Here is a 144179-nt window from a genome sequence, read left to right on the forward strand (position 1 = left end):
TAATAATAATGTGGATTGTTTGGCTGTTAATGGAAGCGTGAATAGAATTTTCAGTAAATACCGTCATTTTCATTTTATTTGTGTGTGGGCTGTGATACTTCCCTGGTGCCCAGATCGAAGCAGGTGGTTTTCTTGGGGGGCCACTCCCCGAGCCTTCGACCTGAAGGTCTGATCCACAAGGCAGTGGGGGATCGTAAGGAGATGCAGTCCCATGGAAGCCGGTGCCCAACGATTGGTTCATACACCATTTGTTCCTTCAGCTTACTGGAGCCCATTAGTTTGGGATCCGGTTAGAACGCCAGACATTCGCTTTTCGTCCTCTCACTTTCGTAAACAACACCCCCGCCACGAGAAGGCAGTGAGTAGGACTTCCCTGACAGAGGCTGTATACGCGTGGCCATGTGAGAGCATTTCTAGAGGGAGGGCGGGCCCACCCCACTCTCGGCCATACCGAGGCATTTGGGGGCGTTGGTCGTAATCAGAAAATCATTTCATTTGTAACTAATTTCTTATTGTACAGTACTAGTAGTCTATAAGTTAAAACAATCAGTTTCCAATCAACAGGTGATCATTGAATCAAATCTTAATACTAACTACTTTGATTCAAGGAATCCGGTACAATGTGTTATTAATCATCATACACAAGCAGTGTGCTTCATATTTGTTATGATTTTAGATGCTAATCGATATCACATGCTAAAGTCACCAATTAGAATTCCGATTTCAATTTTTTTTCTATTGTCGCGTCTATTATTTCTTCCATAGCCTAGTATCCTAGACCAATTACACATCTGAACTGTACTACTAATCTTGAGACGACGCAAAACAAGCTCCTATAGGTCAGCTATTCGAGTCTTTCTATATCGCCTCCCTTGAGTTCAAAGAGAAATGAAAAAGCAGTTTCTATTATATATTTCAAGCGGATGTGAATTTATATACAAATATACTGGACAACACCACACCCTAAATCGAAAAAATAGTAATTATACGTAGAGAATAAGGTAAGTTGTAAGTAATTGATTGGGTGTGAATTACGAATAGTAAGTAGTATGATAAAAGTTAGCGAGTCTAACGAAAGCTTACGATAAATGGAAAACGAAAAAAAAGTAACTCAGTTACTAAGTAACTAAGCGATAAGAATATAAATAGTAATATATTTGTATCTTTATATCAATGTGGAATTCATTCTTCAAATATAAGAGTTTGAGGAGAGCTTTAAATACATATATTGAACAAATGAAGTTATTAGTATAATAATTTTTCGGAAATCACCCAATTTTCTGTTTATATCACGACACTGAGCAGTCTAGAGAGTTGACTAAAAGCAACTATCGGAATTCAACTTAGTAACACTGAAGGGTAGCATGATTGTTGTGAGTGTTGAAGGTTTTCGTCTCTAAATTTAGCCAGGTCACCGGTTGTGCACTGTTGATAAGTTCCGTACTAAGGTGAAACATATACCCACTGTTTCATGGTTTTTAATGGTTGTCTAGACTAGAATTAAATCATAATAGGAACTGGAAAATTAAGTACTTTTTTTGTTTACAAGTAGTACTAACCATTAATTATACAAACCTTGTAAAACCCAATGTCAAATAAGTTCAGTGCTATTTACTCTAAATCTGATTTTCCAGATGGATTTAATTTTAATGTTAGTCATAAGCAAGGTAAAACCTGGTACATACACGTATTGATTTAGCCTAACACACTAAATAAGCATAGCGAGATGAAATTACCAAGATAAGCATTAGAGAAAAAGGAGTAGTAAAAGTACCAATAACAGTAGGAAATATCAAGAAAAGACAATTTAATTCGAGAAGAATGAATCTATAGAATAAATGTATGGGACAATTTTAAAACTGAATATCAAGGGAAAAGCAAATAGTGAATGAATCTGCGTCATTGCAACCGATTGAGATATGTCATTCAACGTAAACAGCCATTGATTATGTTAATTCCATGGATCACAAACAAGTAGTCTGCACCGACCAACACGGCTCAGACGAACGCTAATTGACTTCATGGACTGACACTATGTCTTTGTATCAGCGTACTTCCACGTGAGCAAGCATCAAGAGTTGAAGTGGATGGTATTTGGACATATGTAGCTATTTCTGTCGATAAAGATTCATAACCTCACTAACTGGTAAGCCATCTTAACCTAATACCCTGCATTTAATCGCACTTCAGTTCATTTTAATAGATAAGAGATTATTAACTTTTCTATGTATATTAATCAAGTCTTACTTTCAATGAATAAAAGTTTTTTAGCCAAGAGAAAAGAATAAAACAAGTTGTTTTTACTATTAAAAACATTTATTTAAACTATCAACTATGTACATTTTTTACAATGATTGACATATCAGATGATGATTGTAAATCAGAAGGTAGAATAGTCGGTGTTAATTCATTCCAAGGTTTTATCAAGGTATTACCATCATTATTATTACCACTTAGTAAAGATGATGTAGACGAAGAGTTAGACCGAAACTCACCAAAATAACGTACACCTAATTGTTGAGAATGTCGCCCTTCATTTACTACAGATATCGGGAGTGTCGATGATAGTGATTGAATATATTTTAAGAAATAACCATTATATAAATCAATAGCTGTTAAATGTCGACTCTTCGTTGATGAATTAGGCCAATTCACTAAAAAGCTTTTAACAGCTAACCATGATACAGAATTAATCTGGGTTATAATAGGTGAAGAATTGTTTGGCTTACAAGCAATGAAAGTGTATGGTATTAAATGATGTTTCACATCTTTTTGTGAACGTAAATATACAATACTTCCAGGTGGTAATGATGATGTGTGTGGTTGATGCAGAAGAATTGAAGCCTCGTTGAGATAGTCCATAACCTATGAAAAATAACATAAGTAATAATAAAAAAGCCTATTTAAATTAGATATCCTTTATATTACCAACTGTGACCAGTAGAGTTCAACCATGTCAGAAGTAACACTATTTACTAGCCATCAATGTGATAGGACTTTGTTATTCGCGCAATGTTGAGAGTTAACTGAAGCTAGAAGTGGACCGGATATTAAATCAGTGGTCTGAAGGTCTTAGATTCGATAATTGGGGTGATCATGGATAGACACTATTGATAAGTTCTAGTCCTAGGACAAAATAACTGTCCACTGATTTCTGGTTCCCAGAGGTTATCTATCCATAGTCAGACCGTGATGTAAATTATAAAATAACACAAATTGTTGTTGTCATGAAACTTAAAAGTTTGATTCTTTTACGAGTCGTGCGTCGGCACTGTTGGAGTGTTGCAAATAAAGACGAAACCATTATCCACAACTTCTTGATTTTCAATAATATTATATAGTTGATGCCAACTCATAGTAAATCATCTAATTAAGTAATAATTGTTTAATTATTAGTACATTACATATGCAATTTCATAATACTATAAAGAAAACAATATTCTCCGTAGATCAAGAAATTCTATTTAACTAAGCTTATTCAACCAAATTTTCTGTAAATTTCCATTAGTTAGTAATGCTCAAATACCTTGAAATTACTTGTGTTAAATAAGAACTTTCGTCTAAATGTGACCGAATAGTTTCACAGTATTTGGGTCTCGGGTTGATGTGAGACATTAAAGAGAAACAATGTATTTGTAACATTTCAACGAATGAATTTGAAGTCAATCCAACGTTTCACCTAGCAATCTGGTCCAAACTTTTTCAAGAAAATATAACCAAACATCAAAATTATCGAATATAAATAGGTACATGGTTCTTCGGTTCACTATATACTGAATAGGTCATCCAATCAACGTTAACAATGTTTAAAGTAGGTATTTCATTATTGTGTAAGAGACATTGATTGAATGACCTATTCAGTATACAGTGAACCGGAGAACCATGTACCTATTTATATTCGATAATTTTGATGTTTGGTTATATTTTCTTGAAAAAGTTTGGACCAGATTGCTAGGTGAAACGTTGGATTGACTTCAAATTCATTCACTGAGATTTTACAAATACATTCTTTCTCTTTAACGTCTTAAATTATATGGTACATATTAATTATTGAGTATCAAAATCATCCATGAACAATGAAATAACAAAAATTATATATTCACGTAAAATGATTTAAAAGAGGATAGATTGACAATTGTTTGAGTAATATTTCCAGTTATAACCTTAAGGGAAACTTTATTAGTAGTTCAGAGTTCAAGTAAAAGTTTGTGTACATTGGCCTATAGACTTGACTTTGACTAACTGGTTGGAAATTAAATGACTTATCGACTAAACTACTGGTATACAAATCAAATAACAGTTAGTGTATTGTGTTTTTTTAATTAACAATTTACATCAGTCTCATAGAAATTTTTAAGTAGTATGTCAAATCTACGTATTTTCATGTCAATTAATGTGTGACTATTGGAAGTAAGATTTAATTGGCTACCGAGCACGAACAGACAGACAAAACTTACTAACTATTTAATATCGAATTTTCTATTTATTATTGATTTATACTCTAGATTCACTGAGTGTAAACTGCTGGTAATTGTGCTGAATAAAGTATTGTCTAGCCTATCCTCTGATTCTAAAGATTTGGTCGTGAATATTTTGTCTGGTATAATGTGTTCCAGTTTGTGTATATCATATCAATCGATCGCGTATCCAGTCTAGCGGTAATATAATACCAATTCTCAGTCATATTATCGTATAATAGTAGTACAACTTGGTAAACAGAAACTAATTTTATTCCTCCGTTACACCATCAAGACTATCCATCACCTAAGAATAATCATAATAACTTGGAAATTGATTGAATTTGGAAATATGGTTTATTGGATATACTGTATCGTGATGTTTATAGATTTACGTGTAAATATCGTGACCTAATTTTAATTTGTTGAATTTATATACCTTAATTATTTACTAAATTAACTCGGCGCCCAAATATTGTGAAACTATTCGTTCAAATTTAGACGAAAGTTCTTATTTACAGGTTTGTTCTAACTGAATAACCGAAACGAAGTAGGTTTTAGGGGCTTCGAATCTGAGACTTAATGGTTGAAAGTCAAGCATATTAGCCATTCACTCTGTTGCAAGATTTGGGGGTGCTAGGTTCAATTTGACTGGTGAGGTAGTGAGGGCGCACTGTTGAGTAGTTTCAAGCTAGAAGGAAACAACTGTCTAATGTTTAATAGTTTTCAACAGTCTTCTCCAACTAACGTCAGTCCGCAGTTGAAATGAATTTAAAAATAAATATTATAATACCACAAACTTTGGACTCATAATTTGGACAGTATATATCGGCAGCTTCAGCATTATTCTGTCCATTGTTATTGTTAGAAACATGATCAACATGTGGTACCAACAATGGACATTCGGATAGACGAAAATTTGCAATTAAAGAATTATTCTCTTTCTCTTCTTGTACAGTGTTTAATAAACAAAGCTCCGTAAATAAATTTACACAAGTGCCTTGAAATGCATGCCAATATCGAATTATATCTTCAGCTGATTGTTCCTGCCAATTTATCAAACCCATGTGGGGTTGAGGTTTACGAGTATACGTTATTGGAAGTTGAAATTTCGCTGAAATCACCGATTGATCAACACCAACTAAATATGGTAAGTTAGGATATAAAATGACCTATAAAACCAATAATATAAATATCGTAATGATGATACTAGGATAGATGACATATGATGTGACAAGTGTTTTACATTGACTTCATCCATTGCTTATTTTTTGTATGTTGTTACGGTACACTACTTAAAAATAACCAATAGTTTGAGTATTTTATATAATTTTCACGACTTGTGTGTAATAAATCTGTAGTTGGATTGTCGCAGTGAGCCACTTTTCTCATTCATTTATGACTTTATTTCAATGTCTTAATTTAAATTTCTATTGATAGTAGCATTTTATAACCCCCTTCCTTCTTTTAACCTCTCTCATATGTGTCACTGAAATCTTGTTTATTTTGAAAGGCTTGTTTAATCTCTAGAATGCTTAATTTATTTTCGTTAATTGTTGATATTACTGCTGGAAACAGCTGTGTGCTTTTTTGCTAATTAATAGCAAACCTCTTGATTTAATTCTTACTTATTTATTTGGAGTACATATCTCTTCTTCGACTAAGCTTTCGAATATAAGCTTAACTTTTGGCGATCCTATATTCTTTGATAAGGAAGTTCTAATGTGGTGGTTGGATGTAGTCAACAAGAAACCCTGGACATAGGTCTCATGCTACCTGGCACTCGTTAGCAATGTGTACCTATAGTCTTGAAGGAACTGATGCCCCCTGGCGGATTCGATCCCATGTCAACCAGTTTCACAGCTAGAGATGTTACTACTGAGCTGACCGCACCGCGACTGATCTCCTGTAGGACTGATATATTTACAATTGATTGATCACTGGATGGTGATCAATGTCATGTGTGTCAGGTCCGTAATAGAGCATCAGTTCACCACCCAGTGATCAATCAATTGTAAAGATATAATGTTTATGCTCGGAAAGAGAGGAAGGTAGACAACCAAACTATCTAGCATATAGAACATGATGGTTCTAAAACTCGTCTTCTGAGCTACAACCTCTACCATTTCAGTAAGTCACACTATTTCCGGTTGCTCCGAAAGTTGTTACTAATTGACCATCAATAAGAAGGTACACTTATGTAAGTGCTTTCTGTTCTACTGATGAACTTTTGAAAAAAAACTTTACTGAGTGACGTATTGTCCACAATCTTTAGGACTATCTTGTCGTTAAGCCTGAGTATTCTTTGACTTTAAATGCACTACAGTACAGACTTAGCTGAAAACTTGACTGTAATCATGTCGGTTAAGTGCTCGCTATGGGACCAGTAGGTCTTCGGTTCAATCATCCGTGGGACAGTGGATACACGCTGCTGAGTCCCATAACAGAATGAAACAGATATCCAATGCTCTATAGTTTTCAATGCTTGAACAGCTAAAGTCAGACGACATAAAAGTACAAAATTAAACCATTCAGTTTGTTGTTTGAAAACATTGAATAAGTCATAAAGGTTAGTACGACTCAAAATATGTTATACGATTTCATGACACTGGTTAGACGAAAATCTATCCTGTTGGAAATGTGGAACATAGGTAATCAGAGTGACGTCTAACAATTCATAATCTCGACTGGAATATAACAGCATAAATATAAAGACAATTAGTTAAAGTGTTCGATTGTAAAGTATGAAACCGAATCCAACTAGATCTTACCTCAAACATAGCATTAATGCTGTGTGGCATTAAATATGTAGCTAATTGATTCGGTGTTAACATTGTATTCTTATTACGAGGTAGGCGAATGGACTTTTGATACAAAACAGATCCAGAGTCGAAAGTTGTATGCATCGGATTCAATCGGAATAAGGTAATCCCAGTAACTTTATCATCAGCTAATAAAGTATATAATAATGGGTTAGAACCTTTCCATCTTGGTAATAATGATGGATGTATATTAAAGCATCCATAATTGAATAAAGACAATAGTGATGAGGGTAGAAACCGGCCAAATGAAACAATTACGCCTAACAATTTCTCTGGCTTATCCAAGGAATTAATACTTTTCAATTTATCTATTCGTTGACTAACAGCGTTGATGATTATTGAATTATTCGTAAGCGTGCGTGGCCAAATCACGTGATCTTTTCATGGAAATCAGAAGATGGGTTCGAAAAAAGAAAGGATTACATGGATTTATTGTAATTTTGATTTATTACTTTCAACTTAAAATTAACGTCGCGCACCTTCTAAGAACTTTCTTTTAAAAGAAGTAATCACATCAATTAAAGCCAGTTTTCAGCACGGGTATACATCAGGGATAACTGAGAATCTTTTTTATCCTCGTTTGAGACTCTTTAGTGTGGTGAGAAATCGCAGCCTCACCTAGGATTAAATACAGGACTTTCGGATTCTTCAGTGTGTGTCAACCCGTAGGGTAATGGTTAGGGTATTGAACTTTGGATCACTACATTGGAGCTTCGAATCCCACTTCATTTACTTTGGTTTGGACAACCGGGTAGAACAAATCATTTTTTATTCTTATTAACTCATTCGCCAAGTGCTGAAGTACGAACCACATTTTAAATACGAGGGGTAATGATACTAATCGGTCACCTAAAACTAGGTAGGTAGAATGGGGTTCAAACCAAGGGCTTAGTGGCTAAAGGTTGAAAGCCTGAGCGATTAGCTCTCGCACTTTAAGTGTAGCTTAAGGTTGAGCACATGGATCTGTATGTGGTAAACGGGTTAGATCATGATTACCAATCCATCCTGACAACTAAATTTAAACTAAACAATCATAATATACACTTCTACCTCAGTAATATTATTTAAGCTATGTGAAGGAATTAAAACGGTTAGTAATTCTAGCAGTGTATATGAATATGCATTGCTTATAATTCTTACTGATTGTATGTCATTATTTCAACAAAATTTCATTTCACTACTCTTCGTGAGTTAACGAAAAGTTATAGTGAATAGAAATGTCATAGATCTATGGTATTACTGTTTATTATGTTCAAATGACAGTGAGTAACGTTTTAATTATACAAGACTTGAATAGAACTATGATGGTATATTATAACAAACCTTATGGTTAAGATAAAATAAATAGTCTAAAATTTCTAAAGGTACATGGTTTAAGATTGTGTTGAAAATGGATGGCTTGAATGTAACATCTCCATCATTGACACTAGGTCACAGAGAAACACTCCACGGAGAGTATTCGTCCGGAGATACACCAGTAGGAACAAGTTTCAACTGATGAAAACACTAGGCTCAGGGATAGATATCAAGTGCCTTCAGTTACCAACCTAATATGAAACTTGAGTTTTATGGGAAACCAATCATTAATGAACGTAAGCTTCATGAATAATGACTAATTGTAGGTTCGAATTGCACTACTACTTCAATTTAGGTAGATATGCAATATAATCACTAGCCTTCATACAAATAGTCAAGTTTAATACTTAGTAGATAAACCTGTACCTGGCAAATGGGTTAAATAAAAAGTAAAAATTTTTATCACAAAACCTTATTTCAAAATAATATCAATAAAACTGTTTGGTACTGGTTTCATTTTAAACCATGGAAAAAGCTTTGTGTGGTATACACACCTATTTTATTTTGAATACAATGATATCTAACAGGAGTTTTATCCGAGGTAGTAACCACAAACAATAATCGAATATCTTTATGCTGAGATTGACGCTCTTCCAAGGCGTGTAAATGAGGTAATGAATAATGATCGCTCCCAAAAAACACCACGCTGATAATTGAACGTGTGAAGATAGGGAACTGTGATGGACATGTAAACGGTAATTTAAATAAATAACTCGAATTCATGTTATCCTTTAGCAAATATGTGAGTCATCTGTAATAAAAAAGATATAAAATGTAAGTGTAAAAACTTTTATAAAGCTATTCGTGCAGAAAAACCCCACGAGGAAAGATTTGTATGCATACTTTAATACGTACTTGATGGACTTTGTCGTGGTTACATAATTATGTTTTATGTCGTTAAGAAAATTTTATTCGCTGAATTCCCTTTATTTTTATTCAATGACACAATGGGTTATTTTCATAACGAGCCAGTGGTCTGGCAGCTCGATTCTTAATCTTTGGATCAGGTCTAAACTCACCTTAACCATACTAATTTAACTAACAGGGTAGTATGGTTAATGCATGTTTACTTGGTACACAAACCTTCGTAGAGTTAACGAGTAGCAATTAGTTACCTTATTACTAGATAAGTACGTTAGATTTTGCGGCGAGAAACAAGAGTAATAGTAAAAAAAACACCACAACTCTAAACAGCAGTTTCCTTAACTGGAAGATTAGTGTGCTTTTGATTCGACAAACGGCTACTAGTTTTAAAGTTTCATGTTTGTTATGAAAAATGTATGATTGTTGGAGTTAAATTCATTCAAATACTGCGAAATATACTTGTAATTTGAGTAGGAAATACACGAGCAAATAATGACAGGAAATCTAACGCAAATAAGTATCTACTTATTTCGAAATACATTTTGTCAACACGAGGGAAAACTTACAATTTAATGACAGTAAAAGTGACAAAAAAGATACAAAGAAAACTGAATGATGTTTATAGAATAGTATGTCCCAGATATAAGAGTTGGTAAATAATGAATGCACTTGTACTATAGAGACTGATTTTAATGCATGTCAACTAAAGCTCTTGAACTTATATCATGATTATTCTTGTGAATACTCTAACAACGAAGCTAGAATCTCTCTATGCAATTTGGAATAACATTCTATGACTTTATGGACTGATGCCAAGTATTCATTTGGGTGTTCTTAGCTTTTATTAATCTACTCATATGATAACCGTTATACCAGATGATCATATGGGCCCACTTATCTCACGTTATGATCACCTCACATTAATAAAATCATCATTTTCACTTAGCACTCTACACCTAACACTAACATTGTATACTCAACTATGATCCAATAATAGAAGCTGATGTTTATATTCGATCCTAGAACTTGATGATTCAAAGATCAACATACTTGTCGTTTTTAGGCAGACGGGTATTTAACTTTTGCAATAGGTGGGATAAGCTGAGTATTTATGTAGTCATATTAACTCTTCCATAGGGCAATTTACCATCATATATAGTACATAATTGCCCCCAAATGCCTTGATACGGCCGAGAGTGCGGGCAGTCAACTCCCTCTCGAAATGCTCTCACATGGCTACGTGTATACAACCACTACCAAGGAAGTCCTACTCACCGACTTCTCGCAGTGGGTGTTGTTTACGAAAATGAGAGGATGACAAGCGAATATCCTGGGCTTTAACCGGGTCGGTGGACACGGAGGGTATTTTGTCTAGATCCTCACACAGATAACAAACGAATCGTAGCTTCCTGGAAAAGTTACAATTACATGAGTGGATATTGGGAAAACATAGTTGAAAGGTTAGAAAACCTCTGTTAGCTGGCCACTGCAGGAACAAAGAGGAAGCATTCACGGAAATTACTTAGTACGCGAAGTCTAATTATAAAGTCTTTACAAAACTGTGCTGTCGTAAGACCTTGGGAATTTTACCCGTTCAACCAATTAGAAGACAGAAAGATAATAGTATGATAAGAAGTGGGTCAATAAAATGGAGTTTATAGTCCTTGGATTATATCTAAAGTCGATTGGTGATGAAAACCCAGAACATAGAAATAATATTAATTTTTCACATTAGCTAATATCCCTATTATGGAATATAGACCGTGATCTTGAGATGATTTGCATATCCGAAATGAACTTAGTGATAAAGCACAGCTCAACCAAAGTCTTTCCTCGATTGGTTTGGCTTACGCTCCAAAAAATATCAGTTTTCACAACTTTTCGAAGCAGAGAAATAAAATTATACTGGGTTGAACATGGTACCTGATAAGTCTCAGCAATTTACATATTCATTTGATGAGACTATATATGCGGACGAAATAATCAGATTTAGGATAGCAAATTGTAATCTTGTCATACAATCTTATGAACTGAAGCATCAACTGAATAAATAGAGGGATTGCATAGAAAACAGGAAGTATATGAAGACGTTTGATATGTATATATATACCATAACAGAATGGAGGTTATCTATTTATTATTTTATTTTCTAATGCAATCGTCTAACATGACAACCAGTCAAAGCCCACGACCTTGAGTGAGTCAGAGTTTACGCTGCAAAGGTCATTGTGATGTTCAAATGGTTCAAATGGTCCAAATGGTTGTGGACGGAATAGAAGAAGCTTTCGCTTAACAGGCTTCCGTGTCTAGTAGCAGGGGATCACCAAATCCTCCAGGCAGGAACCTAGGTATGTTAACAGTAAAAGATGAAAAAAATTGGTAAATCATAGTGTGATGCTGTCCTTGGTCCTTAAGAATAGGTCAAGTTGCCTATTGAAGGACTCCTGAGAAGTCGCTTGGACTAGCTCGGCCGTCAGCGAATTCCAGCTTTTGACAACTCTTAAGGAGTAGAAGTTATGTCTACATTCCGTTTTGCTATGTTGTGTCTCCAGTTTCTGGGTGTTACCCCTTAGGTTATTATTCGAACCAAGCTTAAGTAGGTGTTTAAGAGGATGTCCAGAAGTGTTAAGGATGCTATAAGCCATCAGAAGATCAACTCTAAGACGCCTATACTCTAACGGGTAGAGGTCTAGTGAATGGAGGCGCTCTTCGTAAGGTTTAGATTTGAGTCCTCGAACTGATTTCGTGGCTCGCAGTAGGATACGCTCCAAAGTGACCTTGTCCTTTTGGAATGAGGAGGGAGTACTATGTTTCTGTACTCTAAATGGGGACGGATGAAACTATTGAAGATTGTATGGAAAGTTTGTCCGTCAAACTGTCCAAAAATTCGCTTCAACGTTACCAGTGCAAGGTTTGCTCGGAAGGCATTTTTGTCACAGTTAGCGTAAGACTTTAAATCATGGGGTATCAGGACTCCTAAATCTTTTTCGACTTGGAATCAAGAAACAAAACCATTAAGCTTGTGCTTTTTAATATTTATCCACATTTATCGCCCACTGCACCAAAGTAATACGGTGAACGTATTGTGAAAACAGTCCGAAAATATCGTCCTCATGCATAAACTAGCGAATCCAGAGAGTTCGTAGGATACTGTTAATTTCGGTAGAAGAAAATCCGGCGAGACTATAATTTATGGACAAACCAATCAGACATAAGATAACAGGTCTTGGATTTCGGTGCGATATTCATTCATTCATTTGGTCAAATAGCGTTTTGTCATTTTAGCTGATGTCATTTCTAACCCCAACCATCAAATGAAAATCAATTCTCATTCCTCATGCTGGCTTGTAACCCTTATTTATTTTTAGTAGGTGTGCATACTCAAGGTCACTTTAGAGTCGCCCAAAGGTCATCCATAAGATATGGTCTCACCGAAGATTCATTCAGTCATCATTGGAATCAAGTTGGTGTCCCGAGCAGTCATAAAAGTCAAGTAATTATCGTACATAATATAGATGGTGTTATAGAACGGCAGAATTCATACTTAACGTACACCTCTTAAGGGATGTCAATGAAAACTATAGTTTCTGCTTTTACTCTTGAGACTTTCCAGAGAAAAGGTTCACCGCTTACAATGTGGAAGAAACCGGGATATTAGAAATTAAGATGTTGCAAAGAAGTTATATCGTTGTACATGCTAGCTCACCCTGTTGTGACAGTCATTAGGTGCTTCCAAGAACACGTTTAGATTGGGCACGGAATGACATTTTAGATATAAAAAGCACGAGAGTACACAGAGAGACCACGCCTGAGTGACTAATCCATGCCGCCTGAATCAAATGTTTTCACCTCAATTACAGTCGAACTTACGTGTGTCCAGTGGATAATTCAATCTTCCCTGCTAGTGTACGTTTAGCTTCAATGTTTGCGTGGCTAGGAACCAGTGCTACTGCACTTCAACTTATGTACTTCACGATTTCGGTAAGTCACAAATGCAGAAGACATTTCCATTCACAGAGGTAATGAAATGATAATTAATCCCTTGAGGAAGCTTATTACAGAACTACTTATATGTTGAGAATACTGTTTCAGACAACTCAAATACTCAGCAGCTAAGTTTAATATTGCTTTTGCACAGATAAGGATGATAATATTACTGAAATACAGGTGAGATGAAGCGTTGTGAAATATTCCATTATCGTAATTCTGGGACTTATGACATTCCGTTGAACGAACTCGTTGTTCTAACAACCTTTTAAATTATATTGGGCTATTGCGATTGAAAAAAAAACTGTCAAGTAGCTCAAATTGTTTGACAGTCTTGATTTATGACAGTAGGCACGCGATAACCGACACTCTCAACCGTGAAAGATTTTTTATCTACAACAACCGAAAGTTCAGTATGGTAATACAGTTGTGTTAAGATACCAACAATAAAGCCATGAACAGAACAAGTAAGCGGTCTACACAAAAGAGCAACTACGACACTTCTTATAGCATAGATCTATAATTCAGCAGCCTAAAATAGTTTTACTAGCCACGTTGAACACACCATCAAACGAATGCAATTTGAAACGCTTATTAGCGTCAATATGATGTCAACTGAGTTTCCATAAAAGTTTGAAGAAGCCGGGCTCGTCATACTACGGCAATCATCAAAGTTCCGCAAGTTATCTGGACGCCGGAATTCTGCAGAACAGTGGGAGAAGCAATCTCACATAGCTTTTACTCTTCAGATGCACCACAATCGAAATGTCTTGTAGCGTGGCGTCGGGTCGAAATTGACTATGAACACCGCTACCAAAAAAACACGAGCCAAGTAAATCAGAAGGCGAAGGTCGAACGTAACCAAATAGATCCATAAGATCCCCGAGAAGCCAAATATCAGAAGGCAGTTAATGGACCAAGTCGAGATATATTTGCTGGCGATCTCGTGGTATCGAAAGGATACCGAGATCGTGCCAGGATACAAGCTTGGGTACAGAACGTAACCGAATTCGCGCGAAGTTACAATCAAAGTGTGTGTATAAGGATGGAAGCACAATATAGCTGTCATTAGCACAGTCAAACAAAAGCACATTAAAACAAACACTGGTACAGTTGGTTATAATAATTGTTTTTATTAAACCAGTCGTGTTCTCGTGATAAATGTGAGTCACTACAGTTTTATCCTTGGGGGAGGATGTGGACCTAGGAATTGACGACTTTATGCAGGGCCGTTTCTAATTTTTGATGGAAAGAACCACATATGCCAATGGAAGGAAGGCAAACTTAAGTAACTTAAAGAAAAACATACCAGTTTGTTGTCTATTTTATTACGGAAAGGCTAGTTTGCCATAAGCGAAAGCAAGTTTCAATTATTTGATTATCATTCGAACGACGGTGTTTCACTTAATTTTCTCATGATTGGCATGTCGTAAATTGTTTGATATCATTTATTATTATCCTTTCACCTCATAGCAAATTCTACCATTCTTCGGATACTTAATGCGGATTTGCATCGGATATATATGTGTATATATGTGTAGGTTAGTTTTCTATCTTGTGAACTTATGAATACATATGCGCAAAAAAACCAACATGTTGAGTTAGATCCCATGATCTCAGGGGATAATAACAGTAAAAATTTGAATGAGCAGGAACTGTTTTCGAATTTCAGGTCGGTTGAGTTCCGTTTTGAAATAATTTAGATATTTATGATGCACAGATATTCAGGCATCCTGACAACCACAGAGAATCAGCATAAACTATTGTGGCGGATTAGTTTTGCGATAACTCCTTGGGCTTTGTATATCAATTACCCTAATAAATTTTATTAAATAAATCTCAAAGGTAGGTAAGTCAGGGACAAATCAAGCGAACTGGAGCAAAAAAAGCTAATGTACGGTAGTGAGCGAGCGAATAAAGCGGTTAATTAGAACTCGAATGGGGAGTTTAATCAATTGATAAAATTCAGTTAAGTATGTAGGGCCAGTGAAATGTCACTGAGCCCTAGCTAAATCATCCGGCAGTTGGATCACTGAATGTCGAACAGATCATCGCTCCCTGCCAAGGTCATGTACAAGCAACGCGCATTAGTTAATCATACGCCATGGACTGGCCCATGCGGCAGTGGTCTTACTTTCGCTTGTATCTACTTTAACTAATATATTTCTGTAATAACGTCCTTTGTGTTGTACAGTCTTCAAAGCATCTATAGTACCTTGTTACGTCAATGGGGGTAGTCCACGTAAGGTGCTGACCACGAGGTGTGACTTCGACGTTAGTTGGTTCGTCACACCATTCACGTCTAACTCGAGTAGGCCTCCAATCATTTCGACATAGATCATCTACGTTGGTGATTTACACTGGTGAGCAAGACTTCGAATAACGCAGTCTATCACTATGATCTTTATTTTTGCATTCTATACTTATTCTTTTTCATTTTTATCATCGTCTATGTTAATCTATCACTGTGAACTTTCGTTGCTTCATGTCAATGTTGATTAGTATTTAAACTTAAATACTTAGTTCAATCGACAGAACTAACCAATCAACTACGATTATAATCGGCTATCGTGGTTCTTTAACAAGCATTAGCAGCATGTAAATGCTCCTGTGTAATATGTCTGTTAAAATATCAACCACTCGTGAGTATAGCCACAAGGCAACACGAACGCATATCTCTTTGTAACTTATCCACTGGTATAAATAAGACAAGATTAACTATCGACTATAAATTCATGTTTCTGCTTAACCACTATCCACTAGAATGTTCTGCTTTTTTTTTTACCACTGCCTGCCTAATTTCCAATTGCTGAGTTCCATGGCCAAACAGAGGATACGAATGCTAGAAATTCACGACTGTTCGTCAGGTAATGCTATGTATTCGGCTTACATTAATTCTGGACTTATACAAATTCAGTCTACAATGCTGTGTTAATCGAAAAATTTAATCAACAGTACCTCGTACATAATCCAGATTCAAACTACTGCCTACTTCATTACTTAAAGGCAAGGGTAACCCAGGCGAGTTTCATAATTTCATTAGATTATTTCGTACTATATTTATGATGCGTGATAACATTTCGTAGTTGCTTTCACGTAAACTAGTCATATATTCTGTCACTGCCGTCAAGTTTTAGTCGAAATCATATACATTTATGACTCGTTAGTCGACATACTGTGGTAAAACATATTGCATGTACACGAGCACGCTTAGTCCATGTCCCAAGTGTACACGTTGTCGTACTTAATATGTCACTTAACGCTAGGTAATAAGCTCTTTGTATCAGCCTTTTACGAAATGGCCACGTTACCTGGACCCTCTAAACCTTAGTTACATTGGTGGTTACCATTTTAATTAATGTTTATTATACCCCTTGTATTTGCTAATAATTCACACGGTAAATCATGGCTCGATTTCCTTATTACACGACAGTCATTTTAATTCTATTTTCGGTTTATTTACATGCGATACGGGTTTGGAAAATATCTAAACGTCCTCGAAAATTCTCCACGAACCCAACCATAGTTTTCGTATATGTTTTTATTCACACATCCAACTGTTACGCTAATCATACCTAAGCGAACGTTCAGTGCAACTGTCAGTATACGTAAGAACGATGTTATTTAGACTTGACATTGTAACACATCTGAACTATTGTAGTTGTTCTACTTCGATGTCGTACTTCATTTTATGAAGTATTGTTTCCTCGTGGCTGTTAATTAACAGATGATTCCGGTACATCAATCGGCTGTTCAACTACTCGACGATTTACAACCTGTCCAGTTCAATTGGTGGTCTGACGACAATATCATTCGCGCGAATCATCAGTTTATGCAGTCGAGCGAATCTCCTGCAAACTGAAAACGATATTGTCGCCTCTATCCCAACACTGACAGCGTTTTTCACGGGTATCATTGACATGAGTCCAGAGTGACACTCTTGGTTTCTTATGTTCTTTTCGATATTTTTCTGTTCACTAACCGAACAAACACGCAGCATTCACCGTTTATCATCTTTTAGAGACTTCATCGTGCCACCTTTTGCTGTCGATTTGTAGCCTTCAACCCTTACTGACTGTAACAGCAGTCATCGACTTTTCAAACTGTGACTACAAGTTGGTCAATAGCTTCGCACAACGAAATCACGACCACTCTTCACTGTTATACTTCTGTACTTACGGTTAGTCTGTTAGATATAGATATAACTAGAATTTGACACTAATTAATAGCTGTCAACGACACTGTCCGACTTACAACTTTAAACTAATGACAGTACAAACAAGGACATCGATTGATAATACACTTATCCTACTATCGCTATAGCATCATTACTCTTGCGGCAGACTTAACGTTTGTCATCGGAGGAACTGAATTACTTGTCAACGCTATATATTTCAGCGCGACTTGATAGAACAATAAAACGTTTTGTTCTTTTCATTATTTCTATGGTTAATCAATTTACGTTTAACCAACGTCCTACTAACATATTATGACTCGCTGTTTCCCGAACAGTTTCTGCCGCCTCCTTTCCATTTCTTTTACAGATAAGCAATACCTGGAGGATTTATAATATTCGTTTGGCACTCCCTGGCGCGCGACTGCTCCCAACATGTTTGGTACCGATTCAAACGGCCGTTGAATCTGGTGGGGAGTATTGTAGGGCCAGTGAAATGTCACTGAGCCCTAGCCAAATCATCCGGCAGTTGGATCACTGAATGTCGAACAGATCATCGCTCCCTGCCAAGGTCATGTACAAGCAACGCGCATTAGTTAATCATACGCCATGGACTGGCCCATGCGGCAGTGGTCTTACTTTCGCTTGTATCTACTTTAACTAATATATTTCTGTAATAACGTCCTTTGTGTTGTACAGTCTTCAAAGCATCTATAGTACCTTGTTACGTCAATGGGGGTAGTCCACGTAAGGTGCTGACCACGAGGTGTGACTTCGACGTTAGTTGGTTCGTCACACCATTCATGTCTAACTCGAGTAGGCCTCCAATCATTTCGACATAGATCATCTACGTTGGTGATCTACAAGTATATAGATAGGAAAGCGGACGATTCATCAAACGGTTTAAGCAACTAACATTTAATCTAGACTGAGGGATATGTGCCTTGGCAGTCATATGTGACCAAGCATACAAGTTCATACAGACATGTTGGTAATAATAATAATACAAGTGCAGACAAAATGTTACGGCTCGAATAACACTGTCTGTTAAATATTCAATTGAAGGTTTTTGTAAAATTAACCGTCAACGAACTCAAATGTAGGAGAGGTGCTACGCGATTTCTTTATCTTGGCTTGACCTCGATCTCTTATCAGTAACCAGAAGTTTCCGCTTTTACTACTATACTGGAATACCTAACCACCAACATGATAGCCATAATCCCATTTATCCAACTCAGGGTCTACCAAATACGTGACTATGGGAGCCACTACCCGAAATTAAACACTAATAAAATTAACGACTGTTTCAAATAGTCCCAATATCTGCTAACAGTAAGGGACAGTATGCGAATAACAGTAGATTCGTGCAGATGTCTTGGCGCGTACATGATTGGGTTTATGACGTAGTAGTACACGGAGTACAGTCTTCAAAATAATTTCCAAAGTGGCATCGCATCCACGTTACACACCAGATTCAATCTCGGCATAATTGTGTCAGAATTATGGTCGTGCTATGTATTTACGCAGTACAACTTTTTAAATTTATAGTTGTTATAAAGTAGTCTTGTAGAGCAACTGGTGTCAGCTATGACCTCGCGAAATCGCGTACGTCAAATTTGTTTCGGACGTCACGTGGAAGTCACACCATTGTCTATTTTGACCAGTTGTGTCGTAACAATCAGCAGTATGATGTTTTATACTTTTTAAAAAAATCGTTTCGGTTGGGGATGAAATGATATATTTAAAGTGGGGGTGTGGGTTACACGAAATGACTACGCCTGCAAGGCTGGACCATGCCATAGCGATCGATTGCTGCTGAGTTCACCATTGTTGGCCTTCTCTCCATGTTATACGTTGAATATGAATTTTTTCAGTGATCCAATGTTTAGCTTCGAAGATCATGTGGTTAGAACCAATAACATTACGATCTAAGCGACATTTCAGTGGCCATCGTTTAAGCGTCCCTCTCTAATCCGGGTGGGAAAAAAACAAACTGTGGTCTGTAAGAGATGTCGCTAGAAGATCGGCAAACACCAAAAGACTAATCATTGTGGTGTTTCATAGAGTACCGAAGCTCGTGAGTGTTAATCAAGATGAAGCTCGCGATTTGCAGCGAAGGTGTTGACCATCATATGGCGTAAGCCTTCACACTGTCCAGGACACCTCGTCTGTTACACCTCACGACCATCGGGTCAGCGCACACGGTGACAGTGAATTTCAGAAACCGAGAGGACTAAATTAGGGCCATTCAGGACTGAAAAACTAAAAAACAGCCTAACTATTCACAACAGATGTGAGAGATGACTTAGATCTGAAGGACGAAGGCCAAACACTGAAGAAAACATACGTTGGTGTTGATGAATTTTGATCAATAATTCAATGTACAGAACACAGAGACCACGTTCTCGCGGGTGGGAAACGCTTTATAGGCCAGTTCTCACGGGTTCACTCCCACTACCAAGAGAATGGAGATAAGGTAGCGTGTTTTAATCTCTAAAGGGAGGGATAGGAAAGATACAGTGTGCTACAGACCAGTCGCATTGATGCCAGTATTATCGAAGGTAACGAAAGGGCTATTTAATGGAGAAATTAGAGAACACATAAATGAAGGCGACGTCTTACATGAAGTCCAACATGAGTTTGAAAAAGGTACGTCTTGAGCGTTCAATCTACCCATAGCATTTGACAGCCGGATGATCTGCTTACATAGTTACACCTGTTAATCCTGGTAGAGAAACACGGGTTGCCAACTAGGATTCTAATCAAACTCTGTCCCAAATGACAAGTCTCTTAAATCAAGTACAAAGACGGGCATTTAAGTGCCCTTAAGTGCCTTAAGAGTATAGACTCCGATCTATCGGAGAGCGGTAGGCGATGTGATAGTGGGTTGCAATATACTAGGCACGCCAAGCCACCCCAACGCAAGCATATTGCCAGAACAACATCGTAATGCCTCTCAAGGCAACCCTCGGTGAATCGCACAACAAAGAGTGAACATCCATGTACGGCACAGCGTTTACTCGTCACGAGTTTCCCACTTCGGAATGCTCTCCCAGCCGAAGTGATAATAGCCCTCTCAGTGCATAGCTTGTATTCACCCATAGATTACCATTCCCTTATTGAACCGGCTGTGCCTGATTCATGTCTTATAACTCCTTGCTCACCATTATCATATATCAGTAATTAATTCCTGTCTCAGCAAGTGTGATAACTACAATGGCATCATTCTTCTCTCAATACCAGGAAAAGTCTTCAACAGGGTATCGTTAAACAGAATGAAGGACTCTGTAGACGCCTAACTTAGGGACCAACAGGCTGGATTTCATAAGGATCGACCGTGTACAGACCAAATCGCAACACCACAGATCATTGTGAAACAATCAATTGAATGGAATTCATCACTCTACATCACCTTCATGGACTACGAGAAGGTATTTGATAGCGTAGACGGGACAACACTATGGAAGCTTCTTCGACACTACTGCATGCTTGTGAAGATAGTCAATACCATACGGAATTCCTATGATGGATTAAACTGCAAAACTGTGCATGGAGGTTTAAGATCCAAACTACGGTTTGGACTGATGGACAACTGTCTGGATGAGTTAGATACGCGCCCTCGCCCGTTTGAAACCAAAACAAAGTAACTGGGTAAAATGACGGTTCTATAATTTATCACAAATTTAAGTGCACATTATTACCTAAACAAATATAACCACTCAGCTATCCAACCAATAATTGTTCAATTGATCAAATCTAAATTACAATAAATAAGAAAGTTGATAAAGGATGCAAGAAAATTACCAATCACCACAAATAAATGTTATTCTATCCTGTCTGGATAGATCACGTACAGATTCGTTCAAAAGGTAATAATTGGTCGCTCTATAACACAGAGTGTTTTCAATTCTGGGAGAGTGCTTCAATTCACAACCAAAATGCACAATTCCAGTCAGCACAGGTCAAGCAATCAAAAGCAGGAGCAAACCAAAATGGCTGCCGCCCAGACTTAACATAAAGTAAAACAACTTAAGTGCAGTTCGGGAAGAAACACTGGGAATTAGTGAAGGTGTAGTAAAAACGAAAACTATAATAAAATACAAATATTAACAATTCAAATGTAGTCAAAAAGCTAACAGTGTACAACTAAGAGGATCAATAGGAACAAAGTGCAAGTATATACATGGAGGGATTTTCACAAACACACAAAGCATTCAAAATGGATCTTACAGAGGGTAGTTAACAAACTCATTCGAAGTAGGGGCTGGTGTTGCTTACTCTCACCTTTTCTCTTTCTCCTGGTAATCGAATGGATTATGAAAACGTCAACAAGCATGGAATACAGTGGACAGCAGCAGCCTCAGCAGCAGTAGGTCTCAACATACACAAAGGGAAAAGCAAGATTCTTCGGTACAACACAACATGCAACAATCGAATCACACTTGACGGAGAATCTTTGGAGGATGTCAAAACCTTCTCATATCTGGGCTGCATCATTGATGAACACAGGGGATCTGATGCAAATGTGAGGGCTCAGATCGGCAAAGCAAGAGCAGTATGTCTACAATTGAAGAAGATTTAGAACTCAAAACAATTGTCAACCAACACTAAAGTCAGAATTTTCGATACAAATGTCAAGACAGTCCTGTAGAATTATGGTCTACTATGATACTGGTACTGCGCTAATAATGGACCTAACCCAAAATTCTAGACTTGTCATGATATAACTGCCTAATCTATAAGATCTTACGTAGAAGTCATACCATCGTCTACACCAACTCATCGTATTGTAACAACCCCCAATACATGGTGTAGAACAAGGTTAGGCTACAGATAGAACAAAATATTTAATACGAATAAAAGATATAAGGTAGGATTCAGCTGGGACCACGCCTGCATGGCCCAGCCTTACCATTCGATCAACTTCAATTAATTCAACTCATTCTTCCAGCCTTCTCCATCGTTATGTATTTCTCCTCGGTAAATATATGAATATCTATTTTTCGAGTTGTCTCGTGTTCAGCTTTGAGGATTGTGTGGTTATGGTCCAATGCCACTACAGTCCTACTATATGGGGCGGAAACCTGGAGAACCACGAAAGTCATCATCCAGAAGATGAAAGTGTTTATTAATAACAATCTACGCAAAATATTTCAGATCCGTTGGGCAGAGACAATCAGCAAAAGCCTACTGTGGGAGAAAACGAACCAGATCCCAGAGGAGGAAGAAATCAGGAAGATGCGCTGGAAGTGGATTGGAAATACTTTGAGAAAATCACCCAACTGCGTCACAAGACAAGCCTTCACATGGAATCCTCAAGGCCAAAGGAAAAGAGGAAGACCAAAGAACACATTACGCCGGGAAATGGAAATAGACATGAGAAAAATGAACAAGAATTGGGTGGAATTAGAAAAGAAGGCTCAGGACAGAGTGGGTTGGAGAAGGCTGGTCGTTGGCTTATACTCCATTAGGAGTAACAGGTGTAAGTAAGTAAGTAATAATCGCTTCTGTTTCCCATCTTATTCTTGCACTATCACTTTCTCATACACCCTGGATTACCACAGAACTAAATTGTTATTCATTTTCTGAGACGATCTTCCTCTCCTAGGACTCGAATTTTCGCTTAATTATTTTCAAATTGCGACCAACCAACCTCCTTCTTGGTATCCAGGATTCTTACTGTTCGGAGATGAGGGCACTTGCTCGAACTATGATATGTATGAATCCCCAAGTAACTATCAAATCAACTACAACCGGTTCAGTCAAAAATGTCTGGACTACCACTCACTAGACAGCAATAAGTACTTGGAATCATACCAAACGACAAGAGGCAAGCGCAAATAAACTGATCGGTACACACAAGCTCATAAAAATGATGGTGGTTACTGTATGCCATGCTGAACGGCATGTTTTTTGTGCGTGGTCACAGCAGCGTACGGGGACTCAATGTACCTGAATATCTTAGTTTTTGTAATGTCCTAAATGCTCGCGAAAACTTTTGCTGCCATTCACTTCGCTCATAAGTATCTGTTGATAGTGATAGTAGCATCACTGACACTAAATCTTTATTTTGTGAGGAAAATCTCCTAGTCTATGGTATACCAACCATCCATCTATTTTTTAGTAAGTGAATTAGTGATGCTAATAACAGTACTTGAGGCACATGGACCGAATTACCAAGCCCCAAGTACGTGAGGAATTATACTCACTCTTGTCCCTTCAACTTGGTGTATCGCAGACCGGGGTAATGGTCATGTTTACGTTTATGTAGTCAATAAATTCGTTATATTATAATACAATTTCCATTAAAAAACTAGACTGCGTTATGAGATTTGCTTTAGCCGTAATTTTTATTCACTACATCAGACTGCGTTACGCCGGACATGCACCACATGCTGGAAATATAACAAGTCATAAGAAGCTTCATAAAAGTCGTTTTTTAAGTAAACCGCCAATAAACAGCGTTACTGGAGAAAAGTTTTTTTGCTGTAAATTATGTTTTGATGCATAAATTACTGTTGTCTTCAAACTGGAAAGAATATCGTTTGTCCTCTGTTAGGTTTTACTGGTATATAGTTCGTTTTTTGGGTTTGTAGGCTTATTTTTCTATATTCAACTGATTTAAATAACATGTCTGTGAAGGTAAAACAATAATTATGATACCGGTTTCGTTTAGCATACGTTGGTATCTTATAATTCAGTTCAGTAAATATAATTATAGTGCTTGAAGGAAGTAGTGACGCGAACCAAATTAGTAAGTAGATCTGCCCAATCTTCCGCTTTCCACAGTGTGTTTAACCGTCAAGACTAGGAAACGGTCATTTTAAGATTATGCATACATTACAGAGCAACTAGGTGAAGTTGAGAGCTTAGAACTTGTACAGTACAGAGGGGTTTGATCTTGATTTGCCATATTTGTTATATTCCCACTAGCCCAAACATCACTCGTTTATAAATTCCACGTATGATAGTAGTGATGTGGATGCATTGTTTTAATGTAGCCTTTACCTTGAACGATAGAGAAATTGTAGTGACTCCCATATCAGCCTTCTCTTGATGAGCATATCGATGTAAATCGATGTGCTAATAAGTAGAAAAAGTACTTTGGATGCTGCTGTTGTCATGCATTTTAAAGCAGTATTCATTTTGAAAAAAGGTGATAAGTATGTTTGACGTGCGTTTGTAGACTGTACGGCTAGCTCGAACTATATTTTAAGATCATTGCTATTAAACAATTTCCCCAGAGTTAATACGGACTGTAAACAAAAAAACGTAAAAACACATCGAACAAAGCAAACTGACCGTTATTGTTTGGAAATATGGCGGAAGTGATAATCTCCATTTTATTCTGATTGGTCGCTAAGTAGACTGACAGTGAGACTATAATTTACGGACAAGCTAATCAGATTTAGTATAACAAGTCCTGGAGTTAAGCGTGAAGTCCATTCGTCTATTTGGCTGAATCGAGTTTCGTGGTTCTATCTGATGTCATTTCGTGATGAAAAATATAAATCTAAATCCTCACCCTTACCATCAACTGTAAATCATAATCTTTGTTCTTCACACATGTTTATAACTTTCATTAAGCTCTAGCAAATTGGACATTCTCAAGGTCACTTTGGCGTCGTTCAAAGGTCGTCCTTAAATCATAGTCTCGTCACGAGTAGTTTTGTAATTGTATTTTAATTGTTATCTAAATCCCACTGTGGTCATTTGGGCTAAATAGTTACTTAAGCGAATGGAAGTCAGATTAGGCTCAATTCAAAAAGAAGTATTCACGAACGTTAACACTGACTAGTACACTCATCCCTAGCCCCCAACATTGGGGAAACTTCCCCAGGTCTAAGGAAATTTCGGGGTTTTTGCGCCATTTCCCCAAAATTTACTATAGCGGCTTTCCCAAAATGGGCCAAAGTTTTCCCAAAATTGGGAGCTTGGGATCTAAAGCACATCGATGAATTATAGTTCCAAAATATTGAAAAAGTTGGTAAAATGTTTGGAAGTAGACTTTCCAGGGTGGAAATTGAATAATAATGGGAATCTACTGTTATCAAAAAGTCAGTGACTTGAAGGCCTGCATGAATAGAGTTCGGTTAACTTCCAGAAAACAATCAAGATGAATATCAGATGGACTAAAAACTAGGCTCTTAAACAGGAAACCCTTCAGTTATAGGGTCTGGATAACTTGCTGTTGAAGATAACTCTTATTAAAACGACAATACCCGAACCACAGCAGTGAACTTGAATTGATAATCAGGTTTACAATTTCAGTGACTGACTCAAACTACATTCAGTGGAATTACTGTTCTCTGGATGCTTATCATTTAAGAAAGTTGATTACAAAGCACTGAAGCCAAAAATCGTCATTTTACTCATGCATAACTATGATATCGTATTATTAAATTCACTAGAACAGTAGTAGGAGAATATTCTCCCCAAAGACAGATATTTCAGACAATACTGCCTTCATATTATGACAGTAAGAAAGAGAGACCGTCCCAAGAGTTGTGTGATTCACAATGACCATGACTTTCCTTTTCTAGCGTCGGTATATTGGAACAGATAAATTCAACAAAACCCCCCTTCCGTTTTTTAAAATAGATATTGTTTTATGGAGCTCAAGCAGATAGTTATTAGGCTCTGTAATCGCTAGCCCACTTTCCCCTTCTAATACTTCGTGATGTCTTTTCTTGATGTGGGTAATCAGGATTTACGAGCAACGTACCCAAGTTTAGAGACACGGTAACATTTTTTAGCTGTCTAACTGATTTTCTGCATCATCACGCCGTTACAAATAAGAGATTTTATGTGGACAGTGGTCACTTGGCGGCATGAATGGAGCTTGGATGCTTATATGTTTGTGTGAAATTTCGTCTTAATATGACTGCGCACGAGTCTGCACTAAATGAATAGCAAAGGACAAAACAACTGGTCACTAACTTGTTTAGTGGGTAAGAAAACCTACGTTAAAATATTTAACACAAAAATCTGGTTTTGAATGGAACTAACTGTGTATCCATGTTTCTTAAATATTCCACCAGGTGTCACAGGATCCATTAATCTGTTTCTATGGAGTTTCAGAAGCTCACTCATTTAGATCCTAGTTATTGAAATGCTGTACTCATCGTGACTTCATAAGGACAGGCAAAAGTCGGAATACCTGTTGTTACTTGCATTTTTTGCTAACATATTGATATAAACAAATAATGAGCTGTTCTGAATACAGCTGTCTTCAAACATTTGCGTGGATTCTTTTCACACATTTGTGGTGTTGTCACTGCCTATATTTATATACTTAAAGGCAGGGTTCAATTACACCAACCAGTAAATCCTGTGGGACTTCTTTTAAGGACGATGTAATGAATATTATCACGTTGTTGAAAACTGGCGACTATGTTGAAGATGGATGACATTAATTCATCCAGTCAACTGAATTCTCATAACCTTATAAAATACCCAGACATATTATCCTGATTTTTAGTTTCAAAATTACTTTGTACATTTATTTTATGAATTCTTTCTTATTGAATCATATTCTACATACCTAATCTTTTTTACTACCACCGATAAAACTGCTAATATTTAGGCAGTCACTTTCATAATTTCATCTTTTTGTACTAATATTATGTGGCGAATTGAACCGATTCACATATGCCCCATGTTTTACGTTGCTTATGACTAACGGACTGGTAAAATACTGCTGTGCTGTTTTTAGGAAAATAATTACTTAATTACAGTTAGCCTCAAGATTTACCTTCTATGAATTGAAAGTCGCATATGTCTGAATGATATCCAAGTAGTGTCCATAAAAGTGTATGAGCAAGCCTTTTTCATAACATTTTTGTGGACATATCCTATAAGCTCTGGCTTGTTATTCCTGCATTATATACTATGCTCAAATGTTTTATGTATACGTTAATTCTGGGAATCAAGACAATTATCCCATTTTCCTAAATTGCATGACTGTTCATAATTGTTATGTGCTGTTCTTTCATTTCGATTAGTTTAAAACGTTGAATTTGTCATCAACTATGAGTGCGAATATTGAAAAGATATTTCTTAATGTAATGACGTCACGGCCTTTATATCAATGGGCTGATTTCGAAAAATCACTATTTTATGCTCAAGAGGTTACGCGTATTACTTATGTGAAGGGCGATTTCGAAAAAATGCACACTGATAAAGGGACACGATATAAGTACATTAATTACAAATGTTCTCATTCAACTGGACCATCAAACTCTCCGAATATGAACAATAACAATGGTGTGTAAGTTTTCATTATTAATTTATTTATTCCCTAAATCTCTTAGTAATGAAGGATGTACTGCAGCATTCCAAGTTCGATGGGTTGATAATTGTTATGTAGTCACCTTTATAAATCAGGAACATAATCATAGTCACTCTTCAAATAATCGGGCGAAGAAAGCACCAGAAAATAAAAGGAGACATATCGATGCATCGAATGGAAAGAAAAGCCAAGGAAATAATCAAAGTTTTAATCATCCAATAGTTATATCAAGTATTCGAGACCAAATAGCTCAAAGTACGATATTGTTTATTACTGCGTAATATGAAATTGGTTGATAGGTAGTGAAACTTTGGACCAGGTTTTATCGATTATCAATCGGAATTCATATGTTGGAATTGAAAGAAATTCTTCGGATCAAGTAACACAAATTACATTAGCACGTTACGAACAAGTTGACGTATATCGTCAATATCCAGAAGTAGTACTTTTAAACGCTGCTTACGATGTGAATTCAACGGGGTTGGTTTCAAATAACCATATGTTTTAAAATAATACTCACATTTATGCACAGATTTTCATTATTTCAATTTGTTGTGACTGACGGTTTTGGTTGTCCTAGACCAATTATGTATTCAATAAGCACTATCCAACAAAAAGAAGAGATAAAAATTCTATTAAATCATTTTTGCGGTATTGTTGGCAGCGTTGATGACACTCGCACATTTATAATGGATTGTGCTATAGTTCAGTTGGATGTTGTACAAAAAATGTTTCCGAAAGCCAGAATCTTACTGAATCCTTTCATTATTAAAGAATCATTTACAAGAAAAGTAGGTATAAGTTATATTCTTTTATTACTGTCAACTTTAGTGCGATAGTCTCACAGCTGTTGCAGTTTTTCACGCAATGATTACTACAGTATCTCCTTTACAGTAAGTGTTTTTTCTTCAATTCCAATTGAACATTAAAAATACATATTATAGATTTGATTATTACCTGGAGAGATTAAAAAATACGAGTATTAATGCATATAATTACGTGGTGAATACATGGATTCCTACAAAGAAAATGTGGGCAGCTTCATATTGTCTGGATGCTGTAACTCTTGGCGCCAGTACTGCTGAAATCATTAAAGGTGTAAATTTCAGCTTTAAAGAATCACTGAAAAAGCTTACTTCTGTTAAAGAAATTATGACTATAATATATAATGAAGCTGGAAAGCAATGGGTTTATCCTAGTATCAGTATCATCTCATCATCATCGTTGTCATTCCCTGGACATTCTACTAATAATCTAAATAATAATAATTTATCAGAGAAATTTAAATATATTTTAGAAAAATTAACTGATTATGCAGCAGAAATGGTCTACAAACGTTTAACTAAAGTTGATAAAGTCAATATAGATTTCACCAATGAACAATTAGCTTTATGCGCAGATTCTTCATTTGTATATGAAGTTGATCGTGACAATGCTACATGTTCTTGTTCATTCAATATATCGTCGTTTCTTCCTTGTGAACATTTATTAAAGGTGTTTATGGTTCATGGCCTACATAAAGGTAATGTGATAATTCTTTCTATGAGTAGCTACCTTTCAATTATTTTATGTTATATTCATTTTCTTTTTATATCGGGCTTTGAAAATTTACTAACTTTAGTTATCAGCAGTTATCATTTAGAGAAAATTTCCAGATAAATCAGGAAAATGTGTACACAATTATTCATTGTTACAACTCATACCTATACAAATTCAAACGATATTACTTTAATTATTGTAATTATTCTGACAAGGATAATTCGCTATGCACCTAAATCCAACACATAGTCGTGTTCTAACATCGTTTCCTTTCAAAAATAAAAAAAATTTAATCCAACTAGTGCTAAATTATACCCCCATTATCAATTCATAAAAACAAAAACCGTTAAATCAGTACTAGTCGAATAATATTGTCCGACCGGCCATTTTTTTTAAAAAAAAAATTTTCCAACCCCAAATTACAATATTTTTCATCCCGTGTTTCGTCCAATGAAATGGCTAGTTCCAAAAATTAGATTTAATTGGTTAGTTATGTCTTGAAAATTGTTATAAATTATCAGTACTTGTCGACGAAGCACAATCTCAATCGTCATTATGGAGCAGAGTAACGTGCCGAGTACGAGCGCTGGTGTTTCTCACGTAACGGAAATGGAGGAAGTCTTTTTGACTACCTTGTTTCTGGTTGCGTTTCCATCGGTTGAAGCGTTAAAGACCACTATCACAAATTTTGAAAGATCGACTTACAGTCATTATGTAGTGAGAGATTCGCATATTGGCAGAGATCAAAAATCCTACATTAAATTTGTGTGTTGGCGAAATGGGCGTATAAGATCTAGCGGTTCGTCACAACGTATTAGACGGAGGAGGTAATTTGGTAAATTGTTTTATAATTTTTTTAATGAAGGGCTTCTATGAACACCCAATGTCCAGCATTTATGTTTTGTAAGATTATAGACGGCTATTGGACTGTTGTACGTGGGAATGTACATCACAATCACGAGTGCAATTCCCTGAGGTACCAGGGTAATTCATGGATGCGCAGGTTAACGGATGGGGAGTTTGAAACTGTGAGACCGCTGCTGATTTCCGGTACCGCTGCATTCCACATCAGGAATTTTGCTTACCAATCTTATGGGAAATGTCTGACCGCTCAAGATGTCTGCAATATGCGGTACAAAGTGTTCTCACACGCGAACCTTCCTGGTACGGAATTTGCCAATTTATAATGTACACTATAGGTGATTACGGGAAATTGAAAGCTCACATAACATCCTTGGGTGGGCTTTGCGAATACGAATTGGACGATGAGAACTGTCTATCGTATTTCTTCTTCATGACTGCTGAGCAAGTGAATTTGGCCGGTCACTTTTGTGACGTAATTGGTTTTGACGGGACGTACAAAACTAATAACGAGAACGTCCATTTATATCAAGTCGTTGCCATGGATATGAATTTTAAGGCAATACCCATGTGCATTGCCTTTTTAAGTCACGAAACGTCGGCCTTGATTTCTCGATTCCTCTTCTTTTTCCAACGGTGTACCAACAGTCGACAACTGGTAGGCATTGTGACCGATGATTCACCTGCAATTGCTGCTGCTATTACGCAGGTGTATCCGGATGCACACCATATTCTGTGTCGCGTACACCTTGTTCGGAATGTGATAAAGAACGAGAACGAGTAAAGGCCCTTTTCAGGGCCACCCACAATTTGATTTCCATTATTTTTTATCTACTACTTTTCCGCCGCAAAGGTCAAGTGATTAAGCACTTATTAATGTCTCATGAATTTAGATATCCCTTAGAGATTAATAGTGGAAAAGCGATTATCGTTCATGTATTCGTAAACTTGTTTCTAACGTTTATTAGATATAAAGGTTAAGAAAACTTAGACAAGATTTTGTCATCTAATGAAGACTAATCTAGTAATTTTATATTGAAAATAATGTGATTAGCGTTCATGTTTTAGTAACACATTTGTAAACTATCTAATAAAAGTACATTTTGAGTACATTTTAATAGGAATATTTTAAATGAGTGAAAATCGTAATTTTGTCGTTAGGTCAATAAACTTATGATGACATTTATTAGTGAATGTAATAAGATAATTACAAAGATGAATGTGATTAAAGCTCATAGAGAAGTAAACGAAATTGAGAAAATTAACTTATTTAGGAATAAAATAATGACATTTGAAAACAAGTTGAAACCATCATCATTGAAATGATGATGGTGATAAAAGGTCATACAGTAAGTGTAAAAAGAAATAAGAATATTATCCGTTTCATAGATACACAAAACAAGAACTTCATATTCTTGTTTTATATTAAAATTTCCTGAAACCAGAACTATGCGTACGTAAGAAGTACGTCTGATCGTCAACTAAGCCTTCATTGTTATTCATAACTACTGATTATATCACCGTATTCATTTGCACACCTCTTCAACTATTTATTACTGGTACAATCACATTGTACCAGTTAAAAATTCTCATAAAATATTCAAAAATAAAAAATAATTCAGCGAACAATCGTTTTCATTAGCTTCATCATCACACTATACAGTTATAAGTCCATAATTTTAATATTTTATAAAGTCCAAAAATAAGGCATGACATTTATGAATTTGACAATGTAATGTGTTAACAATGGTTAACGTTTACATCTGTAACGATATATATATTTACAAATTAAAAAGGTCATTCACTAAAGGTCGGGATGATTTGCAGTAAAGTGTTCAGTCACAATAAGTGACTAAGCATTATAGGAAAATTGAAAATGCAAAAAATTTTGTGTCAATGAAATACATAGTATGGGAATTGAATCTTGTCAATTGACATAATAATAATAATAATAATAATAATAATAATAATAATAATAATAATAATAATAATAATAATAAGGAAAATAAATAATACTAATAGCATTGTAAATGTTCATTGATACAGTTGACCTTACTCATATTTATACGTTTAAAGTCGATAAATATTTGTTGAGTCAGTCAGACGACGTAGGCTTGTTCATTTACACTTCATGAAACTGATATTTCAAATGCTTGTCAAAAATGGTTACATTCATAATGTCTAGATAATTCAGGTTTCATATTACGGCGGTTAACAATATTCACACATGACTGATTAAACAAACTAGTTTTTATTACGACCAAAAAATTAATTTTAAAATACAGAACTACAAATAATTTACAAGTGAACACAATAAACCGTTTCAATGGACTTTTACAAATTAACCACATTTAAATCTAACGTTGTCTAATTCTCATTATGAATGAACATTTACAAAATAATCCTTTACTAAATATTAAGTGTCTTTTTCGGAAAATTTATTACTACTTTCATATACTGTCAAAGTCAGTTCATTAAATGATCGTCTACGGTTGGTTCACCTGAATTATACATATTGCAACCAGTAATTTATCATGATGATTTATTGATATGTTGATTTCTTTTTCCCATTAACACACCGTGTGTTACAAAAAGCCTATGCACACACTTTGGTGATAATTTGTTTATTAATTTGGTATTAAATATTTGACTACCGACCTCATTCAGTAATCACTATTATCAAATATTCAAACCGGTTTACAGATGCTTTTTCCCAAAAACTTTCTTTTACTGAGATACATATGATTATTCCTGTTCCGATAACTAACGACTTCAATTCAAGGTATACTTGATCGGAAAACAAAAATTGATCCCAATACACATTCACTAACAGTAGGATTGCATGGTAATGCAATTAAGTTGGTGTCTTTTTCTTCAAAAGTCTAAATTTTTTCAAGACTAAGATTACACAAAAAAATTATTCATTATCATTAAATTTCAAATGTAAAAAATGAAAATTCTGGTATCCAATCACAGCTCCAGATGTGATTTCGATTTCAACTAATCAGATTACAAAGATGAACAGTTTACGACCAATCACAAAATTATTAAAGGTAACAAAATGTTTGTTCATTATCACTTGAGCACACACTTGCAAAACAAGTCCACCAATCAATGATACCTAAATTTTTCATTCACACCCCACAATTTTTTAAAAGGGGTGGTAGGGAATCATATAGGCCGGTTACTTAATGTCAACCTAAATTCAGTGAAAGATTCATTTCAATAGTTGAGATCATGAGTCAATTAAAGCTAGACCACCATGGAAAACCTGGAAGCACTGAACGGCCGTTTCGTTCTATTGTGGGAATTCTCAGCAATGCGCACCCACTATCCTGCCTCGCGAGATTCGAACCCAGGACCTATCAGTCTCACACCAGGCGCTTAACCATTAGACCACTGAGTCGGGGTCGTGGATGCGCACTGCTGAGTCCCACAATAGAACGAAACGGCCGTTCAGTGCTTCCAGGTTTTCCATGGTGGTCTAGCTTTAATTGACTCATGATCTCAACTATTGAAATTACTGCAATCTCCACAAAAACCCCTTCTGAAAGATTCATTATTTTAATGTTCAGTAAGTTTTTGAAGTAAAATTTTGAAAAAAACAGAAATAATTTTTTCTTTTTTTTGTAACAAAACAAACAAAATAATTCAATTTTATTTCTCTATTATTTTTATAGACTTACTATATCGAAGTAAACGTTGGCTTCAATGTAACAATCAAAATTTATCTAAACCACCGATAGTAGTAGTTACTGAACCAACAAATCAATCAAGTATTTGTTTAGATTATAAAAAAGCTGTAACAGATACAATTGAAAAATTAAAAGATTTTCAAACACAATATTCGGAACAGGTTGTACTAGAAACAGCTAAACAAATAACTATTCTATTAGAATCAGTATTACCAAAGTCATCTATAATTTTATTAAATAATAAATAGTGAATTTTCCTTGATTAAGCGAACAGTTCAATGATTCTATTTCAACATAAAATTTCTTGTATATATATCTATCTATATTGATTTAGTTATGAATAGGATGAAATACAATAATGTACAGCAGATCAGTTTTTGTAAGTCCCTTTTTTTCATTGGTTTGTTTTAAATTGTTATTTGTGTAATGTTTCGAATTATCAGTATCGAATTAAGATAATGACTAGTAAATGTTTACATTTTAGTTCTACTGTGAAACTTGACCCTTAAAAATAAAGGATATTTGTAAGCTACTAGCATTTGATCTTAGATGCCTTCAAATGCATTGCTTGTGTATGTTGGGACTACTGATTGAGCTATGGTGAGGTTAGACGTAGGGTATTATGTAAGGATAGCAATTAATCTTCATCGACTGAAATGGTTAGGACATGTATTATGTATGCCCAACCATTGCCTACATCGATGTCAGTCAGTCAGCTACAACGTAGGACCAGGCACATATATGCATCGGTCCAGGTTGCCATACCGCATCAGCACAACAAGATGAACACCGGATTCATAGCAGTGGTTAGGTCAAAGGTGGTAATATATAAGAGAAAGATTGCATCGACGTGCGGTGATGGCGTGTATGTAATGGTGGTTTGAAAGAAATCTAGGGTCGACCTGACTAAAACATATCATCAGTTCACAAAATTATTGGGTAGGCCGTGTAGATAGGCGCAGACTATCTGGTTGGAGTCTGTGCGATTATCGTAATTAGTGGCTAGTGATGTTAGGTTGTACGGTTCAGAATTGCTTGCAATGATGCAGGTGCATCCACTTTTTCTCTACTTTTAGATCTTGCGTTTTTTAGTTGTCATATACTTCTTATTCCAAGAATTGATTCTTCCTTCTTGAATCATATTGTCTGGGTCTAGTCTCTTCTACTACCAATGATACTGTTATTTATTTTACTACTTTGACATTTATTATGATAATTCCATCTCCTTGTGTTGATGTTGTATGGGAACTTGAACCAATACACATAATATGTGCTAGATTCTTTGTTCCTGGTGACTAACTAAATTTTAATTCTACTTTGTTTATTGAATGCATATTCTACGTAGTTTTGTTCTTTTTTTGGTGGATATGAGTTGACACAAGATTTGAATGGACAACAAAAATTAAAGCACTATTTCTCGGCAGACGATTAAAATAATGATGCATAAATGTCTGTTCGTTCGCATTCTCACAATTCATATAAGTACAGTGAAATTAAAATTAACAAAACCTGAAAATAATACGAATGTTATAAATAAAATAAATAAGAAAGGATAAAAATGAATGACTGAGATCGACCAATCAGAAGAGTTCAATAGATAAAAATCAACGTAGTTTGTCAACTAATGTTTCTATGGATATTTCCATCGTTAATAGTTTTGCGTATTTAAAGTGATTATCATTTACGATATAGTGCAAATCAATGATTTTTTTCTTCTGTTTAAACAAGAAGTGTAATGAACACATTTCAAATACTTTTTACAGTTACAGATTTATTATATGTACGGTTATAATCAACGTAGAACTTGGGAAAAATGTACATCAGCCCGAATCGTCACATTATAGCATAGTGAAGTGAAATTAATAAGATCAGTGACTTATTAATTACTTATGCATGTTACATCTCGTAGAGCGTAGGCCAACAATCAGGATTCTCCATTGGCAATGTAGTTGAAATAGTAAGAGTAGTAGTAACAGTAGCCATGATATTGAGAAAGACTCAACATTGAAAATATAATTTGAGACGAGGAAATGAATTTTAAAGTACCATCTATGATCGAATACTAGTAGCCTACGCATATCCTGTAATTTAAGTCATGTGCTTTCACAAACGAATACATATTTGAGTATGTTATCAGTTTTAAATATTTCACTTGACTATTTTAAATAATCACATAAAAAATTTGTTCTGATGTTTAAACAAATGCCCTCACTGAAATAGGTTTGAAAATATTTAAATCAGGTGTAAGTGTATGATGCATAAACGACTCGATACTGAAATACATATTCATGTGCACTGGTTGTTTGAATTTTCCCGTTGATGCTGCGGACTACAATCGAACAGTCACTTTTAGCATATCCACGTCCTGTGTGAATTGCCCCGAGAGTTCCATTAGGTTACAAGCATTTTTTAATCAGAGTTGCCTGGTGGCTAGTAGTAGTAGACTCGAGAACGCGCTTTCCGTTCCATTTTGGACTTGTCAGCTGGATGTACCTGCATCCCAGAATTGATGTTCATTCTCAGATTCGACACAAACTATGCGGATTTTTGTTTAAATTGAAATTCAAGGGATAAATAAGAGAACCCCATAAGCTTCTAGAAATGTACGATTATTAAGATAAATGCAACTAAGAAGTAATATGATAAACACCTTCAACTGTGGGATTTTCGTACAGATAATGATCAACTAAGTGAGCGACAAAACTCTAAGATAATCTACAAAGGCTGGTGAACAATCAAACTGGATTTTGAAAGCCGAACCGTCGTACAACAAACAAAATGAGAATATTTCATTTAATGAATAAGATTGTTTAGACTCCGTGAGACTGTCATTTGCAAAATATAGTGCGTAGCTTAAATAAATGTCAATAACTCATGACAATAAATCGACATACATATAAAATACAAGTTAGAAAGAAAAAGACAATAACAAGTAAAACAGTTATATAACCTGTAGGCAAGTACATATTACAAATAGAGTCATTTAGTAGTAAGTGAGCAGGAGTTTACCTGACAATTAACATCCCTACTGATAACAATATTCACTAATATTAACTTCCACGAAACAATCTCTTCTGTTGTTTGGTATAATAATACACTCGAATTGCTCTTGCAAATCTATTCAACGTACTTTTTTATTTTGTTCGTGTATGTTTTAGATCCCATTATACAAAATTCACAGATTCTACAGAGATGTATTCAACATTTAAGATAATATTCTGCTATATAAATATTTTTATCTAACTTGAATAAAACTTGACAAACAGCTGTTGAATGGATAAAAAAAGCCTGTTCATTCTTGTTGTTATCGCTGTTTGTGTTGTTAGTTCTCAAACTGTGTCCACTTATAATCCAACTTCCTGCAACATTTTTATATATCTACTAAATTGTTTTATCAAAATTCATATTGATTTTCTCAATATAATATTTTAGATATTGTAATGTAGTTTTCTCTATATTGTATACAGAGCAAAAATGACTTATTTTATTATAGTCTTCAGTGATTTGAACTGCATCCAGGTTACTAATTTGTCGCACATAGCTTACTCACATTAGTAAGCAGAAGCTGGAAATCCGAATCAAGCACAAGTTAGTTTGTGTTTAGTAGAGGATATTTAAAAAAACGATCATGAGAATAAGGATGAGTTAGTGATAAGCTGGGAATGTCTGGATAGAGTACATGATGTCGTAGAAATTAAACAGCCACGTGGTTGGGGAAAGCTTCGTTGGAGGGAGTAGATTATGCCATAAGTTGAGGTATCAGCTGACATATCCTTGTCAGGATCAAAAGAACAAATATATATATGGATATATACCTGTATTTTGTGTACAGTACAATTCGGCCTGACGAGTAAGTCTTCCCGTTCGTTCTAGTCTCTCCAATTGCATAGTGAGTTTGGTAGAAGTTAAAAGTGTGTATCTTAACTGGACCGAGCTGCAGAACACAACAGACTGACTGTAACTCAGTAAAGTATGTACAAATTTGCGTATGAAACTTAGCTGGACTTGGTGTGAAGCGGTGCTATTCAACTCTCCATTAGGTCGATAAAATGAGTTCGTCACTTTTCCAACACACTGTCCTGACCAAAAACGATGAAAAGCAGTGAGGGAAAAATTTCCAAGCTAAAGTTAAGCAGATTTAATTGGGTTGATTACCGTATCGACTTAAATATTTATCCAGATTAATTGCAAGTGAAAGGAAAAACGACTGATAGAATCACCTAATACATAAATAGTTTAGCGAACCACCTCAAAAGGCAAACTCGGGAGTCAACCCTAAACTAAATAGTACCCTCTTATATTTTCCTTGACATTTATCCATTTAGCTACACTCCAACTACACAGCTTCAGAGTCTGCTGAAGAACGTCGTTGAGATGCACTACGTCACTCAGTCCTCCTGATTAAGAGTATTGCGGGAGCCTTGAGCCTGGGAGTTTGCATCTACTGACATAGCTCAGATTAGAAGTCAATGGCTGCATTAGTTGACCTCATTTCACGACACGACCGTTCTTGGGCTTTTTCCAACCTAGCTCCATACCAGTGGACGCTACAAATTTGTGTAGGTGATAGTTAAGCATGCATGGATGAAGTTAACAAGATAGTGATCGGAAACAAATAGCCACGTTAATTGGATTAATATATAGACAAAAACAAAAGTTTATTATACATAAATCTTATTTATACAAACAAATTATCTTAGAATACATAAATAAATACATATATAATTAAGATAATATTCTATACACATATATCAGTCATTACAACATCTTGCGGTGTATTACAGTTTTGTTTTGTTAAAAGATTTCGCATATGCTCAAAACCAGATTCAATAAGATAATGAAATTGTGGATCTTTGACCAGGTCTGTTAATTCATCAGCAGCAAACAATTGCTCTGGGCTTGGTAACAGGGAAATTACATCCACACCTGAAAATTTGATAGGAAAACACAAACACACTGCCCGTATATGGATACAAATTTTAAACAAACTATTTTAGGACAATGCCTTATTATCTAGAGATCTGACTAGAACTAAATAAGGAAAGTACTTTTTTTGGAATATCCATCTTCAAATGATTCTAAATTGTTCGAGTAATGTTGGAGTTGGCGCCTAGAAACTCGTATGCTGAGCAACTGGTTCGCATGGACAAGCCGAATATATATATATATATATATATATATATATATATATATATATATATATATAATTATTGAGGATAGTGAAGTTGTGCTGTTGTGTCATCGATTCGGATCTTGTGACAGTTTCATTGTACATATCAACTTTCATGGTGATGTGTTCGATTGAAAGTTATTTAACTAGTAAATTATGACAAAAACGGCTAGTCAGATTAGTGACTTGATGAAGTTAAAGTTTAAGTAGGAGTATGTATATTATTGGTTAGTGTACCCGTGGTTCATATTACTTGACAGTTTTGTCAGTAAAATCACTTTTAAAAGGAAGATGATAATTAGAATTGTTTCCATTATTTATCGATATCAACTGAGCAAATGCGGAAATAAATGTATTTCATCCTTGGGGCTGGATTTCCGAACTGAAAAACAATAAAGCAACCACTTTATCATCCCATAGAGTTGACAAGTCCATGCTGACTAGGCCTCGTAAATATCTCAACTTAAGCATTTTATAAAACTCGAAGTGCAAGAGACAGGATAAAAAAAATCGACTTTGAACTTCCACAAACATCTCATTTAAATGTATGTGTGGCAACGTGAACCGATATACACATGTACCAGGTTTCATATTGCATATAACCAACTGACTGACAGATTACAATGAAGATTATGATAAAATATCCTTGGTTAGTGTTGAACTATCACATACATGTGAAGTATGTTCAATGATTAATCTTGTAAATTGCATGTATTATATTTGTTTCGTAACTTAATCTTTTAATGTACCAGTAATCAGTCTATAATTGAATCAAATAAAACCGAATTATTTACAGGTCGCATCTCTAGTTATTAAAACAATCATGTGTTGATCATAAACGCATAGTTGCCGTAATTACATCCGAAATACCATGTCTAAAAGTGATTTAAGAAACTTAACTACGTTCATTTTCCGTGATACTCAGTGTCAAATAATTAATTTTTACAGTGTTTCGAACATTTCAAAGCGTGTGGACAACAGAGATGATGAATTTAACAAAACAACGCAGAATTCGACAAAATAGCTATATCTTCAGACACAATACTAACAGGTTTGATCGCTTTCAATTGCTTTAATTTCAGTTTTTGGGCAATATAAACCATGTATAGATTCGGTGTGACTCAGAGATAATACAATCAAAAGATCACAACCAAAACCAGCCAATTTACACGGTATTTTAGAGTTGTATTGCAAATATGATGTAAGTTAATGTGGGTGGGCTGTAATAAATAAATAAGTTACTATTCAGTCTGTTTAGTTTACTAAATTGCTCGCAATAAATAGTAATGTGTGACAGGTTGAGAGAATTTACCCATATCCCTTGCATACACTCACATGCCATCTCAAAGTTGGGCAGAAGTTAATGAAAAATAATAAACGGGGCACGCTATTGGAGGAAGTCGATTATGTTGTTATTTTTATAGGCTTAAACCTACATGTCCTTGTTTGTATTTGGAAAAACAAATGTAAATGTACTAATGATTGATGTACTTAATTACTCAGTTTTATCAATTATACTTTACTTTTCTCACTTAAATAGCTTAGTTAGCCAAGTGTATAGTCAAATATATGTAATACAAAGAACTTGATTAATATCCGCGTCAGTTCAAGATAACGCACCACATTAACACAAGATGAAATTATTTCAAAACAAATCACAGACTAGTAAAAGTAGGAAACAGTATCCTCAATAACGGTTAGATACATTTAGAAAGTATTATAAAATCAAGACAACTTGGTGCTTTCATTTATCTATCTTATTATGTTGAAGATTATGAGTTGAGTCAGAACAAATCAATCATACAGTTCACGAGATTACTGGTGAGGTTTACACTAAATTGGAATATTTGTGGGAATAAATAAAAACGGGCTGATTATTAGAAATAACGAATACAACTTAGTAAAACATAAACTTACCATTTTTATAAAGATTTGAAACAAGGGCACATATAAAACTTTGTGTACATATTTGAATAGGATCATGAATATCACCAGAAGTAGACCATCTGTAATAGATATTGTAATATATACAAATCACAGATGTAATAATAATGAGAGCAGAAGGCTATTTTTCAATCATTGTGATTAACTTAGATGATTAAATTCTGGATATATGAATCCGTCAGAAAGTGGTGGTTATCTCAAGATTGCGGTTTACACCTTGTTAACAGAAGATAACTAGCGCAAAACCTATGTCAAATAGGGTCTACTTCGGACCACCTCTAGCCAGATCACACTACAGAAACACCAAGTCACACTAATAATAGTTTGTTTTCTTTAGTTTTAACCAGTATAGTAGGTGTAATGAGCATCAAGAGATCCTAAAATATTTAAATTCATAAAGGGAACCAATTGTATGATCCTAAAATACTTAGTTAAGGTATGCACATTAAAGTTCACTATGATCCATCTTCAAATGATATACGATTCTTGCAAACAAGGAGAACTATCCAGACAAACAAAATTAGTCCATCGGCTCCTGTATGGAAGACTATGAGAAATAAAATGTACGGAGAATCGACAAGATAGCTTGTATTAGTTAGATAGGTTCCATGAAATAATTCAAGCGTGTATTACTCTCATAAACGTACAATCAAGTTAGAGATGTGAAGTTACTATGGTAACAGCACCACAATAACTACATCTAGATATATTTACGACTGGAATATTAGTTTCTCGAACCAGAACACTTTGATACATTGCTTTTATTTAGAAGTTGATTATATTACAGACAGTTTCTATTTTAATGGGATCTTGCATGAGTGTTTTGTCCTAATTGACACAAATATGCTGGATGCATCCGCATACTCCTAATGTTTATGTTTTCAAAATCCAACAACCTACTTTTGTTTCCGAAATAAAAGTTAAGTTATATTTAAACGACTAATAATTACGACAATAGATAAAAATTAGAGTAAGAAAATTATGTATTAAATTAATAAGTTTGTTAAGATAAATTTTCTTGATAGATGATTTTTATGACTCCTTGACATCAAGTTACAATTGAAAGAAAATCAAGAGCAACGATCAACCAAAAAGTATTTCATGTCACTATAATAGTACAGTATCTAGCAGTGTGCACTCATAATCTGATAAGAGATTGAACCTAGTAAGTACATTTAGGTTTCCTAGTAAGTGTTTAACCATGAGAAAACTGAGTTGGAATCAAGTAATTCACATCTACAATTCCAATCATACTTGCAATTTATTGTGACAATTGTGATTGGTAGTGTAGTGAATGAGAACACGGGTGAGGACAACCAAATTGTATTTAGCACAAATTACAGAATTACTTGGTAAAATAGAAAAACCATATAGTAAATCGTTAATTTGCAAAATATCATTCCATCATATCAAACCGGACTGTTGCTGATGCAAACCTCAATCCATTGTCTCACATTTCATTGTTCATGGGATTTCTTACAAATTCCATTGTGTTATCGCTCTTCCTTTCTTCATCTTCTCCATCTTCTGCTGCCCGACATTACGTTCTTTTAACCCATGTTATATACTACTTATATCAATATAAGTAGCACGCACCACAGTAGGACTAAGGTATGTCAAGAGTGAGACAATCATTTCTGACAGCTTTAGGTGATCATTACGTGAGTTCGGTACGATCCTCACTAAAGTTTCATGTTAGACTGAAAGAGATTTCTAGTTTGAGCTCGTCTTTAATGGTAACCCATATAATGTCAATCGGTGACAAAAATCTTTTACGAATAAATACATAGTTACTCATAAGTAATCTAATTACTTACTCATCCATTCGAATTGCTTGGCACCAAATATGTAATAACAGCTCATCTCGTACAATCATTGGATTCTGACAATCGTCATCATCATCATAGCCAATATTATTTGGTCTTAAATCTAATATATTTTGTAAAATATCAATTAATGTGAAAGCACGTCGAAAATGCATAATCATTTCGGATAGATAATGCGTATCATCATTTGACATCGGTTCATTATCGTCATCATTATGATGACGATCAATTTTAACTGATTCATTCAGTGATACTGCACAATTTACAGATAAACGAACTAGTACCGGTATTGACAATACAGGTTTATATCGTATATTGGAATCATCAGATGTTTTATTATTAATCTTGTTGTTATTGTCGAAAATCGAGTCTGATTTAACATGATTCAAATCAATTAATTCCTAGAAAAAAGAGGGTAGAATAACAAAAGAGAAGACACAACAACAATGAAATAGATAGATAAACATCGAAGAAGAAAAGAATAAATCATGAACAAAGGATCAAAATACTGTGAATATCACTAGCGGCAAGAAATGCATCTTATAATGAATGATCAATTGCACACATTTATTTATTCCTTCCGGTTTTAGGTTAAGATATTTTCATATAATGCCTAGCAATACTATGATGTTGCTTAAATCGAAGTAAACAGAGTTGAAGTTTGAACGTATAACTTAATGATTCTGGGCTTTAGAAGGTGAGTTCCCTTGAATGAATAATAATAGATGGTCCGACTACTTCAGCAGTGATATTCGTGTACTATAAACTGTATGATTTATGAGTAACTATTAATTTACCGCAGAATTTTCAGTCATATTCTATTCATTAGTGCAATTATTATGTACCAGGCTATAACTGAATCGGTCAATATTTCCCCTTGTCTGTGCTCATACACCCCAAAAAGCTAGGATAGTCTTTTAATTGTAATTGACCTTGGTTCTTCAGGACTAAAAGATGTGGTGCCCCCAAATGCCCTGGCACGGCCAAGGGTGGGGTGGGGGGGTCAGCTCTTCCTCTTGAGATGCTCCCATATAGCCACACGTATATAACCACTACCATGCAAGTTCTACTCAATAGCTTCTCGTGGCCGGGGTGTTGTTTACAAAATTTAGAGGACGGAAGGCGAATATCCGGCGCTTTAACCGGGTCGGTGGACATGGAGAGTCCACCTAGGGGAGTTGTAAAACCCTGATTCCAAACCAATGGTGCACATGGGCTCCAGTATCCTGAAGGGAAAAATGGTGTATGAACCAATTGTTGGTCACCGGCTACCATAGGACTGCATCTACTTACGTTGCTCCACTGCCTTGTGGATCAGACCTTCAGGTCGAAGGCTCCGGGTGTGATCCCCTAAGAAAACTACCTGCTTCGGTTTGGGCACCTGGGCAGTATCACAGCCCTCACACATATCAAATGAGATTTGTGTGGAGCATATGTATTCGGTGTCCATTTGTACCAATAATTATGTGTTCGAATAAATAAATAATAAAAAATGTGGTAAACATGACATTGGTCGCTACTCAGTGATCAATTAATTATAAATACCCCAAGTCTTACAGGGGATTAGTTCTGACTCGAATAGCTTGGTGGTAACACCTCAGACTGTGGAAATGGGTAGTGGTGGAGGGGTTCGAACCTCGGAAGAAGGGTCTCGGTTCCCTCAAGATTAATAGTATACCATGATGACGGGTAGTAAATAGCGCGAAACCTAAGTGTAGATCAGTGTGTCATCTTGTCGACTACCTCTAATCACCTAATATATCTAAAGTGTATATTTCAGATGAATAGAGTTAAATGTTCCATTACAACAACCATGAATTATAATTGTATCAAGTGGCAAACTTGTTCAACACTTTTACTTCATATTACTATTCTATAGAACTATATATATCGAAAGTTGGATGGGAAAGAGAAACCAACGAAAGAAGCTGAATATTCCTTCAGTTTGATTACGTAGTTAGCATTATTTGTGCACTTTGACTAGCAAAACACAACTACACAATTCAATCATCCCTTGTCTCTGATAAGCAACAAATGAAAGAAAATAAATCAATACATTTTCAAACCTGTAATGAGATCCAATCTAGATAAGCATTAACTTTCAATAAAAATGAATCCTGTCGATCTCTTGTTGCTTCTTTCTCCTCTTCTACACATTGAGCACCAGCTAGTCCTTTGTGCATAATATTAAATATTGATTCCGATGATGATCGATCTATCATCAATGAATCAGAATGATTTATTGTTGTTAAGTAAGTCAATTTAGCTAAACTGAATAAAGTTTTACGACGTCCTAAATATTGAAATTCTTTGCACGCTTCTTCATATAAAATAGTTGAAGCCTGGGAAAAAATATAAATTTTTTTAGAAAAAATGAAATTTCTCAAAAGATTTTTATGATCTATACAAAAACCTAATAAAATCTAAAACAGTAATTTCGTGTATCCTGAGTGGTTGTGTGAGTTCTGATATTAAGGTGACAGATAAGACAAATTTAGGTATATTGAAAGCTAAACCGGCCTATATTAATCTACGTCGTCTTTTGTGCCATTGTGATTTTAGTGATGTTGTAGAATGTGAAGAAAATTGTACGGGATCGGAGTCTATTGATTCATTATGTCTTCTTAGTTGGGGTCCGCGTAATAGTATAACTCAGTGGCTTGAGACGTTATCAGACATGGTTCATGATAAATCTGCTACTGGGACGCTTAACACTGATTTCTTAGCCGCCTCCTATAACTAAGACTACTTCTACATGTCAACTCGAACGATAAAAAAGGGGTGAAATGTGAGCGAGAACTTTATTCCAAGATTAACTCATGTACAGAAAATCGAGTGTATTTACTGAGTTGTATGTGACTTAGGTCTTTTAGAACTTTCAGGAAACGTAGTAAATATAGTGACGGTATAAGTGATTACCAAATAAAAAATGCGACACGTGATCCATCCTTTTTCTAGATACTTCAATGCTGATTCGATAAAACATTTCCTGGGCTTTTAAAGATATTTATGGATTCCCAACAGTTTGTAATCGTAGACAGTAGTGACCCCGTCGTAATTTGTTACGCATTCCACATAAGAATGAGAAATTTAACTGAAAGAATTCCTTTTTGATTGTATTTCTGATTAGACTGCATGCTCGTTTTATATAATGTTCTTGTTTAATTGTTTTTTCTTTTACTTTGATTGTAATTTCGTCAAGTCGTTTTCTTCACAGTACATTATCTCCTTATTTGTGTGACGCATTGCTTTTTTTGGTACCTAGTTGTATCAGATTTTGTGTATCAAATCAGTAAATATATAAAAGATGATATCACCTATTGGCGGTACCTGGAATGTCTAGACTGAGATATATAAGAAGTAAGGTTAGGAATTCGCAACCCAATATAATATTGAAAGCAGTCAAATGTTTTCAAATGCAACTCCTTAATAAAAGTCTACAGTAAGTTATTTTATCACGAAAGAATTGTCGATGACTAATTTTTTTATGTCCAATAAGTCACCAGTGTTAGGTATTTCATAACAAGTATAAAATCAAGATGTACCAGTATTCTAGTTTGTTACTTCATATAACCTAAAACCTAATTGTTAGGTTAAGGAAAGATAAGTAACTATTAAAACTTAAACAACATTAATTGATAGTAGGCAAATAAGACATATTGTTTAGATTTGTCTATTTTAGTGAATCATCAAATAATTGAAGGAAGATGGACATAAATTATAAATATAACGTTCGCCCTTATCAGAGCTGAACGTTTGGTTATGCAGATAGTTGAAGATTCTCAAGTTTAGCACTACAGACAGAAATTTTATCGGTATACTTTTCTGAGAAGCTTTTTTAAGACTTTATGTTAAAATTTTTTCATAGCTAAGCAATTTGAAATAACAATACAATAGTGGATGCAATGCAAAATAACCCTTCAACTGAACATGCATCACGCCTTTCTCGCCAATTCGATGACTTTTGACTCAGCCCCTCAAAGTACTGAGAAGACAGAAGGAGCCGAAATCACATAATAACTCTAACCGAAGATGATACAGAGAAACGTGCTACATATAATATAATTCTTTTAGAATATCCCTTGAAAATCGGTCGTTGTAGATGCTAGTTTCATTGAGTAACATGAAAACGGACGCACGCATTAAAAAAACTTTCTCTGGTTGATTCGAGTCGAGTTCTTGATAGATAATGGATTGTTTGTCAAAACTATATATTCTATACACGAAAACAAAATCGTAATAATAAAAGTTTATGATGACAAACCTTTTCATATTGTCCAGTAGATAATAAATGAGGCCATGCATAATTTTGTACATCTTTACGATGAAGGAATTTCTCCACTGGATCGTTATTGTTATCATCCAGTAGTTTATCATGAATAGATTTATTGACATTTGTCACTTTCATTAACGGTACATTATGATTACTGATGTTTGCATCTAAAATTGATTGAGATTTATCTAAAATATGAGAGCTATTTATGAAACTATGCGGCTTATGGTGATATTGATAATTATTATCACTGACTTGTTGCATACTACTTATATTTGTATGAGTAGCAGCTTTTGTTGTGGTAGCAGTATGCAAATTGGTATCATGTAGAATATTTGTGGCATTCATTGTTTTATTCAGTGAATTATTTGAACGATGTAATAGTGCAAGGAGAGATTGAACTCGTGCACGTTCATCATGAGAAAGGAACCACTACAATATTTTTTGTAAGGAAAATAAAAATGAAGAAATGATAAATTGTGTACATATCGATTGGGGGCTCTATTGTTTAAAAACTAGTAATTATTAATCAATTAATCAACTCATTTATCAGCTATTCAGGTATGAGCTACACTCTAGGTGTGAGGACTAATGATACCACTCGGTTGGTCAGACGGAAGTACGTGAGGCAGGGTTCGAACCTGGGACTTAGTGGCTAAAAGTCCAACTTTAATCACTAAGCCACAGTTGTATAGAACATTGGTAAAAGTAGCTGTCCCTTCATCGAAGTAATTGAAATCAGGTCCGAACTTGTAAACTACTGACTGAAGGTTAAAAGTGATTTAAATATGAAGTTAAAACATGCTTCACTGATTCTTCAGAACTTCTTAACTCAGGACATTTAACTTAATGAATGGTTGTAGTCAAGAAAAAGTTTCTTCAATTTAATTACTGCCAAAGAAGATCCGTGATACTGAATTTCAACTTCTATAAATCACCATGAAAATATTTACCATTTTTCAATAAGTGATTGATTTACTTGTATGACACGATAAAATATTATGGCTAAGTCAAAACTTCTTATTGTGTTCATGAAATATTATTATGCACAATGTGATACCGGTTTTTATTAGAGGCATGATAGTTATCACTTTTCAATTGGCCATACTGTGAAACGGAACTTCTTTTTGAGAGGATTATTGCGTTTTGAGAACTCTGACTTGTTATGAATAGAGATTCTAATCAATATCATGCACTATATTGCCCAAAAAGGATTTCGATTATCAATTAGTTTACCAATACGCCAGTAGGACCGGTGACCTGTTTCACGAATTAAAACATCAACCAATGAACAACGAACAGGAATTTAACGCTTATCGCTGGTTAAAGCTGTTCCTTCTAGTCCGGTAGTCAACAAAAAGACGCATATAGGAAGCAGATTACCTTTCTACTGTATCAAATTCATTTATGACTACTAAAAACGCATGCAATAATATAATTTAAATGACTGACCACACAGCACACCAAATAATAACCCATAATTTAAACAAAATCCCACCATAAGTGGTAGAGGGAAGGGAAGATGATGCATAATTGATTAACAATAACTAAAGAATGGTAAAACGCATAGCGATAGTTAAAAGGTCCACAGAGAGCTTACAATAAATGAAATACAGAAATGAAGTTACCTACCAATTGCACAATAAAAATATAAATTATAGTTCAAAAAATAATCCTGAAAGTCCCAACTTTTACAATATTCGTACCGTTATAACAGGGTCTGTAAATGAAACTGGGTTAGATGAGATCTTAGTGACCTGGGAGGATGATCGTAGAGCCCAGTCACACATGGTCCGAAGAACTGCAGATATCCAGTGGCAACACCATGTTAGTAATGCAGAGGCTCGGCATCGTGTGTTTGGGCACATCGATGATAATGCAATTGGTGTCACTATCTTGAAAAATCGACTTTGGTGGCCTGGACATGTACTACGAATGTCGTCCCAGCGAATCCCACGTCGTGAATTATTTACCGACGCTGGAACTGGTTGGAAGTGGAGAGGTGGTCAGTACATGACATGGTGTCGTGGTATGAAAGAAGGATATGCAAGACTGGCTTCTGTTGGTCTTTCACGACTCTCTAGCTGGGGTCCTGGAAACAATGCAACACAGTGGTAAGAGACGTTATCAGAAATGGCTCAGGATAGAAGCCAGTGACGGTCCTGGTGTAAATTCTTTTCCTTTCTTCATAAAAGTGAGAGTAACTCGGACTGAAAGAATTCTTTCTGGTTGCATTTTTCTTAACTAAACTGTTTTTCCCATTATTATTTCACTCCCATACACTAATTTTTGCTCGTCGTTGTTCTTCTTTTTACTACACGCAATTTACATTCTCTATCTCTTCACAACATCATTTTTATTGTGGCTACATGCATCCAGTGCCTCCTTATACTAATATTTGTATTTAAATAAATAAATAAATGGCTCTTTTGTGAGTAGTTCTTGATGTGTGAACTCTGTACTTTTCAGATCTTACCGATAGGGAGGAAAATTCACGAGGAAGGTGAAGTATACTGTTTTAGAGATACACTCCTCTCCTTCCATTATAAGAAAGCAGTATTGCTGCAAAGAGAAACACCTTACTGATGTCACACTTTTGTAAATATATATAGTTAAAATGAATCAGTTCGATGTTTCAAAAGGAGAACACACTACATAGCTTAAAAATTTAACAAACAAAAATAAATATTAAAGTTATGGATATATAATATATATGCATGCATACTTGAAGTGCATAGTCTGGAAGTTTCCATTCAGATGGAATACGTCTAATAACTGACGCTAAACGATGATGGTGAAAGCGATTACGTTGATCTATTTCAATTGATGATAAGCCGTTATCATCGTCATCTTTATCGGTACAACCATCTAAAACGTTTAAATTATATTGTTCATCTTGTACTTCAAGTAGATAACACCAACGCATAATTTGATCTCGATCAATAAATTGTTCAGCTAAATCTAATGCAGATTCAGGTCTATGCAATTGATCACCTGTATATAATGTGAGAATGAAATGATTAAAAACATCAAAAATTTATCGAACGGATGGTTTAAGGTATTTTTCTCTCTCAGGTATACTACGATAACACGTTAATACGATGGTAAGACTAATCACGTATCAGATCCAGGATTTACGACCCAGATTAACACTTTATTTAAAACAGTCACAAGGGGTGAGGATAAGTTCCACTATTGTTCGCAATCTCGACCTTGCACCTAGCAACCAATCAAGCTGAAGTGGGAATTCTTATTTATACCGTCGTAATCCATAATAAAGGGCATGTTTAGTCCTCTGTCTTTCTTACTGGCTTATATGAAAAATGTAGTTTTATACGACGAAAATACAACTTCATCATGCTACGGACGTGTCAAGTGTAGTGTGATCAGTCATGATGAAAGAAGAACTTCAACATAGCAAAAGTCATTCCTCAAATTAATCCTGTAATAGAAATTACTCCAAAATATCAACAACTGACTATGTAAACGAAAACATAACAGTGATTACTGGCTACGATATACTTAGATGACTTGGGGATGTGGAGTTTATCCCCAACAGTTACAAGCAGTCATATTCACTGAGTCCAGAGTAGAAATCAGTAACAAGAAAGGAAATCACATATTTAGTAGTTAGTAGGCTACGTGACTGTTTGTTTAGACTTAACGACTAATCATATTTTAATTTCACTACCACATATAAAAAATGTCTAGGAACGTTTCATTAATAGACTCTATTGCTATTTGATCGATAAAATTCGATTGAGGAGGGTTAATATAAATATGATATTAGTTACTACTCAATTATCAATCGACATCAACATTTCAGTTCAATAGATTAGTTTCAGCTTGTACAACGTTTTAAACTTTGAAACTGGATGGTATGGGTTTAAAATTGCATAGGAAGCATAAACTCCGTTTTGATTAAAGATTTACCTTGTTGGCGAGTGCCAACTAACACAAAAATTAGGTCGATGATTTTCCACTAACTATCTACCTTTCTCTACGACCACTTAATGACCCTATATATCTACATACTATACGAAGTTGGTAGTTAAAATTCAATCAACCATAGAATTAACATAGAATCTAGCAAAAATGTTAGCTAACCTAAGTTTCTATACTTAAAACGACAGCACGATAAAGTGAAATTAACAAGAAGAATAGGAAAGGAGTTTAAATTATTGTAGTCGAAATGATAGTAAAAAAGACTAAACATTGAACATACGGTCGAAGATGCGAATAGCAGGTATGTATGTGAAGAAATATAACAATTCGAGATTTAGAGGAAAGTAAAGAGTGAATATAACTGTGTCAGTATGACAGATTCTGAGTCATCTTACTCAATGTCTACAACTATTGGTTACACAAATCATAATCAGGAAGTTTACAGTTACCAACATGGTTAATACTAACAGTCAATAATTTCATGAACTGATGCCACATCTTGGTTTGAGTGACTAGATTTATTACAACTTATTCGTACACCAGAAAACATTGAAGATCAAGGTAAAGAGTGATTGGGTATGCATAAAACATGTCCCAATAAACTTTTGGAACCATTCATCTCCAATCACTGGTTAGAATTATTATTTCTTGAATAAATACACTGACCTTGGTTAAGGGTTAGAGAATCAGGGATAGAGATATGGACAGAATGAAATTAAACATTTTTCACAAATGAAAGAAATTAAGCAGTAAATACTTTGCCAGGTATCTAAGTATGAGCCACACTCTAAGTGTGAGAGCCCCAACCGAAGTAGGTGGAGCAGGGTTCGAACCTTGGACTTAGTTGTTGAAAGTCGAAAGGATTAACTACTACTCAACAACCAAATAATAAAAAGGTATTTACAAACTATCCGTCCAGATTTCTAGTACTCTGAACGGATGTTTGACAATGTGGTAGTCCCTGTAAACTATAGAGAGGGTCACAAATCCAGTAAGTGTCAATCAATTAATCCATAGTGATGTAACAGAACACAATACCCCATCGAAAACGGGAGGAAATAAACTTCAAAAAATAATCATTTTATATTGAACTACAATGGTTTACAAATGACAAACAATAGTTATTTAAACTGTATTTATCATTAAAAATAGTTGAAATAGTATGAAACGACAACTTACCTACAATCGAAATTAGATACTCCCTTAAACTTGCATACCAATGCTTCAAACGTCTTAAACGTTGTAATACTTGTAGACGATTTTTGATATTCGGTAGATGTATATGCGGTCGATGAGCTTCTAGATTATCGTCATCATCACCATGTGACAATAATTCTTTAGTAGAACACCAAGCCCAAGTTGACTGTTCAATGGCCCAGTTAACACGTTGTTTAGCTAAGCTTAAAATACTACGAATTAAATCAATAGCATAGTTGATACAGTCGTTTACTAATTGATGATTAGGAGTTGTTTGATCTGATGTCTGATGAACATGATCATGTTCACCCAATAATGATGATAATTTATTTGAGCCAACTTTAACCAGATACGTTAACTGTGAGATAAAGAAAAAAACGCGTAAAAGATACACGGAAATTAATTATCATATGTATTGTGAAATAAACGGGGAATCTGTGAAGAATGTTGATTTTGATGAAATTTTGTTCTCTGAGTGAAATCACTTCTACCTGAAGTTTGTGCTGATGTTGTTCAGAAAAACGATGAAAGCTCAACGACTAAACCATTCAGCTCAGAGAACGAAATTCCATTAAAGTCATCCACCTGAGCTACAAATCTCCACCATCTCAGAATGTTGACTATTTTATCAAACATAACCAATGACCAAAATGGGAGAATGTCTTCTACAGAAAAAGAAAGATTGAATCATTGCACAGAAGTTACAGAATCCTTCTCAACACTAGAGTCATTATTCAAAACGTTAGGAACAAGTGAAGAGATTCAAACAAGAAATAAGACAAGCTGATTCGACGACAGAAAGACTACTTTCAGCTTAGCACAGAAGACTAAAAAGGCTCTAAGGAAACTGAAGATAAAAAGAACAGTCATAATTCCTTTGTGTTAATGAGGTGCATACGTAACAGGTTCTACGTTGCGACTGGTTGACTGAGTCATAATTCTAGATGACAAATGGTCCCTCACACTTGTCATGAATACAAAAGATTAGATTTAGAACGCTGAGGAGATACTCACAGATGAAAGAATGTATCAAATAAAAGGAATTAATTTTATTCAAAAGCTCGATAACCATATTGGATTTTAGGCTAGAACTGGATTCCACCTACTTCGAATTCAGTAGCCACGTTAGAACTAGTAGTCCTCAAACAAAAGAACATATAGCTCAAAGTCAATTACACAAAACCGTGATTAGTAAAATAAATATGGTACATGAAATAGTGGTTGAACTTTCGGATTACACTATGAAGTACGTCGTTGTATGCTTGCCTTCTAACTTCAATGAATATTAATAAAAAATCAACTTACTAATTTTAATAGAATATTTCCAAGGCCATATGGTTCGTCATCTGTAAGCCAACAAGGGAGATAATAAACTTTTTAGACAACTTATTCTTCATTTGATGATTACAGGATTCGATTGTTTTAAATAAATTTGGAAGATTTGTTTCACGATAACGTACAATTTCAGCGACAGCAGCCTAATTCATATAATCAAGATGGATAGATAAAGAAGAAAAAACAAACAAACTTAGTGGTGATTTTTATGCTTCATAGGTTGAGTATCTCAGTTTTATTAAAGTCTTTATTTTATTAAAGTCGATGAATGCATACAATTTTATGGTGATTTATGGCTAAGACAAAATTTATAGTTGACATACTGAGCAAATCCAGACAAACAGTACACATTTGAATGTTACGTGGGAGCATAGATACAAGTATTGATGAGAGCTATTGCAGATGGATTATTCACTTACCAAAAGTGATCAACTGTCAACACAGCCCATTATACGAGTTAATTTGATCAACTAAACGCAGCCTGTCCATCCATGAGATAACTTACTAAAATTGTTAGAAGTTATGAATAAAGATGAACAAACGATCAACCGCACTGTACTTCCACGTCTTTATCGATTCAGTTTATTCAGCTACTTTACTACTAGTCAATGAAAGATATTAACATTTATACATGTCCAATAAATAAGCATCAGTGCACCTGCCCATAAGGTAGTAGTTGTCTGTGAGTTTTGGATTCATAATTTGAGCAATAAGAAAGATTATCTCATTTGTGTTGGTCGTCTGAATCTTCCCATTGATGTTTAGGACTGCAACTGACCAGTCATTTGTTGGCATATGTACACCCTGTGCAGATTGCCCCGATATGACCTCAAGTCACAAGCATTATAATTCCACTACTAGCCATCATCTCTCTCTGCTTACAAGCTAGATTACCGTTACTACTTTGAAAGTTAGTCCTCCTGCAAGAGATTTTATTTATTATTATGATGCAAAATGAATATATGGAAACAGCGATAATGGTAATATAGAGACAATAAAATGTGAAACGGTGAGGCAGTTGGAAAATTTGACTTCTAAGGACTTCAAGGAATGCCTTTTAACAAGGAAAAAAGAGATAGTATATATATAATGTCACAGATTTTGAACAGGGTTAGATTGATATATTCGAAGGTTTGCAAAATGAATTTGTTATTATTTCAACCTGTGCATTTATTGGAAAAGCTATACACAAATGAACATGAATAGTAATTACTATTATTATTTGGCACTATAGCCTCATATGCAGTCCGCTTTTTGTTCTCTCTCTATGCATAGTTGAGTTGATCAAGTATTACGACCAGGTATGAGTTTGATGAAGTGGAATCGAAAAACGTATCCAAAGTAGATTTGATTAACTGAGGAAATCAATATATCATACAATAAAAAGCAAATTTATGCAAAAACCTATAAAAGATGAAATAATTAACTCACCTCAATCAATCGTGAAACGTGTATAAGGAACTCAACAGTGTTTTTAGTTGTTGAAACGTCTGATGAAACACAATTTCCTTCCGATGATGATGAAGTAGCAATTGTGGACATTTCAGTGTCAATTGTTTTACAGAAAGTTTTTATTAATTGAGGAATTAAAGTAACTGTTTGTAAAACAACATCTTGTGATTTAATAACTTGTAAGTAATTCGAAGTAAATCCAGCATTCATAGCAACTTCATTAAAAACTGATTGATATAAAGACTGAGGTTCTCTGGAGTAGAGTTTGAGAAAAAAAAGGTATAAAATTAAAGAACTGTAAACTCGAACAATTTATAAAAGATAATATCTTAGTAATGTTTCGATCAGTGGAAGAAAATGAATTTCTAACGCTATACGGTAAGTTACAAAGAGGAAATTGTTGAACACATCGACTTTTAGCTTATATATCAAGATGAAACAATTTAATAGTGCTGTTAAGCTAAAAGATAAAACCAAAAATCAACGAAGGACAGTAATGTTAGCAGGATAGAGTCCTAATTATTGCATTGCTTTGATCAGGCTCAAATCAGAATACACTAGTTGGTAGATGAATAGATAGTATAAAAATATAATATAGTGAAAATTAGTTAAAGAAAGTACTTCAGTTTAAAACATGATGGAAAAATATAATCTAAATGAGATGTGACATTTTTCCCTACTTCTCAATGGTTTTCTAGTTAAATTCAATTACTGATGAGAAATAACCTTGAAAATATGTAAATGAATAGTAGTTGATATGACTGACAATGTTTTAGAATTGACTAGTAAAATAATCACAGTGTGTCTAGTATGCAATGATTATGAGGATAAATGTACTCGTATTCTTTTGATTTTATTATTTAAAACCATACGTATTTTGAGGATAGTTTATTCTCTAAGCTGGACGATTTAATCGTAAGCTTTTCATTGTTTCGGTTGACAACATCATCAGCACACACTTCACTAAGTTATTAAAATGTCTTCACAACTGACTAATTGTATGTTCTGTTGGTCTATAATTTAGCTGGTTGATATTTGTAGGTGTGTGACCGTTGTTTAGATAGTCTTCTCATTTGATTAATGACCTTTGAGTTGTTGATCCTTTTTCTTATTAGGTTGATAGATTGAGTTAGTATCGATGTGTTTATTGACTGATGTGTTACCAGAGTATCATACTTCTGAAGAACTCTCTAGCTTTCCTTTTGTCTCATCTGTCCAGTATTTCAGCATTTTCCTAATCGAGCTAATCCCACTGATATAACTCTTTTCAGTGAACACAACACCATCCTCTTAAAAATACTGAGACTAAGATAGATTTCATTGTCGTAAAGGTGACGAAGAGGATATTTTCGCCTCAGAAAGCTATAGTGTATAATATACGTGATAACCTGTCGTTAATTATAGTAAGCAGGCGCATACTGTACTCTTACAACATGAACGGTGGTGTAGTTGGCGAGTGGACACATCACCGTAAAAATAAAAGGTTAACATGAACTTGAAGTCTAATTGTCCTTTTTGGTTTGCAAAGTCTCTTGACAATGAAACATAGTAATAACATAGACAAGTAAACAAAACCACAGAAAATGAAACTGACTTGGCTAATTTCATTTGTAAAGCTTTAGCAAATTCAACTAATTCACTAGCCATATGTAAACCACATAGAAAGTGTGTTTCTGCCCAATTTCCACTATCATCACCAAAATCATCGCCACCATCCAAAGGGCAATCATCAGCTGATTTTAGTAGACAATCCACATCTAATGATTGAATTAGACGACCAGCACAGTCTTCAATTAGTTGGTCATGTTCGATGGAACAACAAGCATATTTTGAATTCGGAAATGTTGTATTCATCGTCATAACAGTATGTCCATGATCAATTGGATTATCGTCATGAGGATGACGATGAATATCATCAATATTATCATGATTATATGCTTTGATATTAGTGGTGAATGCTTGTTCATTCATAAGACTGCGAGCTTCATGGTACACATGTGAAATTTTCACATGTTTTTGTGATCGTGTTTTTTGAGCTGGCTACTACTGCTACTACTAGTAGTAGTATTATAATTGTCATCATTGTTGAATAATTTAGTAGGCATTAATAAAATATTCAAATATTTTGGTAGATCAGTTAACTTCACAGATGAAATTAGATCGACATTTACTGATTGATTCCATTGTTCACGATGACATTCAGAACAACATAACTGATACAGTAATAACCATAGTTCTTGTAAAGTATGTAATGCGTCTAATCGTGCACATAGGCGCGTCATCGGTAACAGCAAACTGTCTGTAGATCCATAACGATCATAGTTATCATTGCTACTATGATTAGTAATATTCGCAGGGATAATATATTGGAAAGTTAGAGGACCTTCTAACTCAAGATAATGAAGATCATGGATTGGAATCGAATCAATCGTAGCGGATAATTGTGTGGTTAACCACTGCCAACGAGCATCATTTACGGGATGTTCATTTAATAGACGTTTAATTAAACGAAAATATACAGATGGAAAGTGTTTCCAAGCACTTTGATCATGAATAATACATTTCAAATAATTCAATGTTTGTTCCTACGGTTAGATACACACAATAAAATCAAAATATAAGACTGATATTTTTCAAAAGTGAGATTTTAATTACATCACATAAAATATAGTTAATAAGAGTTTAGTTATCAGGAAAATCTGAAGTTGAAATTGTACCACTAGACGTTGAGTCAGTGGTTTTAATGACTAAGCATTGTCGCCAAACCTGAAGGACTTAGTTTGATTCCCGGTAGATTCATAAGTGGGTACTACTACAATGACAAAACACCTATCCAGTAGTCACTGATTTTCGGTTTGGGCACCTGGGCAGTATCACAGCCCTCACACATATCAAATGAGATTTGTGTGGAGCATATGTATTTGGTGTCGCTTTGTACCAATATCTATGTGTTAAAATAAATAAATAAATACAAGATAATACGCTCGTGTCAGTGAAATGGATAGCTATTAGATCGATCCTTGAAAGGGACAGAAAACATTAAAACGAAGCGGGTGCCTAGGGCTTTCTGGTTTTCAACAGATATCTAACACTGAAGTCAGTCCACAATGTGAATATTCGAAAAATATCTTTCTGTCTATTACACATAATCAGAAATTTGAAAGCTATGTTTTAACTCAACTTTTTTAAAAGAAAAACACAGAACATAAAAATTAATAAGATAAAATGAATTCGAGGAAAACAAATTACTTTAAATCTCATCCAAAATACTCGTGCTACTTCTGATAGACCAACAAACAAACGATCAACTGGAGAGAGTTGAATTGGTTTATCTGGTGATTCATTAGTCAATGATATAATATATGTATCAGTAGTAGTGAATAAAATATTGACTTTTAAACGCTGATTATCAATTGTATGAAGAATAATTGAAAAATCTAATTCCGATTTTCTAAACTTTTGAGAGGATACAGTAGAACAACTAAAAATATATAAATAATGTGTGCAGAAAAATAGGAACATAAAAACAATTATAATGAAGTATCATTATGATTATAATAAGTGAAATAATAGGAAGTATACTATCTAGCAGTTCGTTCTGTATCACTCTATCGCTGTGAAACATGGTCTGTGAAAATATCCGTAGACTTTAAGTGTTTGATCACAGCTATGTGCCTGGTTCTACGTTGTAGCTGACTGACTGATGTCTTGGAGATATTACTCGCATGTTGATGTTACAGTAATAGGAAGAGATGATGAATCCGTTGAAAAGAGGTTGTAGATCTTCGTTAAATAAGATAGTTGGGATATGTGTTACGTATGCCTAATTGCTGTCTACTTCGATAGACAATGCTAACCAGTGTAAGAGTAGGATGGAAGAAATTTAAGCCAATCTAAAACGTGATATCAGTTTATAAAGTTGTTGATTGTTAGTTTGAGTGCTGTTGATCGATACAAACTACGCAGTTGAGTTCTATGTGATAAGTGATTTTAAATATTAGTAACATGATTCAAAATCAGTTAAAATGGGGCAGATACAGGTTACCTACAAAGTTGATGGGACTGACTCAATGAATGTTTGAACCACGAATTTGTATCATTTTTCTTTTTTTTAATTCTTTACACACTTTCACGAGGAATGTGACAACATGAACTGCTAGAACATCGTTTCATTCTGTTTACTATACATTACTTTCCCTGACCAATGTACTGAGTAAAGGATTATGTAGTCAGATTTAAGCCGAACTGTTTGTGAGAAAGATATTCGATACCATCTGACTGCTTAAACGGAGGCAGATGACGTGAGATACAAGCTAGCAATCTTCCATATATATATATATATATATATATATATATATATATATATATATATATATATATATATATATATATATATATATATATATATATATATGTAAACACCAGAAACAGAAGAGGTAATCCCCACTGTTGATCAATACATATTGATAAAACCACTAATTAATCAATAACAATAAAGGTAACAGAAAGAAAATTCATTTATCCAGACAGCTGTTCGATTACCTTGTAATACACGAACGTGACTTATTCATCATCATTGTTGTTGTCTTATTCATGCTTATTTCTGAACCGGTTAAACTAATTTGATCCATATCTACTAATGAATTATTGGATAATTCATTTGCATAATTACTAATAGTATTACCGACGGTATGAATATCTATACATGGTGTTAGGCTACACAAACCAAATTGACAAGTCAAAAAGATGAATAGATTATGTATATCTGTATTCCCGATAGTGATTAAGGATTGTGGACAAGGTGGCTGATTTGGTGAATTTGGTGCAAATTCCAATTTGCCAATCAATTGACCAGTTAAAACTAGTAGAGAGAAATAAACAGCAATATAAAAGTGATAAGCATTAAATGTGTAAGAAAACTTCAATATTAATGCAGCTAGTTGGGAATTAGGCATAAGTTATTGAATTCGGGGCTATGAGTTATACTTTTGCATATGTGTATACATATATGCGTAAGAGAGCGCTTGTGACACTACTCGATGACTTAAACCGAAATAGATGAAATTGGGTTCGAATTTGTGAACCAACGGTTAAAAGTCGAGTGTTCCAACCATTCCAACCGTAGCTGCTACTTTGATATGGTGGTCAAGTTCGACTATCTTGATGATCCTCATTAATTTATATTGGATGGAACTCTCGTCCTTTAGGCAACACTATGCCAGACAGGTAGGGGCTAGAGAATAAGTCAGGCTAAAGAAAGCAAACGTAAGGTTTAATAGCGAAGCTGTACCGCCAACCGTAATGGGGTATGGAGCTAGTTAAGTGTTTTCTTCAGACAACTAACATTTTCGATGACCCTGCCTCAAACAGTTGTCCCTTAGGTTCTGTAGTCACGCTCCCAGGTCATGAAGATCACACATAACCCAGTTTTATTTACGCGCCCCTCAAGGAGTGGTTTCATTTTACAGTGTGGTTAAATAGACAAGGGACAACTGCCCTCATACTTCTAACAGAACTCGGGATCAATTAGGAATTATAAAATCTGTAAGTCAGGTTTGGCTTTATCAGGGTGTAGGATGTGACCTACGAAACCAGTATCTTTTTTGATTATCTTTTTAAACGATTTTCACTCTTTTTATTTTGTGTTCAATATTTTGCAAATAACCATATCGTTTTACTAGAGATCAATACCCTTTCTGCTGATTATGTATTGATATCAGTTTACTCGAAGGGAAGGAGTTGTGAGTTAATAGTCATTTCCTGGGAACACAATAAATCCTAACTATCGGTTAACCTGTATGATTGAACATCATCTATTGCGATCAACATTCTTTCTACACTATCATAATACAATAAAACTATTCTCCACAATCATCATTTGTGATAAGGAGTACACCATTTAATGAATTAATGAAATATGCGTTAAATAATCAGTACTTAGCGTACTGGAAAATGGACTAGAGTTAGTCTCTATTGCTAAGCGATAAACTGGTGTTACATATTATAACGATCAAAGATTAGTTGGTTGATTTAGGAAGCTACAATTACTCAATGAAATTTAAAATGACAACTTAGACTAATAGTTAACCACACATAATTTTAGCAGGGATCTAACATTTAAACATAAATAATTAGTTTGATTCGTTATTTGTCACGTATTAAAATTTTCGCGGCTAGGCGGGCGACAAATGTTAAACGACAGAAGTGTAACTTAAATCTAAGTGGTTATACATACACACGTACGCACGCTTGTACTAGGCGATAGTAGAACGTGACAAGCACGATATGATATAAATAAATACATGAAAATTATAAAATAGATGGTTTGTGATTAGCAGCGGGATCCAGAACGCGAGTTTCGTCCCACTTGGGACTCGTCAAATGGATGTACCTGTATTCCAGTAATGATGATCACACTAAGACTCGAACCCACTAACTATCGCTTCGAACGCCAAAATGTTATCGAAAAAGATACTGAATGAAGATGGGTTTGGTACCAAGGAATTATTGATATTCAGGATAGAATATAGATCAGCATCTCTAATGATATATGTAGATCACGCACGAAGTAATCTACTCAGGATGGATGTGTTGATAAAAACTGATTGAAATTTAGTCCCGAGTATCAATTACAGGATAATTCAAACCTTTAGTAATCAAGATACAAAATGGAACTTAGTACATATAATTACCTTCAATGATAAACACCTGCCCAGTACGAAGACAATACAAACAGCCTAGTAAGCAGGGATATAATTGTGGCACTGAATCAGTTGGTAGACAAAATTGAATATTAAACCCATCTGAATTGAATAATTCCGTGTCGTCGAAAGGATATTCAATACCAACAGTATTATTAATTACAAAACAAAGAGATGATTCAAGTTGATTAAATTTTATCGTTAAAAGACGAAGTTCTCTTGATGATGATAATTGTGACTGGTCAGTACGACTTAAAAGTAGATATGCTAGAGTTTGATCACCCGATGTATAACGATTCGATTGTATTGCAAAGTCAACAGCTTCCCAATTTAATGGATCATCTTCAAATGCTATAGTTGAATCGATCAAGGATGCAACGGTATAAACACCACCTATCTGTAAAAAAAGATAGGAATCAGTGTAGACAATGCAGGCACATATAATATTGAAGGTTTAAAATATGTGACTTAACAGTTCACTATCGGGTTGTATGTAAAAAAGCTTCGAAACATTTATTTGAAGTAAAGCTGTAGTATATCAATGAACCAATAGTGAACGTGCCAACTACCCACTTTAGGGTCACGGTCCATATATTGAAATAGGATTACGAGATATGGTTTAGGTTTTTATCACAAATTGACATCACCTATAATCCAAGATACGTAAACTTCATATTATTTTGATTATCAGGATTCAGCTATTATTTTTTACCTTAATTCTTAGAACAATAAATCGTACACTTGTCTTCTCCATCTCCTAACTGGTTAAACAGATCCAAATGGCAAGGTCGCCCTATGGTATAGTGCAGGTTTAACATTTATTTATGTTTGTGTATAGGTGGTTTTATCCATTAAGTAATAATAATAATAATAAAATTTAGAGGTTAATGGTTCCGTTAGTTGCGTTTAAGAACAGCAACCATTTAGTTAAACAGATTCAACTGATAGGCAGTTTCGGCGCTCAATATATTGCATTATATTAATCCATAATTTGATTGTTCTTTCCTAAATTATAACATGAAACTTTGTATAATACAGTTTTGGCAGATACAAGTAATTATATTGGTTAACTTATTTAAATGTCTATTTGTCGTGTCATTAAAGTCAAGGGTTTTTGTATCTTAACTATCCCGATATTGATACCTAGTTTTCAATAGTTCTTCAATTAGTGTCTATTGCTGATCTAAACGTTTTTTTTAAACAAATAAACAATAAAACTTAGTTATTTATGAGAAAAAAGTGAAAAGAATAGTTTTATTTTTATGGAAACATCGTGTCACTTTCAGTGCATACACACACACACACAGAGAGAGAGAGAATTTATTTCCATACCTGAAAGTCCAAATTCTGATGAATTGACCAAATGTCTAATTGGTTTTTATACAGCGCAAAACAAAGACATTTATCGTTATCGGATGCTGAAGATGGTGTACATGAGATTAAACGAATAAATACCTGTACAAAAATAAAAGAAATAGAAGTGTATGGTAAGGGAATATTTAAAACCTACCTATATTTAAGAAATTAGATAAATATCAAAAAATGAACATTGGAACTAATTTGAACATTTAACAGTTCTATAAATAATATAAATGGTGGATTATCAATATACACTTTAGATAAACAAACTTTTATTTGGAAAGTTTTCATAACAAGGTGACATCATCCATCAGTCATATCGGCCATAATGGTACAGATACATTCACCGTTTGTCATTTCTTAGATTTTGAGTTTTAAATTGATCTCCCAGTATTGATTCCGGGAATTTTTCGTTGTTTTATGTTAAATAATGCTCTATATGCATAACGTTTTCGACTAATGCTGACGATGTTATTAATTCTACTAGCTACTCTGAAATTTGTCTTGACAGTATTATCTCGTTATGTGATGTGGCAATGCACATATGTACCAGGTTCTACGTTGCAGATAACTAAATAACTAACTCATTGTGTTTGTTTTAACAGACTGAGGATAAATAAACCTAACTGTCCAATAATCAATGTAAAATCACTAAATTCATATTAACACTACTGTGAGATATTTACTAATAGTAAGATTGTTACCATTAAAAATGACGCAATTCAATAACTACATGAAAGTTTGTTTTAATCGATATTTGAACCACACTTTCTTTTGCATGAGAGTTAATGATGCCTTATTCAATAGTTTAAACTGAAATAGATTAGATGAGAGTCGAACCCGAGACTCGACTATTGAAAATTAAGTGTCTAGATTACTATATCGCTGTCGTGGATATAGAAAAAAAAACAACTTGACGTAAAAAGGTAGTCACTAATATTGTATGAGCAATAGCTCAGTGATTAAGGTGTTTAACTTTCGACCACTAAGTTTCAGATCCAAGCCTTGTCTCACTTCCGCTTGAGCAACTGAGTAGTATTATTACTCACAAGCCCTAACACTTAAAGTGTGGCTTGAAACCGATTTCACGAATCTAAATTTGGTAAATGAGTTAAAATAGAATATTACTATTTTATGGAGTTAAGTTTCATAATTCATTGTGAACGATTCTCCACTGCTATCATTAAATTGGGAAGTACTTTATTTCACTGTTAAGGTGATTCATCATTCAACAATGATAGTGTTGAATATTGTACAAATAAATTTTGTCATATTATATACCATGATTCTTAAATGTTCATTACCTTTAAGAAATGTCTTAACTTTGTTCTGTTGAGAATAAAGAGCGATAAGACATTTTGGGGGGACACTGCTGCGCTTAATTTTTAACATGCAATTACTGACATTTAGCTCATGTGATTTCCGTAGTCATCTATTCGCAGGCTTTCGTCTCATTCATGAACTGTTGTCAGATCTTTTGCTCCTAAATTATTGTAACTTAATCATGAGCCTAATATTGGAATTTGGCACCATAAATGCCCTATTTTGGCATACATCATGTGGTGTGCTATAGTCTACTTGTTCATTTGCTTAATTATGTAAATTTCTGAGTTACATCTACACAGATACATAGAGAGGTTAGCACAACTATAATCTCATCTCACCGGGTCTTGGCGAGCAGGCTTTGTGTAACCAGTTAGTGTTTGCCTAGCAAGTCACTCAGTTAAGCTATTAGGATAGGTACAATTAAGGTCAAATTAATCATAGTCGAACTTACATTTAGCAATCACAAAGTTATATCAAGTAGCATAGAGTATTAAGGATGCTAACAAGTTGTGAGTCAAATCCCAAGTATGTCTAACTTCATTACCAGTATCCATTTGAGGTCATTACAAACATCTGCATTTTATTAGATGATTGAACTTAAAAAAATATGCACATATTTGTCAAACAACCATATCATTACTCAAAAAAGTTTTCCCTCGTTATCTAGTAAGGTGTCAGCATTATAAATAGTAGGTAAAATGATCTTTACATTTGACGATAAATAGAGTACATAGTGATAGAGTGTATTAGTTATATAGGTTGGTTAAGTCATTTATGAGGTCCAGATTTATATGTTCGGCTCTCAACTAGATAGTTTATGCAAGATTTAGTCATAGTAGCCGATGCACACAATCGAATTAGACGGAATAGAGTTCAAACCCGTAGCCTATTAGGTGAAAGCTAAATGCCTTATAACCAAGTGACTATTCAATAATTTCAAGGTAATGCTCAGACGTTCTAGGTTCGACCTTTCCTATCGGGTCATTTAGGTGTACATCGTTAGGATGGGAAGTCAGTCCAAGCAGACAGCCAAACCGCTGAAAACAAGAATAGAATATAAAAGTGAGCTACAGAAAATAAAATTTGAAAGAAAATAGACAGAGTTACCGTAGAAGAGAGAAACATCTTGAGACATAACTGTTACAATAAGATAAAATGAATAAGTTAGTAATACACACGGCTCTGACTTAAGTTAGAATTAGTAAACATAAATGCGAACAATTGTTATCCAGTATGAAAATGACAACAACAAACATAGTATATGCCTTCTACACAACTATTGAAAGAAATGTCAAGTACAAGATATGATAATACAGTAGAAACTTACAAAATTTTCACCACCGCGAGCTGGTAATGATTTCCCTGGAGCACTGGTTGTGGTTGAAGAAACCAAACTGAAGAAATTCGAAACGCGACGACCTAATCCAGATAACAAACCTTGTGAACGTAGGCTTCCATCATTTGTATTGGTTAGTAAACGGGTAACCACATTGTCCTATACGGAAAGAGAAAAGTAAAGTGTGGAAAAAGGCAACTAAACATGCATTTCAAAAAGTCAAAAATGATATATTGTACCGATCGAAATGGATTAGTGAGATCCTTTTTCAATGATAATAATAATAATAATCAACTTTCTTTATTGGAGTTATTTATTTATTTGAACACATAAACATTGGTACAAGGAGGCACCAAATAGATATGCACCACATAAATCATTCGATTTGTTTCAGTAGCTATGTAGAGACATTCTTGATTAGTTGTACATCTTGTGAGGATTAACAAAACTGTAAAGTTCGGGAAGGCTGCTTGTGCTTGTGTAGGTAGCAATACGAGCCAGTCATTCATAATCAACACATAATTTGGCACAAATGTACATTGGTTCAAGTTACCATACTATATCAGGATAACGAGATGAAACCAAAATGATAAATAGTAAACACACTGAAACAATATTAGATGAAATGATGGTGAAAAAGCTTAAAAACTCAGAATACGGTTCGAAAAGAAATAAAAATGTATATATGAGGGAATACTGGGACTCAGGATATAGAACGTAACAAGTCCAGCGGTGGCCTGGTGGCTAAAGCGCTTGCTTTTTCGGCCATTAAGTTCCAGGTTAGGAGCCCACCCAACCTAATTCAATTTCGGGGACCGGATAGTATCATTAGCCCTCACACTAAGTGTGGCTTATACCCACGTACTTAATAAATTAATTGATCCAACTTTTTCACTAGAGAAAAGTGAAGGTACCAGGTAAACGTATGGCCTTGAGACAAATACCAAACAATATCTTATCTACTTGTATTTGATCTAGACAGAATGGCACTGAAGTAGATTTAGTCTCACAATTGATTGATCACTGGGTGGTGATCAATGTCATGTGTGTCAAGTCCTTATTAGTGCAGATCGAATGCTATCGACCATGTTGTAATGTGGACATCAGTCTAGGTGACTCGACACTGCGTGCACTATGTCGGGATTAGATGGTGGTTGGAGGCAGTCGACAGGAAACCCTGGACTCGGGTTTCGTGCTACTTAGCACTCGTCAGCAAGATGTACCTGTAATCTTGAGGGAACTGGTGCTCCCTGGCGGATTCGACCCCGTGTCACCCAGCTTCACAGTCAGAGACGTTACCACTGAGCTATCCGGGCCGCGACCGACCTCCTGTAGGACTGAGATGTAATCACAATTGATTGATCACTAGGTGGTGATCAATGTCATATGTGTCAAGTCCTTATTCAGTCTATAGAATCGACTAGTATAAAACAATTACATACATGGTGAGATTTAAGTGATGCATTTGTATCAACAGAAGAGAAATTTTACTTATCAGTTTACATAGTCCAAAAGAGAATGAACATTGTAGAACTGAAGAACCAAGAAATAGGGGACATAAACTTTCATCAACCACACCGCAGCGACACGAGATGAGTGAGGAGTTCAAAATAATAAATCATCCAATAAAAAACTTTGTAGTGGGAAATTTAAACGTTGAATTAAGTAGGGTATATCCAATAAAATGACATTCAGTTTGAGGAACAAATTGGTGAGGTTATAGTGACTAATGCTGTCAGGTCCATTTTCGTTACTCTAGCTTCCAGATAGACCAATTTATTCATCTTTGAGTCACATTTTGACCTTGTCAATTATTCGCTTATAAATCCCGACTATTTTTATATGAGCGTGTGTGTTAACTCTTTACTCTATTCACTACATATCCGTAATCTATTTTTGTCTGACTATGAATATCGAGTCACGTTTGGTAAAATCGAGTTGGTTCACTCGTCTTCCCCACTGCGCGTCGTTTTATTTCGCCTCACTTTCTTCGCTGCATTTCCCTGATTGTCTGTTCAGATCAACAATTGCATGAAATATACGTATTCCAAATTTATTCTCGTATTTAACTTCTTTAATTCCGTTATTCGCCAACGCGATTTAAGCCGATGATTATATACGAGGATTAGCGGCGTGTATATTTCAATAGCAATCATCCATATGAACGAACTGGAGTCGGATTAAGGGCCACTAAAAGGTAAAACAGTATTTGTATGGTCAACGCTGGATCCAAATAAAGATTAACAATTTAATTCGTTAAGTCCAAACTTAGTGTATTTCTTTTTGGCTATGTCACAAAAAAACCTATTAAGAATAAAATTAAATTTAGGAAAGAACATCTGAAAGCCCTTAAATTGGTTTCTATAGCCCTAATTTGACTTATACAATCAATGAACATACAGATTTTGAGACTAACCTGAGAATTACGTGTATCAATGAGAATAAGATGACCAGTTCGAGTAGCAACAATAAATGCACCAGACTAGAATATAAATAAAAGTTTTAAAATGTAAATTGAATAACAGTCGGGAATAAAATCACTAATTTTTTATTAACAATGAATATCTCACAGAAGACAAGTTAGTTCCATTAGAATTTTTGATGAGGTAAACTGAATACATGAATAAACGTGAATTTCTAGTTTTGATAAGAGAATAATAGAAGCTGAAGGCATTATATAAGTAATCTTATGAAGGTTCTTCTGATACTCTGTGTAAGTGGATAGTATTTACATTGTTTAGTTCTTTGACTTAGCGGTATATACATGTTTGTATCGAAGTTAGTAACTGTCTTTTGTATTATTGTGGTATTTTTTATCACGGAGATTTCATTTTTTTAGTAACATAGACTTAGAGTACACAAAAACAAGAGGTCTGAAAAATATTTACTTAGAAATAGCATCCGATGGTATTTTTCATCAAAATACTAAGTATGTCTTATTTGATTTGACGGATAAATTAGCGAAATCTCAGAATTATTGAATTGAGGGAAACTGTAATAACCACCGAAAGTTAAGTAAATATTGAGGAAGGACTTTCGAAACCCAACGAAACATATGCAAGGATTCTGCATTGTTAATAGTCCTTCAAATGATATTGGCGCAAAGTGAAAAATAATATTAACTGAGGCTACTATTGTTTATGCTGACTGGATTTTACAAGATTAACAAGTCAACTAAGACAAATATTTGCTTCCGTGAGAGATTTGACAACAAATGAACATTTCTACTAACTGAAATGGTTACCTTTTACTTGATAGTCATTCACTCATTAACTCTAAATATAGCTACATAAAAACAGTAGTTTTAATTTTACGTCAGAAACTAAAAATGCTTTCCTTGAAAGACAAGTTTCTGAGGGAGTTAAAATGTAACTTTGTCATAGAAGAACCTTTTAACAGGTTCTGATTAGAATCCAAGTCAATTTCATGCATATTGTAAATTTCATAAACCTGGTTGCTCACTGTTAACTATGAATAGGATTGTAATCATTCTATAGCCCAACGTTGGACCCAAATAGATCACATCGCAATCAGCCACCGATGGAGGGGATCGATAGAAGACTGTCGCTCATTCTGAAGCACATGCTTAGATTCAGATCATGCTCTAGTACGAGCGCGTATTTGCCTGCGTCTTACTGGACGTAGGAAAGACGCTGCAAGGAAACCTCTTAGAGTCCTACTTAATGATAGTCAAGCTAAGAGTATATTTCAGGAACAACTAGGAAAACAGTTAGGCAGCCATGTATGTGATGCCCACCCCGAGGCAGCATGGAACAATATCCGAAAAGCTGTGGAAACAGCAGTGATATCTGCTAGTACGGTAGCCCGTAAAGTTAGGGAGAAACACTGGATCTCAGCAGCATCTATCGCACTGATAGATGCTCGAAAACTCATTCCACCTGACTCTGAACATAATGAAGAGCGGAGTCAGCTTAAGCACAAGCTGAAAAGAAGCCTACGCAATGATCGTGAACAGTGGTGGGTAGCGAAAGCAAGAGAGATGGAAAAGGCAGCGGCAATAGGTAATAGCAGACAATTGTTCAGACTCGTTAAGGAAACCGGATTCAGGAACCCGACCATTAGCGAAACAATCTCAGAGAAAGATGGACATATCATACATTCTCAATCCAGGAGATTGGATCGATGGGCAGAACACTTTAGGGATCAGTTCAATTGGCCTTCAGCCACACTTAAGTTTCCCACGATCTCCAGTCAACCTGAATGGCAAGTTAGTGTAGGTCCTCCGACTCTTTACGAAGTTGAAAAAGCCATAGGAAATCTGAAGCGAGGGAGAGCAGCAGGCCCTGACAGGTTTACTCCTGAGATTTTTAAGGATGATGGTTCAGTATTAGCAGTGAGATTAACTGAAGTCTTAGGTAGAATTTGAGAACTGGACGTAATCCCATCTGACTGGTCTCAATCACTGATTGTGCCAATCTATAAGAAAGGATAAAAGTCCTCTTGTGACAATCACAGAGGAATCACTTTGACAAATATAGTATCTAAAATATTAGCTCCAATAATACTTCAACATCTAACCAAAGCTCGTGAAGAACAGACTAGAGAAAATCAGGCTGGTTTTCGACCTGGACGTGGTTGTATAGATCAGATATTCACACTGCGTCAGGTTCTGGAACTCAGACACACATTCAGACGCCCCACAATGGTAGTATTTCTCGACCTTAAAGAGGCATTTGACTCTAATGATCGTGAGGTTCTATGGCAGTGTTTGTCACTGAAAGGAGTACCAAAGAAGTACATTAATCTTATACAGGCTCTCTACTCGAACACAACTGGTAGAGTGAGAGCTTATGGCGAACTGTCATCAGAATTGATTACCTCAAGTGGTGTTCGTCAGGACTGTCCACTCTCTCCATTCTTGTTTAACTTTGTCGTTGACGTGCTTTTACAGATAACACTCTCCTCATTTAAATTTCCAGGGGTTGAACTTCTACCGGGAGGTTCACTTGTTGACTTAGAATATGCAGATGACATAGTTTTATTTGGTGAAGACGCTGACAAAATGCAGAGTCTTCTGACCACTCTAAGCAACAATGCAGGCATGTTCGGGATACGATTCTCTCCCTCGAAATGCAAAATGTTACTTCAGGATTGGGTTACATAGACACCCGAACTAGTGATAGGGAGTGAAGTAGTTGAGCGTGTCGACCGCTTCACTTATCTTGGAAGTCTCATCAGCCTTTGTGGTCTGGTGTGTGACGAAATCTCAGCACGGATACAGAAGGGTCGACTAGCTTTTGCCAACTTGCGTCATTTATGGCGTAGGCGAGATATCCGTCTATCAACCAAAGGACGCGTTTACTGCGCAGCAGTTCGTCCCGTCCTTCTTTATGGCAGTGAAACATGGCCGGTAAGAGTAGAGGATATTCGTAGGTTACTAGTATTTAATCATAGGCGCCTTCGAAATATTGCTCGTATATCCTGGGACCATCGAGTAAGTAACGCAGTTGTTAGGAAACGGGTACTAGGTAAGGATGGCAAATCAATTGATGAAGTAGTGAAACTTCACCAGTTGAGATGGCTAGGACACGTGTTACGTATGCCCAACGACCGAATGCCTCGACGTGCGATGTTTTATGGTGTAGGAGTAGGTTGGAAGAAAACTAGGGGCGGCCAGACCAAAACATGGCACAAGTCCATGAAGTCACTGACAAGTGGACTGAGTCATATTGATAGGTGTAGACTACCTGGTTGGGATCCGCGAGACGATAGCAACCGATGGTTAGAGACCTTGAATGACATGGCTCAAAATCGTTTGCAATGGCGCAGGTGCATCCACTATTTGTGTTCTCCCAAATTATAATCTTCTGAATTCTTCATGTCCCTTTCTTTTTTCTCTTTCCAAATTTATTTCACTGGATTATACTCCTTGAATAACATCTTCAAACCCCAATTTTTTTGATTACAGCTTATAATCTTACTACATCTAGCACTACGGGATTTGAATCGACCACTGCATCTCTGTGCTAATGTGGTGTGGCAACTCGAACTGATGTACGTACGTACGAAGTTCTACGTTGGTACTGACTGACTGATTGAATCATTCTATAGAAAACCTTGAATAAAAAAAGTGACCATCCAACCAGTTTTGTCTCAGTCAACTTTCACGTAATGCTCTTGTTAAATAGAGAAAAGCTTCAAAATAGGGAGTAAACAAGATAACGAGTATATTATAAAACTGTATAATGGAATCTAGATCTCCTTCGAATCAAAATGTTTGTCCGGAAATTTCAGATTTTCACATAACCCAGAACAAAAACCAAATTTATTGACTGATTTTATATCTTTGTTTATTCACATTGAAGTTTTCCTAAATGAAATATCAAAACACATGAGTATGTGTAATGAATCCCACACCTAACACAATTAATGTGAACTTAACAAGTTTTTGAGCAACGATTCTACTTTGTGTAAATTCGCGTTTAATTTCAACACTTGTAAGTCAGTAACTCCATTCCTGAAGATATTGACGACCAGTTACTATAAGTGTTTGTATTGTTAGCTGCTATAGCATAGTGCAGGAAGAGTTGTATATTAAGTGGTTTATTACTCAAAAACGGTTAGATAAGGATTTGAGCTAACTACATGAAGTTATGTTTGTTCAGGACACCGTGTTTATATCTAGATGCTCTTAAAATAATATGATATTGCCATTATTCAGTAGAAATTGTAAAAATTTGATCATGGAAAAACAACTTACTACATGAATATGCTCTAACTGTATTGCTTGGTCTCCAAATAAACCACCAATAGGGGCCGGTAGCACAGAATCAACATGGACATAGTTACGCATTAATCGAGGCCACAAACGCAAATTACCACCACAAGAACTAAGGGCTAAGCAACCTGTGGGCGAGGGTGATGTTTCTGAATCGTTTGGAGGGAAGAGTAAGCCAATAAGTGAAGCACTATGTGGAAGATCACTAGCGGGCAAATCAAAGCTCATGCATGAAGAATGAGGCTAAAGAGTGAAAAAAGTAGTCAGAAACCGATTAGCCATACAAAAACAGATTGCGCTAGAATAATTACTTTCCAGATAACTTGATTCTTTACAAAATTTCTGAGAAGCAAAATACCTGTGTATTTGAAGATCTTATGTACTTCCATAAAAACAACTTGTTTCCGGCAACGACGACTAACCATTCGTTAGCGAAAAACCGTGCACTTGATGCTGGTGATTATAATAGAGACATTAAACATAACGGAGCTTACAAATAGAAGTTCGCAAAGCTTTCGATGGAAAAACTGGGAGACTTTCTGATACTCTTGAAACTTGCAACATACGGGAGGGATGGATATCCACATTGACACATGAATATAAAAGCATTGAACCGGGACGTTTGTCATCATACATCATTGTATTGCAACAGGTAAAAGCTGAAGTGAAAAAAATATAACTAAGAAGCCATCTATGGAAAACCGAGAAGGATCATTTAATTGTTTGTGAAACAGTATATTTTGTAGCTTCTCAAAACAGAATACGCTATTTAGATGAATTCAAGAACGTTCATGAAAAAAGTTGGGACCTGACTTTAAAACCCAGTGGTAGGGTATTAAAAGTGTGTAAACCTTAGTGGTAATCCTATAGGATGAAATGAATTTGGTCTGCAGTTACTAGTGGGGTGTTTCAAACCTTGTGATATATTTACAGGACTTTCGAATGCTTTGGTGAAGACGCTTGAGATACTATCCTTGACACAGTATTAGAACGGCAAGGCCAATACAGAAATAATGGTAGTTTATAACAAGTGCTTCATATAAACAAGTGTAGAGTGACAGAAGGGACCTCTGTCATCGCTTATTACATAGATTGTTTGGTGGGAAAAGGTGGGCAGAATGTACCCCTATAAGACTGTCATCTAAGCGGCTAGTGGAACCCATGATTCACTGACCTATGTATAATACCTACCTATGTAGTATCATATGGGAGTAGAATTATTCGCCGTAAGGCTTAGTGGCAGGACAGTACTTTATGTTTTCAAACAGAACTGACTCGTCGCATAACAAAATCACGAAGATTGATATGCCAATGAACTGGATGACTTAAATCTACACTATGTACTATGTGTATGAAAAGCACTTAATACCAAGCGGATATAGAACAATCTCGTTGACATGAAAACTCACAAGCCTAAAAAGATTAGAAGTATCTTATCTACTCCTATGATGATTAACTGGATTTTCAGGGATTATGAGTTATTTAAGCAGCACAAAGTTTTAATAGTGGAGTGAAAAATTGATGAGAAAAACATATTCTACATAATAGCATCTGTGGTTTTTGAACTGTTATAAAGGAAGCTACATCAATTCCGAAAAATCTTATCTAGACTCTGTACCTTGTTAGTCGTGCCTTCAAGGTCAGAAGCAATCTTCAGAAGCACCGCTCTGGACAAACGTAACAAAGTCCAAGTAGTTCAAATTCTTCTAGACATAATAGACGAAACTTTCGCTTAATGAACCTCCATATCTAATAGCAGTGGATCGCTGATATCTCCAAGTAGGAACCTAGTTATGCTTAACGATGAAAAGGGAAATATTAATAGGTTATAGTGAGATGCTGTTTTTAGTCCTTAAGATTATATCGTTTTTTCTTAAAGGACTCCTGGGAAGTCACTTGAATTGGATGGGTTGGTGGCAAACTTCTGAATTTGACTACTCTTGAATAGTAAATGGTGTGGCTTTGGTCAGTTCTTCAGTGTGGTGTCTCTAATTTCTGGGTGTTACCCGTATATCTGTCTCAGGACTGAGTTAAAGTTGGTATTTTAGGGGATGCCCGTTAGTGCTCAGGTTCCTATAAGTTTTAAGAAGGTCACCTTTGGGTCACCAATACTCTAATGAGAAAAGTTTCCATGGCCTGAGGCGCTTTCCATAAGGTTTGAATTTGAGTCCTCGAACTGATTTCATGGCTTGCCTTGGAATAACTTCCAGTGTATTCTTATCGTCTTGGGGTGACGATGAAAACACCATAATTCCATGCTCTAAATAGGATCGAATAAGACTGCTAAGGATCAGGTGGAACGTTCTACTTCTGAAATGGTCAAAAATGCTCTTCGACGCTATCACTGCAAGGTTCGCCCGAAAGTGATTTACATCGCAGTTATCGCGTGACTTTAGATTATATGATACGTGGACTCATATATCGCTTTCAAATTGGAACGACTGTGTAAGAAAATCGCCTGTTATATCCATAATCTCCAACTTTTGTTAAATGGAAAACTTTACACTTTGAAGTCCACTGTAATGCCCCCAACTTTGAACTCGAATCAGACACTCCTGAAGCTACAGGTTTTCACGAATGTCGTAAACGTTTCTTAAGTGTTGCACATCATCAGCGAAAAGTAGTGAAACAGACCATATTCGCTGAGGAAGGTCATTTATACAAATTGAGAAAAGAGGAGGTCCTAGTACTAAACCCTAAGGAACATCATCAAGGTGAGGAAAGTAAAGTTTACCCTAACCCTTAATGTCGATTATCTAAATATGAAGCAAGGTACTCAACTGACGGTGACTTGTTACTTCACCATCTAATCCTATGGACTGACTCTATCAAAATCTTTTGAGAAGTTCAGGTGTGGTGTTTTTTACATATGTTACGGTATGTAACACCAATTGTAAGTGGAAAACCTGGCATCAGAAGGCTAAGAAGATCGACTTGAATAGAAAGGAATGGAAAATAGAAAAGAATTGTGGATTGAAAGAATCATACAAAATGTGAGGAACAATTGGTGGAAACTTGCAGATGAAGTATTCAATGTATGGTTCTCAAATTTTACCAAGATATTCTGTAGCTTTGTACTTAAATACAATTGGTTGTCCACACCTATGTTCTCGTTCTCAACGCATGTATATGACATCAATTTTCTCCTTGAGATTAAAAATGGTTGTCCATCTACCCACGGCTGTCAGCAGTTTGATTACACAAGAATGACTGTTCTTGAGAAAATGCAGTTGATGCGAAAAGGAGTTTGTACATAACAAGTATTGACTCACACTGTCATATATCTTGGACTTTTGAAGGTACTAAGGAAGGTGCTACCGGCTTGTAGCTTGAAAGTTAGCTGTGTCGACCTCCCTTAAAAAATTGGTGTGATGTGGGCCAGCTTTCGATTTCCATCTTCGGCTTAGCGAATCTGTAGACGTCGTGCTGAGCGGTTTTGACAAAATTGAAGCCTCTTCCCTCGGTATAGCGGAGTGAACCATATCCGGCTCAGGAAACGTGTCCTTATCTAGATGCTGCAGTTTCCGATACACTAAGTCAACGCCCAGATTCACCTCTGAAAGTTCTACCAAGTTGCAAGTAAAGGTATCGTGCATGTAATTTGTATGAGATATTTGAAATGTTTGGAAATACTGTTCTTTCAGAAAGTCGGCGGCGTCACTGTTGTTGATGGCTGGGACATCAGGACCTATCGACTGGGAAAATCCAGTTTTGGTTTGTCAAAGAGAGACTGCATATCCTAATGGGCTTTCCGGATTGGAGGAAAATTTATCGATTAGCCTTGTGTCATACTGAAGCCTATATTAACTTATTGCCTTTGTGCATTAGCTCCTTGCTTGTTTGGAATGCCTGTATGTACTGCCATCACTAATTCGTTTTTATTCCGCCCAGTAGTGCCTTTTTTCTTTTATGACTGTACGCTGCTTGTGATGAGTGATTGTATATGAGTGTATCCGAGACGAATATAGCGAGATAATTCCTACAGCACATGATTGTCGTATTCGCTGACAGCGATGGGCTTCCTGCAGATGACTCTTACTAGACATTTCGAGGTGTTTGACTATTACTGAAAACCATACAGATGTATCAAGATTTGTGATTTCTTGGGTGTGCACTTGATGTGCTACCAAGCACGATCGTAGATAAAGGGCCACTCCGCCTCCAACTCCTGTTTCTCTGTCGTTGCGAAACAAAGGCACTCTAGGTGTTGCAAGCTCCAGGTCCTTAATATGACATGCCCATATTCCAGATATTCCTATCAGATGAGCAATACCAGAATTACTTAGTTCATCTAACTCATCTATTTTGTTCGATGAACTCATGGTGTTCATATATAGGCAGTTTGTGTTTTTGATTTGAAACGCGTGAGCTTCCTCATCCGTTTTGTTTGAATGAGCCCAACTACTTAGAGTTTTCCGATTTGGTGGTCCCTTTCCGTTCCTCGTTTTCCCTTGTTCTTGGTAGTCCGCACGTGGAATGGACGGTTCCGATTTACTTTTGTGCTTGATCCTTGCATCATGTGGCTTGTCAGAATGTGCGCAGATCTCATTTGATAACCAGAGTCTGTTGACACAAAATGCCATGAGAGAGGCAGATCCTGTATAGGAGTATGGTAAGATTACTTTCATCAGCGGGGTCTAGAAACACTATTCTTCTTGAATGATTGCACTACTTGTTGGATCAATATTTTTCTAAACTAGGAGGACTGCTTTATGAACTTCGACTCTAGAATACCATAGTCTGTGTAATCAGGGTGCACTTAAAGACGCTTCATGTTCACGGGAGTGACAGGGGTTGATAGAAAGTGGTGAGGAATATCATTACGAATGACATCTAACACATTAAACTTTGGACAAAGCACACATTTGGAACGAAATGATCCTGGGTTAATTGAGGCACGGGACGCTTGCTACAGGCTAAACCAAGGGATGTGTGCTCTAAAAGGGTGAAGTGGTAATGATTTCACTGACTTAGAGATGGTAAAAGCCTTTAATGCTAACTTCGTCTACCAAGTAAACCAGAAGCTCTCAAGCACGAAACACCTCTCAAGTCTAGTGCCAGTTGAGGGTATGGTATATATCCGACTACCTGCCAGGCTAGTATTAAATAGATTAAAGTCTCTAATCCAAGGAAAATCGCTAGGATGTGACAAAATCCGAGTTATAATCTTGAAACAGCGCTCAGAAGTCGTCAGGTATCCCCAAGACTCACACCAACAGTAAAGAGAATGGAGACAGGGTACTCTGTTCAATCTTCAAAGAGGGTGATGGGAAAGGTACAATTTTCTACGGACGGGTCACATTACTGCCAGTACTGTCGGAGGTAACGGAAGGACTTTCCAATGGACGAATGAGGGAATAAACGGATGAAAGCACTATCTTCCATGAAGTCGAACACGGGTTTAGGGAAGGCACATCTTGTGCGTCTAATCTAGCCATAGCATGGGACTCCTCGTGGAGGAACACGAGCCACCCACCAAGATTCCCCATAAGATCTACCCTGGGCGGTTCCTCTAAGTAGTTTCCGATTGCTACTGTTGGACGGTTTGCTTGGGCCAAAAGATACTGGTCAATGCCATATTCTTAAGATTCGCACAGTTCTCAATATCGTACCACAAGTACTTAAAGAGGACCTTTCAACGATGATTTTCACTGACTCATTTTTATCTTGTTTCCGAAACTGTTTAGAAAACAGTATTATTCCACTTAAGTTCAATAGAGTACATAGTCCGACGTGGAGCCCTCAACGATGGACTCAAATGAACTATTTTTTTCTAGAAATAGTCGTTTAAGAGTCTAGGCATAAATTGGATTCTGGAAAGCAGTACGGTTTTAGTACAGGTAGTGAGCGTCTCATTAATTTATTAGTAGCCCGTGAACCTCGGTGTGGTCTTCAAGATCATAAGCTAAATACCGATGTAGCCTTCGTTAACCCCAATAAGGCTTTTGACAAAGATCTGCACAACAGGCTATTATCTAAGCTAAGTGATATCGGGATGGGAAATAAATAATGCGGATAAAGGATCCCCGCGCTAGGAGTCCTTGGAGGGTACGGGTGAACTCCAGGTTGTATATATAGGACATCGTGCTTAGTGGAGTGCTCCAGAATACATTATAATTTCCAGTGATACTCCTGCGTGTAAATGACCTTTCTAGTCCCCTTTCACAAATGATTTTGCTATATGCTGATGATATCAAGATATTTAGGAAAATGAAAAGTGAGGGTGATTGTTTAGAGCTTCCATATGGCCTGGAGAAATTGTCTCGACGGCCTAGAATTTGGTGGTGGTCGATGAATGTTTTTAAGTGCATCGCAAGGCATATTAGTCATCAAAGAACAGATATACAAGGTGAATAATATTGAGCCACTGGTTGCCCACCTGTTGACCCAGGAGCTATCGTTAGCCAAGACTCGAAAACTATTCCATATTCTCATGGGATTGTCACCAGAAGAGTCATAACCCTACAGCCAACACACAGAACCTTAAGCTATGTCAGTGCTAAGAGCTTACAGATTTTATACCATTATTCACTCTCAATAAACTCGGGTATTGCATACAAGCAGCCTGACACGTCTGACAAAATACAGTAATCTGTTGGAAAAGGTTCAAAGAACCGCAACCAAGTTTATTCCAGGAATCCCAAGTCTACCATATGGTGAGTGACTGTCTAAACGAAACCTATTTGGCTTGTCATATAGGAGGGCCAGAGGTGGTCTGATCAAAGTTTTTAAATTGCCTAATAATAAATTTGCATCTTAAATGTTTCCGTTTTTCTTATCACCCAGTGCTGAGGATTTAGAAGAACATTAAAATGCTTACGAGCCCACAACAAACCACTTTTCAGTTAACTATCTACTTTTCCATCGAAAAATCGACGGAACAGAATTCGGTATCTCAACATGGGATCAGGGCCACAACCGTCGACGGATCCAAAACAGTTAAATTTACTGACAGACAACCATTGCCAGGACTGACATAGACGATTCAGCAACCTATACTTTCCGAATTGAAATTGAAACTTTTATGGAGCTAGTTTATAATTCCTCCATGTTCACTTGTTTCATGTGATAATGGCCGAAACCGTTTTGAATAAATTCTATAAATCAGAGTAATGTTCTTTGCTGAAATCAGATAGCCATCGCCTGAGATATGCCATCTGTGAAAATACTTGTCACTAAGTGTCATGTATGAAGTTGTTCAGGAATATGCAAAAAACAATATCCAGTTTATTGTTCTGTACAGGATCGTGAGCAACCTTATACCCTGAATAAAACGAACGAATCCAGAATACTTTTCCTTTTTTAGAAATCAAGAATATATTTGTAAATGCAATAAGACTCAGACACATGACAACATGTGTGCAAGTTAAGGACGTCATAGTCATTTTACAGAAAGGGATATACCCTCAGATGACACGGACGTAGTATATAGTGAGCAAAAGCAAGCTTGCTAAAGATAAACCCGAAGTATGTTATCAGTATGTGGTGTGTAAGTGTTGCATCGGTCACAAAGCAAAGCCTGTGTTATTGTGTCGAATAAGTTGTCGTTCGCAGCTTACCAGTTGCCGTCAAATATTTCGGATGCACAATGATTTGAACCGCTTTATTGTAGCACCATCCAACGTCTTGCTCAACCATCCATGCGACCAGAAGTATTTGACTAATGGCCCATACCTTAAAAGATTAACTGATGAACAAATCAAAGTCATGATGCCTATGTTAACGACGGGAAGCCATAAGGATAAATATTAAAAGATGCAGGAGAGCAATTTGACAAGACGATTACTGTGTAGTATGCCGAAAAATTGGTGAGGAAATTGTCAGAGATTTACTTCTGGGTAAATCTATAGATCGTTGGATTTTGGTAATTTTAGCGACTTGTTATCTACTCGACGACCTGTTAAAAAAGTGAGCAAATTCTGTGGTGGAGAGGTCAACCAGGTAACAGGGATGGCACTCGATACACTTGACTAAATGGTTACGCGTGTGCGCTTTTCAGTAATTGTATTCATAGACTACATAAAATGCTAATCGAGGTACGTGAGAGGACTTTGCTTATGTGATGTTAATAGTCAGATTGTGACGAAATTTCGCCAGATTTATCTTTGAGTGATCGCTGAATAGCTACTTACCTACAGCAAAATTAGATGAAAATAAAACACAACTGAACTGCCTTTTTGATGTTGTGGAACTGTTGTATTCGTACTAACTGATGATTCCTTTGTACTTGATTGCGCGCTTATTAAAACTCCAAATTAAATGCGTTCAGCTGTACTTATCTAGTTCTATCTTCTTTATACTGCACTCTTCTGGGAATTCTAAGTTAGCATACTCATTCGAATACTTCTAATTATCATAGAAAAAAGCAAACAATCGTGTTAAGAAATCAAATAAACAATTAAAACGTCGATTATGTGGGAAGGATTTACTGCGTCTTTGCATGTGAGAGACGTACATATAGCAGAGGTTTAAGCAAAAAGCCTTTGAAAGCAACTTAGCATAATTTCAGCCAAAAAACATACTCTAATTTGTAGAATTTACAAAAACGACTCAAAAGTGTTTGGTATATTATCACATGAAGCACGTGAACATGGAGTAAGTATACACTGGAATCATTAAACATATACTGGCAGCAGAGATTCCCGCAAATATTTCAAACACATAAATTACGATAATGAAACGCACTAAAACACCAAACACTGCTGTGGAAATTATAAGCCAGCGATGGACCATATAAGGGATTACATAAACTTTATAAGCAAAGATACTTGTTATTACTGAGTTATTCATGGCGTAGTTCATAACGATTTTCATCTTGAAAATTTTTCATGTGAATTTTTCATTATTTTATTTACGATGTAGATAACAAATTAAATTCATATAATTTTTACTACTTATATTAACTTTTATGCTGAATACGTACAATTTAAACATTCTCGCTGAATCTCGAAATCATATAATGTGTTTTGAATGAACATTTATCATTCAGCAATTTCTACTTATTTTATATCAAATGCTAAAATCTATGATTATAAATAATTAATATTATGATAGAATAATGAAGAAAGTACCCGTAGAAGTGTGTTCAGCTTGAAGATGGTTTTTATTGCAAACTGTTATAACTTCCTCTCTGCCAAGTAATTCAGTGCAATAGTAATGTGTGGCTTAACGTAGTTAATGAGTTCACGAGTGATCTCAATAAATTAATGCAACGAAATCACTCTTCAGTATTATGCCCTCAAAAATCTTAATCTAGACCCTAACTGTTAACAAGAAAGAAGATAAACCGATGACTCTGCACGATGGGGTTGGCAACCCCATCTCATAGAAAAGAATCTTGTTCAGAAAGATCACCAACCAACGAAGAATATATGTTAGAAAAATTACAACTGTTTTTTCCGTAGATCCACTTTGTACTGACTATTAATTAAATCTAACTAATTAGGATTTAAATAAATGTTGAGACGTGGATTGATTATTGATTTCGAATAATTATCATGCTTTATTTTAAAGTATCTGATGTCAAGAACATCAAATATTGGTTCCTAACTGGATGGAGTGGTCGGTCATTGGTAAATATCTTTTAAAAGTCCCAAGCATGAATAGATCAGTCATTTTACGCATACTTTGGTTTTCAACAGTTCTCTAGTTGAAGTCACTTCATAAATGACTAACAATTAACTATTTATCGGATAAACTTGCTGTAAAAGTACTCATATATATATGTAAAGAAACGAAATAAGGATTAGATTATTCCTTTTTTACTTTCACTTAGACAAAAACGGACATCACAGAAAAATTTAGTAACTTTCCAGCATGCAATTTTCTAAAGAAATAAACTATTGCAAGCTTAAATTTCAATAATCCATACTTATCTAGAAGTCATTCCATTCAGTTTTGTAATATCATTAGCGACATACACGTTGGTAGATACCGACTAACTGGATAAGGTATACCTGATTATCGTAGCCAATAGGGAGAGAATTCTAGTGACGATGTAGGAATCGGTCACAACGAAGTAGATATATTCAGTTTTAGTCTACCCTTAGATCTTGGGTTTTGAAATAGTCTGATGTTTTTCTTCTTGAGTTATACTGTCTGTACCTAGTCTTTTATATTATTATTAATACTGTTACTACCTCTACTACAGTGGGATTTGTCTAGATCAGTTTACCTCGTTGTACTAGTGTGGTGTAGCAACTCGTATTAATGCACATATTTGCTAGGTTTTACATTGCTTGTGACAGATTGACTTTTTTTAGCATTATATTGTCAATAATAAATATTGATGTCTTTCTTACTTTTTGGTGAATGAAATGCGAATATTTTCAGTACGGTAATATATATACATATATATTTATCGAAGGCTAGTACTGGGTAAACTAAAACAATTGTAATAATTAGTTACATTACTTACTACTTACTTACGCCTATTACCCTTAGTGGAGGAGCGTAGGCCGCCCACCAGCATTCTCCATCGAAGACCCTAATAAATTCATTAAATACGTAAAATTCAACTACATTTATCAATATTTTTTCATAACCTTTTCGTTTGAAAAAGTTGTCTTCTGATCGGTTAAGAACTGCCTGAAAATTCGTCACGGTTGTTACAAGCTCGTCCTTATACTAAACTCTTATCAAACATGCTATTATACTTAGTATTTATTAATTATATATATGGATTGGAAGCTCACTAGAAAATACCCATCTATTAGTGTTAAATGTAGTTTACGTGTGATATTTAAATAAGTATGGTTGCTTAAAACGTTTCATGATTAGCTGAGATCTATTTGTAGGAATTTGGTTGGGAAATGTTAGTTTTCTACTTCTCTGCTGTTTGATTCATGAAGACTGCATTTTAGTTGTATTCAAATACAGCACAGAAACTAGCTTAGGTCATTTGTATTCTAAAAAGTTATTTTCAGGTCACATCATTTGTTCGATTAAAGATTTGATGTCATTTAATCGTCAATCAATCGAAAACATTGAACAAACTAGTACTTATGTATAAACTGAAACTTGGAATTGTAATTTTACAGTGAATGAATGCCTTGTCCGAATTTTCTGACAAAATATTTAAGGGTCTGTACTAAAATCCAGATACAATAATATAAATATGATTGGTCAATCTTGAAGAAATCGAACGTCTTGTATGTGATTGGAGAGCTAGTAAATATGGTCTGTACATTAACAAGCTTCTATATGACGCAACCAATAATTAATACAAGAGCCACTAAAACGGACATATTAGTTGGTGTAAAAATATCTTTCATAAAGACACTGTTTTGAAAAACATTATTTTAGTCACAACTTTGGTTGTAACGATAAAATCGCCGTAATGTGAGTAAACATTTAGTTATATTTGTTATTTCTAGTTTACGTGTACTTAGTGGTTACTCAATATTCGTAGAATTTGTTTGTCACGGACTCATTTCAGTAAAGGTAGCATTAAAAACTAAGGAAGACTAGATAGGTATATGTTGTAGCTCAAGATTTCTCACCCCTACCTGCCCGTAACCCTGCTCGCTAAAAGACTTAAAGGTTTTTTATTCAATCCGTAGCAAGGTAACCATTGAGCAATACTGAAGAGTCCCATACTTGAATGAAACAGTTGTTCAATACATCCTGAATATCAATGGTATATCAAGTTAGATAAATCTATGACGAATATACTATAAAGATGAAAATAATCTCCACAAAACTAGTTTATCAAAACTCGCTATTTCATTTCATAGTAGAGCTAAACATTTGAATACACCAACTTTTTGTTGACAGTTGGAAGTTCGAGAGAATTGTTAGTCTAATCTCCCTATATCATGTAAATATGTTCACATTCACTACTAAAAGACAATAAGTTTAGTTACGGTATGCTATGGGAATCGATGACCTTTTTGGATAATAGTTATCACTTAGTGTTTCACGTTCGTTTTGTTGATATAAGCATTTTCTTATATGCTTTGTTAGCGGTCATTTGATTATTCTTAAGATCATCTCTGTTTTTGTATAATCATCGAGAATAACCAACTGATCCCAAAATAAAAAGCTACAATTACAATCTTTTGTGTCTTCATTCTTATGTAAATATGACGAGTTGAACCAATGCACGTATGTGTCAGGTTCTACGTTGCTCATGGCTGACTAATATAAGTATTAACAGGTAGTCTTTGAGATCCTTTGTTTAGTGATCGTGGGTTCTTGTCAACGGGGGATACCTGAAGCTTCAAAATGTACTCTAGGTTTGATATTTTTATCAACCCTTTCAAAACTAGTCATTTAAGTAACCAATAAATAATTAAAGATTTTTCAAAGTTTTATATATACGTATTTGAAATTCACCAAATATGGTATGGGTCCTGCCAACCGCTTTATAATTGAATTTTGTAAATCTATTGCTTGGATGCGTGTTACTGACTTTCTACTCACTACTTATAACCCTAAACTACTTATACATTTCAACTAGAACAACAGAAAAAAGGCGTGAAATATGTATGAAAGCTCAACAACAAAGTCAGTTTATTACAGAAAGTCAAGTTTATTTATGGGATTTCCGACGACTTTGACCTTCTAGAAACTCTTGAAAATATACTAAATATGGTGGCAACACAAGTAATTATTTATTCAAAATGTGTTGCATAAGTTATTTCTCTAAACGCTTTTATGGGAAGCTTCTATTCAGTGCTGATTAAGTAAAATGTTTCCAACTTTTTTCTGGACATTTAGAAACTTCTTCGAGGGGAATTTATGGACTCTCAACATAAATTAGATATTACTTTTGATTTAAAAAGTTGTTATACTTCGTATAATTTTAACTACATAACTTTATCTTCTATGTATATAGAATATATCTATTGATGGCTAAAATTGGTAAAAGTGTACAAATCCCACTTTCATGGATTCCACAAAGTCACGGAAAATATCCAGAAAATGCCATTTCTGTTGGTGATGGTGTTTTTGTTGTTCGGTCTAGGTTTTTGAATGAAATGCTTCCTGGAAAACTTGTACCTAAAGAAGGAAAATGTTACTGTTCTCATGGAGGTGAAGAAATAGAGTTAACAGAATATGAAGTTCTATGTGATACTTCATTGCATGAACTTGGAAAAGGGTATGTATGTATATAAAACTAGTATATGTATATAAAAACTTATATAATTTTTGTTATAACATTACAAAGACAAAATTTCATGAAAAGGTTTCTTTTCTTTCGATTTGTTATGAATCTGGATACGAAACTTTATAGGTTCAATTCTTTGTGAAATTTAGACCAGTCTTCTATCATGAAGGCATACTTATAGAGATTAGAACATGAAGTCATATCTTATAAATTATAATTACAATTGGTCGGTGGATCTCCGAAGGATATGGTTAGATAAAAAGGGATATATATATATATATATATATATATATATATATATATATATGTTTAAACAGCCTCGAGAATGAAATAATTGAAAAGAAAATTCTTTTACTGAACAAAATCTCTGTGTTTACTACGCTTCACTCGACTTATCCACAGACGGGGGAGATTCAAAAGAAATAAGGTTACGGTAGCAAAATATTGATTTATAATGAATTTACGGGAGAAGCTGCTAGTGCATTCTCGAACCATCCACTAACATTGATTGGCTGGAAGAAAACCAGTCAAGACAGTCAGTGAGAGGTTGTCTGGATTTTATCTTTCTAATAGTTTTCCATTATCCTGTGACCAAGTAATAGCAGTTTGTAATTAGATAGAAGTAACTTGCTTTATAGTTTATAATTCGAAAGGGATTTTAAAAAGATACTTTTTCATTATTATTTTTACCACTTATTATCAAATTAGATATGAATGGGTAAAGTCTTCTGGTGGGGAATATCCAAAACGTGCAATTATTGCTGGGATCGGTTCTGATGGAAAACCACTCTATATTGCAAAAGGATACGTTGAAAATAATGTATGCGTTGGGAAGGTGAGGAAAAGCATCACATTTCATTCTTTATAATAATAATAATAATAATAATAATAAAACTAAAGTCCATACCTTTAAAAAGCTATTTCACTTCATCTTAAGTAAATATACTATGAGTCTCTCTTTCAATATGGTTGCTGTAAATCTAATGTTATCTTTGACTATAAGTTTCAAGATGTTCATCGCTTGCTAGTAATATTCGAAGTTTATTGTTCTTTGAATTGGTTCGCTTCTAAACAATTGATCACTGAGTAATGACTAGTGTCATTTTTGACTAGTTTTTTAGCACTAATCGAATTCTATCGAGTGGTGATGTTGTTACTAATCTAAGTAAATCGATATTGTGTGAACTACGTACGAATTTTAGACAGTCAAAGAAAATCAACAGGAAACCCTAGACATGGACAATCCGACTAACAATTTGACGTAAAGAAAAATGACATCGGTCACTATTTAGCGACCAGTCAGTTGTAAATATCTCAGCCCCATAATAGGTGCTGATCGGCGGCCTATGCTCCTCCACGAAGAGTAACAGGCGTAAGTAAATAAGTAATAATAGGTTAGCTGAAGTTCGAGTGGCTCAACGGTAACACCTCGAACAATCAAGTTGGATGACGTTAATTTGAATCCACTATTTACCGTAACGTTACAGGCACGTCTGAATAACGGACTCTAACTAGAAATAGGTCTTAGATGAGAAGGGTTTCCTGTCGACCACCTCTAACCACCTGACATATCAGTTGAGTAAAGTGTTGGTTAAAGTTAGCTGCAAAATTTTTTACAACAAGGTTGATATTTGTCAGGAAAATATATCTTGAAGAACATAATTACTTACAACTCCTAATCAAGGGTGCAAACTATTCAGTATGGGGAAATATTATACACACGTTGTATTCGTCACACATCAGTCTCATTTAGGAGACCATTGAAAGCCAGTAGGGATTGGGACTCAGTGGGAGTGCCCGCTCATGATTTCACCGGTGATCGGATTCGGGGTCCTCAGGTCTTACTACAAACACTTAACCATTAGGACTTCTGGGTTCGATAACTTACATTCCTAACTTAGTTAAATTCGTTATATTGCGCGACCCTGTCATTGTTGGACAAGTGCGTCTATTGTCACATGTTTGTACACCACTTTTCACAGCGGCTAGGGTTCTACCCATAGTGGGGATGAGGATGTTATCCAGTGCTCCCTAGTTTTCAATGGTGACAGAATCAAGATCTATCCGAGAAGAGGATAACTTGCAAATCAAACTAATCTCGAAAAATCTTCTTCCAAGAAAATAACATGTGTTATGATCGCCTAGTCTTTAGTGCTGAATGTCTCCTGTAGATTTAGGTTGAAATGTGGATACAGAATTTTTCATTATAATTAGTATACAATAATGAAAATCAAAATTCAGTTGAGATTTTAAATTTGATTCGGTCAACAGTTATTATACTGTGTTTTGATTATACTTGAGTCATTACATATTCAGTAATAAAGTGTATTTTAGGGAGTATATTTAAATCAGTTTCCAAAACAATGTTTATTATCACATTTTTTAAATCGTCTTTTAGTTGCATGAAGGTCATGTATGTGCCTATATGCCATGGGGTCGACGGGAGAATCCAATTTCAGACTATGAAGTACTTGTATGGAAAAAGATAAAAAATTAAATAATGTCACATTCTCATTAAATAAAATAACAGTCTTTTATTATTTTTGAATTGAGAAGTGTTTTTTTCTAATTTCTGGTTTCCATCATAAGCTATAAGTCGATGTGTTGAACGGGTTTTTGGTACTTTTCAATATTTACATATAGAAATGTTAATTCACAATCGATTTACCTGTCTGAACAGAATTAAATCTTTACTCTCATGAGGTAATTATTACGCTCATAGTACATGAGAATTGGTAATTTACTGATCAGTTATGATAGTAATGAAAGCCTTTTAGGTTAAGTGGTTAAAGATAAACGATAGATATTCCTGAACTTTGGTTTCGTGCTAGCAGACACTCATCAATAAAAAATATATATCTATAGTTTTGGTGGAAACTGGTGCTCTCCGTTAATTTCACAATATTATTAAAGATTACATTATTTTGATTGAGATCATGAACCGACTGATGTTAGACCACCATTAAAAACCTGAAAGCACTGGACAGCCGTTTCGTTCTATTGCGGGATTTCAATGATCTCAATCAAAAACTTAATAATCTCCACAACCCCATACTGACGATTACATTATTATTTAACATCGTAGTCTCATGGGAATTTGTTTCATAATGACCGAAGATAAATCAACGCTTGTTTATTCTCATATTTCATATGACATTAAAACTAATTTACGCACTGTTTGTTTCAACATAAACAATCCATTATTTCATGTCCAAAATATAGAATGTCATTGATGATAAACATATCCATAATAACATTTATTTCATTCATTATTCAACTACGTTAAACAATGTGAACCAACTTAAATGAAAAATAGCGTTTTTTTGGTACATACCAATGATTAAAAGATTAATACCTATGCTTTTGATAGTATACCTAGATGATGTGAGTTTGTACATGTGAGGAAAATGATCCTCTTTCAATAATCAACAAGTGTACACCATTAATTATTTCTCGACATTATTTCAATGTCACATATAATAGTATGATTTTTACTAGTGATTTCATCATTTTGATTATCTAAATCTATTTAAATATGTTCTCTATGAACACAACATTGTAGTGAATCTCAACTTGTTGAAGGAGGAAAGCAAGTAAAATGAAAGTTAGAGCTTGAAATGATATCTTCAGTGAAAAATTAGGCTGTTAAATAGAGCACTCACACTATATAAACGGATAAGTACTAGATATGACGCATGTATTAAACATTTGAATTCAGATGTATCACAAAGTTACGGACACGCATCCTATCCAGATCGTAAAGAGGCTTACTTAAAAAATTTGTGCAAAATCTCCACGTAAACCCAGTAGAAAAATGTTGTGATGATGCGATTACGAGTTAACTTAGTCTGCGACTTGTGGCCAAAGACCAGTAAACTAGCGTCCCAGCCCCGCTAACTAGAGAGAGAAGTCGAATTCCGAACGGGGAAGTATATTCCGCAAAAAGCCAGAAGCACGAGCGATAACAACAGACACAAATCAAAACGTATATATAAAGCACAAAACCGTCCCTGGGAAGCGTTACAAAATACCATACTAAAAGACACAACGGACCAATAGTGCTTAAGATTCTCCCAAGTGGAAAATACGACATGAAGGTGAAAAGAGCTCTTTTGGCGCGAAAACAAAGAAATTCAAATTTTCAAAATAAAATTACAAAATTAGGACCTTTTCCAAGTGAGTTCTGGGGATCTAACGTCCCCAATAAAAGACGTAATAATAAGTGTTGAGTCCGAATGAAGAATAAATGAATGGTAACTACTAGGAATTATTTATGGACTATTATTACATATATTTCTATTGAACAAATATTAAGTAACTAGATTATACATAATTATATTCCTGTTATTATAAGCTTTCATTTGACCTATGGGCTATTACTATACGATTTATTATTCTTAAGTTATTCCCAGTCTATTAGTTACAGTCTTTCACACTCACAGCTACTTTTTGACTTGATCTTGTATTTTCTATTTTATAGTATGGTGCCTTTTTGATATACTTGTATATAAACTGAGTGTGTCTGAAATACATGATCCATACAATGAAATCTGATATTGTATTCTTGACTTAAACGGACAGGGCTAGGAGAGAGGAACTAATAACAACCCAGAGTTGAATCTAGGCTGCTCGTGCTGGTTAATGAATCATTTGTCTGGTACAAGGTCAAGTTCATACAAGTTGGTGTTCTGATTAGCAAGCTTATCACGTGGTAGGTAACAGGGCAAAAGTCATAAAAATAAGTATCCTCAAACTCAAGTAACAATGAATTCATTGAGTCAATAGGACAAATGAATATATGCAATCAACTTATGTGCGTTAAAAGATCAATTCACTTTGGAAGTAAACTAATCAAATGTATTAAAGTAGATGAAAAACTTTTTATATTTTTGTAATTATTTTTTAATTAATTAATTCAATGTAAACATGAAAATACACATGTCAACTTGAACATTAAAAATTTAAAAAAAAATATGTTGAGTAGTTTATCAAGATTATTCAATTGTGAAATTAGTTCTTTTAATGAACTAACCATTGAATTATTGAATGAATATTTCACCACATCATTGTACTTCCACTAGTGTGTGTGTGTGTGCATATATATGTGTGACCACCTTCTACATAAAGCCTTTAAACTTATTCTGAGTAAATGCTTAATGTAAAGAAACTTTGATTGATACAATATTCAAAAACATTGTAAACTCATTAATTGTATTTATCGTAATGGCATTCAACATTTAAGTAATCTCATGGAAACATGTAAAAGCAAATCATCTTAAGTGTTTACATTTTTCTTGTTGTTAATATGAATGCATGAATTTCTATTAATCTTTGTAAAAGAAAACGTTTTTACTTATTTTTGCCATATTTCGATGTATTAAATGTAGATTAAGAAAATTTAAGCTTCTTACTTGATCAATATTCAATTTTGTTAATTAGTAGAGATTATTATCAGAAGGGGGTTTTGTGTAGATTTTAGTAATTTATTAGTTGAATTCATGAGTCAAATGAAAATAGACCACCATGGAAAACCTGGAAGCATTGGATGGCTGTTTCGTCCTAGTATAGAACTTTTCAGCAGTTCACATCCACAATCCCGCCTTGTGAGATTCTAACCCAGGACCTATCATTCTCTCTCACGAATGTTTAATCTCTAGACCACTGGACCGGTATCTAACGCTATTAATGTCTAACTTCAACCAATCCACGAAATTGCACCACTGTCCAAAATTGTATTCAGTGAGGTACTATCTCATAACAGACCTAGTTGAACTCCACTGGTCACGACTTCTAGGTTTTTCATGGTGATCTAGTTCATGAATTCAACTATCAAATTAGTAGAGATTAGTTTAATTTCATTGATTTTATAGAAAAAAACATTCATCAGTTTACTTTGTTTACTCTTAGTATTCAATAAATCTATCTGCGATACTCTAATTTATGGACGACCTTTGAGCGAATCTTAAGTGGCCTTGGGAAATATTAGACAATCAGCGAACAGTCAGTGCAGAGTAAAAATATATTATACAAAACCAAGGAAATAAAGTGAATACACTTCTTATACGTGGTTCAAAAACTTGTCAAGCTTAGAAAGAGGTTCAGAGGTTCTAAAATCGTAAAGCATGCAGTAGAGGAAATCATCCATATGGCTACAGAATAGTCGGCCTCTGGAGCCATGATGAAGTATCAAAAACTCTTTCAGTCTCGACTACATAGTTACAATATTTCTTATGTGTATTTCGGCTGTTGAATACACAAAATACTACTTGTGGATAACAACGCGATGCACATAACCAAGCTATGTAGGAGTCTGCACGCTCTCCAAACATCCGAATATATTGTAGTACCTGGCTGCAACCAGTGTTACTGGTGCTTTTATTATCCAGTTTGCGATGGTTGTCATAATTTGCCTTAGTTAGGAATTATATATGGGGTTTTCATCATGAACTGACATCAGCTATGATGCCAGCAGTTTATTTAACCAAAAGGATGAAAGGCTTTCTCATTAAAATCCGAGATCTATTATCTTATACCTGATTGATTCGTTCACAAATTATATTCTCGCCGTTTTATTTGTTATAGCCGCTCAATTATCACGTTTTGTACAAAATTCGTTATGAACCCATTGTACGTTAGCATTAAGCACTGAAGTTGGCGCTGTGACCTTGAAATTTCTAAAACGCTTCTGATTGGCTCGTTCATTTCATTCACATATTTCTTCATGTATATCTTCTTGTAGATTGAGACGGAGATGCATTGTAATTTATAAGTACAAACAAAATTATATAATCTTTATAATACCATATGTAGCATATACACAATGAGATGAGCAGGTTGTAAGAGATGACCTAATCAAAAGCTTTTACTCTTGATTGTGTTACTAATTCACTATTATATACATTTTTTGCTTTCAGACATGTATTTCATTAGACTTTACATAATCCTATTCACTTATTTCCCAAATTTATATATATATATATATATCAAAGACATATGAGGAGAGTAATAGACACTTACTGAAATACTGTATGCTAGGAATTCCATTTTATTATAAACTAATATTGGATAGAGCCAATATTACTATTATTATCATTGTGAAAATGAATCATCATTTAAATGAATAAACGAAACGGAAAACTGATACCATGATCTATGTGTATGGGTGGGTATGAGAGTGAGTGCATATTGAAGTGAACAAACAATGCATATCAGAGAATATTTGACTCTCTTGTTTTATTTCAAGTTATTTACAAAGTTTCATGTTTTATTTATTTATCGAATAATAAAATCAAATATTTATAGACAAATATTAGAAAAACTGTTACCAACGGCTTTTTTTCTTCTGAGAACTTACACAGCCTTATGTATAAAAACCATAGTAATTATGGAAATGGAATTACTGTATTAACGAAAGTATAGAGTAAGTAACTCATTGTAAATTGATAATGTTGGGATAAGCCAAAGATGTTGGTTATCTCAAATCATATTTATCTATCAGAATATTGTTACAGATATCCTATGACATGATGTGTTCTCTGTATACAGATATTTAAATAAAAATCATAGTTTTTCTTGGAATATTTGTGATAATTTCAAGTGATACATGTGTTCATAAGTGAGTGATTATCAAAATGGAATTTAATAGTTGATATCATGAGTCAATTGAAGCTAGACTATCATGGAAAACCTGGACGGCCGTTTCGTTGTATTGTGGGACTTCTCAGCAGTACACGAGGCGGGATCGTGTTTGCGCTTTGCTGAGGAGTCTCACAATAGGACGAAACGGCCGTTCAGGTTTTCTATGGTGGTCTAGCTTTGATTAACTCATGATATCAACTACTAAGTTACTATAATATCCACGAAACCCCTTTCTGATACTAAAATTGGATTTATCAATGTTTCATTGGGAAGCCAGTTATCTACGAAACTACATTTTAAAAAAATCACAGTTGACATGATATAGGGATAATCATTTAGACCGATGAAATTTACGAATAAAAAGTATGATTTGAAAAATCGATATAAAAAGGCTAGAATTCAGCCTATTAGTTAGATATTAACTTCATGTGATTTATAGTTTCCATATCCTCCGTAATCATTTAGTTGTTAAATGACTCCTAATCACACTTATAGTTGAACTGAATATTCTGTTTAGTTGGATGTTATTTTGTTAGAACTGATTCTTCTAGCTTTTGGTCTTGTCTATGATACCAATCTAAAAGAAACTTGGTTATATGATTAATAATTTGTGATCAGTTGTTTTTGTTGAAACAGTTGTCAAGTTTGTATTATATTACTCCATTATCCACATTGTAAATAGACACTGTTGGTAATGGAGAATAATTTGTATTGAAAATAAATTTTATCATATGACTCTTTTCAGTGCCCATCATCCTAACCAGCTTTTTTCAGTGAAGTTATGTTACGGTCGGAGATAAGATATTTGTCCGTGAATTCGAGTTAAGGATAATCGTTTTCTTTCACTGTTTGATAAAAGTGCTATATCTAGTATTTTCGGACATTCTTCCGTTCATTTTGTGTCAGTACCAATAATATGAGGATTGTATTTCAGTCCTCTAAAGCTATCAACATATGTCTTCTGTGAAGATGTCAAATTACTGGATTTAAAAAGCGAATACAATGAAAGTTAGTACTTAAAAGGAAGTCTTCAGTGAAAATTGTGATTTTAGATGCAGCACTCATCCACTAAATGAATGAAAAACGATACCCGAAAACGCTTGACGCCACACTTATCAAACACTAAGAAATGGGTACTCTACAAATTCATAAAAGTGTATCGTAACCTGAAATACATGTAAACAATTGAATATTGTAGGTTCATTCTGAAATGATTTCACTGTAAAAATTACGTCTTAAGTCAGTATTCAAGAAAACAGTTTTTATAACCCGTCCATGATATACATAATCTTTATGGGCACAAAATGCTTTCAGTTATCAGGCAAGTGCTTCAAACATTATTCAAAACAAAGCAGAAACACGGTAGTGGTAGTGTGGGAAGTAAGTATCAAAATATTGATCTATGAATCGACGTTCCATTGTAGTGGCTGGTACTATACCAAGCTCACATAGGTTATTCTAGCTTCTGGACAGACCAGTTTATTCATTTTTCCCAAGCTACATTTCGATCTTTTCAATTACTCACTTATAACACCGATCGTTTTTTGTATGATCGTATATGTGTTCATTACTTACCCTATTCATTACATGTTTGTAATTTATTTGCCTGAATATAAATATTGAGTCACGCTTGATCAAAACAAGTTGGCTCACTCGCCTTCTCCACATCATTTCGCTTTCCAGTTTCAAATGGCATTCGCCGCTTCGCTTTCTCCACTTTGTTTCTTTGATTGTCTCTCCAGATGAGTGAGTACATAAAAAATACATATTCAAAATTTATTCTCGTGTTTGACTTAGTTCATTCTGTTATTCTCTAACGCGAATTAAGTCGATAAAATATATGAGGGTAGCCGGGATGTATATTTCGATAACAATCAGAATACAGTTTAACTGGAGTCAGAAACTGGGCCACTAAACCATCATTGTTTTGTGATTTTAATGTAATGGCTGATTTTAAAGTTTAACTAAAAGGATTGTGAAATCTTTTATTCTGCATTATGTCCTAACTTGTTCTACTTATCGCTTTTTGGTAAAATTATTTATAAGTCTCCACGTATTTTATTTTAGTAAAAAAATATAAATATATATATATTTATCATGGCTAAAGTCGGTCGAGGTTTGCAAATACCACTTTCATGGATTCCAGGACGTGATGGATTTTGTCCAGCTGGTGCAGTTTCTGTTGATAACATATGTGTAGCACGAAGTAAACACAATGGGGAATTATTGCCTGGAAAATTAGTACCGATGAATGGAAAATGCTATTGTCCTTATGGTGGAGCAGAATTAGAGTCTTACGATTATGAAGTATTGTGTGAAAGTTTTATTCCTGGTTCTTGCAAAGGGTAAATTAATGATTGTTTTCGGATATATATATATATATATATATATATATATATATATATATATATATATAATACTGAATGCAAAGTTGTACATGATGCATTAAACCCTGATGATAGGATGAATGATCTAATAGCGCATTGTACTGACAAATCAATTCACAAAATGTATTGTAAACATGGATGTAAAAGTTGATAGTAAGACTGTCATCATGAATTATAAACCTAACACTCAATTATGAAAATACATTTTTCAAGTGATGTGTAAAACAAACCAAATTATTGAGTACTAAATTTGGAAGTCCTGTTGTAGCATACATAACACAAATACGAACGTAAAACATTTGATTAAATAGATTAATTTATTTGAGAATACTTAACTTGTAAGAATTACCCACTTTTCTAAACATGAAATTCGCAAGCAAACAGAATATTCAGTAAGCATATAGATATGAATATTACGACAGTTTCTAGCCTTTTTCAGTTCCATTGAATATTAAAAAGGAGTAATGAATCATAGAAAAGATGTCATCATTTTCTTGGTGATTTGACAAAACTTAAGTTAATAATTTTCTTAATATTACTATAGCAATGTAAATTCTTTTTACAGATATCGTTGGGAAAGAGCATTTGACGGTGATGTTCCAAAAAATGCAATTGTTGCTGGAATAGCTAAAGATGGTGAACCATTGTACATTGTAAAAGGTGTTGTGAATGATGAAACATGTTTTGGAAAGGTAAACAACTATCTACATATTTCATTGAGATCGCAAATCGATGCAAGTCAAACTAACATTGAAAACCTGGAAGCACTATACGGACATTTTGTCTTGTCATGGAACTCCTCAATAGTGAACATCTGCAACCCCACAGCAAGGAAGATGGTTACTCAATATCGTGAATTGATTAAAGTTGGACGTGAAATTTATCGAATTCCTATTCAATAGTCTAGAAGTTGAACATTCCCCCGACAAATCGGAACCTATGGGTTCGATTCCCGGTTATTGGGTCGTGAGTGATCACTACTGAGGAATCCCATACGAGGGCGAAACGGCCGTACAGTACTTTCAGGTTTTCAATAGTTGTCGAACTTAGATCTCTTTGTGATTTTAGTGAAATTCAATAATCTCTATAACCCCACACTTGTAACTGTATGTCTTTTTTAAATAATTTTCAGATACCAAAATTGCCAGTCTAGAACTTGCTAGTTGTTAGGTTTCTGTTAACCATTTTTGCTTATTGTTGTGCTTCAAACTGAAAAAAATACTAAATATTCATGCTTTGCTTGAGTGTAGAATCACGACAAAAGTCTACTTCTACTTTTAAATTGATACATGGTTATTAGATAAGAATATTCAACTGAAATTCTCATAAGCTTCAGTTCTTCAGTTTTTTTTAATTGATGTAATAATATGACACTACTGCACAGTGATTACAGATTTACTTAATATTTAAGGAAATTGTCAGAATGCAAATTTTAGTTAAATGATTATCAACTTTAATACTTAAATGTCTTCTTCAACAGCATGTTACTACGAAAAGTAAATCATGCACTTAGGAATGTGTTTTAAATGGTTAAAACGCTGCCTTTTATAGTTTCTAACAAACAAAAAAAATACTAACTCAGCAAAATGGTCTCAACAAACTATAATCATTCAAGTCAACAATAATAAGTGATGACTTTTCCTGACAAATATCCCTTTAAAGGATTCCATACTTTTATAACAAACTAAGCAAACAACTGAATTTCAGAGGAACATGAGTAGTTTCCACAACTCATTAGTCTAATAGTATGAAAGCATTTTAGTTTATTTTCAAATCGAGTTGTTGGTTTCAATGAACTAAAAACACTCACATATATGACTGGTTCTGATTCAATGGCAAACCAGTTGGAGTTATAGTAAATTTCTAACCTAATGAAATTAGGTATGGAACCAGAACCCTAGTGATATTTTTACAAAAAACACTGTACAATTTAATTCTTCATTTACTCGAATCCTTAAGCGAATAATAGTGGTCCTTTAAATGTATTATCATCTGTCAACTAGTCTAACTATTTAATGTAACGTTTATCTGGTCCTTGGTGCTGATAAAATTCCGTCGGTCAAGTTGCAATATGGTTACTTATCGAGGTGACCCCACATTACATACACTATGTTTTTGGCTACTATTTGGTGATCAATAAGTATGAATGCTTTTTGGATGAGTGACAGAACGAAACCTACTTCGAATAGGGTTTCCTATCAACAACATCCAACCACTAAACATTGTGTTTGTGGTGAAGTTCCGTTCTCTGAACTGTATAGTTTACTCGTGGAGGCTTCGTTGTACTTCTGAACAACAATGAAGGCATTACGACTAGATCATCCAGTTCAGAGGACGAGACTCCATCAAAATTATCCACCTGAGCTATAAATTTTCTAAACCATTGTGATTATTCATTATTTCAACTACACGGATGATTGACCGATCAACTGATTGGTTAGCTGACTGAATACAAGTGATTCCTTCACGTTATGCATCCATTCTTGACTTTTTTATCTTTATTTATATATTTCAGCTACACGAAGGTCATTCATGTGCCTACTTACCATGGGGTGGTAAGGAATATTCAGTCAATGAATATGATGTACTTGTGTGGCAGAAACATTGAGATTTAAATTTTTAAATGCAGTTTTGTACCGGAGACATCATTAGCTTCATACATCAGATGTTCTTTTCTTTTTTACCATGCCATTTTTTGTTTGTAATCTTTGAAAATGTGTGAAAATAATACATCTTAACACAGTATTAATCTATTATCTTATTACTGAACCTACTGATGAATCGTGATATCCGGGGAAACGAATGCGAAGCCTTTGGTTAGAGCACACATATACGATATTTATTTGATATTTAATAAAAGCAAATTTATTCTAGTTTATATATTATTAAATATTAAATTATAAACGTATGATGAGTTCCTTTTCGAAGCGAAGTAATATGATTGACTGTTTCATAAAACGTAGATAAATAAATCTCGTAGACCAGTGTGAAGATTAAGAAACTTGTAAAATGACTTTATATTAAGGTGATCATATTCATGAATTACCATTCAAGGATGTGTTGTAAAGTTGTTAGTTTTGTTATCAAAGTGGAGTGTATTGAAAGGAAATGAATGATTATTTCAAAGGACACTGAATAGCGTATGCTTTATAACGTTCGAAATGCAAGGTGAAACAACGTAAGAAGGAAATTTAAGTACCTGAACATTTTGAAACAAATTTCGAACATTCATTGCTGTAGAATAATGTTTATGCTACTTTTTTTGTAAACTAAACTTGTATTAACTTTTCTGTAATCGCGTTGAGGAAGATTGATAGTAAAATATGAATTGTTGTTTTTATTATGATGTTGAAAATATAATTAATAGATTGTGTATATCTTTAACTATAGATAAGATATGGAAAATGAAACTACTGTTTCATTATTTGTATTTCCAAATGACAATATCCCCGACGTTTCTACACCACAGGAATTTCGTTTTCACGTCTGAGAAGTGTACCATGTTCTTTAAGATTTTCACTTACATGTTTAGTAGTTGAAAGCAAGTTCAAGCAAGCTTTTCGACAGACTAAGTTTTGTTGTGATTCATTCTCTTCGTTAACTGTCTTGTTGTTGTCTTAGATTTAATGGAGTCGGCGAATATCGTAATTACTGTTAATTCTATCGGAGTGTTCAACTAAATGTATGAAGTGAATGGGAAATTGGTGTGCAAAATAACGGTTATATATACGGTTACAAACTTCAGCTCGTGAGATACTTGTGGTGGTCAGCACGACTGTATGCTCGGAAAGAAAAAGGCTTCTTGTAATAATAATATAAAGAATAATTACAACATACAAGAACGTTAATGACAGTTAGTCGTTCTATCTAAATTCATTCATGATTATCAGGCATCAATATGAATACTAAAAACATAAATATGAAAGCTGTTGTGTTTAGACAAAAATTTAAGGGCTTTAAAAATTTCTGGAAATCAACTGGTTACTGTATATTAACAAGTAGTGTCAAGTAATATACGAAAAATCAGTTGACTCAGGAGAAAATAAAAAGATAATTAAATTCACTTGGTTTTGTTTCTTCCAATTGTTGTTTAGGGCTGTAATTGATCAGTTTCTTGTTGGCATATATGCATCCTGTGTGAATTGCCTCAATATTGCCTTAAGTTATGAGCTTTATAAGCAAAGATGGTTAGTGGCTAGTTTCGTCCCATTCGGGATTCGTCAGCTGGATGTACCTGCATCCCAGAGTTGGTGTTCACTCTGGGACTCGAAACCAGTATCATTCGCTTCAAACGCCAATTATTGCACGGTTGTTGTGATTCCTCACTCACCGTTGATGAGAAATTCTTGGGTGTGATGAAAAACTTTAAAAATAAGTGATTGATTAACTCGGTTTTGAATGTGTATGGTCATGTGATAATGAACAAACATTTTGCCCACATAGTTCCCCTTATTATCTCAAAGACACAAAGAACGAAGATTGGTGCAGAATAATATGAATTCATTTTATTTCGTGAGGTTCTCATCAGCTGCTTATAACCTAAAATATTTGAAAATCAATCTTATTACAGATATTGACATAAGTATACATAGGAGGGTGATTAAAGATGAATATATGTATCATGATGTAGCGAAGATTTCAATAGAATTAATAAGGTCATAAAATTTTTTGTTGCGGATGACCTTATTCTGCACCAATCTTCGTTCTTGCTGTCTTTAAAACATTTTGTCTTCTGTAATAATTTGTTAATTGGCTGTAAACCGTGCATCTTTGTAATCTGATTAGTTCAAATCTAAGTAGTATAAAGTGATTTGATTGAATATGAGAATTTACATTTTTACATTTGAATTTTATTTTGAATAAATAATTCTGTCTGACTGTTCCATCGGAGTTTTGATAACAATTTTAACTTCTGAAAAAAAGACACCAATTGTGTTTGACCACCCTGTGAATGTATATCGAGATAAACGTTTCTCGATCAATTAGCAATGGAATTAGTTGCTTCGGCGTTCACTTCTGTATTAGTGCGTGTACAGTAGGCCTGACCTAGCGTTTACAATACAAATAAGCACACTGCTTACCAGGAAGGTTGGCTTATGAGAACACTTTGTGGCGCATGTTAAAAAAGATCTTGGGGATTCAGGCATTTTCCATAAGATTGAGAATCGAAGTACACAATATTGAATGCTGCTGTCCCCAAACCACTGTTTCAATTTTCTCGTCAGTTAACATGCTCATTCACGAATTATTGTCGCACCTCAAGGAATCGCACTCATGATTGTGATGCACATTACCACACAGTCCAGTAACCTTTAATAAACTTACAATATATGAAGGCCGGGCAGTGAATGTTGGTTGTAGACCTTCATGAACATTATGATAACAGTATTCAAACTACCTCCTTCGTATAATCGGCTGTGAGGATCCTCTTGGGTTTCTACAGCCGGTTCTTCAACATATAAATTTAATATACGGCTTCCAATACTAGTGGAAATGAGAGTCGCACGCTGAATAATGGCATTACCTCGCCCTTTCACTAGTTCAGATGGCGCTCTTTAACGCTTCAAGCGATTGGAACACTACCAGATACAACGTATTCAAGAACACGTTATCCGTGTCCGTGATAACGTTCGAGACGATAGAGCTTGTACTTTGTACGTTATTAACGTTCATAATTTGGAGAAAAGTTGATACGTCGAGAAGTAATTGCATTTTATATCAATTCTCAGAAATGAATAACGAATTATTACCTAAATTCACTTGGTATTATTTGCTTGTATCTTGTAACATTAACTCTGGGATGCAGGTACATCCAGCTGACGAGTCCCAAATAGGATTCCACTGCTAGCCACCATTCATCTTTACTTATAAAACAATTATTACCTATTTAAAGCTAATTATTTAGTTGGAAGAAACGGAATGAGAAAATTTCACAAATAGGATGGGACAAAGTTTGTTTTAAAAAATACAAATATCTTCGTGTGTCAAATGCATTCGAATCCCGCGTTCGGGATCGTAGATGCGCACTGCTGACTAAATGACCGCCCAGTACTTCCAGGTTTTCCAGGGTGGTCTAGTTTAAATTGACTCATGAATTCAACCATTAAATTACTACAATTTCCACAAACCCTCATTTTGAAAATGATATTCTATTAATTTTGGTTAAGAATAATATTAAGCTTGAATAACACAATTGTCAACTTTATCAATGATCCATTCATCTGTCAGTATTTATTATAAGTACATTAAAGGTTTGTAACTTGTATGCGGATAAATTATCAAACACACATTAGGCCATTTTTAGTAAGGAATGTTGAATGTTTATTAAGACAAAGTATTAATAACCGTCATTTTTACTTACTATAACCTTTAGTTATCTCGATAAAATGTATTAGTGATGAGTTGTGTGGATTCATCTTACAAACTAATTCGCAACTATCTAATGAGATAAACTCATTATCATAATAGATAATTTGGACTAGAGTAAAATACTCAAATAAATTTCCATCTAGTCAAATAGAATGATTTACCTATAAATGGATGTTGCTTACTGAATAATAAGTTACAAGCACTCATTCGAGTCCTGGAATGGACTTTAATTCTGAGATGCAGGCACATCCAACTGACAAGTTCCAACCGGGACGAATGTCACGTCCTGCATTCCATCACTAGTCATCAACCATCTTTGCTTATACCTTTGCTTGTGCCTTAATGACAATATCAAGGCAATCCTCACAGGATATACATATGCCAATAAGAAACTGATTAATCTCTGTCTTAAACATTGTGGAGATAAGCATGACACACTTATTTTGTAAATAGTTTTTGATATTATTTGCATTTATTTTGTTAATTCTCATAGTTCATACTTTTGCCACAAATGTTTGTAAAAGTTGTTGTCTCCACTGTTGTTCTCTTTTACTACAATGCTAGTAACCATAGTACCATTCTGTCGATAGAATTTGATGTGCTCTGATAGAACGAGTAAAACATCATTGTGATTAGCACTCAGTTTTCAGTCAGTTGCGAGTAATGTTTGTCCAATCAGTCTTTTGAATACATAAAGGACTCAATTTTAAGCAATCAGAGACAATGAACAAACAGCAGTTATTTTTAATTTCATTTTACTAAGAAATCTTTGTAGTATGTTTTTGTTATGATGTTTTTATTGATAATTGTACATCAAGTTATTTTTTAACACGAAGAGATACACTTTTATCTAATCATTTTATTGTTCCTTCTAATTAAATGGAAACAGTTATACAAGAGATAATCTTTCGATGATCTTGGAGATCAGAACAACAAAATCAATTTCACTTTTTCCAAACTAAAACTTCATATTCTTTCACTGAGTGTTCTTTACCACCCCATGGTAAATATGCACATTCATGGCCACTATGTACCTAGATGATGCAAAAAGTTACGATTAAATAAGTGGACAATATTTTATTTATATTAAAAATAAACACACACAATAATCTGAGTTGAATAGATTATTGACTGACCTCAGACAAATACTGAAATGAAAGTAGCAGTGAAGCGCTATTTCTTCCTATGGTGAGACTCCTCGGCGATATGTAGTCAAGATACTATCTGGGGTCAAGAACAGTATATATATTTGTATTAAGGTCTCTCTAATTACACCTAACCATTAAACCACTGAACTGGTAGCCGATGCTTTATACTTCCAGCTTCACTCAATTCGGCAACTTTTCACAACCATCTTCCAACGTCATAGATGATGTTTATCCCTTACTCTACGCACCTGATGCAAACTATGAAATTCCACAAGCCTCACAACACCGTGTAATGAGAATCAATATATACTTACTTGTGATCAGATTCGTGGTGTAATTCACGTAGTTGTATTGAAAACTCATTACCAGTAGAGTTCAGCCGTGACATAAGTGGATCAAACATCAGTTATAATGAATGATATGGAGAATCAGTTAGAGTTAAACATATAAAATATTGACTTCTTACTCAGTGCTGTAAAGATCAGGCGTTCAACACGAAACTCAAATGTCCTGTTTTGATCCTCAGTGGTGTTCTGAATTCCCTCTGCTGAGATGTCTCATACTAGGATAAGAGAGCTGTCCAGTGTCCCTTAATTTTCACTGGTTGTACAACTAAGTTCATTTAGTGATGTAAACTATAGAATTCAATATTCTCCACAACACCATTATACGAATCTGAGTTTCATCCAAGTCTGTGGACTTCATAGTTTCAAACAGCTTTTTTATTTTCAATACATCAATCGATGGGAGACAGTATGATAGAATTGTTTGAAATGTCCAACATAGAAATTGGAAACATAACGTCCAGAACATGGGATTGTGAAACGTTTAATAAAGATATGCAGATGTGATAATTTCTGGTGTGGTATGGGACATATGAACTGGTAAGTTAACTATAAAATAATATATTTTTCATTTTCTATAGAGCTATTCATTCTAGATAGCATTTTTTTCAGTGTACAACGTATATGGAATTAATCTGATCATGCAGTTCATTAGCATAAGAGAATTCACTAAATGTGTTGTTAAAATAATTTATCTAATCAGAGGAAACAGGATATAACACAAGTGGTTAGGTCTACTCACCTTTCCAACAGATGGTTCTCCATTAATTGAAGATTTGGCTATGTATAGTGGATCAAAACCTGACATGCCAGCAATGATTGCATTTTTCGGCACACCACCATATGATGCATGTAACCATTCATATCTATACAGAATGAGAATAATCAACAGAGTATTTATGTTCCAGTTATCTAAACCGAATTGAACTATATAATCAATTAATTGATGAGAAGAAAAGAAACTAAGATCAATATTGGTTTGGGAGGCTCCTCAGAAATAACAAATTGAACAAATATACTCATGATCTCAGCTGTCCACAAAAACCCCTTCTGATACCAATCAGCATATGCTCACTAGTGACTGGCTTCAAGGGGTATTTTTTGGAGTTCTAGTGACAGACGGTGAACAGTAGATTTCAACCGGGTCTGATGTGAGTGTTGGACGACGGCACAATTTCATGAAATGATTAAAGTTAGACATTAAGACCGTTGAATAGATTAAGCATTCGTGAGAGAGACTGATATGTCCTGAGTTTGAATTTCACAAGGCAGGATCGTGCATGTGCACTGCTGATGAGTCCCTTATTAGGACGAAACAGCCGTCCAGTGCTTCCAGGTTTCCCATGGTGGTTTAGCTTCAACTGACTCATGATCTCAACCATTGAAATTACTATAATATCCACAAGAACCCCTTCTGACACAAGTATACATGTTGTTTATTTGAGTTTATCTTTGAAATGTATTAACTTATTTGTAGAGAACAAAATCTGAAATACTTTTCTATATAGAGTAAAGTTAAACGTACATTTGTTCCTAACCAATAATATCCCAAGCTGCCAGCTTTGGGGAAATTTTGGGGAAATGAGACGCAAACACCAAAATTTCCCCAAAATTTACTATAGCAGCTTCCCCAAAATTTCCCCAAAATGGACCACATTTTCCCCAAAGTTGGCAGCTTGGGATACATTTGTAACTATTCGCGGCTTAAGAGTACATGTTATTCATGCGTGAATATAAAGACCATGGGGATTCTTAAAATATAAGTTAAATATGATATGACAAATTACATATAATGAATCACTTTTAGTGATATATAAACTTAAATATTATTATTTGTGTGGTTAGTTTCAGATTTATTATGGATATTATTAATGAAATTGAAATGACTGGGAACATTTTCTAATATTTCAAATATGTAGATACACTTTACAACAAACAAGCTATTAGGTATTACTGTCATGGTTGGACTTGATAGTTTCAAATAAACTAAGCATTGGGTAGAAAGCTAACAGTAAATATACTTTTGTTATATCCTAATGAGTATAAAATAGTTATATTTCTGACGTTTCGTGACTTAATGTAAGCCACTTCTTCAGATAAAAGAAATACAATTTTTCTACTCATTGGGATATACCAAAAATATATTTATTCTAACAAGCTACTAGTGGTACTAAAATTAATATCTGTAAACGTCGATAAAGCTGAAATTTGATTTTGTTCCATGAAACTGTATGTCCAGTAATATCAGTCAAAATACAAAGTTGAAAACATCACTGAATAACATAAATCCTATGCGTACACAATTATTAAGAAAATTCAATACTTTTCAATGTATATATTACTTTGAGACCACTTTTCTTGAAACCTGTCTATCAGAAAATATTTCATTTTACAATATGTGATACAATAACTCATATCAGAAAATGATAAAATGTACCCTTGATGTCCTGAAAATGAGGTATCACACAGGACTTCATATTCTCTTGTATTCTTTTCTTCACCACCATATGGATAATAAGCTGCATTATGTCCAGTTGCAGCCTTCCCAGGAATCCATTGACCATCGTGTTTGCAACGAACCACATAGATACCACGAGTAACACTGAGAGCATTATTAGGGACATTTCCATCCTTAGCAGGTACCCATGATAGAGGAATCTGAATCCCTTTGCCTATTTTAGCCATATGAACAAAAACCTCTCTACATTCGAACGGAAAGAAAAACACTTAATATGTTCTCAGTATATGTAATGGGGTAATAATGTGAAAAACGAATTATTTCAGATATATAATAACTTAGTGTGCGTTAGTAACTAACTTCAAGGGGGTTTGGGTGAAAAACCATGACCAATAGAGTCCAAGCATTTTGAGGATGAGACAATATTACTATTGATAATGATTGTTGATAGCTTAATTTTGTAAAGTAATTGAAGTTAGAAATATAAACCAACGGATTTCAGCTTAGTGGTCTAACAGTTATGGGCTTGCCACAAAGTCTGAATGTTCATTGTTTGTCACCTGGTGGGTGTTACCTATATGCCCAATACTAAGACGAAACAGTTATTCACTTTTTATATGTTCTCATTGGTAGTCAGAATAACATCAATTTTTGCTGTCAAACTGAAATATAGATCAACCGAATATGAATTCTATAAACGGATTTAGTCAACCAGGAGATGTTTATTCCTTCTGGACAGCAAATGAATTAAACCTTATGTGTTATCCCTAGCGATACGAGAAATACTGGTCTCATGTTCAAGCATTTATCTCATTTATATATTTTAGTATGGTAGCAGTGTATATGTGGAACTAGTTACAACATAAACAGTAAGCAATAGATGAACTAATGTGAATAAACAATCATTTTATCATTTGTTTGTACAACGTTTTCATTTACATGTAAATGTGATTGTCTTGTTTTATCATCTAATATCAAACTGATGATATTCCCTGACTTATGCCATAAGTATGAATTTTATTTGTGACGATTTGTATATTTTCCGTAGTTTGTATCTCAGTGTGAACATCGACACTAGGAAGCTGGTGCATTAAACTGATGAGTGGCGAATACAGAGAAACATGCTGCCTGAATTGCAATTTTTAGCAGCTGTCTTACTAGAAACTTTCAATGAATTTTATTAGGTGCCTAATTTAGACATAAATTATTAATCGTTATGTTGGAAACGTTATTTGTCAATCATTGTATGATCTAATAAAATTTTGATACATGAATGATTCAAATAAACTTCCAAAATATTTAATAGATTGAAAATATCACTTCGGGTTCGACCTCTGGAAGGGTCATCAGGGTGCGTTGATGAAGAGTCACATACTAGGGTGAAACAACTGTTTACTGCTCCATGGTTTTCAACTAACATCGACATGTAATAAATATTTAATACATATTAAAACCACCCTCAATAAAACCTATTTAACGAGATGAAATATTTACTCTAAACATAAAAGTAAATGGGATAAATTATTGTAAACATATCAGTGATTATCAGAAGGGGTTTTGTGGAGATTTTAGAAATATCATTGATTGAAATCATGAGTCAGTTGAAGTAAGACCACCATGGAGAACCTGGAAGCACTGGATGACTTTTTCCTCCTATTGTGGGACTCCTCAGCAGTGCGCACCCACAGCTCAGTGGTGTAGTTGGTTAAGCGCCTGGAGCGAGAATGATAGGTCCTGTGCCCGAATCTCACGAGGTGCGTGATCGTGGATGCGCACTGCCGAGGAGTCCCGCAATAGGACGAAACGGCCGTCTAGTGCTTCCAGGTTTTCCATGGTGGTCTAGCTACAATCGACTCATGATTTCAATCAGTGAAATATCAGTGATTACTAGTATTAGCAATTATTCTAAACTAACCGTTAGATTAAAAGATATACTATGAAAATGAAATGTGCAAAACTACCAACATACCTTATTGCTTAATGATACCCAAAACACAGAGAACTTATTTAGTAAAATATATATTTATAATGAAATTCTGTTTACTGTCTACCATACAATCATAACACCACATGACTGTTACAAACATAGACATGAAAAGATAGTTATTTAGGTGTTATACATTAAAAATAGGTTTTGTCGAGTTCACCCACATTTATTAAACTAAATCTACAATTTTTTAATGATTCATCTGCACATCTATAATTGTTAATTTACTTAGAATAGAAGTCAAATACACAGATAAGCACAAATGGATTAACCAAGAAGTACTTTTGCATCTGTTGTTTTATTGTTGTTGTTGTTATTTCATTGTATTATTTGATTTCTTGAGGTAAATGTTGACCTTGGTTCTAATATCAATGCATATTTCATTAATTTAACCACATTGAAAGAAAAAGCTCAACTTTAAAGAACATTCATAATTAAGTAAAGTTAATGTGAATCTTTATGTATTGAATAGTTAGAATATACCATAAGTTTATGAAATGAGTTCTTTACTAATTATTCTCGTGTTCAATAAATCTAATGTGTGGTCATCTATTTTAATTAGTCGGTTATAATCAACATAGAACATGACAGAAATGTACGTTGGCTGAAGTTGTCAAAGCCTGCGAAACCATAATGAGTTGAAATTAATAAGACGAATAGCGAAAGAATCCCAACAGTGTTATGGAAGTGATGATAGAGAAGACAAAAATATTGACAAGGTGGTAGGAAGAATATATATATATATAAATATATATATGGAAGAGTCCTGGAAAATATAATCTCGATTATGATCAAAGTGAATAGTTCTGTGCAATTATGATGGATTCTGGATTATATCACCTAAAGTCTAAAATCACTGTATTTATTTTCACTGTACTTTAGAACCTTGATATTATGTATGCATAGAGTTGAGCTAGTTGACAAAAATAGAAATTTGAGATTCTGAGTTTTTATTATGTAAAATAATGTTCACTTTTACAATGTATGCAAATAACCATGTAATTGACAAGTTGTATTTCGTTCTTTATGAGTTAATTGCTAAAAAAAATCATTCGAAAATCATCATCATTAGGTTAAATACAAGCTGTAGAACATGATCTATTCCACAATACAACAGTTAACTAATAATACTGATAATCTTATGAAAGTGAATGTCACTTCAGTGAATATTTGTTTTATGGGTATTGCTAATGTCGTGGTAGCTTTCTTATCGTGAACATACGCCATGTGGAGAAAAATCAAAACTCATACAAGCTTGTAAATCCTCATAAATTCACTTCGGTGTAAAACAAATGATATTGTTTTTCAAATAATTGTACCCAGTGTAGTTAAACAAGTGATGGACGGATGGGAGTTTAGTGGTCAGAGGTTAGGTGTTCCTACCTAAGATAGGAACTTCTAAGTTCTATTCCCGCCTGCAAGACTGTGGATACTCACTGCTGAGGAGTCCCATTGTAGAACGAAAGAGATGTCCAGTATATCCTGGTTTATAATGGTGGTCTAGCTAAGATCAGGTCGTGTTTTAAACTACAAATTCTGCAATGTTCATAAATCTTCCCATGATAATAAAATAAATGATTTTTACAATCGCACGATATGAGTAGGCCTCAACATAAACAAGGGGAAAATCAAGGTCCTCAAATACTACACGAAGAACACCAACTCAATCACACTTGATGGCGAAACTCTGGAAAATGTGGAGTCCTTCACGTAACTGGGATGCATCATCGATGAACGAGGAGCATCAGATGTAGAAGTAAAGACGAGGATTGGAAAAGCAAGGTCCGCATTCCTACAACTGAAGAACATATGCAAATTAAAACAACTTTCAACCAGTATAAAAGTCAGTATCTTCAATACGAACGTCGAGAAAGTCAGTTCTACTGTACGGAGCTGAAACTTGAAGAACTACTACAACAATCATCAAGAAGGTACAAGTATTTATAAATGGTTGTCTACGCAAGATACTCAACATCCAGTGGTCGGATACCAACATCAACAGCCTTCTGTGGGAGAGAACAAATCAGCTTGCAGCTGAGGAAGAAATTAGGAAAAGACGATAGAAATGGATAGAACATACATTACGCAAATCGTCAAACTGCATCATGGGGCAAGTGCTAACTTGGAATCCTGAAGGGAGGCAGAAAAGAGGAAGGCCAAAATGGCACAGTGCGTCAGGAAATAGAATCAGATATGAAAAGGATGAATAACAACTGTAAGGAGCTGGAAATGAACTGCCCAGAACAGGGTTGGATGGAGAATGCCTATGGGTGGCCTATGCTCCTCCATGAGGAGTAACAGGCGTAAGTAAGTAACGATATGAGTTACTTAGAAATATTTCATAAACGTTATGATTAAACAGGTTTTGAGTGACAATTTGCTGCGTTGGTCTAAAAACAAATTCTTTTCTCGACAGGTACGTTTAACATATTTTTGTCACTAGAAAACAACTGACACTAGTCTATTGGAGACAGGATCTTTATTTCGAAGTAAAACGTCTTCATAAAGTACGCTTTATTCTCGGTAGTTTTTTTTCAGCTGAATGGTGTAATCATGAAACTCCCATTGTCCTTCTGGACAGCATGATCAACACAAAACTTCAGGTGGAGATAATCTACTTTAATTTCTATACCAAATGACTGACGACTTAATCTGTCGACATTGATTTTGACTGGTTGTTGTTGTTGTTGACGTTTGCCCTATCATTATTTGCATATTCATTTTGATTGATTTCCCATTTTGATCTGATTTTTGATTATATAGTTTTTCTTACTGGCCAATAAACTAGGTCAGTTTCGATGTTTGTCCCGGTTACTAATTGACCTGATTATCAAGCTTAAAAAATTCCTCAGTTTTTCTTATACCGCTCTGTCCAAACTTTAAACATTTCCCCTGTCAAAAGTGTATCCTCAATCGTCCACTTGTTTATGTAGACGAATTTGAAAGGGATGATCATTTTGTCAAATGTATTGTTTCATGTAACAAATAACTTTTCTGGTTTATACGCTAATATCTATTCCAACCAGCCTCTATAATCTTGTAATTTCTGATATATCCTTTATTTATGGTAGGTTGATTAATTTTCACATTTGATTTCGTCTTTATTGATGAGATTATATGATATTTTTCGATGAAGTTGCGTGGATAGTTGTTCTTTTGAAAAGCAATTAGGGCAAACATCAATAAAAATCAGTTAACACGAATGTTGATAGAACAAGCCGTCAGTCATTTGATGTAAAAATTCAAGTAGATTACATCCATCTGAAGTTTGTGTTAATATTGTTATCCAGGAAGATATAGCATAGCACATCATCCAGTTCAAAGTAAGCTCTACATAAATGATTCATCTGATCCATAAATTTTCTGCACCATCTCGATAAACGTACGACCAGTATGTTATAGTTTTCATATTATCATAAATCACTGAAAATAGCAACGTTTATTCAATCATAAGAAATTGCTCATTATTTTTGAGGGTTTTTACTGGTAAAAATGATTATTTTTAAATATACCAGCCTAATAAAGTTGATGAACATCAACATTCACTAGTTACATGAATAACATACTGACATTTGAAGCAAATGTTTACTCTTTTGAAGTCTCAACATGAATATTCATATTTAGATCCAAGGAAATCCAGATAATATCGTCTCAAATACAGATCAAAATATACATCTTCCATCAATTCCTCCTGTTTATCACTGTAGCGGTAAACAAATCCCCAAAGTAAATAGCTCTGTAAGTTTTCGACATTGGATGCTGACCAGATTAGTTTTAGTGGGGGGTTAGCGACATTTCGCTGGCCCTACATCACCATGTTTAACAATAGATAATGTAATATTATTATAGAATAAAGTACATTGAACTTTTGTTATTATTTCACAGATTATATGTTATTTTTATTATTAAAACAAAGGAATTTATGAATAAGGAATGTTATTATTAAATTTAGTTTACTTTTATGCTTTGAATTAACAAAGAAAACAGTAAATACAATAATAATAGTGTGGTATGTGCTACTTATATTGACATATGTAGTAGATGATGTTAGTCATGAACAGAAGGTCTGGCAGTAGAGAGACAAGAGGATCGAATAGTAAAGAATGGAAACAGGATGCAATTTGTATGAAAATGCAAGGACAATGAAGTCTGAGTCATTATGAGACAATCGGTGAACATTTTGCAAATTACGTATTTACTATATGATTGTTAGATTTTATTAACAAGTACTGTAATTTTGTGTTAAATACATTCGATTGTCCCCACCCGTGTTCTTGTTCACTACAATCGTAATAATACAATATGTATATTAATACAACATAGAAGTAAACATTTATAATAGTATGAAACAGATCATTCTTATCCAGGTAATACAAAACTATACAGGTATCTCATACACGTTTTCATTTTAATCAGTTAACTAATATTAAAACATAATCATATGTATCAGAAGAGGTTTTGTGGAGTCTGTAGTAATTTCAATAGTTCAGATCATGATTCACTTGAAGGTAGACCACCATGGAAAACCTGGAAGCACTGGATGGCCGTTTCGTCCTAGTATGGGACTCCTCGGCAGTGCGCATCGACGATCCCGCACCACTCGGGATTCGAACCCAGGGCCTTCGATTTCGCGCGCGAACGCTTAACCTACTGGATCACTGAGCCGGCATCCAACGGTGTTAATGTCTAACTTCAACCAATCCACGAAGTTGCGCCGCCGTACACCATTGTCTTCAGTGAGCTGATATCTCAAAACGGACCTGGTTGAACTCCACTGGTAACGGCTTCTCACTAGAACTCCAGAAGTATCTCCTGAAGTCGGTCACTAGTGAGCAGTTGATTATTAACAGAATGGGTAGATGCGCACTGCTGAGGAGCCCCATACTAGGACGAAACGGCCATCCAGTGCTTCCAGGTATTCCATGGTGGTTTAGCTTCAATTGACTCATGATCTCAACTGTTGACGTTAAATCGGGTTAGCGAATAACGGAATTAAATAAGTCAAACGTGAGAATTAAGTATGAATACGTACATTTCGTACACTCATTCATCTGAAAAGACAATCAAAGGAACTAAGTGAAGGAAGCGAAACGGATCAGAGAAGGCGTGTGAGCCAACTTGTTTTGATCAAGCGCGTCTCAATATTTATATTTAGACAAAGATAAATTACAGACACGTAATGAATAGACTAAGCAATCAGCGCACATACGATCATACAAAAAACGGTAGGGTTAATGAGCGAATAATTGACTAGATCAAAATGTGTCTTGAGAAAAACGAGTAGGTCCTGGGGTCGAATCCCGAGGGGTGCGGGATCGTCGATGCGCTGAGGAGTCCCACATTAGGACAAAACGGCCGTCCAGTGCTTCCAGGTTTTCAATGGTGGTCTAGCTTCAATTGACTCATGATTTCAATCTGTGAGAAAATGAATAAATTGGTCTGTCCAGAAGCTAGAATAACCTATGTGGGCTTGACATAGTACCGGCCACTACAATATCATTATCGGTAAGGACGTGAATGCAGATATATCCAACGGATGAGTCTTAAATGGAATGAAACGGGTCCTGAAATCCACTGTTACCACAATCCATTTATTTAACATAAATGAAGATATTGTATGTGAAAATTATATTTGAAATAATCTCAGAGATTGAAATGTGAATAATTCCAACGTTTCGTCCAGCCAACTTGTCTGGACTTCTTCAGGGTAATAATCAAAATCAAAAAAGTAGTGAAACATCAGAAGAAATCAAGAGGATTCTAAGCAAACATGATATAAGAGTGTATTTTAGGGCGAGTAACACCTTAAGATCGACGTTAGTGAAAGTTAAGGACAGGTTACCAAAGGAAGAACAACAGGATATTGTGTATGAGATCAACTGTCATGACTGTAATGCAGCATATGTTGGAGAAACATCCAGACAATTGAATGTAAGATTGAAGGAACAGAAACAATATTTGAAAAATGTTCCCAAATCCTCGGTTGGTTTGAAGAAACTTGAGAATAAGTCTGCGATAGCGTTACATGCATTAGAAACAGGACACAAGATTGATTTTGAAGAGACCAAAATACTTCAGAAAGGTTTTAACACCCATAAAGAAAGATTGACAGCAGAAGCGCTGTAAGGTTAATAAAATTGTTAATGAATGATCGATGTACATGTCAAACAAATACCTAAATTGTATTGCTAAAAAACGCATTGAAATCAGTCAAAAATAACGATGCATGTAAAATAAACGGGTTGAATAAAGATAGGGTTCAAATTACTTATCATAATAAAATTTATCAGAATGGGTTTCGTGGAGATTTTTGGAAATTTCGCAGGTTGAAATCATGAGTCAATTGAAGCTAGACCACCATGGAAAACCTGGAAGCACTGGATGGCCGTTTCGTCCTAGTATGGGACTCCTCGGCAGTGCGCATCGACGATCCCGCACCACTCGGGATTCGAACCCAGGGCCTTCGATTTCGCGCGCGAACGCTTAACCTACTGGATCACTGAGCCGGCATCCAACGGTGTTAATGTCTAACTTCAACCAATCCACGAAGTTGCGCCACCGTACACCATTGTCTTCAGTGAGCTGATATCTCAAAACGGACCTGGTTGAACTCCACTGGTAACGGCTTCTCACTAGAACTCCAGAAGTATCTCCTGAAGTCGGTCACTAGTGAGCAGTTGATTATTAACAGAATGGGTAGATGCGCACTGCTGAGGAGCCCCATACTAGGACGAAACGGCCATCCAGTGCTTCCAGGTATTCCATGGTGGTCTAGCTTCAATTGACTTATGATTTCAACCTGCGAAATTTCCAAAAATCTCCACGAAACCCATTCTGATAAATTTTATTATGATAAGTAATTTGAACCCTATCTTTATTCAACCCGTTTATTTTACATGCATCGTTATTTTTGACTGATTTCAATGCGTTTTTTAGCAATACAATTTAGGTATTTGTTTGACATGTACATCGATCATTCATTGACAATTTTATTAACCTTGAACTTGTACTTTTATTTATTTATTCCTTCATATATTACATATCAACACAGAACATCAATAATTAATCTCACGCCTACTTACATTCCTACACACTCACACTTATACAATTTGTTTATTCAGTTAATTATTTCCATGTAGTTGAATTTCTCACGTGAATTGTAGTTAACTGACTCATATTAACCTATTTTACAAACATTTACACCCAAATTTGGCTGGTGTAACACAGTATAGTTATGATTGTTAAAAAGCTATACATTTCTTTGATGATTTTGATTTTGATTATTATCCTGAAGAAGTCCAGACAAGTTAGCTGGACGAAACGTTGGAATGAGTTAAATTTCAATCGCTGAGATTATTTCAAATATAATTTTCACATATAATAATGTCATACATAAAAATGGCACGTTTCATGTTTGACCAATAAATGTTTGTCTGATAAATTTTGAAGACCGTATAGCAAAATGGGATAAGAATAATGCTATAATATGTTAAACTATAATCAACCGAATACATCACGTGGATCCAGAATAGAAAGTGAGACGATTGAGATTTACGGGTTGTAATATTAAGAAGGCTTAATTTACATCTAAAAATTTTATTTGTTAAGAGAGACAAAGGTAAATATAGAGGGAATGTCGTGTAAAATGTTGTATTATAGTAGGTACAATAACCAGATTAAACATTAGTTAGATGACTTCACTGTAGGTTAAAGTTCACTAAGGATGTAATCATACATTTATTTCACACATACACCATTTTCCTTTTAGTCGGTCCCGATGGCTCCCTCAATGCAAACGGGAAGTAATCCTACTTTGTATAACAAATTATCCTGGAACTAAATAGTGTACATCTATGACCCTGTTAGCGGCCCCATTTATTCAATTCATTCAATACATGTGTTTGTAATAAATAACGAGCTGAATACTGAAATTATCCATCCGTTTTTCAGTGTTCAGTGAGTGTGTGATATTCAACGATTTCGAGCAATTTTCAGTTTATTGAGTGGGTCATATATAAATGTGTGATGATCAATGGAAATTTCATTATATTGCTTAAATTTCGCTATTTTCTGTTCTTTCTACCTGTCGCGCTGGGATTCTCTACTCTGACTTGTTTATAGAATGCAGCTGTAGACAATTTCGTGTGCTTGAAATGAAATCAGCAGTTAAAATCTATTTATAATGTGACGTACTCACACACCAAGTGAACCGAAAGATACCCAAAGTGTCTGATATTAAACGTATTGAACATCGATAAACGGATGGATAACGTCAGTCCGACTGAAATCTGTATTTTGTTTACATTGGTTACCAGTCTCTCTATCTTCAGATAATGTTTTAATACAGATGGCCCTGAAATGAATATAATTTTATTAATACATAATAGTAGTAATGAATAAAACAGTGTGTACAGTCAACAACAACAAAGTGAAGGCCAAGTTAACAGGTTTGAACAAACTGAAGACTAGTGAACACTGATCAGGAATGTGACCTTGATTATGAAGAATACACATTTCAATATATAAGTTAATGTTCACAAACATAAAAAAATTAACCAATAAAGTATGCTAATACTTGAGTAAACAGAATATTTTGACCTATTTATTAAAAGATCGACCTTCATTTTTAAATTTTATGAAAACAATCCGTTTTGTTTCAGACTGAAATGAAGCATCCTGTTGTTGTGTGTGCTACTGATATCCACAGATATAAGTAGTGTGTATCACCAATCAAATGTGAAATGCCTGTAGACAGAAGGTTAAGAAGATCAAATAGAAGAGAACGAGAGCATAAAGTGACTGGTGTGGAAATTAAGGAACAATCAAGTATGAGACAAGCGTTTGATATTTTGCAAATGAAGTATTTACTATATGATTCTCAGATTTTACTAAGACATTCTGTAATTTTTTATTACAATACAGTAAGTTGTTTCCACTGGTGTTCTCGTCCAGTACACTGTCATTAATGTATTTTTGAACAAATGAAAACATCCCAATTTGCTTGTTGCCTTAATAATGTGGATTGTAATAAGAGTAATAAATTAGGCATTCGTTGGTTGAAGGTAGTCAACAGGAAACCCTGGAACTAGGTTCCATCAATATGTAACTGTTATTTTGAGAGAACAAATGTTCCGTAATAGTTCGGATCCCGAATCAACCAACTTCACGGTATAAGACTTTGTGTCGGTGCTTGAATAAGTCAGTGGGGAAAAATCTAGACATCGACTTATTCAGTCGTTCTCTAATCTTACTGGTTAGTAGTCGAATACATTACTAATCTCAGCGTCTTTCTCGAAACTTCAGGAATCGGTAGGTCTATTAGTAACTTTCCGAATGTCCTCTGTTTTCTGCAGTTAAATTAAACTTATATTTAGAGGTTTTCCACGTCCTCTGCCATCCACTCCCGTTGGTTGTTCAAGTGCCGAAGATCAATGCAGCTAAAAAACTCTGATCTTTCGCTACTTAATCGTTAAGAACTTAAACAGAATTCAAAATTACCTAATATAAATATGGTTCACCGAACAATTGTATACTAAACCACCATCCAATCATGTTGAAAGGTTGAATTTTCAGTTTGGGAGTTATGGTTATTGTTGAATTTTTTTGGAAATCACAAGCTGATTTTGGTTAAGAAACCATTTAAGCCTGAACAACTGCTCCGTCCTCATATAGGGACCCCTAGATATAACTATCCATGATTCTGCTACCAGAGATAGAACCTGGAACCTCCGGTCTTCCATGCGGACTCCTGACCTCTAGACCACTGAGTCTGAATCCAATGGTGTACAAGTTTGACTCCAATCAATCCTCAGCATTGACTTCAGTGGGTACATTCCTTGTACCCAACACGATAAAGACACATTTCTGTTATTCTTCCCTGTTTTTTTTAAAATTTTTCTATTATTGGACTAAACATATTAATTTTTACGATAGTACCATAGTGGTTTCGAATCCTTTTAATTGTTTCTGAAATTTCTTTGAGGTGTAGCATAATGCTTGAGTTAATCCATTCTTTCAATTGATAGTTTATCTGGTCTTAGTTTTCCTTTTTAACCATTCTTTTTATAAAGTCTCTAAAAGTGTGTATATACATATAATTATAATTAGTCTATCAGATAGAAATCTCACTACTTCAAAAAGTGTTCCAATTTTAATATGAATAGACTATGTTTGGTTACTTTAAAAAATCATTCCTTCTGCCAAGCAAATTTTGAACAGTACTTCTAATTAACAAGTAAATATTAGTAAACAATAAAAACTTCAACTACATTATAATACCAAAGACTTAGTTCACTTGATGTTGTTTTACTTGTATCTTTCCATTATTGTTTAGGAATGCGATTGACCAGTCTCATGTTGGTATATGTGCATCCAGTGCTGATTCCCACGATATTGCCTTAAGTCACAAGTTTTACAAGCAAAGATGGATAGTGGCTAGCAGTGGAGTCCAGGAAGATACAAACAAACAACACCAAGTGGCTTTGAAATTCACCCCATTGCACAAGCAAGTGGTTATCAGGAGTCAGCAGCTAAGTGTACAACGCGATGGCTTTTTAAGTGAACGGTACTCGGTTCAAGTCCCGGAGTGAAAACCAACCCGGATGCAGGTACACTGACAAGTCCCAAATAGGACGAAATGCGCATCCTGGATTCCACTGCTAGGCACTATCCATCAAAGACTTCGTGTTTAGTGATTTAAATAATTTCAAAACGATATTCTCCATTATTATATTCTGTCATTCACTTTTTGCTTGTTTTATAATTACCACTTACAAACTTTGTAAGCAGCTACAAAAATAGTGTGTGAAAATATTCACCTGAATAATGTTAAATGAACCCAAGTTTTATTAAATATTTTGCTATTGTTATTTAACTACTGACTAGTTTGCAAGTACAATAATGATGTTTCGCAAAATATGTGTTTAATAAGTCATCAAACTAAATTTATATATTACATCTTTAAGTAGCACCAATACAAATACGATAGACTGAGAAACTACACAACCTTTGGAAAACATCGAAGTTTTACAAGTTCACACGGATTGACATTTCAGAAGATTACCCAGGTAAAACATTATAGCTTAAGTACTCTATAACACTACTTTTTTTAAGAGAAAGTAATGATAATATGTAGCTTTGCAATACACCGACTTTCGTTCAAGTCATTTAAAACAAGAATGTACTGGAGATCTGTTCTGTTCTACTATGTGAATCTTTCATGGATAGAACTCATAACCTTCTTGTGGAATATGTGTCATGTGTGTCCCGATTTTCAGTGGTTGTCTAAGTAAGGTTAGCTATTGATACAAACCTCAGAAGTCATCAATATCCACAAACCTATTATTATTAAGCATTAATGGTGACCAAGAAATTATGAACTACACTATTCTTCTAACTTTTAATCTTAAATCACAACTTAGATACTTACATTTGCTAGATACACATTAATTTACTGTTTTATGTACCACACTGTATGTATGTGACACTATTAAAACCTACGTGGTTGGTGGTGATTAATTAGTGCCCGAGACAATAGAGTCTACCCACAACATCACTGATTTATACATCGTTGATATATTTATTTTAATCTATTATAGATAACTGAGAGGTTAATCGTTTTTTCTTACTAGTTGACTGATATTTCAGTTAGCATATTATTTACAGAGAAGCTTATAAATGAAGTAACTAATTTAAAGTTAAAGGAAAACTAACAATTTTACAGTCTACCTTCTTTATTAACCAAACAGTACTAAAAGGCTGGAGAACTATCCCAGATAAAAACTAATTACTAAATTATATTTTATCTTGAAAAAAACGTGTTCGTGACTGTAATAATTATAAGCAGATCATTTACATGGCATGATTGCAGTTATCTTAGTTTTAGTGTTAGGTGGTTGGGTTTGATCAACAGGAAACAGGCTTCTTCTTCGCAACAAAGCATACCCGCAAACTTCAGGGAATAGACGTCCTCCTTTAGACTCGAACCTGATTAACTGGGTCTTATATTTTATGAGACTGCTGTGTCGTGACCGACCTAATGTATGACTGGAATGTTTACATTGGTTGGTCGCTGATTAGAGCCTGATTTCATGACTGCCTTTCATCTCAGAACTTGTCCGTAGGCGACTGTCCTGAGAGAACATCAGTTTTCTCAGGATTCCATGTCAACCTTAATAACGAGTGCTAACTAGGTCGGAGTCAAATTTCAGGATCTCCTACCTTCTCTCTTCACCCATCCAACATCAAACTCAATCTACACAAATTCAGGTCGCTTAGAGTAATGATCGCATCGCAACTTCATTGATAGGATGGAAAGTCGACTGAAGGTATAGGTCAAACATGACTTGGACACTATTTTAATGGTCAATATCGAGTAATTTTAATAATCAACACTTGGATTAGGGACTTATTCCAAAAAACTTGGTACTAGACAAAGAAAAATAATAGGTTAATTAAAACAATAAATTGTCGCTACAGAAATGGAAATCTATAGATTAGTGATATAAAAATTTAATTATACGTTTCATTTTTCGACATTGGTGTCAAACGTAACGAAAATGGTCGAATTCAAAGTTTTATTTCCTAATAGAATAAATGGAGTGGACTTTATTTAAATTTGAGTATTTTCTATCCGATAAGCCACAAACGAGCTTCAGTTGAATAAAGTATGTTTGAAGCAGAAGATAAAAGAGGAATTATTTATTGATAATAGGCGTCTTGAGGGTAATGGTTATCCACATTACTTGAAATTGTGGATATCAATTTACGTATACATGCCGAAGGAATTACATTGGAAGCAAATAACCGGAAGTTAATGTTCATATCTCCGAGTACAGTCTACAAAACTTAAAAACTAAGTGAGCAACGTTTCTTCATCACTTTGGTCAACCATTATTTATTTGACAGTGAACATGGCGTTCAGACTAGGAAATCATTTACACTTATTAGCAGACAAACAATTTGCAATGTACTACGTTTGTCTGAAGCTATTGCTACCAAAAGACCCCAAACAGACAAATACATTCAAAAAGATAATGTTATCACTCTTAGTTTGTTCTTATGTACTCTGTTTCCAATCTGTTGTTTCATAACATTTTTTTTGTTTACAACTAAAAAAAGCTTAATGTTCTTCATACTTAATATTTATCAGGGTTTCACTCACTTTAACCTTGTGACTAACCCCTTTCATCATTACTATTATTATTCTGCGACTTTTAATATCATTCTCTTTTATTCACCTGTCTCGATGTGTTTTGGAAAAAAACATCTTTCTTCTAGAACTTTCATCTAAATATTCAACTATTTAAGAATCTCTTATAACAAAGTTATATTTATCATTGTTTACTTATTACTCTTCATTAACAAGAATATTTTCTCATACGATGATAATAAGTGTATACATAGAATTTCGTTTATCAACAATAATGAACATAAAAAAAATCATAACATAATTTTATTAGGAAAGATGGATAGTGGCTTGCAGTGTAATCCAGGACGCGCGTTTCGTCCTACTTGGGACTCGTCAGCTGGATGTACCTGCATCTCAGAGTTGATGTTCACTCTGGGACTCTAACCCAGTACTGTTCTCTTCAAACGCCATCGCGTGATCCACTTAGCTGCTGACTCCTGATAACCACTTGCTTGTGCAGTGGGGTGAAATTATATTCACTTGGTGTTGTTAATTTGTAACTTCCCATTGTTATTTAGGATTACAATTAGTCAGAACTCAGGACTCAACAGCTGAGTGGATTACGCGGCAGCGTTTGAAGATAATGGTTCTGGTTGGTCATTAAACCAATCTCCTTCTACTATCTTGTTTTCCTTCTTGCGTCAGTACAGTTGACTTATTCCGTTGTAGTAATATATTACATAATGTGACAATGAATTAGCTCGAATATGGTATTTATAAAAATATGTATTGTTTTCTGAGTTTTCCAGTAAATCCGATTTAGCTTTCGTGAAAGGCTGTTTTTACTGAAAATAACATGAGATAATGCTACATTCAAATTTATTCAACTGACATGTAACTTGACCTGACTAAATTATTAACCTTCACCTTTCTAGGTTGATTGGTTTAAAATAATTATATTCGACGGAAAATCCAAACAGTAGATACAATCAAGAAAAGCAAAAATGGATGAGTTTATGAAAAAGAATTGCAAACTAAGAGGAAGGATCTAGATGCGTTGAAATGTTTGAGCTAGATGGTTTAACTATGAAGCACTTATTGTCTTTCTAGGAAACATTGTCAACTTATATATTAATCATAATACATTCATTGAAAAAAACAGTAATCAAATTTGATTAAAACAGGACAATCTGATAGCTCATTTTTATGTAGGATTTATTTTGATGGTATTATTTAGAAAGACAGTGAGAACTGCATGAATAAACTATCCAGCTCAAGGAAAATAATATTACAAAAACACAAAGACGTTCTTTATTTATTGTGTAAATTGCTTAAAGTTACACATAAATACCATTGGATTCTGGCTCTCTGGTCTAGAGGTCAAGCATTCGAGTGCGAGGCCTAGATCTCAAGTTCGAGTCCCGCGTTCAGCATCGTGGATGAGCACTACTAAGTAGTCCCATGCTGGGACGAAACAACCATTCAGTGCTTCCGGGTCCCCAATGGTGGTCTAATACTGATCGGTTCGTGGTCTTAATATTACGTAAAAGTTTATGATGTGTAGTTTACAGTTACGCAAATCGTTGTATTCATTAACCTGTAAATGTTTATATATTGTTGATACAGAAAGCATTTTTCTCTTTTCTGATGGTTAGGACTTGAGAAACGACTTATATGCTCATTTCTATTTGAAGTAAATGCCAATAATATTGTCCACAATGACAATGAAAGATTCATCATTAAACCATATAGCTCAGTGAACACAATAACATCAAAAATAGTGTATAGAATGTATGAAGTAGAAACGATCTAATCACACAGTTATATTCAACTATACAATAGTGTTCATATTTTTCTTCTAGGAGAAAACTGTTGTATCTGAAGCCTAGACTCTCAATATGCCGCGTATAACTTGAGCACTCGACGCTAGAACATTCCTAAGTCGTAAATGAGAATATAAAAGACAAGTGAAAAGAATGTTATTCCAAACAGTGTCAATTAAGGTACAAAACTGTCAGGTATTTATAGTTTTTAATAAAAACGAAATCTTCATTATAATCCTCCAATCCGCATACATGGGGTTATTAGCATTTTTTTAAATAAAGAAGCTCCACGTAAGGATTCTGAAATATTTTTCCAAAAGATGTTTGAATCTTTGATTTTCGGCTCTTTCTGAGCTTCTCAGGGCTTTCTCGAGTTCAACTGTGAACTATCCTCACAAAAACTAATCAAGTTTAAATTTTTTTGATGAAATAATGATCAAAAATAATATGAACCTAATAAATACATTATTAAACTAAATAATGATCTTTTATAAAGATTCACTGGAGCTTATAATAACTAACTTTATATTGAAAGCAATGAAGCAGAATATAAAAGACACTGTTTGTTTATGTTTTTCTTATGTCCATATATTGCGTTAGACAATAATCTTATGCTTCAATAGTTAAAGTTGAATTGTATCTGTTTTAAATTCTTCGAAACATCATTTTTGTTTTCCATTTTCTTTTTTCTGAAAAAAAAATTTTCAGCGGGAAGAAAATTTAAGCAAAGATGGATCGTGGCTAGCAGTGAAATCCAGGACGCGCGTTTCGTCCTATTTGGGACTCATCAGCCGGATGTACCTGCATCGCAGAGTTGATGTCCACTCCGGGAACGTTTTTTCTTTTGCAAACGTTTACTTCTTTTCAGTCAATTCTTAATTTTGGTTTTTTTGAAACATTCTCGTATTATAACACAAAAGTTTATAACATAATTCCAGTCTGCTAATTTGATATGTGTACTGAAATTAAAATAAGATGTAATTAATACATTGTATTATTGATTATCCTTCATTATATTAAATTAGTGTCAGGAAGAGTGACTTCAGTTACTGATGAACTAGTAAAACACCTTGACCGGTAGAATTCAACAATGAAAAAATAATCATCATTGAAGGCATCGAGTAACGACTGTTCTCTATCGTGAACTGGCTAAATTTGAATATTTTGGTCACTGGATTCTAGTTTAATGATTTAAAGGTACCACGCTTATATTTAGTCTCAAATAACCTGAATGTAATCTTCTAGAATACTTGTAGGTGATTATTGCTAATAAGTCACAAACTGAAACAATAAATCAATGTAGTCTAAAAGTCAAAATAATTATTTATCATTGAAGTAATCGACGTATTAACATTAAAGCCATACCTATTTCATTAAGTAAAAATGTCGTTTATTTTTGTTTTATCATCACTTATTACTAACAAGCTTATGTTTATCATGTTTGTGAATAATAATGTTGAACTATGAAGCTCATAATGAAGAGATATTGAACTAAATAGGAAATCAGCGAGGCTACAATACTCGGATTATATTACATAAAGGAAATTAACTTAAATTTAATGATTCCCTATTGCATAATTCTATATTATATTCAGATAGTACTTATTTACTTACTTACGCCTGTTACTCCTCATGGAGGAGCATAGGCCACCCATAGGCATTCTCCATCCAACCCTGTTCTGGGCAGTTCATTTCCAGTTCCTTACAGTTGTTATTCATCCTTTTCATATCTGATTCTATTTCCTGACGCACTGTGCCATTTTGGCCTTCCTCTTTTCTGCCTCCCTTCAGGATTCCAAGTTAGCACTTGCCCCATGATGCAGTTTGACGATTTGCGTAATGTATGTTCTATCCATTTCTATCGTCTTTTCCTAATTTCTTCCTCAGCTGCAAGCTGATTTGTTCTCTCCCACAGAAGGCTGTTGATGTTGGTATCCGACCTCTGGATGTTGAGTTGTAGTGTTAGTCATTAGTTTTAGCCCATAATATATCTTATTCTAGTTTCCGGACATTCCATTCTATTCATTCTACTTGAGTCATGTCTTGACCTTGTTAATTATTCGCTTATTAGCCTTGACTGTCTTCATATGAGCGTATGTGTGTGTACACTTCATGTCCCATGACTCATCACATGTCTGTAGTTTATTTTGTCTGCCTATAAATATCGAGTAATGCCCGGCTTGAAATGGAGTTGGCTTCCCAGCCATCTTCCATACGCTCTAAATAGGAGTCAGATCACACGGGCCACTAATGTGGTGAGCCCTTCAACGAATATCGCCGATCTAAATGAGGACAAAAATCAAACTACGGGCCTCCACTAAATTGGTAAGCCCGCCGACGACGAACGCAACGCAGCAAGCTACGTCGATGAAGGAACTTCTGTACTCTATACGTTCGACGAACGAATTCAGCAAAGCCTGTGCATCATGTTATGGACATGCTCAAGTCGTATTATCTTATCGATACTTTGTACTCACGTCAACCATTCTCATTGATCCATTCGTCGGTTTGCTCCATTACGATTCAAATTATCATTATATGCTTATTATTACATTATTGCCAATATCATGACCGAATGTGGAATTATTAATCTTGTTCGTGCTGTCATTAAATTACGACATTTTCGCAATCATATTACTCACCGAACAAATTATCATTTTATGAAAATTCCACTCCACTTTGTGAGAACACATTGGGATATTTTTACTATTCAAAAACGTGAAATTTTCCTTCTTTAAGTGAGTTCGTTCCAATTTTTCATGTCATTTTGATCTAATATTGCATTCATTCACTTAGTCGAGGTCAGCAATTTATGTTATCACAACATACATTTTTCATTTCGAAATCGCCTCCTATTATGTCTATGGATGCATCTAACTAGCTGATTAGTAACCATTACGTTCATTTTATCTATTCTTCCACGTACATAACTACATGCTGCATCACTTATCACTCGAAAACGCTATTCGAGTACTGCAACTACTATTCTATTCCCATCGCGCTGCATATCAGAACATAGAGTTTAGAGCTAGTCTCTCAAAGATACACTCTTGTTCGTTACATCCAAGTCAGTCTCATACGTCGCCATCGCTAACCATATGTATTGGTATTTTTGTCATGCCTTGGTACGGTTTTGTAACAAACGAGATCGAGCGCATCTCCCTCAAACCACTCTAGGCTTCATGACCAAAAAGGAATACGACTCTATGTACCTCGTCTACTCAGTCACTATTCTGTTCCTCTGGTCATTCTACTAATACATATTCAACGATAACTCGGTGCATCTGTCATAACGCAGACGACAACGTCCGCTGACTTCAAATTTTATGATTATTATCAATTGCAGTACAGCAACGAATATCATCTGTCAAAGCAGTTACCATTTCACGACTTCACTATTATCATCCTACGAACGGGAACTACGCATTTAAATTCGAATTCACTCATCACTAGTCGATGCTATTTATTCTGCTGCGGCTCAACAGAACATATATTTAACGTATTTCACTATTTCGTCAGCATCACAGACCAATTTCTGTCATATTCTACCGTACTCATTTTGACGATTTATTTTCCTGTCATACCCACAAACAATTTATTACTATTTTCACAATAATTTGAATCACTCATACAAACGTGTTATTTTATCGTTCAGACAGTCATAGCATTAGTACACGTTAATTTTTTGTACGCTCATTAATTTGCTCATATTCGCATGCTAACGTTTCCATTTTTGTCCGCGTCTCCTCTATATTCATGTATTCTTTTGCATAAGTATGACATTTTCATATAATACACTCACCCCTCATGTGACACTGTACTTTATCGAGTGTTGTACAATTTTTTTTGACTACTTAATGTTAACGTTAGTTTCATATCACTTTAGTGTTATTTTCGAAAACAGCCATTTTTTAAATGTGCTATTTTCTACGAGGGGGCTATAAAGTGTTAGTCATTAGTTTTAGCCCATAATATATCTTATTCTAGTTTCCGGACATTCCATTCTATTCATTCTACTTGAGTCATGTCTTGACCTTGTTAATTATTCGCTTATTAGCCTTGACTGTCTTCATATGAGCGTATGTGTGTACACTTCATGTCCCATGACTCATCACATGTCTGTAGTTTATTTTGTCTGCCTATAAATATCGAGTAATGCCCGGCTTGAAATGGAGTTGGTTTCCCAGCCATCTTTCATACGCTCTAAATGGAGTTAGATTCACGGGCACATAAGAGTATCTTGCGTAGACAACCATTTATAAATACTTGTACCTTCTTGATGATTGTTGTAGTAGTTCTTCAAGTTTCAGCTCCGTACAGTAGAACTGACTTTCTCGACGTTCGTATTGAAGATTCTGACTTTTATACTGGTTGAAAGTTGTTTTAATTTGCATATGTTCTTCAGTTGTAGGAGTGCGGACCTTGCTTTTCCAATCCTCGTCTTTACTTCTACATCTGATGCTCCTCGTTCATCGATGATGCATCCCAGTTACGTGAAGGACTCCACATTTTCCAGAGTTTCGCCATCAAGTGTGATTGAGTTGGTGTTCTTCGTGTAGTATTTGAGGACCTTGATTTCCCCCTTGTGTATGATTCAGATAGTACACTTGTAGATTTTGAAAGTACTCACTCATTTACAGCAAACTAACCTGTAACACCTCAATATTCTATTCAATATAAAATTAATCTTACTGACTATTTGAAAAAATAATAAATACAAGCTTAATCATTGAACATTTATGATTTATCTCTGTCTTTATCTAACTCGAAAACTTCTATTTATCAGGTTTATTCTTTGAATTAATTTATTTCTTAATGAAGAGAAAAAAAAGGGAAATAACCATCTCGGATAAACTTGCAAATGTGTATTTTTTTAGCCAAAATTCATTCCAAAAAGAAAAGAAAAATTAAAAAAAGAAAAAAACCATCCTAAAAATAATTTTATTTGATGTTCATTAATATTTTCTTTGAAATGACATGCGTGTCCGGTAATGTACAACTTTTTTTAAAAATATCATAGTAACTAATAAATACTTTCATAGAATTGATCAATAAATAAATTAATTTTCTTTTTTTTTTTACCTTGGTAACGTATACAATGTTCTTTCTGTATAAGTAACCATGTATTCGAGAGACAAAAAGATAAAAATAAATAGTCATCCTAAATTAAGTTACATAAATGATTTTATCCGACTTGGAAACATCAAAGTATTTCAATTCAAGGTAATATTTTATAGGTTCAATGATTAGGTTCTGTTAGAATAAAAATTTTTTGAACTATTAAATTCCGCTTTAAATAGAATAATCCATAGTAATTACCATCGGGAAATAAGTAATGGTTTTCGAAATTTCATATACATAATTCCCTTTATCACTTTGTAAAGAGCAAGAACAAAGATTCTAGCAGAATAACATGAATTCATTTTATTTCATAGGTTCTCGTCAGCTGCATACAACATGAAAGGGTTTGGTTGAAAGTTATATTGAAGATATATTGTGGTGTGTGCTACTTATATTGACATATGTAGTAGATAATGTTAGTCGCGAACAAAAGGTCTCAAAGCAGAGAGACAAGAGGATCGAACAGTAAAGAATGGAAACAGGATGCAATATGTATGAAAATGCAAAAACAATGAAGTCTGAGTCATTTTGAGACAATCGATGGACGTTTTGCAAATTAAGCATTTACTTTATGATTGTTAGATTTTATTAACAAGTGCTGTATTTTGTGTGAAATACATTCGACTGTCCTCACCTGTGTTCTGTTCACTACAATATTAGTATAGTATAGCAAGGGTGTAAGACTTATATGATTGTTTTCAACTAAATATTCCCGATAGTGTTAAATTCTGTAAATTTCATAGCAATCAATGGTTTCTTTAAGTACATATAAGCTTTCTAATTATTCAACAATTGACTGATCACTAGGTGGTGATCAATGTAATGTATTTCATGGCTTTCTTAATGCAGATCAAATCCTATCGAACAAGTTGCAATGTGGCCACTAGTCTAGGTGACTCGACATTGCATGCACTATGTTGAGATAAAATGGTGGTTGCAGGCAGTCAGCAAGAAACCCTGGACCTCGATTTCGTGCTATATGGTACTGGTCAGTAAGGTGTACCTATAATCTTTAGGGATCTGATGCTCCTTGATGGATTCAACCCCGTGTCACACAGTCTCACAGTCAGAGACGATACCACTGAGCTATCTGGATCACGACTGACCTTCGTAGTGCAGATCGAATACTGTCGACAGTTCTATCATATTTATGTGTCCTTTTTTTCAAGTTGACTGTTCTGTTCGTTTAACCGCTGAATACATCATTAGTAGATAAAATAAATCTCGTTTTGTCAGTGATTGATTTGATTGGTATTTTTTCGAAGATTGTCTGGGACTGTTGAAATTTCTTCAGTCCAGAATATAAGGGCGGCCTGCTTGAGCATATGGGCTACCTGTTCCTGCCATTCAGATATTTCAACAAGTTATCTATTTTTGTTTGTTTTAATATATCACTATGTTTATTAATCGCATGATGTATTCTGCTGCGTTTCTGAAAAGTGTACAACCTTTCGTTGTCAAATTTACAAAAGACTCAATATGAGCCAATGTGGTTGCTGGCAATATACAGCGAAAAGAATGCACATTATTCAGATGTTCATTTATTGAACTGCTAACATCTAACTGGCGATCACTCAATATTTATCGCCAGGACCGACCAAGAAGAAAGAAACGAAAACTTGTTGAAATACTTTACGCTGAGAATTCTATATTGTACCAAAAATATAATACTGAATAAAGCTGATGATAATAATAATAATAAACATTTTTTCAATCACATTTGTGACGATAGTTACCCGTATCCATTGTTACGTAAGATTATATTTATTTTCACTGATAATCTATGCTTTTGTATACATAATTGAAGGAGGAGTCTATTTTGATTAATACAGTGCTTTTTGAAACTTGGACGATTTTTTGGTAGCTTAAATCATCAACTAATCTTAGTCAGACAATCACTGGAATTCTGGAAGCACTGTACAGCTTTTCCATCCTAATATGGGACACCTCAACAGAGTGCATTCACGATTCAACGGGTTTCAGTTATATCCTTTAATTGCAACTGACATTGGAAGATAATAGCTCACTATCACGAATTGATCAGAGTCAAACATGAAGAACGATAAATGCTGGTGCTGTGATTTAAATGTTAAACGCTCACCATAGGACTTCAGTATTTTTGAGTCATGTATGCACATTTCTTTGAAGTCCTGTACTAGAAAAAAACAGATATTCGATGTTTCCTGGTTTTCAATGGTTGTTTAACTAAGATCAGTCCATAATGTCAACTATAAAATTTTCTATATATTTCCCTTGGTTGTTAGGTTTTTAGATGTGCTCGAAATGCGATGAATCGATTATAGCTGCTTGTTAGAAATAATTATTCCGATTAGCTTTAAAATAATTGTGATGATTTCTCGGAAACATTAACATGCGACAGCCCGATTTGTTTTCTGGCTTTCGTTGATAGTTTTATGGTGGTTCGTTAGTCTGCAAAATATTTTCTGATGAAGTTATTTGTTTTAAGCAAAATTGTCTACGCTCATAGCACTATCGCTTTTTTTAATCTGATTGACTATGGACACAATATCAAGATTGAAAACACTAAGTTAATTCACAAGTTTCGATTAACTTGCCAAAGAAGGAAGATTGCTATTGCTTAACATAGTTGATGCTATCGGCGTCAGTTACCGTCGCGTCACTCAGAGTGTCTTCATGAAATATTAAAATCATACATCAAATACATTAATTGCACACCTTCCTTCAGTTACCCTGTACATGCCTCATGTTTCTTTCAATTCTGTTGTTCCCGGAATCGCTCTCTCTCTCTTTTTGTTTTCTTCATCTCAATCTTCTGATGGCAGGCATTTCACTTCCGACCGGTGTTACATACTACCCACTTTTGTCAATATAAGTAGTATATGCCACGGTAATATTATTTTTGCAAATAATTTCAATCAGTCGATTAGAACTCATTGCCTTAAGGCATATCATTTTCTTACCCCCTCTTATACGAACGTTTATCTTTATCTGTGACGCATTTCTCTAGTATTTCCTTACTACTTAAGGCTCAATCAACATGATATATTAAAAGTTCGTTTTTTACTAATACTGCAAGAATCAATCTATCATGTATTAAGTTCGGAAGTATTTTAACTAGATGTATATGCAATTTTTCAGTCATAACAATCCATAATGATTTTTAAGTAATAATATGTATCTTATGTAGAACTTCTTTGTAAACTGACATCATTTGTGGATTTTGTTTTTGGAAAATCAGGATTAAATCAAAAGCTCTTAAATCCTGCTTTATTTAGTTTAGATATACCCTCCCACCAGTTGACTAAGAGTTATACTCGATATACTCAGGATTCATGATGGGTATATTTACTTGTGAACTAGTTAGTTTAAATCTCAGAGTTCACATATCCGCGAATTAAGTATTTGAAATCAGTTATTGGTGCTTACAGTTTGTATTACAGATTGATCTTAGACAATGGTAATAAGCCAGGAAGTGCTGGATGTCTATTTAGCTTTAGCATGATATTCATCAAGAGTGTACGTGTATCCTAATCTGGGATAGAACCCGAGACCATCAGGTCCCTTAATAACCGCTTAGTTTTCAGGCTACTGTGACATAATCAAAACGTTGAATTGTCTAGCTTCAAGCAATTAGCGATATTCCGCATACATAGGATGGTCTTAAATTCAAATTCCACCAACAAGATCTGAAGTTCTTGAGTCCGATTTCCACGAGTGGTTATTTTAGAGAAGTCTCTTACAAGAATAGAACTCATATCCACTGTATCCTAGTATTATAATGTATTCTACTTAGATATGCCACCAGATATAGGTAATATGTAATACCAGTCGGAAGTGGAATGTATGCCAGCAGAAGTTCATGTGAAGAAAACAAAATGAAAAATGAAGCGTGTAAAGGACAACTGGTAGATGTGGAAATAATGTGTTTAATGTGTGGCCCTCAAATTTTACGAAATCACTTTGTAATTTTGCATCAAACAATAAATTGGTTCCCCCTTTTGAGTTTCCGTTCTCTACAGTACTTACTTACTGATGCATGTCACCCCTCGTGGAGGAGCGCGGGTCTCACACCAGCACTCCCAACCCAACCTTCTCCTGGCAATACTTTCCAGTTGCTACTTATCATTTTCGTATCTGCTTCAAATCTCCGATGCAGTGTGTTCTTCGGCCTTTCTCTTTTCGATTTCCCTTCAGGATTCCGAATTGCCGCTTACCTCGTGACGCAGTTTGATGATTTCCTCAATTTATGTCCTGTCCACTTCCAGAGTCTTTTCCTAATTTCCACTCTAGTTGGAAGCTGGTTTGTTCTCTCCCACAGCAGGCTGTTGCTGATGGTATATAGCCAATGGACATCCAGTATCTTAAATAGACAGTTGTTTACAAATACTTGCACATTTTTGATGATGGTTGTGATGGTTCTCCATGTTTCAGTTCCGTATAGTAGAACGGTTTCGACGTTCGTGTTAAATATTTTGACTTCGATATTGGCTTCCAGACAGTTTGATGAGTTTATTAGTTCTTCAACTGTGGGAATGCTGCCCTCGCCTTTACGTCTGCATCAGATCCTTCACGTTCAGTGATGATGCTGACCATATGGGTAAGAAAACGTTTCTACCTCTTCCACAGTTTCTCCATCAAGTGTGATTGGGTTGGTGTTCTCTGTGTTGTATTTGAGGATCTTGCTTCTTCTCTTTTATATGCTGACGCCTACTGATACAGAGGCTACTGCTACATTAGTTGTTTTCATCTGCATTTGTTGATGTGTGTGGGGTAGAAGAGCTAGGTCATCTGTGAAGTCCAAAACTTCTAGTTACAACCAAGCTGTTTAACATATTCCGTGCTTCGCTCAGATGTGGAGGTCTTCATTATCCAGTCAACCACCAGAAGGAAGAGGAAGGGTGATGATAGTCAGCTTTGTCGTACTCCGTTCCTCACTTGGAATGTATCTGTCAGCTGTCTTCCATGCATCACTTTGCAGTATAGATTTTCTGCAGTAATCAAATGATCATCTAGCTGAGATTATTCTGTGATGTAAATCATTAAATTCAAAGTTTTCCACAAATGTTGCATACAGACAATCAAATTTTATTTGAAGTTTATTTAAATATACAATTAAAAATGAAATTATTAAACCAACTAAGGTAGTTTATGAGTCAATGATAACCATGAAAACGATTACATAATAAGTGAAAAGTACAAATTGATAGTGTGATAACAGGTGAATTAGTTTCGATCAGAATAATAAAGGCTCAAATCAATGTTACATAATCAGAAATAGGTCAGTGATTAGAAAAATATAGACAGTGAGATAACATTTATAAAATTATAAGATGACGTGATAAGTGTTCAGATAACTGGGCCGTGAAACGTATATTTGAAAGAAAACAAAATAAAATAGTAGGGGGGGGTGAGGAAAAATAATAAACAAATTCATCTATTAAGGCCAAAAGAGAGATAAAGGTGTTACAAATTTCTTCTGAACACAAAGACTTGGCTTGCTGGCTCGAATTCCTATAGCTTCTGCTATGTGTAAGAGACGAGATCGAACAGCATAAAGGAATCTAGTGGGAATATGATAAATAACTTTAAATGATTTGTTTCCGTCCACTACATGACCACTATCGATCAAGTGTGATAGAACCGAGCTGCGTATTGTCTTGACGTTACCTTTTCTTAACCACGAAGGGAGGTGTTCACTAACTCTTTGATTCAGTTGCCTGGTAGTGCGCCCAATATAGCTTTCTCCACAGGAGCAGCTGAATTCATAGATACACATAGAAGTGGTATAACCAGGTAACTTATCCTTCAGTTGGGGAATCCCCGTAGATCGGGTCGAATACAATAGACAGAGGTTGGCAGCATTAAACGTTCTCTTTACTGGTGATGTAGCTAGTGATGTATTACGTGATAGACTGACTAGAGCAGTTTATTTAAATATACAATTGAAAATGAAGTAAAATTGACATTGTTATTCTTTTATCAAAGTTTCACAATTCATCCCTACACTCCTAAAATGTTTGAGCAAATTAAAAACTAAACTAAACAATTTTATTTTGTATGTTGTTTCCAACAAAAAGAATGTTCTTCTAAAAATACATTTTTATCGCTAAATGAATGAACCCTTCTTTATGATCATTTATTACTATTATTATTACCATTATTATTATTACTATTATTATTATTATTATTCCAGTGTTTACGTCCATCATGACGACAAACCACATTATTTATTTATTTATCGGAAGTAATTTCCAATCGGAATATAACATAATAAATGATATTAGCATCATTTATATTCACAAAAATTAATAAGATGACGTAAAAACAATATTTCATAGAAATTACATTTATTTAATGAAAATATAGTCATTAATAAATGATAGTTAGCCTAGTGATTAGATTCATTTAACTTTGATACAAAAATAAAAACCCTACTATCCTATATCAACTTTAAATGATTTTGTTCTGGGCAATGAAGTATTATCATTATTAGCATTATCAGTTTGTAAAAAAAAACATAGTAACCCCAAATCATGGATGCAAATTTGTAAATATGTGATACATTTTATTGATTAAAATTATTGATCAAAGATAGTTCTGATCAAAGTTGATTGTTCTTTTTTTCTTTTCTTTATAAAACAATAAAGTTTATAATCAGCATAGGAAACTTGTTGAGATTACTGAATTTTATAGTTTAGATTATGAATTGACAGTGAATAGACAAATATTGAAAGGTAGAAAGTAATAAACAGTTGTTTCAACCCTGATACAAAGAATTTTGACTGATGACTTACCAATGATTGGATTCAAAATTTGTAGATTTTATCTTTATTTCAATTCCAGGTTTTCCATGGTGCTCTAGCTTCAACTGACTCATGATCTTAACCATTTAAATAATAAAAAGTTTATATTCATGATAGTTCTTTCTTGCATTTATCTTATTACTCTAGTAATGTAAACCCTTTCGATTAGTTTAACTAGTTTAGTTATGGCTACCATGAATTGAATTCAATTAGATGGTTGTAGTTTAGTGTTTTTTCAAATGTTAGTTATGGTCGAAAAGGAGATTAATTAACAAAAGCTTTTAGCTTAGTTATATCTAATCTTAAATTCAATGCTATTCCAGTCAATATTATGAGTGTTATTACTCATTACAAAGTAATTACACAAGGTGTTTAGTCGCTTCTATAGAATTAAATATTAAAGTATCAATTATTGTACAATAATAAGTTTGATAATTTTACATAGAATTTTTTTTGTTGTCCATTGATTACTTATTTGTAAAATGAGATTCTACGCCGTGTTTCAAATCCTAATGTTTTTTTATTCCCAACTTAGATCAGTTAGATGATGAATCGATAGATAACTGTTCCGCTCTAGAAGGCTAATGAAATCACAAACACGAAAAGAAATTAAGCCATCAAACATAGGTCATGAGTTTGCATGCACGACGGAAATAGTTAAAGGAATGAACAGTTTACTACCACCTATGAAATGTGGAAAATTTTCAACTGACAATCAGTCAACTGTGAACATAAATATTGATAATCCAGTCAAACACTTACAATCAGTAAAGGAAACATGAAAAGATTCACGATCAAAATCTTGCAAATATGAAAATAAAATGAAAACTTGCAATGTTCCTACTGTTTTAAATGCTGTGAAAACTATTGGGTCTTTGACTGGCATGGAATCTGGTGTTTGTCTATCAACGATGATATTTCACATGATGACAATCTTTTAAAATCAAGCCAATCGGAGTATTGTCTAAAATGATCATTCCGCTCCAATGTTCATACACAAAAATATATGTAACTTATGTTTCTGTTCAAATAATTTAAGTTTGTTCCAACCCTTCAAGGTCATTTATATTCTAACTGTAAAATGTTCAAGAAACAAAATTCTTTTTTTTGTTAAAATAAACTTATTTTCTTTTATTAATTATGCCTATAACTATTGTCATTTACTCACGTATTTTTACAAAAAGCTTAAACTATTTCATTTTGACGTTTCGTGACTTAATATAAGCTACTTATTTAAAGCAAATAAATGTGTGTTAATTTATTTCGGTTATTTATTTGCTCTGAAGAAGTAGCTTATATTAAGTCACGAAACATCAGGAATATTATTTTTCTATCCATTGGGATATAACAAAAATATAATTTTAATAGTTAAGATCATGAATCAATTGAAGATAGACCACCATGAAAAACCTGGAAGCACTGGATGGTTTTTTCGTCCTATTATGGGACTCAGCAGTACGCATCACGACCTCGCCTAGCGAGATTCGAGCCAAGGACTTGTCAGTCTCGCGCGCGAGCGCTTAACTATTAAGTCACTGAACCGGCATCCAACAGTGGGATCGTGGATGCACAATTCTGAGGAGTCACATAGTAGGACGAAACGGCCGTCCAGTGTCTCCACGTTTTCCCTGGTGGTCTAGCTTCAATCGATTCATGATCTCAACTACTGAAACCATTACAACATCCACAAAACCCCTTCTGATATTAAAAATACAATTATTGTTAACTTTTTAATGCACAATTTATTTGAAATTATCAAGTTCAACCTTAACAATAATGCCTTTCAATCAATTCATTTTGTAAAATATTGAAGGATTTCCCTTGTCTATTCTTTGAATAATAATTCCCATAGAATTTTGAAGGAAAATGAATAACAGTAAAATATTAGTAAAATGTCTTTCATTTAGGTAATAACACACTCTAGTATTTTTATATTTTGCATTCACAATTCGTAATTTTAACCAAACATTTGATTTTGAATTAATTAATTACTATTACTTGTCGTTAGGTAGGTATATTAATTTCCATTGTATTCATTTAACTTTGTGGAATAAGACTTTTTTGAGCATCCCAATATATATATATATATATATATATATATATATATATATCTGTAAACTTGTGTTATTCTTAAACAAAGTTAGACAGTGATTAGCAGTAAAATCTAGGACACGTATTACATCCTTTTTATGTCTCTTCACCTGAATGTACTTGCATTTCAGTGTTATTATATTCAGTGAGAGTTGAACCTAGAGCCTTTTGCATCTCTCGATCAACGCGTAACTCTTTTAGCTAGAGTCCAGATAGATACTGGCTTGTGTAACAGACGTAAACTTTATTCTATTTATAAGCGTTTGAACCTTCACTTTGTTTGTGTTGTGGACCACGAATGATCAGCTTCTTTTGGTGTATGTACATCTTGTGTGGATTGGCTTGTTATTACCATGAAGTCACAAGCGTTTTTAAATAAATTTGAAACTAGTTAATAGTATAATTAAAGGAGAGAATTTAGTCCCAGTGCAGACACATCATTTGGATGTACATTTCATTGATCACTTTATGATCTCAATAGAATTAGGATTGCCTGAAGATGTATATTTACCATAAACTTGATCACTTAAAATGAGCTTTATCTTATAGTTGTCCATTCCATTTTGACTATTAAATTGATCATATTGTTGTGAAAATGATGGAAGTTTTGTTGTAAAGAATATTCTTCATTGTTCACATCATCTTTGTCTTAAATGTCTATTAGTTAAAAAAATATTCTATTTTCAGATGATCGCAAAGATTTGTACCTCATCAGGATTATTTTATTTGCGTCATTTTTTTCTGAACCGAGTAGCTTATGTATGGAGATTTCATTGCTTTTCTGGATAAATCGAGGTGTACATACTTCAGTAAGTACTGAGCTCAATTGTAATTCGAAGTGAATTAGTACATATATCTATGGTGTGAATTATGTGTATGTATATTGCCACTATTATGAGTGGAACGTTTATATTATTATATACCACTGGATTCCGACTCAGTGGTCTGCAGGTTATGCATTCACGTGAGAGACCGAAGGTTTTAGGTTCGATTGTCGGTCATGAGTGTGCACTGCTGTATAGTCCAGTGGTTGTAGGTTTTCATTGGTTGCCTAACTTGGATAGTTTTGTAATCTCAATAACATTCAACAATCTTTACAACCCTGTGGTGACAATTAAGCTATTTGAATTTCCCTATCTTTAACTGTTTGCTTACTCGGTTGACCCAACTAATCAGTCATTCAGAAAAAGGACAAATAACTTTAAGGTCGAAGGTCAAGTTAGAGAGGATTAACAGTGTAAACAACAGTCACACAATGACAGGTAACAACCGGCCAAATTTCAAGTCAACTGTTGGTTCATTGTGAGGAAATTCTAGATCACTTCTTTTGGCGAATGTACTGATGTAGTCTAGAGAAAAATAATGAGATCTGCACAATTAAATCGTTCCAGCTAAGAGAATACATCTATAAAATCCTTAACCCGGCTATAGCTATCCTTCGTCATCTTAAAAACATTACTCAAGTCAGTTATATGATTACAAAAATAATAAGACTTTTCTGCTTTATTTCCAGATTCTGATTCAACAAAATAAAATCTCTTTTATTCAAGATTTAAGAAAAATGATTGAATTACATTAATATTTGATAAAATATAACCGGAGGCATCATAAAATTACCATATCTCTTTCTGGAAAATAAATAATAAATGAAGATTTCATAGAAGATGCAATTCAATTGTCAATTATCAATCACCTACGCACACACATACATACTCACAAATTATGGTCCAATAGAACAAAACAAAATGAAAGTGTTTAATCAATATTAATAGTAGATAGTCTCATTTTAAACGATTTCTCCCATTGATAACAGTCACAAAATAGAATAATGTAAAAGTTAATTTATTCCATGGATTCGCTTCATCTGTTTATAACGTTAATATTTTGATCAATCTTTGTTGGTGATTGTGCGCTGTGTGTATGAATGGTTTTGATATATATATTATGGAACGGGTTATTTAAAAGATATGGATTGAAGCCAGCAATAGTATCTAGGGTGTACTTTTCGTCCTGTTTAGTACTTGTCATACTGATTGAATAGAATATTTGACCTTATTAGCTAAATGGATTACACTTTAGGGATTTAAAGAAAAAGGTACAGAGGAATTTAATGCTAGTTATTTACTACACATGCTAAATGAAGCAGGTGGTACACTGTTAAATTAAGAAAACCATTTTATCTCCGGTGTTATAGGTTGTATTTATACAAAAGAAAAAGAGAATATGAACATTGTAAACAACTGAATAAAAGATGTATGATTTCAAATAAATATAGACTAAATATACAGGAGGACTAATACACATATTACAAGATAGTGAAACATGTAAGGAAGTTGTATCGCTCAGATTCAAGAAGAACTAAGGTACACTGGAATTCATTTAGTTGTTAATCTATTGAATTCCATGGTTTTTTATTCATAGAAGTTATCAAATTAAACAAAGTGTGGTGGACGAAAATTCATAGCGAATCAATCAATACAAATTAATGTTATACTATTTGGAATTTAAATCGAACTAATTCAATAGTCAAACATGAACGGAAGTCAAACTGAATTAATACATAATCTTAGACTTTATTCCTTCCTAATACATCATACTTTGGAAATTGAACATAGGGGATATAACGATTACAAGTGTAATTCATTTAAATTAATTTTGACAAATCCTAACTTATAGTTAAACCAATGAATAATAATTACTAGGAACTAAGTGTTAATTTGAAAATACTTCAGTACATCGGTTCATAAAGATTTCTTATAACACTTGTTCTTGCTCATTATATTAACAGATTGAATTCAATGTTTTACTTCGGATTTCCGGGGTTTATATACAACTTTTTCATACATATAGTTTGTTTTGCTCACACACACTGATACAAGTTATGAAATTGTTGAAATTCATGATACAACTGAATAGTTGTTTCATTCTAGTCCATGTTTACTTACCAGTATACACTCGTGTTAAATGAAAACTACTTATTTAAAGTTCAGTGATCTTAAAATCTGATTTTTTCCTATTTATTATAAAACGCTATATCATCTAAGTTTAACGTTGGGTTATTAACACAGTAATTTAACTCTACAAATCACTATTATATACTCTGTGAAATGTTAAATTATCTAACTTGTTGAATTACTAAAATTTACTGATCCACTACTATCCATTATGTGGTTATTGAATGTGGGTTTTTTTCTTTTAAGATACAATTGTTATGTTACGTAATATGTACGAAAAACTAGCCATATCAGTCATTGATGTCATTTCGTTTTTTTTTTGTTGTCAAAAGTAAATGACGTTAAAGTAAGATGTATCTAATAATTAAATATACTTCTAATATGTTTCTATGAATGAATTCTCATGAGAGGTCTACAAGTTAACTTATGGGACTAAGTTATCTTTGATCATAAATATGATTGATTTTCATATATATACTGAGGCATTTTATCTGTTGATCATATAGAAGTTAAAGATTCTTATACTCATTAGGACAGTTAATAAATAATTCTATGTATTACAATTCCTGCAATTGAATTAACTTAGCATCTACTATAATAAAAGTTATGATTTGTGGAAAGATTTAGAGAATAAGAAACTCTAAAAGAAATGTATATATATATTGAAACGAACGAATCAAAGTATTTTACACACGTTCTGATAATAGAAGTATTCTCTTTTGAGTTTGTAATCAATTGAAGGATTTATTGTATCTACCTTAACGTTCTTTTCAACTTAACACATGTGCTTGGACGTAAAGGTATATTGTGGAATTAATTCTTAATGCTTTGATAGCAACTGTGCAGTTTATTACTTTTTGAAAGTAAGTGAAGTTTGAACATAACACAGTCAAAATGAGTTAGTATGGGGTTGTGAAGATTGTTGAATGTTATTAAAATCATGAACTGACTTATGGTTAAATGTGTGATTAATTGAAACTCTCCAGTTAAATTGTTTGTAAGGGTTTGGAATTTTCCTTTGTTGAGGTCAAGGTCTACAATTAGTCAGTCTTTGTCTACATACGTGGATCGATAGCGGATTTTCTTGATATTATAATTTAGTCACAGGTTTTCAAATAAAGTTGAGTAGTGACTAGCAGTGAAATCCAAGATGTGCGTTTTGTCTTGCTTGGAACTTTCCTGCTGGATATGACCCAATCTCAGTATAGATATTTACACAGACTCGAGTCCAGTAAATTTCGCTTCAAGAGCCTAACGTATTATCCACTTGGTTGTTGAGTTCAAACAGCACTAGCTTGTGGGATAGGTATAAAGCTTATTCATAATAATGGGTATTTCCCCGTTCTCCTTAGTGTTAGCTCCTAGTTCGCTCATCAACTTGTATGCTTTTATCCATCCTTAAATTATTATAAGTTAATCACAAGACCGTGATTTAGATATCATACGGCAAATACTCTAACTTGACAAGTGATTTCTTATACATCCCACATTACTGGCCTGTAATGTATGATTGTATATTCTATTTGATACATAATGGGTACATTGGTTGTCTTTTCTTTTGTTCTGATTGAGGCTTGAAAACAGAGTAATTCTGCGCAGGCCATTAAACGTTAGTATATCTTGTTACCCAGCTGCAGAATGAACATCACTCGTTCAAAGTCACATCAACGTTTCTCAAAATTAACATTTAGAAATTACCTTAACTAAACTGTCAATAAAAACAAATGATAAATAGACAATTTTTTTACTGTATAGGTATCCTAAATATTGGTTACCTACAGACACACTAGAAGTCAAAATGATGATTTTATCTTCAAATGACAGAATTTGAATTCAGTTACCAATACTTTTAACTTAAGATAATCCACAATATGATACAATAATCCGTGAGTGTCATCAGTGACATCGATTTCCAGTTAAATATGGTTGGATCTCTTCAGTAATAGATTCTCACTAAAACTCTATTAACCATTCTTTTTAAAACTGATCACTAGTGAGCATATTATTATTAATGTCAAAATGTTAGGTTTATGGAATTTGTTTCTCTAGCTAGACAATAAATGAAAGCTAGCGAACACTGAACAACTGTTTCATTTTACAGTTCACTAAAAAAGTTTATATCCTAATAGAAGCTAGATCTTATACAGTCATGATTATCAATTACGAAGAAAGGTGAAACTATAATTTATGGACTAACCAATCAGGTATAAGATAATAGGTCTCTGATTTTGGCGCGAAATTCACTCATCCATTTGGCTAAATAGAGTTTCGGCATTATAGTTGATGTCAGTTCGTGATAAAAACCTGAAATCTAATTCCTAACCCTAACTATCAACTGTAAATCATAATTATAATTCTTCATTCTGGTTTATAACCCTCATTTGGTCTTATTTATTAGCTGGACACTCTCAAGATCACTTTAACATCGCTAAAAGGTCGTCCATAAATTATAGTCTCACCCAAAGAAAATATAAAGTCCAATAAGTAATAAAACTTAATAATGTATTTTTCTTGTGACAATAAAAATTCCCCCCAAAAATTGTAACCAAAATCTATGACATAATTCATTATGGATTAAAACAAAATAAGATCCACATATTCAATCTTTGATTCTAAAAAATCGAAAAAATTTCTGTTTTGTGTTTTTTTTAGGGGAGCCTAGAATAAAAGTAAATAAATTTTCGAAAATGAAGAATATTTGAGCGAACAATTGTTTTCAATAACTTCATCCTCGGGCTCTACAGTTATAAGTCCATAATTGTAATATTTTACAAAGGCCAAAAATAAGGCATGTAATAATCAATTTGACAATGTTATGTGTTAAAAAATGGTGCACGTTGAAGTTAGACATTAACACCGTTGGATGCCGGCTCAATGGTCTAGTGGTTAAGTGCCTGCGCGCGAAACCAGTAGGTCCTGGGTTCAAATCTCGCAGGGGGTAGAGGTCGTGGATACGCACTGCTGAGGAGTCCCACAATAGGACGAAACGGCCGTCCAGTGCATCCAGGTTTTCCATGGTGTTCTAGCTTCAACTGACTCATGATCTGAACCATTGAATGACCTTTCTAATTTGCAAATAATACAATTTTGAAGTGTATATCGTAACAGATGCAAACGTGCACCATTTTTAACACGTAAATAAATCTGTAAATCTTACAATGTAACCAATTGAAACCTTAAAATATTCTAATAATCAATAATGAAAGTTGAATTATAGTGAACAATATCTGATTCAGTTGTATTTGAGATTCATTGATTGAATACAATTACCTTACAATTTTACTTTTGACACTACGATTTGTATTCAATACCTATTTCTTTCTTTCTTTTATCCTTCCTTCTTCTTTTTTTTCTCGAAATGTCTGTTACTTGGAAAAAAGTTAATTAAATCTCAACTAACCACTATTAATTCGAACAAACTTTATAAAAATCAAATTAAATGATAATAATGAAATCAAATGAATCTATTTTCTGAATTCAATCTTAGTATTAAGAAAAATAGAATTGGTGACTGATGTGATGTGGGCTACTTATATCCATATAAGTAGCATATTACGGTGATCAGGCATAGAATGTATTTCAGTAGAAGATCGATGAGGAAAGAACGGGAACGGAACGTAATTGGTATGAAAATGGAGGAATAATGAAATCTCAGACAATGGACTGATATTTGCAATTGAACAGTCAAGTTTGAGACGATGGGTTGATAGTCTGCAAATTATTCATGTAAAACAATACCAAGTGAATTAAACCTCACACCATTGCACAAGCAAGCGGTTATCAGGACTCAGTAGCTAAGTTGAGAAAGCGATGGCGTTTGAAGCGAACAGTACTGGAGTACTGAGTCCCAAGTAGGACGAAACGTGCGTCCTGGATTCCACTGCTAGCCACTATGCATCTTTGCTTATGGTGCTTATAATTTAAGGCAATATCGAGGCAATACGCACATTATGCACATATGTCAATAAGATACTAATCAACTTCAGGCTTAAACATCAATGGCAAGATCCAAGTAAAACAATACCAAGTGAATTATTTACCATATGGTTCTCAGATTTTAGTGAGATGCTCTGTAATTTTATGTCAAATACATTCGATTGTTCCCATTCGTGTTCCTGTTTACTACACTGATACTTAATTCAATACTTATAGAACTTTATTATTATTTCAAGACGGTCTACTTAA

At 34.5% G+C, this 144179-nt stretch overlaps 6 protein-coding genes across 9 annotated transcripts; 3 read left to right on the forward strand and 3 right to left on the reverse strand.

Moving 5' to 3' along the window:
- Positions 1-2297: 2297 nt before the first annotated feature.
- Positions 2298-11713, reverse strand: MS3_00005101 (uncharacterized protein; the record flags this gene model as incomplete). Of its 3 annotated transcripts, none has more annotated exons than XM_051213132.1 (5): positions 11423-11713; positions 9130-9386; positions 7229-7656; positions 5258-5629; positions 2329-2865 (listed from the first exon to the last, which is right to left on the reverse strand). In XM_051213132.1, the coding sequence occupies exons 2-5, from the start codon at positions 9356-9358 to the stop codon at positions 2329-2331; spliced, it is 1566 nt and encodes a 521-aa protein (XP_051073423.1). In that variant the 5' UTR covers positions 9359-9386; positions 11423-11713. The 3 variants fall into 3 exon arrangements, with proteins under 3 accessions (XP_051073422.1, XP_051073423.1, XP_051073424.1); XM_051213133.1 differs by having other exon boundaries at positions 5251-5629; XM_051213131.1 differs by having other exon boundaries at positions 2298-7656; positions 11610-11713.
- Positions 11714-24847: 13134 nt separating this feature from the next.
- On the forward strand, positions 24848-37541 carry ZSWIM3_2 (Zinc finger, SWIM-type containing 3). The gene is made up of 8 exons (XM_051213142.1): positions 24848-27930; positions 27974-28206; positions 28251-28431; positions 28484-28742; positions 28783-28844; positions 28896-29473; positions 34032-34425; positions 37205-37541. Exons 1-7 carry the CDS (start codon positions 27692-27694, stop codon positions 34292-34294), a joined length of 1815 nt encoding a protein of 604 aa, XP_051073425.1. The 5' UTR covers positions 24848-27691; the 3' UTR covers positions 34295-34425; positions 37205-37541.
- Positions 37542-37561: 20 nt separating this feature from the next.
- MS3_00005122 (uncharacterized protein) lies at positions 37562-74310 on the reverse strand. Its single transcript, XM_051213155.1, has 20 exons — positions 74268-74310; positions 73144-73308; positions 73008-73102; positions 72632-72892; positions 68327-68392; positions 65902-66069; positions 63222-63344; positions 61881-62286; positions 59731-60049; positions 58438-58669; positions 56783-57773; positions 55168-55441; positions 53707-53879; positions 52384-52759; positions 49985-50253; positions 47251-47691; positions 45053-45328; positions 42978-43387; positions 41134-41222; positions 37562-38972 (listed from the first exon to the last, which is right to left on the reverse strand). The coding sequence occupies exons 2-11, from the start codon at positions 73286-73288 to the stop codon at positions 57195-57197; spliced, it is 2394 nt and encodes a 797-aa protein (XP_051073426.1). The 5' UTR covers positions 73289-73308; positions 74268-74310; the 3' UTR covers positions 37562-38972; positions 41134-41222; positions 42978-43387; positions 45053-45328; positions 47251-47691; positions 49985-50253; positions 52384-52759; positions 53707-53879; positions 55168-55441; positions 56783-57194.
- A 6600-nt stretch (positions 74311-80910) lies between these two features.
- MS3_00000080 (uncharacterized protein) lies at positions 80911-88289 on the forward strand. The gene is made up of 5 exons (XM_012940193.3): positions 80911-80971; positions 81009-81244; positions 85488-85751; positions 86469-86595; positions 88159-88289. The coding sequence occupies exons 2-5, from the start codon at positions 81225-81227 to the stop codon at positions 88255-88257; spliced, it is 510 nt and encodes a 169-aa protein (XP_012795647.3). The 5' UTR covers positions 80911-80971; positions 81009-81224; the 3' UTR covers positions 88258-88289.
- Positions 88290-94098: 5809 nt separating this feature from the next.
- On the forward strand, positions 94099-98660 carry NATTERIN4 (Natterin-4). Of its 2 annotated transcripts, XM_051213165.1 has the most exons (4): positions 94144-94406; positions 94451-95743; positions 96351-96477; positions 98301-98660. In XM_051213165.1, the coding sequence occupies exons 2-4, from the start codon at positions 95496-95498 to the stop codon at positions 98391-98393; spliced, it is 468 nt and encodes a 155-aa protein (XP_051073428.1). In that variant the 5' UTR covers positions 94144-94406; positions 94451-95495; the 3' UTR covers positions 98394-98660. The 2 variants fall into 2 exon arrangements, with proteins under 2 accessions (XP_051073427.1, XP_051073428.1); XM_051213164.1 differs by having other exon boundaries at positions 94099-94406; positions 96351-98660.
- Positions 98661-102622: 3962 nt separating this feature from the next.
- On the reverse strand, positions 102623-108104 carry NATTERIN3 (Natterin-3). Its single transcript, XM_012940194.3, has 4 exons — positions 108074-108104; positions 106084-106347; positions 104389-104512; positions 102623-103188 (listed from the first exon to the last, which is right to left on the reverse strand). Exons 2-4 carry the CDS (start codon positions 106329-106331, stop codon positions 103099-103101), a joined length of 462 nt encoding a protein of 153 aa, XP_012795648.2. The 5' UTR covers positions 106332-106347; positions 108074-108104; the 3' UTR covers positions 102623-103098.
- Positions 108105-144179: the final 36075 nt, after the last annotated feature.

The sequence above is a fragment of the Schistosoma haematobium genome, chromosome 1 (genome assembly GCF_000699445.3).
Source record: "Schistosoma haematobium chromosome 1, whole genome shotgun sequence".
NCBI classification, from domain to species: domain Eukaryota; kingdom Metazoa; phylum Platyhelminthes; class Trematoda; order Strigeidida; family Schistosomatidae; genus Schistosoma; species Schistosoma haematobium.

Coding starts and splice junctions, on each gene's coding strand:
- ZSWIM3_2 (XM_051213142.1), top strand. CDS start 27,692: ATGAGTGCGAATATTGAAAAGATATTTCTTAATGTAATGACGTCACGG. Junction 28,743..28,782: donor AAGAATCATTTACAAGAAAA/GTAGGTATAAGT, acceptor TGTCAACTTTAG/TGCGATAGTCTCACAGCTGT. Junction 29,474..34,031: donor GGTTCATGGCCTACATAAAG/GTAATGTGATAA, acceptor TTATTTTTATAG/ACTTACTATATCGAAGTAAA.
- MS3_00005122 (XM_051213155.1), bottom strand. CDS start 73,288: ATGATGTATGATGACAAACGTCCCGGTTCAATGCTTTTATATTCATGT. Junction 73,103..73,143: donor AGCTTTGCGAACTTCTATTT/GTAAGCTCCGTT, acceptor TATAATCACCAG/CATCAAGTGCACGGTTTTTC. Junction 72,893..73,007: donor TAAGATCTTCAAATACACAG/GTATTTTGCTTC, acceptor TTCACTCTTTAG/CCTCATTCTTCATGCATGAG.
- MS3_00000080 (XM_012940193.3), top strand. CDS start 81,225: ATGAAGCACGTGAACATGGA. Junction 81,245..85,487: donor ATGAAGCACGTGAACATGGA/GTAAGTATACAC, acceptor CTATGTATATAG/AATATATCTATTGATGGCTA. Junction 85,752..86,468: donor TTGCATGAACTTGGAAAAGG/GTATGTATGTAT, acceptor TTATCAAATTAG/ATATGAATGGGTAAAGTCTT.
- NATTERIN4 (XM_051213164.1), top strand. CDS start 95,496: ATGGCTAAAGTCGGTCGAGGTTTGCAAATACCACTTTCATGGATTCCA. Junction 95,744..96,350: donor ATTCCTGGTTCTTGCAAAGG/GTAAATTAATGA, acceptor TTCTTTTTACAG/ATATCGTTGGGAAAGAGCAT.
- NATTERIN3 (XM_012940194.3), bottom strand. CDS start 106,331: ATGGCTAAAATAGGCAAAGGGATTCAGATTCCTCTATCATGGGTACCT. Junction 104,513..106,083: donor TCATTTTCAGGACATCAAGG/GTACATTTTATC, acceptor CATTCTGTATAG/ATATGAATGGTTACATGCAT. Junction 103,189..104,388: donor GAGAACCATCTGTTGGAAAG/GTGAGTAGACCT, acceptor TGCATCATCTAG/GTACATAGTGGCCATGAATG.